We start from the raw sequence: 131,422 nt of genomic DNA, 5'->3' as shown, positions 1-131,422 counted from the left end.
AAAACAAAAGCCAAAAAATAAAACAAACATGTAAACAACAGGCTGAGAATGTGGTAAAATCTGAAAATGTGGTAAAAATGTATCCATTTTTCTGTATTGCTTTAAAAAAACTATTGGTTGGGTTTAGGGAAGGGGGTGGGGTTATCGGTTAGTCGGTCAGTCAGTCAGTCGACAGCGGCCTCTGGTGGATTTACATGGCAAGAGCAGGCTTGAATGCCACTCGCGAGATAAATTGATCATGTGACTATTGGTCATCCACAAAAACAAATCATATTTTTTTTACGTCCTGGAACATATTTGGCACACTCCAGAAATGTATATAGGGCTCTGTAATCAGAATGAGCCTGGGATGGTTCGTACAGTGTCAGCTGGTATGAATTTCTCAGAATGTCTCAATATAATGTTTCATCTAATGCAGCACAGACTAATAAAATGCACAATAAACACTTAAATATGTAAATATTTACTGAATAATATAAAATATTTAGGAAATTTAAACTAAACGGAGCAAAGGAGCAGATTTTCGGCTATCAAATCCCCTTCAGCTTTGGAGATCATGCTCAGTTTATGGCAGGTAGTGTTGGGGGTAATGCATAACAATTATATGTCATGTAATTAATGTTACAATTAATATGTCATGTAATCAGATCACTTTTTTAACACATTATTTTTTTAATTTACAAGAAAATATCATTCATTCATTTATTGTCTTTTCGGCTTAGTCTCTTTATTAATCCTGGGTCGCCACAGCGGAATGAACCACCAATTTATCCAGCACATGTTTTACGCAGCGGATGCCCTTCCAGCCGCAACCCATCTCTGGGAAACATCTATACATTCACTCACACTCATACACTACAGACAATTTATCCTTCCCAATTCACCTATTCCACATGTCTTTGGACTGTGGGGGAAACCGGAGCACCCGAAGGAAACCCACGCGAACGCAGGGAGAACATACAAACTACACACAGAAACGCCAACTAACCCAGCCAAGGCTCGAACCAGCGACCTTCTTGCTGTGAGGCAACATCACTACCTACTGCGCCACTGCGTCGCCCAAGAAAATATCTGTTTTTCAAAAAGTAATGCAGTTACTTTTTTTTTTCCTATTTATTGATTGCCATTTCTTCTGTCCTCTTGTTAGAGAGAAATCAGGAGCAAGTGAAAATGTACAATGTACAGTGTGTAAAATTGATACTATACACTCAAGTACGGTGGCCGGGAAGTGCAAAACAATATTACAAAGTCTGAAACACTTTTACAAAGCTCAAGACAAAAATACATTTTGACAAACATTTTTACCAATCATAAGACACAATTACATAGGAAAAACAAATTTACCAAGGACGAAACAAATTTACATTTTAGAAAAAAATTTACAAAACGCAAAACACTTTTACAAGTCCCGAAACAAATTTACAAGTCCCGAAACAAATTTACAAGTCCCGAAACAAATTTACAATTACAGATTCCTTACGGAAAGGGAATGTCCCACATACCGGAAGTGACTTATTATGTACCACACACCGAAAAATATCAGCTCGTGTGTGACTGTAGACACAGGTTAACACGTCTACAACAATAAAAATCATGGTTTTATCAACTGCGATAAAACATGGTTTTGTCATTTAGAAAATATTAGCTGAGAGTATGTAGAAACATGTAAACGCAAGTACATGGAAACAATCACAGCATGACATATGTTGACTGATAAAGATATCGAACCCAACCTCTCGATGTAGACCTGGATAGTTCAGTTAGATAGGTCGGTTGATATTTACGTTGAACCTTTTGACAAGGGTTCGAATCCCGTTGATGACATGTTAATTATAATTATTTATTTACATTAATTTTGGTTATATACTGTTCTGCTACAGAAATATTAAAATCAATAATGTTTACACTGACACCCAGTAATAAGAATCTTTATTTGGTTTGGGCATGTTTTGTTGCTGTGAAAAAGTGACGAATCTGCAAACGTGAATAGTTTACATCACCAGTTAACACGGACACCAGTTAAACCGTAACACCGGCTTCATTCAGTTTACTGTTAAGAGTTCTCAAGCAGATGTTTACACCGTGTACACTTGACATAATGTCCACAATTACAGCGTACAAGTGGCCCTAAAATATTGAACACATTGATGGAGTGATGCAGTATGTCTGGTGTTTCCGTCTGGTCTGCGTCCTTTATAAACTCCAAGGACCGACCACACATAAAGCAAAACCGCGTTAAGCTGCTCATGTGTTTGCCGCAAAACATCCCTCGACCGCAGTCCATGTTCGGTCACCATAGACTTTATATACACGTATTCCACAGTACGAATTTACCGCGCTCACCACCAACACTTTTCCCCGCCTCACTCCCGGTGTACGTTCCACGTCACTTCCGGTGTGTGGGACATTCCCTTTCCGTAAGGAATCTGTAATTGTAAATTTGTTTCGGGACTTGTAAATTTGTTTCGGGACTTGTAAAAGTGTTTTGCGTTTTGTTAATTTTTTTCTAAAATGTAAATTTGTTTCGTCCTTGGTAAATTTGTTTTTCCTATGTAATTGTGTCTTATGATTGGTAAAAATGTTTTTCAAAATGTATTTTTGTCTCGAGCTTTGTAAAAGTGTTTCAGACTTTGTAATATTGTTTTGCACTTCCCGGCCACCGTACTCAAGTGTATACTGTACACTCAAGTGTATACAAATATCTGTTCATTAACAGGTTCCATATCTGTGATTTACAAGTATTTACTGTTTATTTGTGGTTGTGAATTCTATTATGGGATGTTGATCTCTGTTCTGTCTCTGTTAAAGCGGCTCATTTGTCTGCTTTCAAACAAACTTTGGGACAGTTTGACTAACATATGAACACAACACAAACCAAGAAAATCTAAACAAACTGACAGCATGCTCAAGCAAAAAAATAAATAAAAAATCTCTGTCGCAGTGGTATCGATTATAGTTCAGCACAAGACTCCTTGCAGCAGTTCTTCATGTTTGGTAAGTTATAAAAACTAGTATTTGTTTTGTTTTTATTTTTAGGTTGAGACCTAAAAATGAGAGCTTGAATACTTTTTGTCATCCGGGACCACATGTGTTATTTTATTTTTTGCACAGGACCAAAAGAACTGAAGTGTGGTCACACTGACTGTTAGATTATTGTGGCTATACCTTGTCTGGACTGTGGATAAGATATGGTTTGTGATTTTTCAGCTCATTCTTTGTGTGAAAATCAACACACATTTAGAATACAAAATTAGTATGACTTCTCATGAACAGTTATTTACTTTTTTATGGTCACAATTTCTTTACCTTTTTAAGCTAATGAACTAAAATGTAATCATTGTGACCTTGTTTGTTTTTAACACAAAAACTTTATTAGGCCACTTTAACATTTTTAGAATTACTTAGATTTAAATTATTTTTAATAATTAAAACAATTCATATCAACCACATTTTATATTGAAGGTGGTGTGTCATGTGCTGTCTGGGTTGAGAAATAAGTTGGTTAATGACGATTTAACAGAGAGGAGGAGGGCAAGAACCTGGATATATAAATAATAGTCGAAATCATCAGTCCAAAGCTGTGACTTCTACAACAGACAAGACTGATCCTGCATTTACTAGTGGTGCGGTAATGTATTGAGCTGAATAAAATCAACATTATATTGACTTAAAACTGAATAATGATGTTATTGCCTCTCTGTCAACCATTTTTTCTGTTTTCATGGTATAATACAGTTTATCGCTACAGTTTCTTGCTGTATAAGCCACAGACAGTATGCTGATGTACATGTTATTATACATCATTATAATGATATACTCAACAGTTCTGTGTGTATTTTACAATGTTACAGTTGATCATCATTAGATACTGTTTTACTTATTACAGTAATGCAAACTGACTGCAAAATTGTTTGTAAATTTTTTACAGTATTGTGTGAAAAGAATAGTGTTATACTGTGCTTTTTACCACATTAATCACTCCTGTGGTTAGTTTTACAGTAATTTTACTGTGGTTTGAAATACATCAACTACTCAATAATCCTGGCCAGAAAGTTACTGTCAGTTTGAAGCTGTGTCACTGTTGTATTGTTGTTCTGTGCTGTAAATGTACTGTAACTTGACTTGATAAGTAAAGACTTGAAACGTTTAATAAAACAAATATTAAACATTTAGGGTTTTCTTTAGAAATCCATTAAAGCAGCTATATGCAAATATATATAATATGCCATGGAAGAAGGATAGTTCACCCAAAAATAAAAAGGATCTCATTACTCTCCCTTGTGTGGTTAACGAGTTTCTTTCTTCTGTCGAACACAAAAGAAGATGTTTTGAAGAATGCAGGCTGCTAGGACCAGTTGACTTTCATTTTCAAATTGAATGGAAATCAATGGGTTCGGGCAGGCAGCATTTTACAAAATATCTTCTTTTGTGTTGAACAGAAGAAAGAAAGTCAAACAGGTTTTGATTAAATGACGGCCAGAATTGTCATTTTTCAGTGAACTATGCCTTGTAGATCATAACTAAACAATTTATTTAATAACTAATTAACAATTTCCTGTAGAATCTACAGTATTTTACTGGCTAATTACAGCAAAAATACTGTACTTACATTTACAGCACCATTTATCTTGCTGTATATGTATTTAGAGAACTGTATGCATATCTTTACTGTAAAATATACAGTAATTTGCACAATGCAACTTTAAAATACATTAACATAACTGTCCTACAGTAAAATACAGTTCATAATACAGTAAAATACTGTGAAATTTACAAAAAAAAAATGGTTAACCATGCAGAAATGGATGTTTGATTATTATAAATGAGAATATGAATATAGTACTGGAAGAAAAGACATTCACTTCCCTTTTTTGGTTTTTGCAGAAAGTCACCCAGCTTCCTCCAATCTAAACTAACCAAAATGGCAACTGAAGGTCCAATAACAAAGCTCAATATCTCCACCACTAAAGATGAGGAGGAAATACTTGGAGCTAACAAATATCACCGCCTCAATGCTGACCTTAATGCAGGCACTAACAAAGATCGCGTCTTCCTCTGGTACAAGAAAGAGTGTGGGTTAAAGCCTGTGACCAGGATCCAGTTTTCATTTATAAAAGGTATGGAAAAAGGTCTGGAAACAGCTGGGTACGAGCAGGTCAAGAAGAATCTGAATGCAGGAACCACTGGAGATGAAATTAATCTGTGGTACTTCTACGGCAGCACCGAATCTGACATTCCCATTGTGGACCTGGAGGTAAGCAAAGATGCCACAGAAGAGCCGGATTTTCTGCGAGATGGCTGGGAAAGGCTGGGATGTAATCTGAACCGCAATGCTGGAGGAAATGTCATCCATCTGTGGGTGAAAAGAGAAAAGCCGAGCTACATCTGTGAGATCACAGCATCTACTGACTTCAAATCCGACAAGCAGAAGTTTGATCTTGGCTTCACTCGTGTGGACGAAGACACCAATCGCGGTGCCGGTGGAAACAGCATCTTCCTCTGGTATCGACGCACAGTTAATAAAAGCAAAGCTCTCACCGGTCTTAATGTGTCCACCAAATTTGAGGAGGATGTGAGACTTGAGAATGATGACTTCCAAAAGCTCAGCGTTAATCTCAATACTGGAGCTGGTGGAAATGAGATCTACGTATGGTTCATGAACAAAGGATGCGAATCGCAGGTCAAGAACATCGTTTTACTGGTCAACAGAGACGCCTGGGTTGTGTATCAGAAAGCCGGGATCAACTTCATCGACAAAAATCTGAATGAGGGCAACAAAGGGAGAGAAATGTACTTGGCATACCAGTAGATTAAATGAGTTAGTGCAAATATATGCCAACTATTTAGGGTTGAAGTCAAAGTTATTCAAAAACTCTTTCTTTTTTATTTTTCCCAAATGATGTTTAACAGAGCAAGGGCTTTTTCACAGTATTTTTTATAAAATTTTTCTTCAGGGGAAAGTCTTATTTGTTTGATTTCGGCTAGAATAAAAGAGTTTTTAAAAATTTGTTATGAATCATTATATAGTCAATTTTATTAGCCTTATAAGCAATATTTTTTTCCGATTGTTAACAGAACAAACCATAGTTATACAATAACTTGCCTAATCACCTTAACTTGTTAAGTTAACCTAGTCAAGCCTTTAAATGTGACTTTAAGTTGAATACTAGCATCTTGAAAAATATCTAGTAAAATATTATGTGCTGTCATCATGGCAAAAATTTAAAAAAAATTACAATTTAGCTATTATAAATTAGTTAGATATGTGTTGAAAAAAAATCTTCTCCCCATTAAACAGAATATTCAGGGGGGCTAATAATTCTGACTTGAACTGTATATGCGCTGAAAATGACTGAAAATCATTAATGAATCATAATGGATGATTTAAAATGATATTGTGATTGCTTGAGGTTGTTGTAAAACACGTAACTGCGCTTGTTGTCATGCATGATGATATAAAGCCTTTGAATGCAAAAAAAAATTCATTTGTGTGAACTTTTTGGAATACAATATCTATATGCACTCACAATCTACTATTCTTACTTCAGTTCATAAGCTCTCACACTAACAAATAGTTCAAAAGAGATTTTATAAACGCAAATCAGTTTAAAACCTTTCCTTTCTGAACTGTTCCAGAATATTTTGTATAATACACTCAAACTAATTTTTTTTTTGTTTGATCAAATTAATACATTTAAAATAAACTAAATCAACATAATTCTTGAGGTTTTTTGTAACAACTTAATTGTTTGAGGTTCAATCCACTTAAAAAATTTAACTTAATCGATTTGTCTTCGGACAACATGAAATAATTGTGTGGAACCCTACATTTTTTACAGTGTACAGTGTACAAAATTACATTTGCTGCTGCTTGTTCAAACTACTTATTTAAAATGAGCTGATAGAACACAATACTTTAGGTTTTTAAGGGGGAACAACTTAACTGTTTTATGTTTAATTCACTTGTAAAGTATTTAATTCACTTGTATAAACTAATATGTTAACTTATTTAATTCATGTTGTCCCAACACAAATCGATTAAGTTAATGTAACAAATGTAAGTGGATTGAACAAAAAACAATTAAGTTGTCTCAAAACAAAATTACAAGCATTCTGTACTTTGAACAAGAAGTTATTGTTTTTTTGAGTGCACACAAAATGTTTCTTTTAGGAGGTGTTTGTTTTTAGGAGGAGAACATTGAAAAAAAATGGTTCAACTGCTAATTGTTGTAAACCAATTATATGGTTCTGCATTTAAACAAATAAAGGTTGACTGAACATTACAAATTGAATTTTTTGGTTTAAATTCAGCCCATATAATTTGCAACCAATAACTCCAATAAAATTCTTAGTTAAATACAATTAATCATTTTATTCAGTATAGAAAATGAAATTTGCTCTATAGCATCAATACTACTTTTTCTGAAATTTATTTTTAAGAATGCAATTTTGCAACCTAAGCCCAGATCAGAACTGCTATTTAAAGAGATACAGTGTTATATACGGTGCGTAATCTCAGGGTTTCTGTAGCCTCACCAAAACCCACAAAGGGCTCATATGCAATATAAGGTAAAGTACAAACATGTGTGTCCCGTTTTGAAAGGCACATTCTTCAATCTCAGGAGCCATATTTTAATAATAACAAGCTTTCAAACTGGACTGAAAGATATAACTTTTAATTGATCCTGTTTTACAAAGAAACTGTTGTGATGAATAAATGTATCACATTCTAAGGTGCATGTCTCTGTACATAATGACAATCACTTTTTATTTGCAATTGAAAAACGACCTCGATTTCAATCTTCCAAATATGATGTTATTTCTTTAATGATTTTTAAAAATGTTTCTGAAAGCCTCTTATGGTCACTAAGACTGTATTTAGATCATTCAAAATACAGTAAACAGTAATACTGTAAAATGCTACTAATTTAAAATAAGTGCTGTCTTTTTAAATATATTTTAAAACATATTCTATTCCTGTGATAGGACAGAAGGGTTTTCAGCTTCATTACTCCAGTGTTGTGGCACATAATCTTTCAGAAATCATACCAATGCAATCGTTTGATTTTCAAGAAAATGTCTGATCATCTCAATGTTAAAAAACATCTGCGCTGCTAAAGTTTCTGATGAAAAAGTTGATTTCTTTTATGATTTTTTAAACAATTGTGCACAGATTAAAACAGAGCAAGTCCACGTTGTTATAAAATTGTGATTATATATATTTTTTTTTCAGCATTGCAATTACAGTATTGCAATGTTTTGTTAACCTGTAATGTTAACCTGCTTTTAAAAAAATATTTAGTTTTTTTCTTTAATTAAAAAAGAAAAAAAATTATATTTTAAAATCAAATATTTTATTTTGTTTTACAGAAGAAAAAAATGTATATTAAAAAAAGCTGAAAAAAAATATTTAGTTCCGTGAGTACTCCTATTGGCCACACTTTAAAATAAAGGTTTAATTTGTTCATGTTAATCTATTTACTATCATGAACTAACTGTATGTGTACAAAAATATGTGTACAGCATTTATTAATAATCAAACTATACTATACTAAACCTATAATATACTATTTACTTTTACGTTTTAAGCTTCATTTTTGGGAAAAATAACAAAAATAACAACATTAACATTAGTTAATGCACTGTGAGTTACCAATAAACACTGCTATTTATTTATTAACTGACATTTAAAAAATATATATAAATACAGTGATAAATGCATTATTCATTATTTGTGTTCATAAATGCATTCCCTAATGGAACTTTATTAGAAAGTGTTATAAAGCGTTATTATTAGGGATGTTCCAAGTGGCAACCTCCCGCTCTCCCACGTAAGGCAAATACAGAAGTAACTGAAACTGCAATTCACCGAAATTCCGCTAGTCCTAGCTTGACCCCACTGTTAAATGGGCCAACATTACAGCAGAAAGAAAAGGTGTTTACAGCCTGGTACAAACAACGATTTTGGTTCAAAAAGCTAATATTACCCTTCATGACAACTGTGAGGATGCGTGAATTTTTATAACTCATCTGTTTTGTTTATATTGAGTTTTATTAAGTCTGCATAATTAAGGGCATGCCCACTTGAGTGACAGCAAGGTCTCGCTGGTGCACAACCAAGCACATGTGGTCAGACTCAGAACACAAACGAGTCGCAGGTAATGAAGTATTAAGCGTTTCTCATAAAGAAAAGCATGTCTAAGCAAAATGCCAGCAGGCGTCTGTAGCTCTGCTCACACTCCGCCTCTTTGCCCTTGTTTGGTATCCCCTGGTCTGTGCGATGACACACAAACAAAATGGCGACGGTTGGCCACACCTACTTGTAGCTTCTTTTGCGTTCTTCAGAAACCTATGGGTGACATGACGGATACTACGTCCACATCTTTTACAGTCTTTGGGATGTTCCTATCGATCGGCATCGGCCGACAATCACATTTAATGACTCACATGATTGGTACTTGCTGATCTGGCCGATCTTATGAACCAGTCGTAAGTGTTTGTGCTAGTTGGTTGAATGACCTTGCATGTATTTAGGCCTGTTAACAAATAAAAGCTGAAAGTTCTGTGTTTTTGACAATTTTGCAAGTTCACTAAAACATGGCTGAAAATATTACATAAATAAAACATTTAAAATATTTATAATGTATATTTAATAATATAACTTCTTGTAGTATACTTATTGCAATAAACATTAGTTTATAGACCTGTTTCCTTTTAATGAAGTAATAGATTTATACGTGTGCATTTTAACTTCTTATACAGGTATATGCACTTAAATATGCGCTCTTAAATTTTTCTTCATTGAGACATGTTGAATTCTTTATGCATCATTTGCAATGTTTCCAAATTGCATTGCTTGTCAAATTTTTTGCAATTTTTTACAAATGTTTTATCATTTATTTTCTGTAAAGTGGCTTCTGATCATGACATGTTCACACCTAAATGCCTATAAGAGACACGTTTAAGGGATTTTATGCAACACCCTTCATTTATTCTCTCAGGTAAGGAGAGATCCCCACTAAAGTATCATACTTAGAGGGGAATGTGCTTTATGCATTATAAAGCTTGAAGCATCAGAATCGGTTCTCCGTAACGGTCGATCACCATACCAAAGAATCGGTAATTGATATTGGCTGCAAAACTCCTGATCGGAGCATGCCTAGTTATTATAAATTTTATTTTAGTAACAAGTTCTAGTAATTCCTAGCAATGGCCACTCATAACTCCACTAAAGCCACGTGTTCAGAGTCAAAGCCTCCTCATATCTGCCTTGCCTGTTGGGCAGAGACTTCAAATACTCCAAGTGGCGGATTGCATCTTCTTGGTTGTGCCTTATATAATAAACTAAATAGGAAATAACCATCGTGAACCACCCAAACATGGTTATCAGCATCGCCACGTCAGTAGTCCTCCTGATGGCTGCGCAAAAATCCAAATCAGTTGCCACCAGGATGAAGGGCAAACCCTGAGCCCCCAGCTCATGGGGTTCAGAAGAATTGCACATAACCTCAGCGAGAGACGACGGATCCAGCAGCAGCTGTGGCATTGCCAGCTGAAGACGACAGTCACACAGCCAGGGGTTATGAGAGAGGTTAGTCTGGGCTCTGAGGTCGCCGAACGCCCCGGGGTCCAGTGTCTCCAGCAGATTAGAGGAAAGATCCAGACTGCGCAGGGAGTCTGCAAGGTCTCGAAAGGCTCCATGCTCCAAACCGACCAACAGGTTGTGGGAAAGATCCAGTTTGAACAGCAGCGGGAGCCCTTTGAATGCATCGGATGGTATGGTGAGCAGCAAATTGTTGTCTAGGTAAAGATGTTGTGTGGTGTTGGGGAGGTCACGTGGCACTGCAGTTAAGTGCAGGGAGCTGCAATGAACCACCAGGCCACTGTTGATACCCTCGGTGCAGAAACAGCTCTCAGGGCATTCTTCGTGGTGGGAGTCAGACACACACACATCCAGTTGATACACAAAAAGGGTGAGAGTGAGAGAAAGGCAGCTGGCCACAGGATTGCAGCCCATCATGCCCTCCCAGAGGAAGCAGATCGGGCCCGAACATCAAGCTCGAAATAAAGAGAGAAGAGAAGCAGTCATTACAACTGACAGCCTGCTATCGTTGCGCTTTGCTGATTGCGGAGTTATTTAGAGGGTAAATGGGCACTTGTTAGGTTAATCGCCATCAGGAAACTGCTTGTTACGACATAAATTTGGCTACAATCTTCAGATGTGCAGCGACGAATAAGAAATAATAAGGGAAACAGTGTATATGTGTGCAATTTTTTGCTGTGTTGGGTTTTATTGTATCGTTTTTCAGTGTTCACAAATTTTTGCATTCAGTAATGTCTACTGTAATAAGATCTCTATACAAATATTTAGTGTATCTGTCTGTGTTAAATATCAGGACACAAATCTGTGTAATGACAGGGGGTTAACACATGGAGAAATTGACTGAGGACACAGCTAACGTCTCAGTTTTTCCTTTTTTTTAGATTTATTAAAGGTTCTTAATGTAAAAAAAGTAAAGGGTTAAAGTCGGGTGATAGAAAATACAGTTTACAGTATTAAAAAACTACTGAAACCCCATAAATGTCCCCATAATTCACAAAAACAAGCCTCTGTGTGTTCATGCTTCTGTTAATTTTTAGATTTTTTGCTTTTTGGGGTTTTCAAAACGGGTAAAACACAATCTAAAAAAAAGCAAACTGCCTAAACATAGTTTTAAATGTTATATTTGTTGCACTTTACCAAATAGTGTTTAAAGATTTTGTTTAAATATGTATTTTTAAAGGCTGTTTTCTCAAAATGAGTATTTTTCTCCTTTATTAAGCCACAAATCTCCACTTCAGGTAGCATTTCCATAAACTAAGTTTCACAGATTTATTAATATCTGTATATTGAGAATTTTTTTTTAAAGTGGGATTTTTTTCAGACATAATTTGCCTGATTAAATATATTTTATTGTACAGTTTTTGTTTACCTCTTTTTTTATCATTTATATTCTCAATCATGATTGATAATCCTTTCTGTAAAAACGGTTGACTGTAATATGTCAAAAATTAAGGATATTTTACCAGAATTCATCCAATGTTCAGATTTTTGTGCTAGAAATGTACGCAAATTAATGCAAATTTAATCAAATTATGCCACATTTGCATATTCAAATAACATTTTACACAACTTGTAACAAAACGTGGTCTTTCATAACATTATCAGGGAAGTCCGGTGAAAACTACTACTTTTAGTTTTACCCTTTTTAACTGCAGTGTCTTGCCATTAAACTAAAACATTCAAACGATTTTTACCAAAATAATACAGCAGTGGAGAAAGGGATGTAGTAAGAGTGGTTGCACATAAAGCTTGAAAACTTTATTAAAAAGGTAATATTTACCTGACAGAACAGATGAGAAATCCCGTTAGGACTGTTGTTGTGGTTTTTACCGCATAAACACGTTGTATTTGCCGTGTTGCGCTTATCTCCTTCTAACTTTTCAATGATGATTATTTGTCGTTTATTCAGTATGTTCAAACCGCCGCGATGTGACGTCTCTACATCGCCGAAACAACGCCTGTGACGAATCCAAGATCACCTTTAAACAAATTAAACGGGTACAAGTTAATCCCTATAGACGTGGAAACCAACTTTACCGCAGAGGAGCATTTGATTTCTGGTCTGGTTTTTTAGAGCAACGAACCTTCCCCGAGACACAACACAAGATGGCGCTGCGCAAACGGGTAACATTTCAAATATGACAGTTGACGTTCCAGCTTTGCGTATTTATTTGCATAGTAAATCGCTGCAGCCAACCCTACTTGGTTGACCTACAAGTTATTTATTAACATATTATCACATTAACAATATTAACATACATTGGTCATCTACTAATAACTTAAATGTTGAACTACCTTTTTTCCCCCACAAACTAGAAAAAATGTTTATGTTTGTCTATAGACTTGATCGGTGTGGTCATAGCTGCACTAATAAAAGTATGTTTGCTGTTTGTTTAAACTACTTATTTAAAATGAGCTGAATCAACACAATTCTTAATTATTATTGCAACCGCTTAATTGTTTTGTGTTCGATCCACTTAAATTTATAAAAACTATTAAGTTAACTTTCCCTCATGTTGTCCCAACAGAAATCGATTGTATGGAGCCCAGCATTTTCACAGTGCACTGTATTCAACTTTTAGTAGCCTTATACTGTAGGTCTACTGATAATGATGTATTAAGTTAGGCCGATTACATTTTTGTTGTAATTGTTTATTCATTCATTCTTTTTTTTTCTTCGGCGTCCCTTTATTAATCAGGGGTCGCCACAGAGGAATGAACCGCAGTTGTTGTTAATTGTTCCTTTTAGGTTATGTAAAATTTAATCATAAAATTGCATGCCCATTTATATAAGCTGAGCAGAAATTTGGGGAAATCTTGATGCTTTCTATTTTTGTAATTTTTTTCTCAATTTTTGTTATCTCTGTTTGCTACAAAATCACATAAATAAATAAATAAATACATTTCTAACAATGTATTTTTGTCTTGTTTTTCACAAAATTACATCAGATATTAGCTTAAGAGTTTATTTCTGAAAATGAATCAAAGTTAAGTCACAGTTTGTTTAAAAGGAGATTAAAAATAAATAGCCTACATCTGCCAGTGGCATAACAAAAATAAACTCAATCCAAAGGAAAACAGATTATTATTCTAACCCATCAGATTTATTTCTTTTTTAAAAAGAATATTTCATCTATCAAAACAGGCTCTTCACTTGCCCTGAAGTGGTTTCAAATCTTTACCAGTTTCTTTTTCTGTTGAACGCAGAGGTTATTTTCAAGAATGTACTGTAGTCAGTGGCTCCTAGTTTACAGCATTCTTCAAAATATCTTTTTTTGTGTTCATCAGAAAAAGAATCTCAAAAATGGTTTGGAACCAGTGAGTAAATTGTGATGGAATTTTAACTTATTTGTGAAATATTCCTTGTGGGGTGATCCGGTGGCGCAGTGGGTAGCGATGTCGCCTCACAGCAAGAAGGTCGCTGGTTTGAGCCTCGGCTGGGTCAGCTAGCATTTCTGTGTGAAGTTTGCATGTTCTCCCTGTGTTTGTGTAGGTTTCCTCCGGGTGCTCTGGTTTCCCCCACAAGTCCAAAGATATGTGGTACAGGTGAACTGGGTAAACTAAAATTGTCCGTCGTGTATGAGTGTGAATGGGTTATTCCCAGTGATGGGTTGCAGCTGGAAAGGCATCCGCTGCGTAAAACATATACTGGATAAGTTGGCGATTCATTCCGCTGTGGCCACCCCAGAATAATAAAGGGACTAAGCCGAAAAGAAAATGAATGAATGAATGAAAATACTCCTTGCTTAATTTTTCATGAAGCAAGAGCTAAAGTTATAAAGCAAAGCAACAATTCATGCATAAACATTTCATTAAGTCAGTAGAACTACTGCCCAACTAGACTATCACAAATCAGTCAATAAGTTTTTAAAACATTGTGACTCCACCTCCTTTATTTCAGTTCAAGTATATGACTCAAATTTGCTCTAGAAATATTGTTTCATCATGGAGCAAATGAACATAAATATCAGACAGAACAAACAAACTAATGATTTTAAGGCAAGTCACTGCAGGTCAAAAGAGTAAAACATTAACCTATAGTTATCACTGTACTTCCCTGTTTGATTGATTATATTACAAACTGTAAGCACTTTTTGTTTTACAAGATTCCTAAAATACTGTTTAAATATGCAAATGAGGCATTACTCAAATAAATATGCACTCATTTGCATTTCTAGCACAAAAATCAGGTTGAGAATGTTGGTTTAATTTTTTTATATATAGAGTCAGTTACATACACACACACACACTGTAAAACCCAACAGTCCACCTTATCAACTGAAATGAGTGTAGTTAACTAAAAATTTACTCAAAGTAATTCTACTCATTTGAAAAGAGTTTTGAACTCAGTTTTGAAGGCAATGAGTTCATTAAATACCTCATTACTTACAGAACTCATAAAGATTAGTTTTTTAACTTAAATGGTTTGTAGCAATCGGTTTCCTCAAATGGTTTGAGTTGCCTTAACTTATTAGGTTTTACAGTACTCAGTTGGTTTAGCAGGTTTTACTGTGCTCAAATTGCTTCTTTTACTCAAATGGATTAAGTTCACAGTACTCATTAGGATTAGTTTTTGAACTTAAATTGGGTTAACTTATTGGGTTTTACAGTGTGTGTATATATATATATATATATATATATATATATATATATATATATATATATTTATATATATCTATATTTATTTATTTATTTTTTTTGTAGAATATAATGTTGTACTTAATCAAGGAAACTATGAAAATATAAGTCAAATTATGAATACAAATAAGTTTTTGTCTGCAGTGTCTCACCTTAGCCATAATTCACCCAGAAATAAAAAATACTCACTATTTACTCACCATAGTGGTTGCAAACCTTTATAAGTTTCTTTTTTCTGCTGAACACAAAAGAAGATATTTTGAAGAATGTGGAAATCACCATAAACAAATACCATAGAAGTCTTCTCTGTTGGACACAAAAAAGAAACTCAAACGGGTTTGTAACAAGTAAAGGGGGAGTAAATTATTAAATAAATTAATTATCGGGTGGACTATTCCTTTAATTTAATCAGACAAGTTCATTTCAGCACACAGTCTACTGCGAGTTATTATAGTTTATCAAGTTCCCTTGGATTTTGTAATATTTCTGATATTGCAATGCAACGCAACCCATATGAAGTAATACTACAGTAATTTATAGTAAATACTTGTGTTTCTGAACCACAGAAACACAATTGAGAAATTAAGTTATGTGAAGTTATTGTGAAATACTTGAATTAATCTGTTGTGCCAATGCTATAGTTGCTATGGGAACACACAACTATAGCAATATAAACAAATGATCCAGTTTTCTACTATAAGCATATTACAAAACACCTGTAGTAAAACTAAAGCATTTAAAAGTATTTATTACAGTTATCAGTGATCACTATAGTTAATACAGTAGGCCGAAGCATAAAAAGTAGTTGTACTATACTGAATAATACTTCACAGTTAATAAAGTATGGTTCATAAACGCTGCAGGCCTAGTAATTTACTATAAATGGCTATAGCATTTCTTCACATGGGAAAGTCATCCCAGTTTCACATCTGCAAAACAGACTTTGAAAAGGTTTTACACCCTTCTTAGTGAAGCCCATTCACTGTATTGTTTATTAAACCAACGTCTTGAGTCCACATCAGTATTAAGATCTCTTCCACTTGTGGATATCATCCGCGTTTTCCTCCAGCACCGCCTTCACGTCTCCCAGCGCAATCATCAGCTGCGCCAGGTAATACGTGACCATAATAATGTGCCTTTTGTATTCAGTATCGACCACATTGAATTTTGTGAGCGCGATGGTGAGGTCTGAGGCCATGAAGACCAAGCTGCCCAGTAGGATGAGCGGCCGGCGGGTGCGAGCCGCCATTGTGGCCATGATGACGATGAGGAGTACATAACCTCCGATGGCGGGAACCAGGACGTCAGCTTCTGGATCCAGCTGCAGGAAGGGCATCAGGTAAACATAGATGCCGCTGCCGAACAACCACAGCGCCAGGTAGAGGAAGAGGAAGGAGAAAGATGAAGACGTCGATGAGTATCGAGAGGACAGGAAGGTCACTGAGTAAAGCAAGTGGGCCAGAGCAAAACAGCCCATTCCTGAGGGAGAGAGCAGACAGAAAACTGAAATAAAACTCCCAGCGGGAAACTTGTTGTCAAAAGGTCAAACATGACGTCAAAACTGATAATTGGGTAACACTTTACAATAACAGTACATGAATAATGATGTGTTAATATGTAAACTGACTGTATTATGAACTAATGATGAGTTAATGCACGCGCTAATAATGAACTAACTTTAACTACAATATGAGTCACATGAATTCATGTGTGAATAACAGCTACCTTAATTACTTGTTAGTACATGATTGTTTGCTAATTAATGTATTAATTACCACAATAGTTTATGCTTAATGTAACCATCATGATCTCATGAGCTGTTAATGTATAATTATGTCATGACTTTACTAAGGGGCACATTAACCCATTCTTTAACTATGAACTCCTTATGCATGTCCAACTAGTGTGTTTACACATAACAATAGAAAAGTGTCAACTTCAACATGAACAGTTTAAGCAGGAGTTCATAAGGAGTTAAGGATGAGTTTATGATGATGTGCCCCTCCAAGTAAAGTCATGATATAATCATACATTAACAGCTCATGCGTTCATGTTGGTTACATTTAGTTGACACTTAAATGTTAATTAATATATTAATTTATAATTAAATAAACTTGGTGTGATTGGTTTTAACATAACTTTATTCGTTCATGAGCCCCCTCACATATGTGACACAAACAGGACGTTAATATCACCAAACATTCTCATTTTATTACGGTGTATCCATATAAATAGCCCACCCTGTAGAGCTTGTGCTTGCAAAATTCTGTCATACGGCAATGCGAAAAGAAACAGGGTTAATCAATATGACATTAATAAAAGCGAGCGATTCCTCCTTATTTTAAGTTTCTAATTTTAAATTGTCTTCTAATGGTCTCACGCAATCACCTGATGTGATTTCGCAGGTAAGAATTCACCAAGCTTGAACTTTCGAATGCAGTGAAATGCGAAACACGTGCTTGTGTTTCTGGTCTGCCGTATTCGCATGCCTGTGAATGGAAGTCTATGGAGCGAAAAGTGCAGTGTGATCACACCTTTACAATAGAAAGTAGTTTTACCCACTATTACTCGTTTAACAAACTATTAAGATCTTCTAAAATTAGTTATAAAATATCTGTATATTGTTATAGAGGTTAGTTGTTTTTACTTTTCTTTTCTGGCTAAAAACATGCTCTCACATTATTAGTGCTGTGTAAGCATCATCTATTTTACATAGATATAAAAATAAATTGGAACTATTGCATTTTATGATATGCTGTAATAAATTTCAATGTTTCTTATGATTTACCATGTATATGTAGACATTACATGAAACATTAGGTTATGAAAATTGACTTGAAAGTCTTGGAAAAGTCATGGTATTTTTGTAGTAAAAATTTGTATGAACCCTGTAGATGTGAATTGGATGTTTTTTTATATGCAGGTAGTCAACTGATATTATTATTATTATGAATTTTATTTTATTTAAAATAATAATTTAATTTATTTCAGTTATTTTATTTAAATTGACACCCAGTGATTTTTTTTAAATCTAATATAGAAATCCAAAAGACTTAAAGCAATATAAGCAAAAATTACTAAATAAGAAATGGATTGAACTATAACAGACTTTTAACTAATATTTTACTCCAATTCAAATGAAAATGCAAAATATAAATGAATAAAACTATTATTAAAAGGCGATAATGATAATAAATTGCAATAAAATGATGCATAAAATTAACAAAAATAAAATTTAAACAAATTGAAATATTGATGATTATTAAATAATTGCATAAAATGTTAAATAAGTAAAACTAAAACCACAACTGAAATTAGTTTTTAGTGAACATAAAATAAAGATTTATTAAAAATGTAATATCAGCTTATTTTATTTCATTCCAGTTGCCAGGAAAATATTTCTTAATTTAACTTAACCTGTAAGAAAATAGCTAAAAAATTAAGGGTACTTAAAAAAAGACTATAAAGTATATAAAACAGCCATAAAAATGACTATAAACTTACTAAATTTAATGATCAAAACTACTAAAATTATTTTTTAACAACTTAAAAAACACTGTTCAAACTGTGATTCTCATAATCATTACCATGAACTTAACAATACAGAAAAAAGTCTATAAGACAACTAATTAAGGAATAAGTATTCTAATTACAACTAAACAATAAGCATAACTATATTAACGACAACAACTAACATATTATTATTAATTAATAATTATTTTGTTTATTTATGCATTCATGTGAGAGTAAATTTCCATGTAGTTGATAAAATCCAATCAATCAATCAGTCAATAAATGGTCTAAACATATAGGCTTCCTAAACAGAAGTCTATTATTTTCCTCTTGACTTGAGGTTGACTTATGACCTGTACATGTTCTTGATAGGCTCTGTGTCAATAACCCTGATTATCTCATGCTAAGATATGGTACAGGGGAAAAAACAACCTTTACCATGAATAAAAAGTTCAGGCCAAATTAGGCAACAGTCTCCGCCTGCTGACAGCAGCAGCCCTCCGGCCACGCCCACCAGACTCCGCCCCCCATTATAACTGAGCACCAGAAGGACCAGTGAGAGGATGGGGGCTGCTTTAATGCCTGCGGCCAGAAGAGATGGGGCCGAATCTGGGATCCACAGGTAGAAGTAAAGCGTGCAGGATGCAATGAAGGGGAGGAGATACAGCAGCACAACACACCACTGGAAAAGAAGAGTAATAGATAAATATTAGTCTGTGCACAGTATCACAATGCTTTTACTAAACATTAAATGTAATTATCTTTGTTATGAAGATATTTACACATGATTTGAGTGCTTGAAAAATGAATGTGACTACATTTGGATCTTAATGAGTTACTGGATGTGATAAAAGTGCACCAATAGGCCTACATGCACTCAAAAAATGACTTCGGCAGCGGGACCATGCCTTACTTTGCCTCTTTAACCAATCACCTACTCGCTAAAACTTAGTGCCCTGTTCAAAAGCACTGTTCTTTTCAACCCAGGGTCATACGGACAACGTACCTCTATATACATTTCTGGAGAGTGTAAAATACATGTCAGGACGTAATTTTTTTTTGCAGTTTTGTTTTTGCGAATCCATGAGAGGCTTCTGTGTACGCTTTTTGAGATGTCAAATTTCTCTCGCAAGTGTCATCCGCGCCTGCTGTTCTCACGTAAATCCACTAGAGGCCGCTGTTGACTTACTGTTTGAATGACTGACCGATCGACTGACTTACCCTCCTCCTTCCCTAAACCCAACCAACAATTTTCAAAAGCAATCCAGAAAAAGAAAAGCCCTCATCTGATTTTTACCAAGTTTTCAGATTTTACCACACTTTACCCTGTTAGTTACTTGTTTATTTTATTTTTTGGCTTCTGTCTTTGTCTTACCTGCTTTCTGGAACTGTTCTTCACCGGATTTGAACTCAACTCCTCTCTACGTCTCTAGTCCGCCGACATACATGGCGAGCTAACTGGACAAACTGGTTACAGTGGGAAAGCCGTTCATACGGAGTTCAGCAGTCAGCTGGAAAGCGCGAAAAGAAATGGCGTCATACGGCCTCGTACCATTTGTTTTAAAAAATGAAATGCAGCTATACGTACTTCTGGCTACATAAATCACGATCTCCAGAAACGTATATAGGGCTATGTTTTCAGAATGAGCATGTTGATTCTTCTCGTTCTCTCGAACTCACCCTCCTGTGAGGAGACAGCACTACCTACTGCGCCACTGCATCGCCTTGTTGCATGCGATTTTTTTGAGCCAACTTAATTATTTTATCTTCAATTCACATAAATTTGTTACATTAACTTGATCGATTTGTGTTGATTTTGTGGTCGATTTGTGACAACCTGAATTCATTGTGTGGATCCCTGGATTACAGTGTAAAATAAATTATGCATGTAATCTGATATAATATTTGTTACACTTTGGACAAACATTCACAAATATGTAAATATATTTTCAAATATGTAATTCATGGACTGTTAAAAAAAGGAGACATATCAGAACTTGCATGACAATTATTAGGTGAATCCACAAACACTGTTTTTAATAAATCCTCCAACATCTTATAACATCTTTGTTGATAAATAAATGAAGCTTAAACTTTTCCCATGCTCTTAATAAACACTTAATGGGTGCGTTCTAAGTGTAATATAACACCCTGCAAAGGGCACTGCAAATTGAAAACAATCATGGACGCCATCTTGAAGTGTCATTCCAAATTGAAGTGCACAAATCTGGCCATTTTGAAGTGCCCTTCGGGGGAAAGTTTTTTTAAGGGTACAACTGATACATACTTCAGGCCACCATGATCCAAGTGCAGGGAGGCCATACCTACTAATCTGTCACTCGGAAGGGTAAGCCCCTTCAAAGGCATTAGGGCATGATGGTGAGCACTTCTGAATGCCAGTGAATGACTAGGGGTGGATTCCAATCTGAAGGACTCATCCCTGTACCCTGATTACTTCTGAAGGTCACTTTGAAGGGATTAGAGCATAGGAATGAGGCTTCGGAATTGTGTGCAGTGTGTATCACAAAAAAGCCTCCCTGCTCAAAGGATAACTTCCTGAAGTGTTGTGCTTTTAATAATTCCTTACATTTATATAGCGCTTTTCTGGATACTCAAAGCACTTTACACATTTTTTGGAGGAATCTCCTCATGCACCACCAATGTGCAGCATCCCCCCGGATGACACGACTGCAGCCATATTGCGCCAGACGGCACACCACACACCAGCTAATTCGTGGAGAGGAGACACAGTGATGAAGCTTTTAGGAGGCCATGATTGACAGAGGCCAGTGGGCAAATTTGACCGGGATGCCAGGTTGAACCCTTACTTTTTTTTGAAGGACATCCTGGGATCTTTTAACGAGAGTCGGGACCTCGGTTTAACGTCTTATCCGAAAGACAGAGCAGTATAGAGTCCCCATCAATATTCTGGGGTATTAGGACCCACACAGACCACAGGTTGAGCGCCCCCTGCTGATCTCACTAACACCACTTCCGGCAGCAACCTAGCTTTCCCATGTGGTCTCGCATCCACATACTGACTAGGCGCAGCATTGCCTATATTCAGTGGGCAACTGTGTGAGAGTTGCAGAAGGCTAGCTGCCTTTTCAAAATCTTTCATTCCAAAGGGCCCTTCGAAGTGGCCAGATTTGTGCACTACAATTTGAAATGACATTTCAAGATGGTGGCCATGATTGTTTTCACTCTGAAGTGTCCTTCGGAGAACAATATGTCATGTTTGGATTGCAGCTAATATTTTTTAGACATCCACTAACCAGTTAGCTATCAACAAAGATGATTAATACCAACACAAAATAATGAAGTTAGCTTGATTTTCTCACCAATTGAAGTGTAACGAACATGATTAAAAAAACAAATTGTTTTTTTAAATTAAGATTTGAATGGGATTACCAATCTAGACCCATTCTGAAAACGTACCTCTGTATGCATGTCTGGAAAGCGGCAAATACGTCCCAGGAGGTACGTTTTTTGCAGTTTTTGCGCATCCACTGGAGGGCGCTGTGTAAGTTTCATTAGATCTCAAATTTCTTTTGCGAATGCCATTTGCGCATGCTGTTCTCACGTAAATCCGCTGTTGACGTAAAGGCCGCTGTTGACTGACTGACCCACACTCCTTCCCTAAACCCAACCAATAGTGTATTCAAAAGCACTGATTGACCCGTCCACCCACTTCCCTAGACCCAACCGACAGTGTTTTCAAAAACAAGAAAAAGAACAGCCCTTGCGGCAGCCTGATTTTTACCATGTTTTCAGATTTTACCACATTTCACCCTGTTATTTAATTGGTTATTTTATTTTTTGGCTTTTGTTTTTGTCTTACCTGCTTTCTGGAATCATTCTTCGTTGGACTCAAACCACGTCATCGCGGTCATCTCAAGTCCGCCAACATACGCAGCGAGCCACTGGACAAACTGGTAACAGCAGGAAAGCCGTCCACACAGATGTAAGCGGTCATTCCGCCCTATAGCGTTCATTTTAAAGACGAAATGCAGCCAAACGTTCTTCTGGCTACATAATTCGTGTTCTCCAGAAATGTATATAGGGCTACACTTTCAGAATGAGCCTATGTTGGGATTACATTCAATCTGTGCATTCCAAATATAACTGTAAACAATCATGGCTGCCATATTGAAAGGGCCGTTTGGGATGATGGGTACAACTGATCAGGCTTATCCCTATGCCCTAATCCCTTTGTATCTGTCACTCTGGAGGGTAAACCCCTTTGAAGGCATTAGGACATGAGGATGTGCCCTTCCAAATGTGCCCTCTCCTAACTATTTATCCACTACCCAGTTAGCTTAAACCAGCAAAAATGATTTATTGTAGTCCCAACACAAAACAGTGAAGTTAACTTAACGCAGAAATGTAAGTAGATTGAAGATCATCCAATGTCAAAAATATTCAAGAATTGTTTTGTTTAAGCTCATTTTAACCCAGTCATTTTACAAGCAGCAAAAATCAATATTTGTAAATATATAGAGTATATAGAGTGTATTTGTGCTCAGGTGTGTGTTCGCTGTGATTACCGTGTTTCTGCGTTGTCTTCGGTCGAAGGCACTTGTTTCCAGGATGTCCATCTCTCTTGCCTGCGCTCTCTCACAGGCTCATAAAGGCAGCGTTTCAGATGTTTCCTCCAGCTGATAGACCTGCAATGCCTTTGTCCACTGTATGTGTGCCAGTGTGCTTCATTGGCTGGGGCAGGACTGGACTTTGGACCATTATGAGTGATGCGTTATCTGTCAAATTGTTCTGCCATAAACAAAGTACACCCCTCACTCTCTCTCTCTCTCTCTCTCTCTCTCTCTTTCTGCCTATGTTTCTCTCTGCATTATGGCCTATTACCCTGGACTGACATCATCGGTCAGAGCAAAGGTTTGATGACTGAGACACAAGTTCAGGCAGATAAACGTTCTGTTTTTGAAATTAATGACAGGAAATGAGCTCTCTCGCTTTGTTTTCTGGCATTTTAGCTTCTTTTATTCACTTTCTGATGTCTACGTGGGTGTCAGAGTAAAGACAGAGTTCCAAGTTTTGAATTGTAGCAATGTAGTTACCTACAGTTTTGTCTTTGCTATTATAATAGTTTATTATTATATTAAAATAATGGCGAATTTTCTTAACATGTATTGATCATTTGTGGATTTAACTATATAGAAAACAGATCTGTAGACATTTTTCATTATGTTCACGCAAATGAGGGTACCACAGAAAATATATAAAAGGAAATATAATATAATATAATATAATATAATATAATATAATATAATATAATATAATATAATATAATATAATATAATATAATATAATAAAATATAATATAACAAAATATAATATAATATAACATAATATAATATAATATAACAAAATATAATATAATATAACATAATATAATATAATATAACAAAATATAATATAATATAATATATGACATTAATTCTATACATTTTAACTGAAAAATGTAAGAATTTTTCTGTATAACTTAGACACAATAAATTACAATTGTCATATATATATGGATGTATGTATATATATATATATATATATATATATATATATATATATATATATATATATATATATATATATATATAAACGATAATAATAGTAATAATGATAATAATAATAATACAATAAAGAACTAAACCTAAACTTGCTTAATTTCATCTTTCTGCTGGTTGCCCAGGATTTCTTACTGTACTAAATTAATTAAAACAAATAAAAGGGAAAAAACTACATATGTATGGAGCCAGATCAGCTTAAAAAAATAATACATTTACTAAATGAAAATTCATACATGTACTATTCACACTTGCAAAATCCAATTTGTAAATTTGTAAACACACAAGTAAATGTGAATCGTGTTTTGAATTTACAGAATAATTTTTTGTATTTTTTACTGAATTTACGAATTGGATTTGTGTATTTACAGTATGAATCGTGTTTTGAATTTATGAATTGGATTTGTGTATTTATGAATTGTGTTTTGAATTTGCTAATTGGATTTGTGTATTTTTGAATCGTGGTCTGAATTTGCTAATTGGATTTGTGTATTTATGAATCGAGTTTTGAATTTGCGAACTGGATTTGTGTATTTACAGTATGAATCGTGTTCTGAATTTACGAATTGGATTTGTGTATTTTTGAATCGTGTTTTGAATTTGCGAATTGGATTTGTGTATTTTTAAATAGGGTTCTGTATTTACTAATTCAATTTGTGTATTTTTTAATCGTGTTTTGAATTTGCGAAATGGATTTGTGTATTTTTGAATCATGTTTTGAATTTGTGAATTGGATTTGTGTATTTTTAAATAGGGTTCTGTATTTACTAATTCAATTTGTGTATTTTTTAATCGTGTTTTGAATTTGCGAAATGGATTTGTGTATTTTTGAATCATGTTTTGAATTTGTGAATTGGATTTGTGTATTTTTTAAGTGTTTTGAATTTACGAATTCAATTTGTGTTTTTGAATTGTGTTTTGAAATCATGAATTGGATTTGTGTATTTTTGAATCGTGTTTTGAACTTATGAATTGGATTTTGTAAATGTGTTGTGGATGTATGAGTATTATTTTGTAAATGCATTATTATTGACACTGATCTGGCTCCATACACATGGAGCCATTTAAAAAATAATAAAACACCAAAAACTGACTACAAATTTATTAAAACGTTTATTATTGAATTAATAAAAACGGCAACAATAAAACAAAACTTATAATTTAAAATGACTGTTTCAGAGTATGTATATTTCTCTCATGAGAATAATAGCTCTCATATTATTACAATGCCCCTTTAAAAAAAACCAAACGATAATGGATTCACACACACAAAAAGTCTAATCATTAACACTCAGCTTGACGTGCACTTTAACCTGCTCCATCCCACAATCTCCAAGTTCAAACAGCGAAAGCAGAGAGCGACAGGCATCAAGGAGAAAGAGACAGAGAAAATAGAGAAAAGGTGAGGAATTAAGCGCTGAGTGAAGGCTATGAGGAGACACTGTATCGGTGAGATCAGCGCGATAAAAGATAAAGGAGAAATATGTACTTGGACATCGAGACAGAGGTGGAGAAAATGAAAAGGGGGAGGGGCCAAATACTGAATCAAGTGCTTGAGAGAGAATAAAAGAAGGATCTATTCTAGCGTGTTGTTGTTGTTTCAAAGCATGTACTAGTTGTTATAAAGTTCGTATTAATAAGCTCTCCTGAACTAACTTTGCAGACCAGTATAGATATTCAAGAAAAGAAAAATGTCATGGTTCATCTGCTGAATCCCTGTGTTTTGCTTTGTAGATATGGCTGAAAAAGCTTTAAAGGTTGGAATTGTTGGATACGGACATTTAGGTGAGTTCTCCTACAGAATCCTGTGTTTCAGACTTGTGTACAGTACTCCACGTCTTTCAGATCAAAGGCTAGCTAACAGCACATTAGAAATATAAGAGCTTTCGGTTTTTGTAACTATTTTTTAAAATTTGCGTGAAACTGATGTTGCTGAGACCTTTATTTTATTATGTTGATGTACTTCTAATTGAAAGTGAATATTGAGTAGGGGGCATCTCTTTTTGTCCATCCTAAAAACTAACTGTAAGGGAGGCGTGGTTAAGAATTGTGTCATCAATCTGACATCATCATAAAAAAAACAACAACTCCAAATGCAGAAGCAAATGATTGAAGATTACCAAACTTTTTTTTTTTTTTTTTACAGTGGACTAACTTGCACAGATGAATTGTCTAAAGAATAACAATGTGTAAGAACAATAAACATTGTACATTTTGATTTCACACAGACTTTAAACATGAATTATGTGTATCCCATTCATTCAATCTGTTTTTCAGACCGTTTGGACAATCCTTTGTGAAAAAGTTTTGAAACATTCCACTTTATCTTTTTTTTTTTTTTTTTGGTCACTACATGTTCAGAAAACATTCAAGAGGAAGCCTAACATTTCATAATGTATGCAAATTAGAATAAAAGGCACCTTTGGTGAAAAATCTATTTTTTAAGCTGTTTGGACAGACATATGTGTATGTATGGTGTATAGACCGTCATATTGGGGTGATATAAACACACCCAGTCCTTTTTTTTTCATTTTAACAACATAAAAACGGTGGACCAATTGGAGCGGTTTTCAGACCAACCGCAACTTGACGTAGGAGTGCGGTCCCCCCACCCACCAATATTGATTGACAGCTGCGTATTAACATGTCTCCGTAGTAACGCGTATAATCATTTCGACAAGAGAGGAAGAGCGTAAAGCAACCGGGAGTAAAAGGTCTGTTCAGTTTGCTAGGATCATCAATCATCATCAAATGTGATCAAGAGCGAGTTTCACAAGTTTAAAATGTTTTAAAACAGTGCACGTGTGTAATGAATTACAGCGACTTACTTTAGATTTACTTCATCAGCACAGCCGCGTGTCAGAACAATTATAAAAGAAGACGCTTCAATCCGAGTTTGTGGACGTTAAATCAGGTTTATTTTGTACATTAACATATCAGATATCCATACAGCAGTGGAGATTAACCTGTATCCTGCCACATTTGTGTGCAAAAAGAGTGCAAAGCTAAACGTGTGCGCTGTCTGTGTGTGTGTGTGTGAACTTTGTAACGACATTGTTTGACTTATCGTTGCAACTGCACAACAAATGCATCAAATACTCATTGGTAAAGTTCTTTCTGTAGTATTTCTCACAAACGTTACGTGAGATCTGCTTCCATCATGTCTGTCTGTTGTCTGACGCAGCCGAGAGAGGTTAAGACACGTGGGAAACAGTGGGTGTGAAGGACTAGCCTTAAAGGCGCAGTACACAAAAAAAAAAACGCTACCTGCTGCTCAGAGCTATGAAAAAGAAACTTTTGAAAGGTATAATGAATAATCTGATGGGTGTTTTAAGCTGAAACTTTACAGACACATTGGCGCAGTGAGTAGCACAAGCGCCTCACAGCAAGAAGGTCGCTGGTTCGAGCCCCGGCTGGGTCAGTTGGCATTTTTTTGTGGAGTTTGCATGTTCTCCCATATGGGTTTCCTTCAGGTGCTCCGGTTTCCCCAAGTCCAAAGACATGCGGTACAGGTGAATTGAATAAGCTAAACTGGCCGTAGTCTATGCGTGTAAATGAGAGTGTATGGGTGTTTCCCAGTGATTGGTTGCAGCTGGAAGGGTATCCGCTGCGTAAAACATATGCTGGATAAGTTGGCGGTTCATTCCACTGTGGCTAACCCCTGATTAATAAAGGGACTATGCCGAAAAGAAAATGAAGGAATGAATTACTTCATAAACAAAGTTGTATTTACACACCTCACTTGCAAAAGCAAGTTTAGTACATCTTAAAATAAATTAAAACGGTGAAATGCAAACTCTGAATATTCAATACTGAAGAATGTTGGAATTTCTTTACATAATCCAGAATTTTTTTTGTTTGCGCTCAATTGTACAGAGGTGAATTTATATTTCGCTCAGTCTGGGCTTTATTCCTTTCACATTTGATTGATCTTACTGACAAGATCAATAATATCAGAAAGGCAATCAGCTCATCCAATCAGCCAAGATGTGTTGAAATCAGACTAGCTCAACCACAACTTAAGAAATCAGACATTATGTCCGATTTCATGGAAATTAATGGTAAAATCTTAGAAGAGATTGTGCAAATTATGAAAACATCAACCTGCAGTCTTGACACGCTCCCCACATCATTCTTTAAAACGGTGTTTACCTGTTTAGAAATGGATCTTCTAAAAGTGGTAAATGCTTCACTTCTCTCAGGGATTTTTCCTAACTCACTTAAAACTGCAGTTGTTAAACCCCTCTTGAAGAAGAGCAACCTGGATAACACCATATTGAGCAATTACAGGTCCATCTCAAATCTCCCTTTCATTAAAAGGTAGTTTTTAACCAGGTTAACAAGTTCTTAAACTTCAAGGGGTGTTTAGCCTATTATCAATCTGGTGTCAGACCACATCACAGTACAGAGAGCGCCCTTATAAAGATAATCAATGACATCCGCCTAAATACAGATTCAGGTAAACTAACAGTGCTGGTACTGCTCGATCTCAGTGCCGCATTTGACACTGTCGATCACAGCATATTTCTGGATAGGCTTGAAAACTGGGTTGGGCTGTCTGGGACAGTCCTCAAATGCTTCAGATCTTACCTTGAAAGGAGAGGTTACCATGTCAGCATAGGTGATCATAGGTCGAGGTAAACACACATGACATGTGGAGTCCCACAAGGCTCGATTCTGGCACCTCTCCTGTTCAACCTTTATATGCTCCCTCTGAGCCAAATAATGAGAAAAAAACAAATCTCCTACCACAGCTGTGCTGATGACACTCAGATCTACCTAGCCTTACTGCCTAATGACTACAGCCCCATTGACACCCTCTGCCAATGCATGGATGAAATTAACAATTGGATGTGCCAAAACTTTCTTCAGTTAAACAAAGAGAAAACTGAAGTGATTGCGATTGGGAACAGAGATGAGGTTCTCAAGGTAAATGCGTACCTTGGCTCTAAGGGTCAAACAACAAAAAATAAGGTCAAGAATCTTGGTGTGACTCTGGAGTCAGATCTGAGTTTCAATAGTCATGCCAAAGCAGTTAGTAAATCAGCATACTATCATCTCAAAAACATTGCAAGAATTAGATGCTTTGTTTCCAGTGAAGACTTAGAGAAACTTGTTCATGCTTTTATCAGCAGCAGGGTGGATTTCTGTAACGGCCTACTCACTGGCCTTCCCAAAAAGACAGTCAGACAGTTGCAGCTCATCCAGAACGCTGCGGCCAGAATTCTGACCAGAACCAGGAAATCAGAGCACATCACACCTGTCCTCAGGTCTTTACACTGGCTCCCAGTTACATTCAGAATAGATTTTAAAGTATTATTACTGGTCTAAAAATCACTAAATGGCCTAGGACCTCAATACATTATAGATATGCTGACTGACTACAAACCTAACAGATCACTCAGATCTTTAGGATCATATAAACTAGAAATTCCAAGAAATCAGTCAAAGCAGGGTGAATCGGCTTTCAGCTACAACGCCCCTCACTGCTGGAATCAGCTTCCAGAAATGATCAGATGTGCTCCAACATTAGACACATTCAAATCAAGACTGAAAACACATCTGTTTAGCTGTGCCTTTACTGAATGAGCACTGTGCTACGTCCGACAGATCGCACTATTATGTTTTTCTCTTCTTTTTCATTCTTTTATAACACATTTTATCTGTTTTTATGCTTAATTTTTTTTTAACCATTTTTATTATTTGTTTTTATTTCCCTTTACTTGTTTCTTTTATTCCTGTTTATGTAAAGCACTTTGAATTGCCACAGTGTATGAAATGTGCTATACGAATAAACTTGCCTTGCCTTGCTTATTTCTAATAACTGATTTATTTTATCTTTGCCATGATGACAGTAAATAATATTTGACTAGATATTTTTCAAGACATTTCTATACAGCTTAAAGTGACATTTAAAGGCTTAACTAGGTTAATTAGGTTAACTAGGCAGGTTAGGGTAATTAGGCTTATTGTATAACGATGGCTTGTTCTGTAGACTATTGAGAAAAAAAAAACAGCTTAAATGGGCTAATAATTTTGTCCCTAAAATGTTTTTTTTTTTTTTTTTTAATGCTTTTACTTTAGCCAAAATAAAACAAATAGAACAAATATTATCAGACATACTGTGAAAATGTCCTTGCTCTGTTAAACATTATTTGGGAAATATTTAAAAAAAGAAAAAAAAATTAAAAGGGGGGCCAATAATTCTGACTTCAAATGTGTGTATATATACACATGTTTACAAACAAGCCAGCTCAGCCCAGATGAATTTTTTTTAAATAACAACAAAAAATTAACAAGGCATTACTTTTCTTAAGTAAATAGATTTAGTAACTCTTTTAAATAAATAATGCTTATTTAAACAATTCAAAAACAACACAAACAACTAGTGGAAAAATCATTGAAATTAAATAATTGTTCAGAAAGTGAACTGTAATCACTCTTTTGTTCCCGATGCATGTTTTGTCAAACCAAGCTAGTTTTAATCTTTGTCTCCCCATTCAGGACAATTTCTTGTTGAGAAGATCCAGAGTGAAGGCGCTGAAGTGGGGCTCCAGTTAGTATTCGTGTGGAACCGAAATCCAGACAAACTGAAAGATTCATTGCACAAAGATCTCATTCTTCATGACCTATCAGATTTCACAAAGAGGTAAAAATTGCAAATTATAATCAGCGTATTTGTTTAAAAGTGATGAGAGAAAACAGAGTGAGTTAAAGTGGGATAGTTCACCAAAGAAAATGAACAAATTCTGTTATCAATTAGTGAGAAAACCTGTCACAAACCTGTTTGGGTTTTTGTTGAACACAAAAGAAGATATTTTGAAAAATGGTAACATTTGACCTCCATAGTTTTTGTTTTTTCTACAACAGAAGTTACCGGTTTCCAACATACTTCAAAATATCTCCGTTTGTGTTCAAAAGAAAAAAAAGAAATGCAAACAATAGGTTATTTTCACATGACATCATTGATGACGTGTGAAATTCAGATGGAGGGCAGGACGTGATTCTTCTGCATAGGAATCGCTATCGGAACATCAAAATGTTTCTGTTTTATGTTGTTCATAATTGTTTAAATCGACAAAAATAAGAAATGCAGAACAGCTTTTATAGTCTTCCAAAAGATTTTGCTCATAAAGTGGGGAAAGTTAAAGAAACTGGCTGAAAAACAGAAGAAACTTCTGTGGTTGAGAAATTAGTGCTGTCAAACAAATTATCGCGTTCAAAAAAGTTTGTACCCATGGATGTATTGAATAAATGTTTATTACATGTCGCCTATGTAATAAACATTTATTTAATACATCCATGGGTACAAACTTTTTTGAACGCAATAATTTGTTTGACAGCACCAATTTCTCAACCACATTCCTTATACAAAATCCTGGAGAATATAAATATCGCACCCTGCCATGTAATCACTGCAATGAAATCTCTGTCTTGTTTTGCAATAATACAAGTCTTTACTGGCATTTCGGCAGAATAAACAAACATAACGTGAACATCGAGATGCAGTAGTGAATGTTTGGTGATGTTAAGTTCATCGATCCAACAAAAAAGAAATGCAACACTTGCAACAAAACAAGATGGTTATTATTGTGGAGCACGTTTTCCCCCTTACAAAAATAAATACCTAAATAACAATGTAGACCATGCCTCCATGCTTTTGTTTGCTTTCATCTGTTACTTCCTGATATCTGGAAGATATCCGCATGGGGAAAAACTATAGTAATTTATAATAAACATGTGTTTGAACCACATAGTAAAGTGTATAACGTGTACAACTCTTTGTTAATGACTGCTACAGAATACTGTACCATAGTAAACTATTAAACTCTAATAAATACTGTAACAGTGTAAACTGTGGTGTGATTATAGCGTAGAAAAGAAGCCTATTGAATAATTTGTTTAGAACTACAGTTGTGTCGTACCACAGCAACGATATAATTACTACTACAGATTAATTCAAGTAATTATCTATAGCAGTGTTTCTCAACCACGTTCCTGAAGGACCACCAACACTGCATGTTTTGGATGTCTCCTTTGTCTGTCACACCCATTTCAGGTCTTTCAGTCTCTGCTAATGAGCTGATCATCTGTATCAGGTGTGTTTGGTTAAGGAGACATGCAAAATGTGCAGGGCTGGTGGTCCTCCAGGAACGTGGTTGAGAAACACTGATCTATAGTATGCTTTCAAACACTATAGTATTTTTTTATGTAATGTAATTATACAGTATGTACCACATAGATGACAGGCAAAAATATTTTAGTTTAGTAGAAAACTCGGCCCTCTTCATGATATAAGTCAAGTTGAGTCAATCTTTATTTATAAAGCGCTTTTTAAAAACAACAAGTGCTTACCAAAGTGCTGTACACACATACACACATGCATCATCTAAAACAGGGATGTCGAACTCAGTTCCTGGAGGGCCGCAGCCCTGCACAGTTTAGTTCCAACGCTGCTCCAACACACTTCCCTGTAGATTTCAAACAAGCCTGAAGGACTCAATTGGTTTGATCAGGTGTGTTTCATTTGGGTTGGAACTAAACTGTGCAGAGCTGCGGCCCTCCAGGAATTGAGTTTGACACCCCTGATCTAAAACAAAGGACAAATACAACAGACATAAGACTCTGGTATTAAAAGCCAAAGCGTAAAATGGGTTTTAAGACTAGATTTAAAAACATAAAGGGTTGTGGCCCGCCTAACATGGAGAGGCAAATTATTAGAGATTGGGGGCCACCACTGCAAAGGCACGGTCCCCCCTGGTTTTTAACCTTGTGCGTGGAACAGTAGCTGAAAAGTAGCTGATCAGCATATTTAGGTGCCCTTGATAGAGTGTACAACTGAATTAATGAAGACAAGTATCTTGGTGCTAGTCTATTTAAGCATTTAAACACCAAAACTTAAAATGTATAGGTAGCCACTGAAGAGAAGCTAGTATGGGTGTAATGTGCTCCCGTTTGCAAACGAGCAGCATTCTGCACCCCCTGCAGACGAGTAAGGGAGGCATTGCTAATACCCACATAGAAGGCATTCCAATAATTCAAGCAGAGTTGAGATAAAAATATGTATAACCCTTTTAAAGTCGTTAAAAGACAGACTTTTTTTAATTTGGATAATTGCCTCAACTGTAAAAAAATAGCTTTAATTATTGAATTTATCTGTATATCCAGTTTGAAGTCACTATCCATGATAACACCCAGGTTTTTTACATTAGGTTTTACAAAAGGATTCAACACACCAAGATCCAGACAATCCTTAAGTTCCCCCAGATCCAAATACCATCACTTCTGTCTTTTTCTCATTGTATATTAAAAAAATGTAGTGCTAACCAATATTTAATGTCTTTAAGACAGTCCAACAATGGTGTTATGGACTCAGCATCCTTCCGTCTTAAGGGCAAATAAAGCTGTGCATCATCTGCATAAAAATGGAATGAAATCCCATACTTTATACAGATAGACCCTAACGGAAGCAAGGAAAACAGATTAGGTGCAAGAATGGAACCTTGAGGTACTCCGCATGAGAGAGGTGCTGACGAGGACATAAACTCCCCTAGGCGAACAGAGAAGCTTCTGTTAGATAAATATGACCAAAAACCATTCCAAGGCAATACCCTTGGATACATGAGGATCATGCCCAACATATGTGCATGTTTTCTATTTATATCTGCTGTGAAATATGGTATAAATAGCAAAAATACGGACTCAAATTTATTTTTTTACTTCCTGTCCTCCACTGAAATCCACTGAAGAAAACCACATGACTGAAAACAACCTATTCATACATGTTGTCTAGGCACAAATTAAGCTAACTTAATAAATTGAAGTGGATTGAACATAAAACTATTAAGCTGCCTTCAAAGTCTTTACATTTATTCGGTCGTCTTGTTGACTGTTGCGTAATTGTATGGTTGTATTTATGCACTCAGTGTTAGAGACAAATTTTCTTTCTGTACCAAGTAAAATTGACAATAAAAAAAAAGTTTAAGCAAACAAACAAACAAATAAAATATCTCCAGAACTGTGTTGTTTCAGCTCATTTTAAATTAGTTTGAACAAGCAGCAAAATAAATTTTTAGTGAGTGTTAGGAATCACTTGAAGAAGAGTAAACAGTGAGTAACTTTTCATTTTTGGGTGAACTATCCCTTTAATATGGTATGTATGTGTGGGTTTGGTGTGTTTCAGGGACACTGATGTAATCGTGGAGGTTTGTCATCCACTGATAGTTAAAGAATTCGGGGTCAGATTTCTCTCTCACGCTCACTTCCTGGTAACTACTGTTTATCTCTGTTTTATCGGCTAATATCCTGTTTTCGTATTAAACTGTATACAGTTGAAGTCCTGCGGTTTTCTTTTTTCTTCTCAAATATTTCCCAAATTATGTTTAACAGAGCAATATTTCACAGTATTTCCTATAATATTTTTCCTTTTGGAGAAAGTCTTATTTGTTTTATTTTGGCTAGAATAAAAGCAGTTTTTAATCAATTTAAGGTCAATATTATCAGCCCCCTTAAGCATTTATTTTGTCTACAGAACAAACCACCATTATGCAATGATTAACCTAGTTAAGCCTTTAAATGTCACTTTAAGCTAAATACTTCTGTCTTGAATAATATCTAGTAAAACATTATGTGCTGTCATCATGTCAAAGATCAAATAAATCAGTTAGAAATGAGTTATTACAACTATTATGTTCAGAAATGTGTTGAAAAAATCTTCTCTCCGTTAAACAGAAATATACAGGGGATAATAATTCAGAATTCAAGTACATTTGTTTGAGTATCTGCTGTATTGGTTATAGCATGTTTTCCCACTTTCTCAGGTGGGCAGCCCTTCTGCGCTGTCTGATGGTCAACTCGAGCAAGATCTCCGCACTGCTGCAAAACAACAAGGAAAAACACTCTATGTGCCCAGCGGTGCATTATGGGGCGGCCAAGATATTCAAAAAATGAATGACAGTGGAACATTACGGGTGAGTCCAACTTGACATGAGAATTTAAAGCACTGTACAGTTTCATTCTGCCTCTCGATAAAAAAAGGAAGGATTAACAATTGAGGGTTCAATTAACCCAAAGTGAAATAGTTCAACATTTACTCACCCTCTGTGTTGTGGTTCCTATAAGACATTTGCTAATCTGCAGAACATAAATTAAGATTTTAGTCATATCTAAGAGATTTCTCTTTAATGAAAGTCTGTGCACCCAAAATTGCCTCAAACATTCATAAAGTAATAAAAAATTTATTCAGATGCATCAAGCGGTTTAATCCAAATCCATTATTGCTTTATCCTCTACACAGACACTGCAAATCTTGAATTCACACTTGAGAATTCTAGTTAAAATATGCATATTAGAAATAGTTTGTCAAGATAAGTTCATTTCGCAGTACTAGGTTGTGGCTAGAAGGGCATCCGATGTGTAAAACATATGCTGGAATAGTTGGCGGTTCATTCCGTAGTGAAAAATAAGGGACTAGGCTGAAGGAAAATGAATGAATGAAGAGAAGTTCAGGATTAAATCCTTTTTTCTTAATATGAACTTACAAAAGGTGTATTGGGGGCAGTGAAGATATTAAGACAATATCAGTTTATATGAAAAAATATATTTGGTAAGATTTTATTTTGATGGTCCCTATTGCACATTTTGTTGACTTAAAGTTGCATTACAACTACAGTACATGCCGATTACTTCTCATTTGAGTAGACTGTCTGCTTAATATCTGTTGATACTGCTCCTTCAACAGACATTTAACTGACTATAAGAAACTTTGCAAGTACATGTCAACTTACACTAACCCTAACCCCAACCTAAGTCTACTTATAATCTAATAAGAATTAGTTGGCCTGTAGATGCATTATAACTTAAATTCAACAAAATGCAGTAAAGGGACCGTCAAAATAAAGTGATACCATATATTTTTAATTCACATTTCTTAGAAAACAAATAGCTTAATTAAACTTGATAAGAGTTAATAAGCATATTTCCATCAGAGGTGAACTAACCCTTGAAATTAACGTACCCAGTATAGATTCAGCTTAAAGGGATAGTTCACCTAAACCTGCTGAACACAAAATAAGATATGAACTGTAACTATTCATTTCCAGTGTTCGTTTTTCCTTGTATGGATGTCAGTGTCTACCATTTTCTAACATTTTTCAAAATATCTTCTTTTGCGTTCAACATAAAAAAGAAACTCATAGAGGTTAGGAAGCACTTGAGGTAGAGTCAATACGGAGTACATTTTAAGTGTAGGTGAACTCCTCAACAAAAATGATTTCTGCTGCTTGTTCAGACTACTTTGTTAAATGAGATGAAACAACCCAGTTCTTGAGTCTCTGTGTGAGATAACGTAATTGTTTTATGTTCACTCTTCTTAGATTTAAAGTAGATCTAAAACCAAAACTTAATCTATTTGTGTTTGGACAATATGAAGGAAATTTGTGGAGCCGTTTACAGTGTATCGTTCATTCATTTTCCTTCGGCTTAGTCCCTTTATTCATCAGGGAAAGCCACAGTGGAATGAACAGCCAACTTATCCAGCATATGTTTTACACAGCGGATGCCCTTCCAGCTGCAACCCAGTACTGGGAAACACCCATACACACTAATTCACACACATACACTACGGCCAATTTAGTTTATTCAATTCACCTATAGCGGATGTCTTTGGACTGGGGGAAAACCAGAGCACCCTGAGGAAAGCAAAGCCAACGTGGGGAGAACATGCAAACTCCACACAGAAATGCCAACTGACCCAGCCGGGACTCAATCCAGTGACCTTCTTGCTTTGAGGCGATATTGCTAATCACTGAGCCACCATGTCGCCCTACAGTCTTTTTAAACGTCATTTTTTTTCACACAAGTAATTGTGACATATCTCTTCCTCAGGCTCTCTCCATCCGAATGTCTAAACACCCCTCTTGTTTCCGGCTGACTGGCGGTCTGCTCTCCGATTGGACGGAGGGAGAGGGAAGGCGGATCTTGTATTGTGGCTCAGTTGCAGAGCTCTGCCCAATCGCCCCAAACAATGTGAACACAATGGCAGCAGCAGCCATAGCAGCATCAAAACTGGGATTCCACGGGGTTACCGGAGAAATTGTTTCAGACACTGCGTAAGTGCTTTAAAGCTAGTCCTCCAGATCAGTGGTTTTCAGCCCATGACCCTAAAATAACAATGCCAGTGACTCGCGACCCCCACTGACCTCAGAGGTGGTTATAAATCTATAAATGTTGCACACAATAGACCTATATAAACCGATCATATTGGCAACACAAAAAGTGCAACAGTCTAACAACCATAGGCTATAGTCATTTATATAGTCATTTATTAATCTGTTTAATGTAATATTAACCTCACCTAAGGAGACTGGTGGGCACAATGTTTTCAGAACAAGTCTATTCTTGGTTTAATCTTAGAGATCATTCTCAATGTTTAGTTGTGGCCTGTAGTTATTTATTTGAATGCCATAAAGATGTCAGAAAGTTTAGTTTAACCTGGTGCTATAAAATCAATCTGCTGCAGATGACGCTATTGCTGTGTTGTTAATCTAACATAAACACACCAATCATATGAAAAAATAATTAAAAGGCTGATGGCTTTTTATTTGCATGTTGTTGCTTTATGTAAATATATTGTTCCATGACCCCCACTTTGGGAACCACTGCTCCAGATAACACCACAAATGTCCTGTGGTCTGAGTGGGTTCTAGTATCCCATTATAGTGATGGGGACATACCTTATACCTAGGGCAAGACAGAGTCTGCGGACATTTTTTGCTATTTCTGCAGAGAATTTTGTGAAAAATTTGCGGATTTATGTAGAATTATTTTGTGAGTATTAGAACTAAAAACCTAATATATGAAATAAATGATACATTTTTAACTTTTATTTAAATGTTTACAATGCAAATCCTATTAGAACCACTTATTTGGTAAACAAAGTCTCATATAATATATCTACTACAAGACAGAAAATATTACTTTACAAACTGTGTTGTAAATAAATAATATTATTAGTCAATAATATTACTGAAATTAATTAAAAAAATAAATTAATATAAATTTACACACATTTACACAAGTAAATAAATAGACTCAATGATGGGCTAAAAATCTGCGGAAATCTGTGTGCGCAGATTCCATGTGGGCCTACTTAAAAATAGATTAAATAAAATTAAAAACTGCTTTTATTTCAACCAAGCTATATATATAAAAAAAGACTTTCTGCTGCAGAAATTCTGTAAAAATATCCTTAGTCTGTTAAACATCACATGGAGGATATTTGAAAAAGATTCAAAATTCCACAGGAGGGCTAATACTTTTGACTTCAACTATGAACACACACTGGCGATCAAAACTAGAAAACAATTTATAAACAATTCTTAAATAATGTCATCTTCACTGCTCAACAGTTGGAGTTTTTGTCCCATCTATACCATGCTATCAGAACACCTTTCCCCAAAATAACTGAGGTATTTCAACAAAAAACATTATTTTGAAGAAAACACACTGATCAAAATTAGAGAACACTTTCAGATACCTCCCAGTTATTGGTGTTAATCTGGCACCTGATGCTATTTTCCTTGACTATCCGTCAACCCCTATTTAACTGGCAGCCTAACTTCTAGTTTCACTGACTCTGCAAGATGGTGGGCTGTTCTAGACTGAAAGCCTCTGGAAGCAAGTTGTCCAGATGAAGGCCAAAGGGATGACCCTATTAGCCATAGCAAGACAAGTTGGTCGTTCCAAACCTGTGATTTCAAGAATATTGAATCTTTATAACATCACAAACTCATTCAAGTCCCCCTAGAAGGCTAGTCGTCCACGGAAGACAAATACAAGAGAGGACAGGATACTGTGGAGGATCTCAAAGGGCAATTGTTTGCACACTGCAGCTGGAATTGCTCACCAGTTCAGCGCTGAACAAGGTAAAGATCTGTCTCATCATACAGTGTCTTGACTGTTAAGAGCATTTGGACTGAAAGCCCACTCTGCAGTGACCAAACCTCTCATAAGCAGAAAGAATCAAAAGGCTACACTAAGCTATGCAGAGGAGCATTTAGTGTGGACAGAGGAAAACTGGTCCAAAGTTCACTTCAGTGATGAAAGCAAGTTTAATTTATTTGGGTCCGATGGGAAATATTATGTTCGGCGACAAAGAAGAAGTCAGTGAAAACTGGAGGAAGTGTCATGGTTTGGGGCATGTTTTCTGCAGCAGGAGTTGGGCCTCTTATACAGCTACATGGCAGAGTGAATGCAAAAGTTTATCAGAACCTTTTTCAACAACATATAGTTCCTTCCCTGTATTCATCATCTAATCAGCCCACAGTGTTCATGCCGGACAGCTCTCCATGTCACACAGCAAAACGGGTAAAGCAGTTCCTTGAAACTGAAAACATTGAAATAATGACATGGCCTGCCCAGAGTCCTGACCTCAACCCAAAAGAGAACCTCTGCAAAATCTTTGGCGACAAAGTTATGGCCAAGAAACCCACTACAGTCACCGAACTGTGGGGGAGACTGGAAGAAGAGTGGACCAAAATCACACCAGAGCAGTGTGAGAGACTAGTGCTGTCCTGTGACCGCAGATGTGCTGAAGTCATTCAGAGCAGAGGCCTGTACACTTCCTACTAATTGCTGACTGTTGTAACCTTCATAAAATTTAGTTGTAATCTTCTTCCATGCTACAGTCATTGATGTTCTCTAATTTTGATCAGTGTGTTTTCTGCAAAATAATGGTTTTTGTTGAAATACCTCAGTTATTTTGGGGGAAAGGTGTTCCGATAGCATGGTATAGACGGGACAAAAACTCCAACTGTTGAGCAGTGAAGATGACATTATTTAAGAATTGTTCAATTGTTTATAAATTGTTCTCTAGTTTTGATCGCCTGTGTGTGTATATATATATATATATATATATATATATATATATATATATATATATACACACACACACACACACACACACACATATATATATATACACACTCACATACACACACAGACAATTATTTCAAATAAATCTGAGCGTGCATATTTATAATTATAATGGTTGATAAATATGTTTTTAAAAGTTCACATTATTGCTTGATGTTAATAGTGCATTTGGCATGCTGTCCCGGGAGAGAACCCTGAGCTCTAAGATTTTTGTGCCCAGGGCTCCTACCTGGTCAATGAGCAAGTAAGGGGGTAAGAGATCAGGTAGTTCTCAAGAGCTCCCCCTGGTAAGGGAGGAAAGGTGGAGATGGGGTGGATGGGGGGAATAAAAAAAAAAAGATAAAGGGAGTAATGCTAGTCGGGCTATTTATAATGAGTTTGAAATAATCGGATTGTTTACAAATGATTACAGATGAGAGACCAGCTGCGATCAATCATATCACGTGCTCCTCTTGAAATTAGTTTATGAAACTTCATTTAAACAACCAAGAACATATAGTGGATAAAACACATCAATTACTAGTAGCGCTGTCGGTGAAACTAAAAGATTAGTTTACTAAGATTAAACTTAGCCTGGTTGTTAGCCTGTCTAGCTTCCAATAATAAATCTCCCGAGTAACTTAATTTAGCTTGCAACTGAGTAAAAGCTAAATTCAGCCAGGATAGCTTGAAAATAGTCCTCAGGATGGCTCTGGTATCCTGCAAGATCACTATCGCTTCATTGCAAATGTGACTTGAGTGACTTTAGCATGTTGTCATGCGGTAAAACAGAAAAATGTAATACTTCAGGTTTGGGTTCAAATTCCTAAGTATGTAATGAAAGCATGAATGAGAACACGAAGCATTTGTTGTTTTTCTCTCCAGTTTGGCAGACTATCACATTGTGGAAGTAGACGTTACCGGTCCAGATGGATTCTCAGTGAAAACCACGCGACAAAACCCAGCCAAACTAGGAGCTGTAACAGGAAATGCCACATACAATTCATTCTGGAGCAGCTTACTGGGTATGCGTGTGTGTAAGACAGACAGATGAAGTGCTTTTCCCAAAAAAAAAAAACACAGTTTGCTGAACAGAATCGCCTGGCTTTACAATTATTTTATAGCCACTATATATATTATAATATATGGCGGCACAGTGGATCAGTGGTTAGCACTGTCGTCTCAAAGCAAGAAGGTCGCTGGTTCGAGTTCCAGCTGGGCTAGTTTGCATGTTCTTCACGTATTCGTGTGGGTTTCCTCAGGGTGTTCCGGGTTTCCCCCGCAGTCCAAACACATGCTATAGGTGAATTGAAAAAACTAAATTGGCCATAGTGTATGAGTGCATGTGTGAATGAATGTATATGGGTTATTCCCAGTTGTGGGTTGATGGAATAGTTGGCGGTTCATTCCACTGTGGCGACCCCTAATAAATAGATGGACGATAAGCCAAAGGAAAATGCATGAACGAATATAGCCATTTCTTTTGCATTCTTTTAACCCTAACATCTTTTCTATATGTCTTGCTAAATCTGAATATCTGTTTGTCTTTTTTTTGCAGTCTGCAAGGGTCACGGAGGGAGAGTGTATCTGTGCTGATAACATTGGATAAAGTGCACAAGTTAATGGAGGAAAACATTAGTGTACAAATGAATTAATAAAACAAGTGTCAAGTGTATAATGTTGTACACTTTAATCTCAGATGTACAGCTGTGATAGACATGACAAACTCAAACAGTGCTGGTGTGGATTTGTATTACAGTACTGATGATGTTCCAGTGTATTGGTTTGGCTGGCTAGCATTAGCTACATCGATTGCTTGTCCGTTCTCTTATAATAACCCTCTAAGGATTGCTGGATAGTCACTTTCTTTAGGGCAGACAACATATAATACTGAAAAATAAAGCGGTGAGTAAATGGGAGAATGTTTTTGGACATCACGTCTCTATTCTTGTAAAACATTGCTTGCTTTTTCATGCGACACAAAAGAAGAGGTTTGGCTTTCAAACATGAGCACAGTGAAAGTGAATGGTGACCCTGAGTGTCAAAAACATGATTTTCAGGACATTTGGGTTAATTATTCATTTAAAGATATTGAAGACTTGAAATATATGGACTATTATATGTATATAAATATATGGAGAGAGAGATATTTGTGTGTGTTTCTTCACCTGATCACTATTTATTTATTTATTTATTTATTTTTATATATAAAAGAGCAGAAAGCTTAACTAAATGATGCAATGCATGTTTTTACCAAAGGGTATTTGTTTTTTTCTAAGGAATTAAATGTCTCTCTACTATATATCTGCATGATTTCTATCTCAATTAGTCTGTAATGAGACCTATATCAGTAGCCAAAACACCTTTATTTGTATTATCTTAGCTTTTCAAAGTGGCCATTTGAATATGCATACACACCATATGAAATCCATATGAATTGTCACATATATATATATATAACCCAAGTCACTATTCAATCCTTTGCTCTCTATTAGTTTTTTTATTAGGCCTCATGTGAAAGACACTGGAGAAATCTTCCCACAAAAAGCCTCAGTTTAACATACGAGTGCTCACCGCTTACTTAAATATTTCTTTCTCTTCAATAAACCAACATGCAGACATACTGTTTGCAGGCGTTACGTTCACTTTAAAGGGAGTGTGTGTGTGTGTTGTGTATAAGTGCCTCACAGTATAAGCTGCTGTGTGTGTGTGTGTGTGTGTGTGTAAGTGCCTCACAGTATAAGCTGCAGAGTGTGTGTGTGTGTGTGTGTGTGTGTAAGTGCCTCACAGTATAAGCTGCAGAGTGCGTGTGTGCGTTTTAATTTTTCTCAGGAAGACCAACTGTTTGATTCTTGTTCCTGTTGGGTAAGTTGTACGGCTGGCGGATGTTGACTCGATCTTTCTCAGCCTCCAGATCTTCATCGTATGGTTCCTCCTCATCCTCGGCCTCGCTGTGATGAGGAGACGAGTGAAGCGAGTGAGCAGGGGATGGGGGCACTGAGGCAGGACGCGGATAACGGAAGCCTGCGGCCTGCATCACATACATGAAAGAACACAAGTCAGCTTATCATATATATAGATTATTACATTTACTCATTCAGCATACACTTTTATCCAAAGTGACGTACATTTAGACTATACTATAGTAGTCAACATTTGAAGTGTGGATCAAAAGCTTTTAGAGATGTATATATAACTGCGCATGCAAAAATTAACGTCAGCAAACATTTTTGTTGATTGTGCAGCTTCTGTCATCTCCAGTGGAGTTGACGGGTTTAAAGAAAACACTAGTATTTACTATAAAGTACTATTCAATTTGAATTACTAGTATATTTCCAGTGGGTGTCTAATATTCTTCAGAATAAAATGGCATATGTTCTTTGAAAGAGAGCACTTGCACTATGATGCTATTCTGTTATCATTCTGGCATAAAATAGTCTTGAAATTACAATAGTATTGTTTAATCACAATAAATTTGGTGCAATATATTTTACAACAACAACAACAGATAATATAACGGGCCTATTTAAAAGTAACAGATAGACAGACAGTTAGACAGACAGACAGATAGGCGGACAGACAGACTGATGGATAGACAGATAGATAGACAGCTAGACAGACAGTTAGATAGACAGACAGTTAGATATATAGTCAGACAGACAGACAGACAGACAGACAGACAGACAGACAGACAGACAGACAGACAGACAGACAGACAGACAGACAGACAGACAGACAGACAGACAGACAGATAGATAGATAGATAGATAGATAGATAGATAGATAGATAGATAGATACAGATGTCACCACTTCAAAATGTTCCCTCTGCCGCCATTGTTACAGCCGCCGCAGAGGTACAGACGTGTGCCAGCTGCTTTTGACCACTGGGTGGCGCTTTAAGCATAGATTTTCAGCTTTGCCTTTTCACAATACTAGATAGGACAGTACTGTATGTGTACCTTATGTGATGTGTTCAATTAAAACATAATTTTGCTTGTTTGTTTTAGTTTTCTTAGTAATAAACATGCTTTTACACTATACAGTATGTTTTAAAAAAGATACAATACATGCTGAGAAGTATAGCCCTATAGGCTGCAAAAATTAAGCAAATGTAAGAATTAAGTTGCTTAGCCTTTATAGTGGCCTATTAAATTGTGTTGGGATGAAAAGAATGTTTTGATTTCTTTGACCATCATGGCGATGTTATTACCTCAATTAAACTCAAATTATGTGAGCACACTTCGAGATATGAAAACCGCAGCACAGTGCACACTACAAAATAATATTAAGATTATCGTGCCGGTGGAGCACATCTCCTGATTGCAGTATAACTTGCTTTATCAATAATTATTATTTATTATAGTCTAGGTCACAAATATTTGACCATCTGCCACTACATGCAAAACACTCGCATGCACTCAAAATAGGTTCCCTTTTACATATCTATAAGTGGCAGATATGAATTAAATAAATGGGCATATCCACTAGCAAAAAGCCACATATTATTTATCGTCTGTAAATTTTTTCTCTGTTCATTTCTCTTTCACACGCATGCAGAGGCAGTTAGACAGTTAGATAGACAGACAGACATAGTTAGACAGACAGACAGACAGACAGACAGACAGACAGACAGACAGACAGACAGACTGACAGACAGACTGATAGACTGATAGACTGATAGACAGACTGACAGACAGACAGACAGACAGACGAATTGACAGACGGACGGACAGATGGATAGACAGACAGATGGATGGATGGATGGATGGATAGACAGACAGACAGACGGAAGGACGGATGGATAGACAGACAGACAGACAGACAGACAGACAGACAGACAGACAGACAGACAGATGGATGGATAGACGGATGGATAGACAGACAGACGGATGGATGGATAAGATAGACAGACAGACAGACGGATGGGTAGACAGACAGACAGACAGACAGACAGACAGACAGACAGACAGACAGACAGACAGATGGATGGATAGACGGATGGATAGACAGACAGACGGATGGATGGATAAGATAGACAGACAGACAGACGGATGGGTAGACAGACAGACAGACGGACAGATGGACGGACTGACGGACAGATAGACAGACAGATGGATGGATAGACAGACAGACAAACGGATGGATAGACAGACGGACAGACAGACAGAGTAGGTAATCATTAACAAAGAAGTGATTTTTATCATTATAATAATAAATAATTAACCACACATTCTCATGGAAATGAAAGGAATTTTCTAAATCTAGAAACACTACTTTTGTTTTAATCTGTTTTTAAAGAAAGGTTATTGATTAAGTCAATTTAAAGAAGAAATAATGTCATGTCCATTATTATATTTCCAGAAGAAAGGAGTTGCCTAATGTCATTTAATTATTGTTTTATTTTTAAATATTAATGTATTTATTAACATGAACTAACAGAAGCTATGTTTTCACCCAAGCTGCAATTTTTTCTTTATTTCAACATTAAAAAACTGCAAGTTTTCATTTCCATCCCATCTAATAAAAGAATAAATCACAATTTTCTCAGAAATAAGTGCGATATATAAACAATAATTAAATTAACTCAATATTTCAAGTTAAAATAACTGTTAAACACACATACATACATAAACACATAATCAGAAAATATACATAAATATATACACATCTGAATACATATACATATAAACATGCATATAAAGTGATATAGATTAATGATAAGATTAATAATAGTTCCAGATTATGTTACAGCTACTTTTGGTTTTAATTTGAAGGCCTTCATGGTCTAGAGAACTTTAAAGACTTTTTTTTTTATTATTATAATTATTTAATTTTTTTTACTTACCGAAGAGGGTTCTTGAGGTTCATAGATGTATGTGTCCGGGTAAGCCTTTGCTAAAGCCATATGACGGGCAGAGACATAATACTAAAACACAAAAGCGTGCTAGATTAGTTCATGAACAAGAACCTGTTTTATTGCATAAACAGAAAAGCTAATGGCTCATAGCTGAAAATCATATAGCTGACAGTCATGATTAATCATTGATTGTGTGTTTTGTGCTTGAAGTCTGACCCGGCCCAGATATCTCCAGTCCAGCAGGTCACTGAGGCGCTCGGTTCGGTTCCTTTGAATGATCCTCTGCCTGCGGCTCTGCTGACAAAACTGAAACAGGAAGGACGTCAGCTGATTACAGGACTCGTCCACTGAGCGATACCGCCGGTCCAGAATATAGATACCTGCCAGAGAGGGAATTAGCAATAGAAATGTGGATTTAAATTAAATGAAGACTAATAAACCTGACACAAACAAAAAAATGAATGCTGTATGAAATGCCTCTCACCATAGGCTGACGGGTCTGCAATGTGCTCCTCCATAAAACAGCCAAACCCAGACAGGTTAGTGGAGATCGACGGGATGCCCATCACTGTACACTCGGCTGAAAGAGACGTGTGTGTGCATTGTGTTGATACATGCTGAGGCATTTACTAATGCATGCTTCATAAGTTCATAAAAGCTCAACAGAGGCTATACTTTCTTCGTCAGCTGAGGAAGTTTAACCTCTCAAAGGAGCTGCTGAAACAGTTCTACACCTCCATAATTGAATCAGTCATCTGCACATCAATATCTGTCTGGTTTAGCTCAGCTACTAAATACGACCTCCAAAGACTACGTCGAATAGTTCGGACTGCTGAGCGAATCACTGGTACAACCCTTCCTACTCCCCAAGAACTGTACTTATCCAGAGCGAGCAGAAGAGCTGCCAAAATCACTCTGGACCCCTCACACCCAGGACACTGCCTTTTTGAACTGTTACCTTCTGGTCGACGCTACAGAGCACTGCGCACCAGAACAGCCCGACACAGAAACAGTTTCTTCCCTCAGGCAATCCATCTCATGAACACTTGATGATAATAATTGTGGAACCAACATCACTACTTGCCATACACTTTTATACACACATACACTTATTTAACAACACACTTTACATGCCAATTTGCACATAACAGCTGCACATATAACTCTGTATATAGTAATAAACATGTACATACACTTGTCAATCTGTATATTTGCACTCACTACTTCTATTTTTTAAAATATATTTATTATCTGTTTTTTTTTCCTTTCTCTGTAATTCTGTTGCACTGTAGAAGCTCTGTCACGAAAACAAATTCCTCGTATGTGTGAACATACCTGGCAATAAAGCTCTTTCTGATTCTGATTTCTGATATACCACAGTTTTATATACTGTTCAAGTCAAAATTATTCGCCCTCCTGTGATTTTCTTTTTCCTTTTCAAATATTTCCCAAATTATGTTTAACAGAGCAAAGAATTTTTCACAGTATTTCCTATAATATTTTTTCTTCTTGAGAAAGTTTTATTTGTTTTATTTCAGAATTAAAGCAGTTTTTATTTTTATTTTTAAATGTTTTAGGGTCGATATTATTAGCCACCTTAAGCAATCAATTTTTTCAAATGTCTTCAGACCAAATCATCCTTATACAATAATTTGCCTAATTACCCTAACTTGCCTAATTAAGCTTTTTAATACTAGTATCTTAAAAAATTAAGATCATAAATCAAATGAGTTATTAAAACTATTAAGTTTAGAAATGCATTGAAAAAAATCGTTTTTCTGTTAAACAGAAATTTAGGGGAAAAAATATCCAGGGGGGGCTAATAATTCAGGAGGGCTACTAATTCTGACTTCAACGGCATGTGACCCTGGACATCATTTTTTAATTGAGATTCATAATCCACTAATTTATACATCAAACAAGATTTCCACTGATTTCCAATGGTTTGTATCCATTGGGTAATATTTGACCTAGATGCAACTATTTGAAAATTTGGAATATGAGGGTTCAAAACTAAATAAATAAAATAAAAAATACTGAGAAAACTACCTTTAAAGTTGTCTGAAATAAGTTCTTAGCAATGAACATTACTAAATCAAAAAATGGGTTTTGATATACAGTAGGAAATTGAAAAATTATCATCATAGAACATGATCTCGATTAATATTCAGATTTTCGTCAAAAAAGAAAAGAATCTATCATTTTGACCGATCCATTTGAAGTTAATTACTAGTTCATCCAAATATGTAATCAGCCAGTCAAATAGCAGCAACTCACATTTGGGAATGGTCAAAACGATCTGCTAAAGTTCAAACCGACATCAGAATGGCGAAGAAAATGTGATTTAAGTGACTCTGCACAAGGCATGGTTGTTGGTCTGAACTTTTGGACAAAATTGCTTTGCTGATGTGAGAGGTCAGGGGAATCACCAGACTGGTTCAGGCTGACAGGAAAATAACAGTACCTCAAATAAACACAACCATTATTACAACTGAGATATGCAGAAGAGAACCTCTTAACATTCTTAAACTTGAAACAGATGAGCTACAGCAGCAGAAGATGACGACAGAAAACCGAGGCTACATGAGTGAACTCACTACATGAATTCACATGAGCTCACCAAAACTGGACAACAGAAGCTTTGGAGTAAGTTTGCCAGGTCTTTGTCAGAATTTGTCACAACGTGGAGCATTCCTGCATTGTAGAAACAGTTAAGGCTAATAATGATTGTATTATGGTGTGGAAGATATTTTCTTAGCACACTTTGGTCCCCTTAGTACCAATTGGTGCATCATGTAAACACCATAGCCAGTCTTTCTGCTGACCAATTAGGCAACGTTCACACTGCGAGGCTTAGTGCTCAGATCTGATTTTTTTGCATGGCTGTTCACACTGCTCTTATAAATGTGGCCAATATCAGATTTGCAGTGTGAACAGATCCTGTTCCTAAACATACCCGCATGCGCAAAAGTACAGATACGGACAGCACAAAATGTCTAATTATGCACATAATGTGTATACTGTATGAAGTAAGCACGTTGTCAGATCATGCTTGTGATTATTACTCTTTTCACAGACAACCGTGGTGTATTTCATGAACTGTAAAGGGTTGTTCTGCTACTACTAATGTGTATTTCGGCATTTCGACCTAAAATAAGTCTCTTGTGATTGAAAACACTGATCATTTGTGATTTATGACAACCGTAGTGTGTGGCGCTCTGACCTGCGGTGTAGTGAACTCATCAAGGGTTAATGAGCAGCCGCAGACTGAACTGTGAAGGCGGAGTTGGTTTATCTCTGTTTGCGGAGTTATTTAATTGTACTTCGTTATTAACCGCAGACACGTGCAGAAGGGGGGTTTGGGTGCTCGAGCACCTGCCTTTTTTTCCTCTCGGAGAGAAAGTTCCCCCTCCTTTGCACATGGATCCCCTATCCGCAACACCCACGACACTCTTCAGCTTCGCTATCAACCCGTGCCTCAATCGTGAACCAGATTAGTTTACAAGCACCAGTTTTGCCTTTAAAATCTTTTTCAACATGAACAACCAACTTTCTGTGGTAAAGTAATCGCCCTGTGTGCCATTCTACTATGCTGCTGAGGAACAGATGTTTGCAGCACAGAATGATGACGCATGTCGCTCAAAGATTACGTAAAAGTCACATGAAATCAGACATAACCGTTCACACTGCGGTCGCATTGCAAAACATCAGATCTGTGTCTGATTTAATACTACATATGAAAGTGGCACAGATCTGACCTGAATAGATCAGATTCCATGCGGTTTGGGCTGTTCACACTGTCATCACCTGAGTCACATGAGGAAAAAAAAAAAAAACAGATTCGGGCCACATTTCCCTGCAGTGTGAACGTAGACTTAGTCGCTGTTTGGATTATAATGTAAGGTTTGGGTCAGTACTAATTTAGGGAAATGTACAAACCTTGTAAGGAATGCAAATGTAACAATAAAAGATTAAATAATTTAAAGTGATAATGGAATTGGAGGGCAAATGAGTGGAAAAATCAATTATATCCTTGTTCTTATTAAGATCAAATAAATATAAAAATAAAAAAATAACATGAAAATTTTGAAAAAAAAGTATAAATAAAATGACATTTGGTACAAATACATATACGAGTGTGTGTAGTTTTACCTGGTGTGTATCCCCAGGGCTCATAGTAAGAGGGAAATACTCCAAGGTGGCAGCCTCGGACAAACTCCTCATAGTCCATCGGCAAGAGAGGAGAAGTTGAGGACAAAAATTCTGGATGGAAGATCACCTAGCAGGAGAATAGATGATGTGCTAATTATTATATAATTTTCCCTGAATCAGTCCTGCTTTAAATAGAAACAATTCATTATACACTGTCAAAAAATAGCCATACTCTATTTATTTAGTGATTCATGGGCTTTTAAAATTGAATTATACTTTTGAATTTCAGTATGTGACCATGATATTTTTTTAGACGATGAGAAAGTTTTAAAAAGGGAATTTAAAGCAATCTGAAGCAATATATTGCCTGGGATGTTGTAAATTAAAGTTCAAAACCTGTTAATAAACTGCCAGTACGCTTTGTTGTTTTACAGACTTAATCATTTATATATTATTTCTTATTTAATATATTGTTTCAAACTACGAAAATGTCAATAAAAGTCATTTTTGAACTTTTACCATCCAAAGTTTTGGCAGAGCAGAGATCAGGGTCCCATAATGCAATTCATAATAGTAAACAAACAGATAAAATATGTGAAATCACAAAACACTGAACCTTTTAACGAGCAGATATATTTTACAGTGTAGTAAAGTGTATGTGTATACTTTGACTCTGTCCTGAGCGGAGTTAAAGAGGCCGATGCGGCGGATGCAGTTGAGGATGGGGTCGCTGCTATCCTCCAGCATGTTGTGTGTGCAGACGGGGGGCTGGCACTGCCGCTGGGTGGCGAAGATAGCTCGCTTCATCATGGTGAAGTCCTCTTTATCCAACATCTTGGACACATCAGGCAGCTGCCCTCTAAGAACAAGAATAAAAACAATCACTCCTTAAAAAGATCCACAGGTTTGCTAAACGTAGTCGAAAATGAAGGCAACTCACACTAAAAGCGATTCATAGAGTTTCTTCCCAAAGCGCTCTTTCACAGTCTGTGCAGTGTCCCTAAAAAACAAAGATGCAATTTCACAACAAAATTCCCTCACCGTTTTAAGAGAGCCTAAGAGCAAGTTGTATTTTCTTAACAAGAAGATGCACAAATAATATTAGCATTTCTCGACTATTTCAACTATTAGTGAGGTGATATAATTACTATGGTTTAATTGAAATAAAAGCATATGTATTTATTTCTTTAACCCTTCATTATACATTTATTCACGGCAATATAGCAACAGAAAACAGGCAGTTGTGTTAGGATGCTTCAGATCAGTGTTGTTACGGAAGTAAAACGAACATTTTAAACTAAAGACGTTCCTAAAGTACTAAACTGAATAAAACAAATAGAAAAACTAACAAAAAAAGGGATAAAATAAACTAATATTAAATTATTCAAATTAAATTAGATTAAAAATATTAATAATATAATATACAATGTATTATAATGTAATAGTACTATCGTTTATTTATTTATTATTCTTATTTTATTAAATTTTTTATCTCCATTTTATTTATTTTTATACTACAGATAACTCCCAATTCACGCTGTTGGTAAACTTGAAAGTTTATATCAGGTAAGCAGGCCACACAGTCATTCAGGTTAGCAGTCCTCACAGTGCAGTTGTCATGGTTACCAGAGCTGTTTCCGTACGGCTTGGCCCTTCAGGGTCTCCACATTGAAGTTGTTGGTGCGAGCCGGCATAATGAAAAATGCTATGACGGTCACCTCACTGTGATTCACCTGGACACACAGAAAAGAGTGTTTGAAAACAACAATATAATATAATATAATATAATATAATATAATATAATATAATATAATATAATATAATATAATATAATATAATATAATATAATATAATATAATATAATACAATATAATATAATACAATATAATACAATATAATATATCTCATATTATATATCAGATCATACCATATAACATATCACATCACATATACACACTTGTTTTGTAACTTTTCAAATGCACATTCAGCCTAAAACACAAATACTAACCCTCAGTAGGTAATTAAGTCTGGCCAAAGCTTCAAGAAAGATATCTGCTCCTTTATTTGAGAATTCATAGCGTCCAGCAATGAAAAGAAACACCGTCTTGTCAAGGTTAAAATCTAAATGCCTATAGAAAACACACACACAGAAAACATGTAACTCGTGAGTTTTTTCCATAGTTGACACTTTGGATCAAGATTTATTAAACATTAAATACAAGTGTAAACGGGGTGTAAGTTGTCCACTTTATATGCAGAGGTAGCTGAAAATGCATTTGATTGAAATGCTTTCATAGTGCTTTTATAGTGAACTGCCAAAAACCTACACCTAGTCTCTATTAAAATAAGAGGAAAGGGTCTAAAAGTCCCAAAACAAGCTTTTTTTGTTGTTAAAAAAAAAAGTGCAATGGGGTATAAGCACAGGTACTTTTAATTTCAACTCGCCAGCATCAGTGCTTCTGGAGAACTGTCTGTCTCCATTATAAAATTGCCACGTTTATGATCTGATTTCTTTAAAAATCAGTGATCTTCACTGCCTGATAGGTATACGATATAAAGTGGGTCTCAGAATGTACAAGAAGCCCTGCATTAAATTCCATTTCCACCCGCCATATCTTTAAAATATGAGTTTATTTTACCCCAGTATTTTCAATGGAGTTGCAGCACTTGCCTGCTGATTCTGGCGGCACTAGCGGCTACACGGTCTTTCATCTCATTTTACGCTTGAGCAACTATATGAATGCTGAAATCTGTTTAACTGAACTACATCATAACATCTATGCTGTAACAGGAACATATCCAGCTATCAGCATTCTTCAAAATATCTTCTTTTGTGTTCAACAGAAAGAAACTCAAACAGACTAGAACAAGGGAATGGTCAGTTATCCCACTGAAGGGAAGGTTGGATTTGGAGGGACATATGGATTTGTGAAAATGATTATGCGTGTTATGAGCTCTGACCCATAGAAATGTCCTCTGACGAATTCCTGGATCCGTGCTTTACTCTGAGCGTGGAGGTTCTGGAACTCGTGCATGGCTGAGAACTTCTTCACATTTAGGCCGTTTGGTGTCACAATATCTGACAGAGAGAAAATTACAATATATTTAGCAATTAATTAAAATTTGGGCAGCTTTCTGGATAAAGTCCAGTTCTAAATTAGGGAGGCTTTCTAATACTAAGGATCCCACATCAATCTAGTCATGATGACATTTTAAATAACATCTCCTGACTGACAAGACTGCTCTGTCGCCTATAAACAGCCAAAATGATTAGCCCTCATTTGACTTTTTTATTTTCTTTATCAAATATTTCCCAAACGATGTTGATCTTTATACAATAACTTGCCTAATTATCCTATCTTACCCCAATTAACCCAGTTAAGCCTTTAAATGTTACTTTAAGCTGAATACTATCATCTAGAAAAATATCTAGTAAAATATTATGTGCTGTCATTAATTAGTTATTAAAACTATTATGCTCAGAAATGTGTTGGGAACACTATACGTCTTTGGATACAGAACTGAACAAGACACTTGATCCTACTTGGATTCAACATTTAAACTGTTCATACAACTCTTGAATGAAACAATGCTCTTGGAACAATATACACACTAGAGAAACAAAGTCTTTCAAAAAATATGGATGCCTCTAACGAAACTCTAACTCACAAGATGTATTTTCATAACAAGAGTGACTTTACTCAAATACAGCAGAACTTTGTTTATCACGATTTATGTATTTATTTATTTTTATTTACTATTATTGATTATTTTTTAAATTATTTATTTCTGTAATATTTATTTAATATTATTAAATTGATTAATTATTATTTTTATTTAATTAATTAAATTATTTATTTTAATTTATTTATTTTATATTTATTCACTATTACTAATTTAATTAATTAATTATATTAATTAATTTGTTTATTTATTATTCACTTATTTGTTTATTTATTTATTTTTATGACTTTTGCTGCAATACTTATGTCTACTTGTGCCTTGTCTTTGTCCTTTTTCGTTTTGTTTGCATGTTCACTAAAACCAATAAACAAAAGGTTAAAAAAAAAAAAAAAACGTGTTGGAAAGTACAAGCTCAGCCATGCGGAGAGAATTCTGCTGGAAAAATGTTCTAAGGTTTTCCATCGCACCATCACAGAATATTCTTCCCATATTGGAAAGAGATTAAAATACAGTTAGACACCATTTTTTAAGTAGACATTGCTTTCACTTGTGAATCTTTATATTTGGGTGATATAAATGTAGATGGATGGATTAATAAAGACGAGAAACTGTTATTTATTCTTCTGGCAGCCAGTAAAAAAAGTACAAAAAAAAGGTTGAAATTAGGAGTCACCTACAGTTGAAGAATGGATTAATACAGTGCACACTCTATATGTCATGGAAAATCTTTTTCATTAAGAACTCAGACTGAACACTTTTTTTCTAATTTGGAGTAAATGGATTGAGTATATTTCACCAATATGCCTGGATTTTTCTTGAATTGTAACTTTTAAATGTAATATTATGCGTCTAAATATATATATTTTCTTCTTTAAAGACAATCTTCTAAAAGGATTTGTAGCTCCCCATGCTTTACTGTTTATAGTTGATGTTAAAGGGAAGAAAATATAAAACACATGCAAAATCTGCAAGTCTCTTTCTGTATGAGAGATTAAGTTATACAGTTGAAGTCAGAATTATTGGCCCCCCTATGTATTTTTCCCCCAATTTCTGTTTAACGGAGAGATATTTTTTTTTCAACACATTTCTAAACATAATAGTTTTAATAACTCATTTCTAATAACTGATTTATTTTAACTTTGCCATGATGACAGTAAATAATATTTGACTAGATACTGTTCAAGACACTTCTACACAGAGCTTAAAATTATATTTAAAGGTTAAATTAGGTTAATTAGGTTAACTAAGCAGGTTAGAGTTATTTAGGCAAGTTATATTATAACGATGGTTTGTTCTGTAGACAGTCGAAAAAAAATTGGCTTAAAGGGGCTAATAATATTGACCTTAAAATGGTTCGTAAAAAAAAAAATGCTTTTATTCTAACCAAAATAAAACAAATTAGACTTTCTTCAGAAGAAAAAATATTATCAGAAAAGCTGTGAAAATTTCCTATTAAACATCATTTGGGAAATATTTAAAAAAAGAAAAAAAATTCAAAGGGGGGCTAATAATTCTATCTTTACTGTAAATTCATTTTCTTTTGGAAACTCAAAATTAGAAATAAAAATAATAAAGAAATGTGTTGAAAAAATCTTCTTTCCGTTAAACAGAAATTGTGGAAATAAATATACAGAAGGGCTAATAATTTAGGCTTCAACTATACACACTGTATATATAAATAAATCAGTCACAAAGACTTTATAACACGACCCACTCATAACAGCATTAACTGTGATTACAGCATTGACCAAAATAATCATGAAGTTTTTGCCACAATCCATCAGCCCTATGTCGCATGTAAACAGGATACGGTGTTAGGATGTAGTACACCACAACATTAGGAATCAGTAAGTCACCTGGTTTTCGCTTTAGCAGGTGCTCGGCCTCAATGGCTGTGATCTGAGAGACGGTGGTGAAGACGTGTGCACATCGGCATGCTGCTCGCTCCAGACAGTAGCGGTGATAGATCTGCCGGTCCCCTGCCTCTTTATCCACATTGAACTACACATGGGAAATAAGAAGAGATGGGACACTTTTTTAACTGAGGACACCAGCTAAATTGCAGTTTCTGTTTTTGATCCCCTAAGAACTATAAACTTGTCTCTCGATCTATTTAAAGGGATAGATCACCCAAAAATAATACTCTACTCCCCCTCAAGTGGTTATAAACATTTGAGTTTCTTTCTTCTGCTGAACATAAGATATTCTGAAGAAAACTGAAAACCTGTAACAACTGACTTCCATTGTAGGAAAAACAAATGCATTTGAACTCAATGGTTGCATCTTTTTCCAAAATATCCTTTTTTTCACTATCCTCTAGATCCAGGGGTCAAGATCTAGATCAAACTTATTCCTGGAGGGCCGGTGTCCTGCAGATTTTAGCTCCAACCCTAATCAAAACACACCTGAACAAGCTAAACAAGGTCTTACTAGGTATACTTGAAACACCCAGGTAGGTGTGTTGAGGCAAGTTGGAGATAAACCTTGCAGGGACACCGGCCCTCCAGGACAGAGATTGGTGACCCCTGCTCTAGATTGTTTGTACTAGGTGGATGACTAGGTGGATGAACAGATAATGAAATAGAAGATAAAAACATAAAATCCTGGGTACAATCCAGCTTACTGATTGGCAGACAAATAATTCTTAGGAGCTGGAAATCAGAAAATGCCACTTTCTTTCAAGAATGGGTTGTCGAACTGGTGAGAGTATCTGCTTTCGAAAAAATGTCTTGCATGCAAATGAATAAGCTAAACCTATATTATAAGAAATGGTCCAAGTACTTAATTTGTTTAAGAATAGAACAGTAATAAATGTATGAGAAATACACTGATTGGGACAATATAAAAGTGATATGTTATTGATAAGTTTATTTTTCCCCCTTTTGTTGTTGTTGTTGTATCTCATTTTAATTTTCTTATTTTTATATAAAGATGGAGACTTTTATTGTATCTATGTTAGCCAAGTCAGGATTTGAATGACCTTAATGGCGTACTAGGGAGCAGCCTGGTGTGGGTTTGTTAACAGGGTAAAATGTTGGTTCTTTTCAGTTGTATCCTGTATTTTACCATGTAATCTGTCTAAGAATGCATTAAGATTGCTAATCACTAGCAAAATAGCTTTTTTGATGTAAAACCAAAGAAAGCAAGTCAAACATGTTTGGAAAAAGTGAAAGGAGAATAAATGATGACAGAATTTTCAGTTTTGGGTCACCTATGCCTTTAAGATGGTCCCACACCAGACGAGAAGTGCAGAAGTGCCTCAGCTAGCAAAACTCACAGGCATCACAGTAGATGGACTGGGCCGAGTTCAATACTGCGATCCAAAGTCATTTTTATAATGTAAAAGTTCACTTGAAAAATGATTAAGTTTATCTTTTATTTCAAACAATAAACTTGAAAAAAGAAAGCACAATCCATATTATGACTCTCGATATAAAGCATAAAGGCTTTACTAAAGCCACAGAAATACACAATATGCTATCCTTCAACCTTGCGTAGATAAAAAGTTATTATAAACTTGAGGGACAAATATTATGTAAATGAATGAAAACCCATATAGTGGTTGGTGGTCCAGCAGTCTGTTTATGTACATATTAAACAGTGTATTCAAAGTTTAAAGATGTGAATTATTGCGTTGCATCCAGGGTTGGTTTCAAGTATTATTTGGTTGGAAATATCAAATAACAGAAATAATTCCTTTAAAAAATTATTCTGTCTAGCTAGGAAATGTAGGTTAGGTTAGGTTAATAATCTATTACTGCAAACTGATATTATGAATAACTTAAAAGTAAATAGAAACATTAAAAAACAAACCTAAATACCAAAAATCAGTAATGGGGTGGTATACCATATCCAAACAACAACAACAACAGAAAAACACACAAACCTCTGCCAGGTTGTTGTAGAAGTCGACGTTTCCAGCACACAAGTATCGGCCGAGCAGAGTGGCGTGTGTGGTGAAAATAGTTGATACAGGTAGTTGTCGCTGCCTGCATAAGACGAGACCCAAACCGGCCAGCCACTCATGAAAATGTGCCACAATATGAGGAGGTTCGTCACACTGAGCTGCATACTGAAACACACACACAAATTATAGTGAATTAAATGAAAGATAGACAGACAGACAGAACGACAGATAGATAGATAGATAGATAGATAGATAGATAGATAGATAGATAGATAGATAGATAGATAGATAGATAGATAGATAGATAGATAGATAGATAGATAGATAGATAGATAGATAGATAGATAGATAGACAGACAGACAGACAGACAGACAGACAGACAGACAGACAGACAGACAGACAGACAGACAGACAGACAGACAGACAGACAGACAGACAGACAGACAGACAGACAGACAGACAGACAGATAGACAGATAGACAGATAGATAGATAGATAGATAGATAGATAGATAGATAGATAGATAGATAGATAGATAGATAGATAGATAGATGACTTATATAACTTTTACATTTCATTACATTAAATGGACTCATGTGCCGTTCAGTGTTAGCTGAAACCACAACTACATTAAAAAAAAAAAAAAAAAAAAAAAAAAACATTGCAAAGTTAAGAGCCAGGCAATCAAGCCAAATGTTAAAGCAACAGCGTCCTGCACATAATTGCGTCCTGCACATAATAATTTGAGATGCACCAATATATAAGCAAATTGCATATTTAAAATATTAATTTTATTCAAATATTATGAATAATTATTTAAATAAATATTATAAATATTTTTAATTACAAAAATGGGCATTTATAAACTAATATGATAGGTTGGCTGACAGTGCCATGAACAGTGTAAGGCCAAAAGGTTATGTGCACCGCTGTCAAAAAAATAATACTGAAAAACCACTACGCACCTCTCCCAGTAGCCAAGCTGTGAGGAAGCCAAAGAGAATAGCATCGTTTGCCTCTCTATCGAACCAAGGCACACCAATATTGCATTTCTCCCACAATTCACTTTTCCAGCGGTCCAGAGACCAGGCCGTGAAGCCCACGTCCAGCAGAACCACATATGGAGAGCCTTCAATCAGCCATCGACCAAAATAAACCTACGAACAAAGAGACAGAGAAAGCAACGAATTCAGAAAGACTGTGACTTCATTACTGATCTGAAAAGCTAACATTCATGGAAACGTTCTTGTCATTAGGATCACATGCTAACACTGTCTTCACCCTATTTATTCAATGATGATTAGTCTTAAAGGGACAGTTCACCCAAAATGAAAATTCACTTATTTACTCAAGTGGTTCTAGAATTTTATGAATTTCTTTCTTCTGCTGAACACAAGAATGTTGCAGCCATTGAAAACCTTAGTAGCAACAAAAAAAAAAACATTTTGGACACCAAGAGTTTTTCAGTACATCTTATTTTGTGATCAACAAACTCAAACATTATTGGAACAAGTAGAGAATGAGTAAATAAAGACAGACTTTTTTTAAATTATTTTTGTGTGAACTATCCCTTTACCACCCTGCAGCGTGCCAATTTGGATGAGCTATAAAAATTTAGTTAATAATTGTCATAAGAATTATTAGACGTATCAAAAATTCATTTCTGTTCATTGCAAAGTGACTCTGCAATAATGCTGGCAATAAATAGCACACCGCCTCTGAGAGGGAAACTTCCTCAAAGACCTGAAATAGACCTCAGTCTGTCTGTAGGACACTGATATAGCCTTTAACCTTTAAAACACACACATGCACCATAGAGATGCCCCACAAACACTCTCCAGAATGAAGGTTTAGGGTTTCACTGAGGATAAGAGTGGATTCAATTTAGCTGTGTGGAGTGTGTGCGCATATTAGTGTGAATAAATAGAAGATGAACAATTTTTTTTTCTAATTCAATACTTATACAGTTGATCTCACAGTTATTAGCCCTCCTGAATTATTAGCCCCCCTGTATATTTTCCCCAATTTCGATTTTTTTTCGATACATTTCTAAATGATGACAGCTCAATACTAGATATTTTTTCAGGATACTAGTATTCAGCTTAAGTTAGGATAATTAGCCAAGTCAGCATATAACAGTGGTTTGTTCTGTAGCTGAACAAAAAATATAGCTTAAGGGAGCTAATAATTTTGACCTTAAAATGTTTTTTAAAAAATTAAAAACTGCTTTTATTCTAGCCGAAATAAAACAAATAAGACTTTCTCCAGAACAAAAAAACACATTATAAGAAACACTGTGAAAAATTCCTCTCTCTGGTGAACATCATTTGGGAAATATTTTATTTTGTTGTTTTTAAAATTCACAGGACTGCTAATAATTTTATAATTAGTATAAATAGTATAAATTTAATAACTTTATATGCATCAAGCCTGTGCATTTGCATACCTTGCAGCCACTGCTGTTCATTTTATCAATGGTTCTCCTGAGTGCCGCATTGCAGGGTTCGATCAGCTCCACTTGCGTCCTGACATTGGACTCCATGTACGGGCCCACCAGAAAGTAGTTCTCGCCCCATTCCTCGCAGGTCAGACGCGCCTTGGTCTGGATCACCGTGTAGATGCCACCAACTGCCACAAAACAAAGTGCTAAGTCAACCTTTAAGTCCAGCAAAAAAAAAAGGCCCCTCTTCGCTTTGAACTCAATTTTACCAATGGGTATCACAATATCCCCTCCTTGACCTTTATCTAATCTTGCCGTCAATAATATGTAATATTCACTGAGTGCAGCAAATGCCAACACTAGAGGTCACATGATTCCGGCGCCCCCAAGTATGTTGATGGATACAGTATCTGTGAGCTTGTGCCGCAGCAGGGGTCATGTGCTGTGTAGGTTTTTGTGGTGTGACAACAACAGCAGTGTCTGGTTTCTGCTTTCTAGAATTATAGATGATGGTATACTACTGGCTAATTTACTCTGCAAAGGTGACAAGTGTTGGAGTAAATGAAGTTAAACATTTCCAGTTCTGAACCAGTTTGGCAGGACGGTGGCTCAGTGGTTAGCACTGTCGCCTCACAGCAGGAAGGTTTCTGGTTCAAGACCCAGCCGGGCCTGTTGGCATTTCTGTGTGGAGTTTGCATGTTCTCCCCGTGTTCGTGTGGGTTTCCTCCGGGTGCTCCAGTTTCCCGCACAGTGCAAAGACATGCGCTATAAGTGAACTGAATAAACTAAATTGGCCATCTTTTTACCTCTTCATACCTCAGTTGATGCCATTTCTGGCTTTCTGTAAGAGTATAATTGTTGTATTGTAAGGCAGCGAGATCGGCCAGCAAACTCTATGCAAGTGTGAAGATCTCCTGCCATGGAACTGCAAAGCATCTTCAGTAATTTTTCTTCATTTTATTGACCATCCGACTCTGAGTCTTCTCTTGATCTGACACACCAGTTGTTTTTGATTCAACTGTTAATTTTCCTTTCCTAACAGAAGCATTTCTGAAGTGGAGGTGACTTGACATAGACTGTTTCAGGCTGGATACCTCAAGATAATAAAAGCAGCCATGGCGAGCATAAATTCAAAAAAGTCAAATATGCAATAATTTATTATTATTATTTATAATTTTTGTTCATTTATTTGATGTGCTTTTATTTATTTATTTATTTATTTTTAGGCTGATTTTGAGCTGATTTCTTCTGACAATCCAGTGTTATCTTGGTGGTTCTAAAGATTGTCTTTACAGATTTTCCTGAGATGTTAGGTGTGTTAATAGTGATTTTTTTTCAGTAGTAATACCATTAATAGCATTTATTCATTCATTTATTTATTTATTTATTCATTCTTCTTCAGCTTAGTCTCCATTTCAGAGGTCGCTACAGAGGAATGAAGTGCCAACTATTACCCTGTGTAAAACATATGTTGGATGCATCCATACACACTCATACATCATTCAATTCACCTATAGCATGTGTTTGGGATAACCGGAGCACCCAGAAGAAACCCACGCCAATACAGGGAGAACATGCAAACTCCACACAGAAATGCCAACTGGCCCAGCCAGGACTTGAACCATCAGCCTTCTTGCTGTGAGTTGACAGTGTTAACCACTAAGCCACCATGCTGCCTTAATAGCAGCCATTGCCGTTGTTGTCACAATTACTGGGTTCAAGATAAACCACTGTAAATTATTTGATGGTTATTTTAGAGTTTAAAATTTTCATTATCATTAAAACTATGACAATTTTGATAACTGACGGTAAATCCTGTAACCTTACGATTTGCTAATCACGAAAGGATGACATTCATTCATTCATTCATTTTCCTACGACTTAGTCCCTGAATTATCAGGGGTCGCCACAGCAGAATGAACTGGCAATTACTCAGGCATATGTTTTACGCAGCGGATGCCCAGTACTGGAAAAAAAACAACAATGAATAATAAACTTATAAAGCACATACACAAATGTACACAAAATAAGACAAACAAATGCAAACGCGTATGCTGTTTCTCAAAAAAAAAAAAAAAACGCATAAAGTTACGTGCTTATTTTCAGATGCAAAACATGTTGTAATAAGTATGTGAAACCTATTTTTGATCCTGTTCAGATTATTTTATCAAAACGGTGCTAATATTGGTAGCCATGATACTTTTGGCCACTATTCCTTCATTCATTTTCTTTTTCGGCTTAGTCCCTTTATTAATCTGGGGTCGCCACACCAGAATGACCCGCCAACTTATCCAGCATATGTTTTACGCAGCGGATGCTCTTCCAGCTGCAACCCATTACTGGGAAACATCCATAAGCACTCATTCATACTCATACAATATGGACAATTTAGCTTACCCAATTCACTTATACCAAGTTTTTGGACTTGTGGGGGAAACCGGAGCAGCAAGTGAAATTAAACAATGTTCAATCAGAAAGCAATCTCACAGGAGCTGAGGGTATTCAAACACAGTTATATTGCAGCAAAGTGAAATAGATTTGGACAGCAAAGATGGATTATCAGATTTTCGATTGGTGGCAACAGCACCAATGTCTATGTTTGTTTATTCATCCACCGCTGTTTATTCTCAAGTCTTGAGAGATTGTGTGAGATTTCCAGTGTTCAAGAAAATCTGTTGGTGTGCCACACACTAAACAAGCAAAATGGCGAAATATAGAATATTTTGTCCCCATCTTTGTGGTCTCTAACATTTTGAAAGTTATATAAGACTTAAAGCATCTTTTACTGTGTACTCAGCAAAATACTGTGCAGAGGTGGTTGAAATGTGTTTACACAATATAAAACTGTATATTTTGATGCTAGGGGCTATAAGTAGGAATAATTTTATCTGGCAATCATGTGGCATTGTGTCTTTAAACTAAATTTTAAACAGTTATGAAGCGGCACCAACTCAGCTGTGTAAATAGAGCTGCACAATTTTGGAAAAATCCGACATTGTGATATTTTGTTTTGCTGCTATATATATATATATATATATATATATATATATATATATATATATATATATATATATATATATATATATATATATATATATATATATATATATATATATATATATATATATATAAAACAATATGAACTTCAGATGATTTAAATAGCTCTATTTGCAAAGATTTCTTTATTTTAGATCAACTGAAATGATCAAGTCTTTTACTATGCAGTGCCTCTCTATAAAAAAAATAATTGCAAGCATAAATAAATAGCATAGCAAAAATAAAAGTCAAATAAACTGTGCTTTATGGTTTTCTGGGGAGTGTAACAGTACAGAAACTGAACAATTAAATGTAAAATAACATGCTCATCATTGTATAAGTAATAATATCTTTATCTTTTAATCTTTAATAAATAATCTTATCCTGTGATGTGACTATTGCGGAGAAACACATTGCGATATCGATGCTCAGACGAGTTTAGCCCTGGTTTATACCTTCCAAATATATATAGTTTAATAATATTTCTTGTTACAATGTTTGTTCATTATATTTTGTTGTATCAAAAAACTCTTGCATGAATCACCAGTCTGATAAAATGCAGAACTGAAATGTTGAGGAACTTTGTAATATATAGGAAAACAAATGTGAAGGGGGAAAAAATATTTAACAAATATATTGACATTTTCTATGGAAAATTCAATAGGCTGTATGGATTGTTTACCAGCCCTGTTCTGGTTACTGGAGATTAAAACTTCGACCTTTTTTTTGCAAAATGAAGATTAATCAAATATTGTAACCCTAAACTTCTTTATCAACAGTGTGGTCATGCACAAATCACTCACATCTGAATAAAGATAAAAGAAAAATAAAATATTATATGATCGTTTTTAACACTTTTATGAAGTACACATATCTTAAAAGCCAAATTTACACTATTGATCAATGGTTTGAGGTCAGTCCGACTGTTTAAAAGAAATTAATACTTTTATTTGTCAAAGATTGATTCAATCTATTAAGCATGGCAGTAAATGTATAATTTATAATAATAATAATAATAATAATAATGAGGCAGTACATTTATGAATAGATTTTTTTGGACAAAAAATGACATTGAGGTTTTTATTTATCAAAAATAAATAAATAAATAAATATCAAACAAATCTCTGCACTTTTGATTTAATAAAAGCATCTATGGGGAAGTAATTTTAAACTAATCTAAAAAAAATCTTTAAATAAAATCTGACGAACTCTAAACTTTTGAATACATTTTTCAGGGTATGAGTGGAAATAATGATGATAAATTAGCAATGAAGCAACCTGTCCGGTGTAAAAATAATAATAAAAAAAGAGAAAGATGCACACCTTTATTAGCCACCTCCCAGGCAATCTCGAACAGGACTGCATCCTCCCGGTCAAACTCTTCATCCCAGTCATCCAGGCCGGACAAGGAGGTGACCGACAAACTGCGCGCCAGGGGCATGCTGTCAATCAAAGGACAAAGACAATATCAATCAATACATCCATGTGTTTAGAACAGTCTCACTCTCACATATACTAAACTCCTCACACTTAAAGAGATTTTGAATCTACTTACTCAAACCAGTTTGAATTGAATTAATCTGTTTAACACAAAAGGAGATATTTTGAAGAATGATGAAAATCTAATGACTTCCAATTGTTTGTCCTACTATGGATGTCAATGGTTACAGGTTTATAACATTCTTAAAAATATCTTCTTGTGTTCAACAGAATAAATAAAAACTCAAACTGGTTTGGAACAAGTCAAGGGTGAGCAAACGATGACAGGATTTTCATTTTTGGGTGCATGTGACAACATATCAACATCAGTATATGACCTTCAAGCATGCAAGATTCACCCTGCCCAAAATACATCCATTTATATCGAGGGAGCAATTCATTAAAACGACTAATCTTCCAAATGGCTCAATGCTTTGCTTTGAAAATGCTCTGTAATACTATGAGCACTGAACAAGTGCATATTTAGCATCAAGTCAGAGGTCTACAAACACACTGTGACACTGAGCTTTCATATCAAGTCTAGGCATGACCTCTCGTCAACACCAAACCATGTAATACCGGAGAAAGTCATTCACACACACCATCATTCGCACTCTTACAACACACTGCACCTTGAGCAACATGAGGCCTGTTTCAAGAAGAAGGCACAGTGAGTGACAGAGACTACAGGCTCAGTATAAAGCCAGCCCCGTTTCATGAATAACATAACGGTCTGCCACACAACATCAACGCACATTTACGCGTTTATTATATGAATCGTGAAAGCGTATGTTGTATACTGGAGTGTTAATGGAGTGTCATTCATGTTCATGACTGAAGCGTCTGCTTTTCTTAATAAGCGTGCGCGCGCGCGCTGACATGGTACGTGCGCTTTGACCACACAGGAACAGTCAAGCCAGGACGTCATAGTCACCATAACAACACAGCAAGTTAAGTATTTCGTGGATATAATGCTGAAATATTGCACACCGTTTTTAAAAAGTCGTTTTATCATCCTGCACGCTTTAGGAAACACTGACTGGCCAGTCGAGCGCAAGCTGTGAAAGTGGGTTTGACCCGGGTAAACGAAAAGCCCTGCGCGTGACATGATTCACTGGCTGTGCAGATGGACGACGGTGTCCCTTTGCAGGGTTTAAAACATACAGACAACTCATTTCAAACTGACAATACGCGAAAGGAGTTCGTTAGCACTCACCCTGCGGTAGCGTCTTTTCCTCGCTCAGCGGCGCAAGCCTCACATCTGCTGGAATCAATCACCAGGAGGATGATCTGACAGTGGGCGGGAACTCACGTGCAGATTCTCATCGTCTATTGGACAATTTGGCTGTCCGTCATCGTGACAGTTCCAAGCGCGTCATTTTATTGGGCGTGTCCTATTGGACCCGTCTCCTCCTCCCTGATCTGTAAATGAAGGAGCAGACTCGTCTATCATCGCAGCAAGCACTTCCCCAGAGAACTAGGCGTTTACCTGTACGAAACCCGTGATTGGCTGAAACAAACATTTATGGAAAAGCTGCATCCCGCGAAGGAAGTGAGGTTGCGTTTTTGTGCACATTTTCAGCTGCAGACCCTCAGAATCCAGCAGCTGCTTCGATAAACTTGATCATTATATATATATATATATATATATATATATATATATATATATATATATATATATATATATATATATATATACATATATACATACATACAGAGAGAGAGAGAGAGTCATTATCAAGACGTTATGGATGAATAAAGTAGATGAAGAAAGATGTCAAGAAAGGGTGTTGCTGAATAGTTTTAGGACTTTGACAACTTTGATAAACGGATTTAATCCACTTCAAATATTTACATATATAGAGTCCGGGGATGGGCAGTATTTATTATACATGTATTTCAAATACATATTATAAAATATACTATTTTGTAATTTGTATTTGATAGGGTTAAGAAAATGGCTTAATATTTTGTGTCAAAATACTTTAGTGTCTTGTATTTTTGTATTTTTAAAATGCTGTCGTTTTTTTTTTCAAATACTGTAAAATACTTTGCAAGAAGTCTACATGAAGACATCATAAAAACGTAGCCTTTGATCTGTGCTTTCTCAGTTATTTGCTAAGGCTTGAGATCACACTAGAAAATTGATTAATATTGAAGAAGGTGGTCAATGCTCGCAGTATGGATGGAAAATATGCATCACATATAAAGAAAGTAACAGACAAATAGCAGTGGTAGATTCAAGAGCAAGTCAAAATAAGACAGGAAAATAAGATAAACAACATAGTACAATAGTGATATCTACAAAACTTAATAGGCTGTTTCAAATGCCAGTTGCTGATCTGCATAGTGCTCTTTAAAGTTATTACAAACTTTGACATAGTTAATCAGTATGAGACAATAATATGTAATACTCCCCCCAAAACATTCACAACTCAGGTTTTATGGCAGCAAAACCAGATTTTTTTAGATATCGTGTTTTATATTGTGTATTGGAGAACACAATTGCAAATAAATAAATAAATAAAAAATATGATTTATGGAAATGACTAAAACTGGAGATTTTAGTAGTTTTCAGAAATCATGATTTTACATTGAGTATTGAAGATTTCAATTGCAAAAATTTTGAAGAGACTTTTAAGAGATAGTGGCAATTTTCACAATCAAGAGATACAGTACTATTTTCCAGCTCATTATCTGCATTAAATGGATTTAACAGTGATTAAAGAGATAATCAGAGACAGTACTTTCTGTATGACATTTGTTCAAAATCTACACTAAAATCAAAGAGAAACAAGTTACATTTTTATGAATACCTCCTCATGTACAGCAGAGGTGAATGAGGTGCAGAGAAGCTGACTTAAGCGTGCTCAGAGAAAAGCTGTTATCAATCATTGTTTACTTCACTAAATCAGTTTAATAGTGAAGGGATTGGTCCTATTGACAGAAGGTTTGCAAAGAAATGTCAAGTTCCCTTGGAAAGTATTTTGTAGTATTTTTGAAATACAAAAATAGAGTATTTTATCTTGCTACATTTGTGGCTGCTGTATTTTGTAGTTTATTTTGATACACTTAAAATTGCCCAACCCTGTGTATATACAGTTGAAGTCTGAATTTTTTGCCCCCCTTTTAGTTTTTCTTCTTTTATAAATATTTCCCAAATGATGTTTAACAGAGCAAGGGAATTTTCACAGTATGTCTGATAATATTTTTCTTCTAATTTTATTATATATATATATTATATATTATATTATATATATATTATATATATATTATATATTTTGTATTTTTTTATATATATTATATATTTTTTATATATATTATATATATATTATATATTTTGTATCAATTCATTAATTCATTTCCCAGTATTTGGTTGCAGCTGGAAGGGCATCCGCTGTGTAAAACATGCCGGAATGGTTGTTGGTTCATTCCGCTGTAGCAACCCGTGAGGAATAAAGGGACTAAGCCGAAGGAAAATAAATGAATGAAAATATTCATTCATAATGTCTCCATAGATAATGACAATAGGGATGGCTTAATTATTGTAAAAGCAAAACGTATGTCATTCTCATGTTTTATTTGTACCATTATTTATTCAAATAATTGACACCTACTGATGTTGTTATTGCAAGAGTATATATTTACTTTTCTTCTGTTTACATGTGTACTTTGCTTTGTCAATATTTTATGTAAACACAATCTTGCCAATGAGTACTTTCAAACTGAAAGGGCAGTGCAGTTATTAACAGCATTGCAGACAATACAATATTCACAAAATAGGTCATAAAACAGACAGAGAGCCTTGAGAACCTAGACACAAAAGAGAACAGCTCATGTAAGATTTATTTGTGTTATTATTGTTTTGTTGTTGTTGTCTTGTAATTTTTATGAACATGGCTTATATCTAAGTCATTTTGGTCTGTAATTTTAAAATTTGAATATACGTTATGTAAAACTATTATGTCAGCTTGAGCACTTGGCTTTAAATAATATAGTACACACTGAATGATAATATGTACTTGCATAATATGTCACAAGGATAATATTTTATTATTTTTTGCACATGGAATATTCTTTATCCATTTTGCTTTGATGGAATGCATCTTCAAATATTTGCAATATTTGTAATCACCGAGATAACAAGCATTGTAGTATAAATAACTGTTTGTGAAATAAATATTTGTGTTGCTATATTGTTTTTGTCGTTATTGTTATTTATTTTGAACATATCTCAGTCCTTTTGTCTAGTGAATTTTAATGTATATATTGACTATTTGAGTATATTGTATGCAAAATATTGTAAGTATGATGCCAGATAAAGTACTTAACTTTAACTAATATAGTATGCACTGAAACATATTATGTAATATGTAAATATTTAAATATAGTAAATATAGTAAATATTTTATTAATTGTTGTAAATGAATTTTTTTACCTTTAATTCTTTAATTGAATCAAGTATTTGCTATTGCAATTATGTTCAGCGTATAATATATGACTAAACATCTAGATATAAAAATATGTAATAAATGCTGCATTTAAACCGTTAAGGTTTATTTTGTGACACAAATGTGAATTTTACTTTGTTTATCAATTATTTTTTAAACTGCGCTCATCAGACACGACCTTCTCAACATTTTTTTATTTATTAATTAAACAGAGGAGGACAGAAATATACATAAAACAGTATACAATGGAATTAACAACAAAAAAATAATCATGTACATTAAGTATTTTTTCAGCAGTTGGGATGTCTTAATAGCTTTGTTATTACTCTACGTAGAAGTCAGGGAATCATAAAAAATTTTTAGATCAATGAAAAATAGTTTACAATTTGGGACGGTCCGCATACATTTTGTTTTGTGGATGTGGTACTTTCAAAATAAAATAAGGATTTTTGTTATTTTTTGTTCATTTCCAATCATCCAGAGTTGCAGTACATAAATAAAACCATTTTATCAGTTATATTGACCAATTTATAATATACTTCAAAAAGTAATCAGGAAACTGGGACCAAAAGACCTTCTCAAAATGGCGGACAGAATCGTCAACCCTGCAGAAAAATCTCTTCCGACATACCGACCAATTGCAGGCGTTTTTAACGCTCTACGTAGTTTTACCGGGAAAACGGATGTTGCTCGTGTGCGGTGGAAACTGACGTTCAACCAGCTCAGTGAAGTGGCGGGAGATTTATGAAACACGTATATGGAGTATTAGAGCTCGAGCTGGATTAAAAGGTGAAAGATTATGCATTTGTTTAATGGCTTTGTTCACCTCAGTTTCTGTTGCATCTATTTTTTCAGACGCTGCATGAATTTGCTGCCTCACTTTCTTATTTGCATCGTGCTAACATGTTGTGCTAAGTTTTTTGTTTGTCCAGTTTGCCTTGTATCATGTGTAATGCGCATTCTCAAAGTAAACGTCGTGTACCTGATTTCTGTTTATACTGTCCTAACGTTAACATTGCTGCATAGCTAATAATCGCTTTTATTTTGCTAAATTAACAGTCTCATGTAATTGCTGTGCGAGTCTGCTAAAGTTGATTATTACTTTCTCTAACCTTACACTGTATTGCTGCTTATTGATTTTCAATAATGATTGATTCAACCCAAAAACCCGATATAACTTTAATCAAAAGTCAAAATCTGAAGCTTTTAACTGCATATATAATTCCTATAAATAATAAAAGATTATGATTTCCAAATTGTTATTGTTTTCTAACAAGTGTCATACTTGTCAGCCGCATGAACAAACGGTTAACGGCTAATTCTGACTGACTTCATTACCACTGTTTTAACTCCGCCTTTTTATACACGTGTATGTAGAGCTGCCACGCCCTCCAACTTAATGTTATATTTTGGTTATGAGATATTGAGCTGAGATGTTTAACCGTCTGACTTGGCTTATATATTCACTTTTAAATTTTTTCCTTCATGTCCTGTAAATCATAAACTTTGTGGAGTAATAAATAAATAAATAAATAAATAAAATAATCGTTCATTAATTGTAATCGAGTTAAAATGTACAATTAATCGAGATTTAGGTTTTAGGCCAAATCGCGCAGCCCTAGCTAGTGACTCGTGACCCACAATATCCTCTGAGGTGGTTATAAATAAATAAACCTTTACACATCATTTATGTGTGTACTATTAATCTAATATATTCATCGTTTAGTATTGAAGAATGCCAGTCAGAGACCATCCTTCATGTTCACTTGTGGCCTGTATTTATTTTTAATGTACGTGAGTGCCGTAAAGGTGTCAGAAGGTTTGACCTGGTGCCATAAAATCAATCTGCTGTGTCTTTAATATAACTTAATCACCCCAGGGGTCGCAAAAAATGGAAAGGCTGAAGGATTTTTATTTGCACATTGTTTTTTTAGTGTAACTAGTAACTATTTTGTTCTTCAGTAGGTACTATTTTTTTTGTCTGTAGGTTATGGATCAAATATGGGCATTTTAGTAGTTTAATAAAATGAATTTTGGAAATCACCAAGCGACCCCCAGCATTGCCATTGCCCCCCCCCCCCCCCTCCCCCTTAATTTGTAAATTGCGAGGTCGCGAAACTGGTCAGGGTATCGGATTCAGCATGTTACCAGAAGAGGGAGGGATGTCGCGGAAGAAAGTGAAGGGCGGTGAGGAGGAGGATCGGTAAAATAGTGTGCCGGATCAGATTTTGAGGTTCCGGCTTGTTCTGGCACAAATAAAGCCCTGGGAACAAACAAAATTAGTTGACTGAAGTAATTAATTGAAAGCTTGATGAATTTGCATATAAAGTGATTATTATTGTTATTGCAGAAAATGGATATTAAAAGGCGCAATGGTGGCCCTGCAATGGGTTCGCAGGCCAAAAAAGGCAAGCCTAGCACAGAGTGGGAGGATGGCCCCTCCCAGTTTGAAGAGGAACTTGCATTGTTTGATGAAATGGACATGGAGGTGGAGTCAGGGGAGGGGCAAGCTGGTCATGACGTCATCCCAGTAGGTGAGTATGTCTTCTGTCGTTGCTTTAAAGATGGTTAATTTCATTTATAAAGCTCGGGAACGTGTCGTAAGGTTGTTGCTAGATTAGATTCGGTTGCGACCGAAAGTTAACAAGAATTATTTATATATTTTTATTAAATTTCTCATTTATTTTATTTTATCAATGTCTACCCTAACCCAAAACCTGACCATCACAGTAATGTAAAAACAGAAGTTGTACCGAGTATTGATCATGTTATTTATTAAATTACCCAATAAATTTTATTTTATTAATGCCTACCCCCACCCCAACCCTCACAGAACTGTAAAAATATTAATTATTGTTATAAAGTGTTACAAAAATGATGCTATATTGATTAATATCGTATCCGCAGCTTTATTCTATCTAGACTTTACAGTGTCGTAAGCAACGCAATACATTCTGGGTGTTTAGGTCAAGAAAGCCTAATTCCCATTGATCTCTATTGATTTTTTTTGTATCATATATACACTCATCAGCAATAAACAGTAAGTGCTCACACTATAAATAAGTGAAGAAAATCCTATATGGAGATGTTTTCTAGCAGCAGCTCTTGATGCGCTGTTAGTTACGAATAAACTTGTTTATTTATTTGATCTGCTCTGAATCCGCCCCTCCACATCCGCACCACCAGTGTTCGGCTTCTCCTGTTAAACTTCATTTTCAAACTTCAATTGTTTTCATTCATTCCACTTACAAATCAAGTCTACTGTACAAGTGGACTAATGTAATAGAGTTCAGGGGTGATTTTTGAACATAGCCTAATTTGTTGTGTGACCCTTGACCTCAATCTGACCTACCGACTTTTGCTCAGGTGATTTATTCTCTGCTGATCTGAATCCACGCTGGAAAAGACCTCATGCACCACCTCTTCATCCAAAATCAGACACGCTCATCTTTCAGCAGATAGACCTGGATTACTACTTGGGTAATGTGCATTTTCAATACACATACAGTATATACATGTGTATGTCCATTCAGATCTGGCTCTAAATGTGCCTTTTTTTCCTCTGTTTAGGAGCGGCGGTAGCAGGAATGCCTGGACAGGTTCAGGGCAAAGTGCCCATAGTGCGCATGTTTGGTGTGACGGACAATGGGAATAGTGTGTGTTGCCATATTCATGGATTTGCCCCATATTTCTATGTTCCTGCCCCTAACGGTGAGATACCAGGGTACTATTTGGTGTCATTAAGATGTATTGAGCACATTGTTCATTATTACTCAATGTCTCTTTCTCTCAAGATCTCTTTTTTTTTTACTTGTTTACTTTTGGGTATAAATAAACTACCTGACAAAGTCTTGTCGTTGATCCTAGTTTTAAGAGCAACAAATAAAAACTTGAGTTCTTGTTGATCAATTGGAAAAGTGGCAGAAGGTCGATTTTTCTGATAAATCATCTGTTGAACTGCATCCCGATCATCACAAATACTGCAAAAAAGCTATTGGAACCTGCATGGACCCAGGATTCTCACTGAAATCAGTCAAGTTTGGTGAAGGAAAAATTATGGTTTGGGCTTACATTCAGTATGTGGGTGTGCAAGAGATCTGCAGAGTGGATGACAACATTAACAGCCTGAGGTATCAAGACATTTGTGCTGCCCATTACATTATAAACCACAGGAGAGGGCAAATTCTTCAGCAGGATAGCGCTCCTTCTCATACTTCAGCCTCCACATCAAAGTTCCTGAAAGCAAAGAAGGTCAAGGTGCTCCAGGATTGACCAGCCCAGTCACCAGACAAAAACATTATTGAGCATGTCTGGGGTAAGATGAAGGCATTGAAGATGAATCCAAAGAATCTTGATGAACTCTTGAAGTCCTGCAAGAGCGCTTTCTTTGCCATTCCAGATGACTTTATTAATAAGTTATTTGAGTCGTTGCAGAGATGTATGGATGCAGTCCTCCAAGCTCATGGGAGTCATACATATTTAGTTTGATCATATGATCATATTTTATTTTGGTTAAATAAGTGTAATCTAAAGGCCTTTACCTTTCATGTAAGCCACCTCGAATACCTAATGATCAACTAGAAGTCAAGTTATTATTTGTTGTTCCTAAAACTTGGATAGGCAACAAAACTTTTTTCAGATAGTGTATTAAGTTTGAAAGAAAAATGTAAATTTTCTCTCGGCTACCAATTTGGAAGACAAGTCAAAAGCTATTGTTATGTAATAAGTGTTGTATCTATGTTTTTTGAGGCTTGTAGCTTTTCGTTTGAGATCAGAGTTGGCATACTATAAGTTGGTAGATTCATTACCAAAAAACTACTGAAATATGGGGAATTAAAGGAATATGATTATGAGTTTGTTTTGAAAGTAAAATGTTTTTAATAGTTATTTAATTGTAAAAAAAAAAAAAGGTGAACTTAATGGAACTTAATTATCTCTCAAATTAAAATTCAAACTTGCTTTGTTGGCATGACAAATGTAATATATGTATTGCCAAAGCATTTGCAATGTTTACATTGAATAGAACATATGAAACCAAATGACAATTGTAATGATAATAAATAAATAATTCACAGTATATTTAACAATCATAACATTTTAGGATAAACAGTAATAATAATAAGCAGTTTATCTAACAGATAACATTTTAGGATTCATTTATAGCCATGTTGAATTCTGTGTGTGTGTGTGTGTGTGTGTTTGTTTGTTTGTTTGTTTGTTTGTTTGTTTGTTTGTGTGTAAGGGCGTACTCATACTAGGTACAGTTGCCTTAAACCGTGCCGAAGTGCGCTTGTCCCCTCTCCCCTGAGGGCCTGCACTCACATTGCATCCGGAGTACGCTTATGTCGTCGATGATGCGACTGTTTAATTTAACAGGAAGAGAATAGCTCTCGCTCAGCACAGTGGAGATTGCTTTAGTTATATCGCTTTGTATTATTTTTTGTTGATTGGGATGCAGTGACACACAGTCAAATATTTTGCTGAACAAATCCACAGCTTTTGGCGCTCATAAATCATCATAAAAGTCCTTGTGCAGCACATATTTGGAGCTTTGCTGAAGGTGCAGCTGTTGTGCAGCGAGGGGTTTGCGTCTTTAATAAACTATGACAGTTTGTGTTCTTTGAAAAGTAAGAATGATTAATAAATATACATGAAACAGTCCTTTAAAAGTGACGTCGCACCTTCAGTTTCACACTTGGATGCGCTTTGCACATCCAACCACGCTCAGGCACAACTCTTCCAATCGGGCCAGGGCCGGCCAACTGAACCATGCCTGGGCACGATTCGGAGCACTCACACTTGTCAAATGAACTGGGAAATGCGCCAGGCATGGTTCGGATAGCCTAGTGTGAGTGCACCCTAAGTGCATCACTGAAGTTTTTATTGGTCTCCTCTCTTTGTGACCGGCATCAATGTTTTGTGCTGCTAGTAGGATACTTAACTCTCTCTCTCTCTCTCTCTCTCTCTCTCTCTCTTTCTCTCAGGGTTTACGAATGCACACTTGGCTGAGTTTCAGAGAGAGCTGAACTCTGTAGTGTTGAAGGACATGCGCTCCAATAAAGACAACATTGCAGTCACTGTGCTCGCCGTGGACATCACCAAGAAAGAAAGTAAGCAGTCGTGGTGTAACTTTCTGGTTGCTTATTGGAGTGGGAAAGACGTTTCATGATCCAAGTTGATACATTTATTTGTTCAAAAATGTGAAGTTTCATCAAATATTACAATAAAAAAAACTTTCTATTGTATATTTTAATTTTAATGTCATTTATTCATGTGATTTAAGGCTGAATATTCAGCATCATGACTTCAAACTAGTAAAATGTAAACTGATTTGTTGCTTGAGGTATGCATATAATTTTATAATTCTCAACTTTAAAAAAAGTAAAATTTATTCAGAAGTAAAATTACACAAGATTTTCCCAAATGTATCCTTATTGTGCAATAAATGTAAAAACATTAAAGGTACATTGACTCTCTCATTCTGGTCATGCCATAAAATGAGTTCATTTTGGCAGAACGTATCTGAAATATATAGGATTGATCTGTCACCAGAGCCAAAATTTTTGAAGACACTTCAGAAATAGGAGATAAATCTATATCACCGGCAGTATCTTTGTGTATGTTAGCAAAGAAAATAATTTGACAAAATTGGAAGTCAGATCACGTGCCGTGTCTTTGAAACCTGGGTTAGGAGCTTTAGTTATGTGTTATGTGCAAACAAACTAAACATATTCTTTAAAATCTAGAATCCAAGTATGTTTTATATCAGTAATGCTGACTTGTAACTCATTATAGGTGGGATTGGTTTGGCATATTTCGAGTTGTGGAGCCTACACTTTTCTCTGTAAATTATTTATTCATTCATTAATTTTCGGCTTAGTCCCTATTTTAATCCGGGGTCGCCACAGCAGAATGAACCGCCAACTTATCCAGCATATGTTTTACGCAGCGGATGCCCGTCCAGCCGCAACCCAACACCGGGAAACGTCCATACACACTCATTCACACACATACACTACCCACAATTTAGCTTATTCAATTCACCTATACCGCATGTCTTGAGCACATGGAGTAAAACCACACAAACACGGGGAGGACATGCACACTCCACATAGAAATGCCAACTGACCCAGCCGAGGCTCGAACCAGTGATCTTCTTGCTGTAAGGCGACGGCGCTATCCACTGCGCCACCGCGTCGGCCCTAAATTGTTTATTTTTTATAGTTAATTCAATTTTTTTCTATCTTATGCTTTCTTGATGATAAAGTATTATGTTGTGTCTGACTGTCTGTATTGTAAAATGGCCTTTGTACCTTTTTTGGTTTGTTTGTTTGTTTGTTTGTTCTGTTTATGTTGTTTATTTTCTTATGCTGAAAACAATAAAAAAGATATAAAAAAAGTGAAAGTGCTGCTTATAAATACTTTGAATGGGATGAATGGGAAGTGAAAATAAACATTGTTTTGTAAGTTTATGTAAGTTTTAACTCGTAATCAATTTTACTGCTTTAAAAAACTGTTTGTTTTGTCTTTCCTGTATTTTTGTTCAGGTATGTATAATTACCATGGAAACAAACCTCATGATTTCCTGCGCATCACGATGGCGATGCCGCGTCTGGTCGCCCCAGCGAAGCGTCTCCTGGAGCAGGGTTTTAAATTTGCCAACTTCGCCACTCAGAGCTACCAGGCCTTCGAAGCAAACATTGACTTTGAGATCAGGTTTGTGTTTACTTCATATGTCTGCTGCTGACGTGTGATCGGGTTTGTGTGTTTTATTCTTATCTATTGTACTTGCATGTGATGGCAGGTTCATGGTAGACAGCAATGTGGTTGGTTGCTGCTGGATTGAGCTTCCTAAAGGGAAATACCAGCTGAGGGAGGAGAGGAGGGAAGGACAGACAGACTCGAAATATCCGGGAAAGGTAAAAAAAAATCACATTGGGTGTTTGAGTGATCTATTGAGGTGTTTCACCTAGGTTTACACCTATGAGGGGGAGTTTCTTGCTACTTAAAGTTATCTTATGCCGTCTTTCCACTAAATTTCCAGCAATATTTGCGACACCTATCTCTAAAGGCAGATTATTGGGAGATCTAGAGCAGTACATTATTTTTATGTCTTCAAGTCTGTACTGATCTTAATTATTATTTGCATTTGTTCAACAAATTTCTATGTAATAAACAATTATGCGGAGTTCAGACTGCACGATTTTCAAAGTAGTGGCGTCACAGATGTTTTTAACACTGACTATTTAGGCTAGCGTTCTGTCGCTGCTTTGTTCACACTGCAGGATGGATCGGTGACAGGGGGTTCACACTGCATGACTTTACAATAGGAAGAATAGCACACAACTTTGTCTCAGTTCGTAGACTACATCTCACAACCAAACACACGCAAAATGACATGGAAACAACACAAGGTCATATAGTATATCTTTTGTTATTAACTACATAATGAGAAAGAAGCCTTTCATGGGGTAGAAATTGTACATATTTGCTCACCTGGCTTTGAATGGAATTAACAATTTCTCCTCAACTTTTTTCTGTTTCGACTTGGTTGTGGTATTGCTCAGATGACACGTCGACCAGACACGGCGCTCCTGCTAAATTTCCACTCGTTTTTCCTCCATTTCTTGTGTCCAAATAAACTGAAAATGAGCGCTTTTAACTTCTCCCCCAACCTCCCGCTGGCCTGCAGGTACATACTAGTGGAAGCTGCTCTCTCATTGGCTGTAGGTGATCGCCGATGTTATTTTCAATCAGAACACATTTCACACGGCATGATTTATATCGCTGACAGCTACAGATGTTTAGCATGCCAAAAATCTGACGGATGTCAACGGCTCTCTGCAGTTCTCTCCGATCGCATCTTTGATAGTTCATACTGTGTGATTGTTACTGGCGTGAACGAGCGTGATTCTGTTTTCTCCCTATAAATCTGATGTAAAGTCTGAAGTATGTATCAATAGCCTAAAATAATAAAACAAAAAAGAGCACACATTTCTGTCATGTTTAGTCAAGTTTGAAAAGAAATGTTAATTTTTTTATTTTTGTTGTTTGATAGCTATTTGAACACGTTGATGGAAAGTATGCCACTCAGTGTGTGTGAGAGAGTACGCTTATAACTAGGCTTGGGCGGTATCCAAAGTTTGATACCGTCAAACCTCCCTATTTTACTGCGGTATACGGTATTACCGTGCATAATAAAAAAATAGGCTCAGGCAGTGTCATCAAACTGTTGGCTGGTGCCTAAACCATTCAGGAACTTAATACCGTATATGAGACCTTAGGTTCGAGGTATTTTCATCTCTCGCGGGCACCTTTTTGCTGCACAATTTTTCAAACTGCCTCGTCTGTATTTACTGCCTCTCCCTTCTCCTTCGATCAAAACCCAAGAAACTGCCAAACTGCAGTATCAACTGTCGTCTTTTTTCGAGACCAAGTCACTTAGTGCACAACCAGTCACCATCTATCCCCACCTCTTCCCTTCTCCTCCACGCTGTCCCATGTTGACAGCCACCCATACATTTTTAGGCCTCAAATAAATTATATTTAATTAATATTTAATCCTTGTCTTCTATGTTGGTGCATTGTTTTTTATGACGGTATAATGGTATTGAAATTGATACCATTGGTAATTTTAGATCTCGTTGAAAACCATACTATCGTATTACCGCCCAAACCGATTTATAACAGACATAAACTATAATATAAATGAGCAATATCACACTCGTAGCAGTGCGATGTGGCTGCATATCGGCACCGGTGGGAGGCGTGCGTTGTCCTTAGTGTCCCCCCAGTGATGATATACAGCCACATCGCACTGCTATGAGTGTGATATTTCGTTTATACAACAGTTCGACGGCATAATCGTGTGTATAAAACAGAAAATCAAACACGGAGAGTCTTAAAACCCTATTGTAGGAGGAACTACTTTCTTCTGTCATTCCTTCACACCTGCAGCTGACCTCAGAACAGCAGAAGCTGTTATTAATTTACCAACATCCCTTTAGAGCTAGTGATTGATTGATTCTCTAGCGTAATGTCTAAAGTGATGACAAAACAGGTGATTTTGCTGACACTTTAAGATTGATGGCATTTCATGCAGTTCAGCCTTATAATCTACAGAGATATATCCCAGTATTTCTCTGTTGCAATCGGGAGATCACAATATTACTATGGTATAAATAAATACACCACTACAACATACAAAAGAGAGAGATCAACTTAGAAAGTCATTTACCTGTTTAATAGTAATTTGATGAGCTGTAGTTGAAAATTACGCTGGTTTTCTCTTAGGGCTTATGCGGTCTGTCACCATCTTGTGGCTGAACATCATCAACTGTCTTTGTTTAAAGACAGGCTAATGGCCGCCGACGCGGTCTCTCAGAAATTATAAATATTTAAAATAGACACTATCCTTATAAATGAATTGCATAGTTGCAATCTAAACAACTACATTCTCGACTAAAACAGCCTCAAACGTACATTATGTAGAGTGTCCTCGGCTTGATGCTGCATGTGAGCAGAGTAATACACATGGGTGAAGGGTGAACAGGCGGGTCGAGTGCTGTTACTGGCAGAATATCGCACGGCTATCAACCAATCAGATTCAAGAACCAGAAAGAACTGTAGTATAAAAGATAAATAACTCTACTGAATTCGATAGATTAATACTAACAGGCTTGGGCTTTATGTGTGTTGCATGTAATGTCACTTGCCCCGGGTCACACAACAGACGCGAAGCGCAGCACCGAGCCTAAAAGCGGAATTATTTACTCTAGCCTGGCTCTGCAGTTTTTTCTTCTGATTTTCATCCGGTTGACACAACTTATTTTATGAGGTGCCTCCTAATACAGTGGTAGTGTACTACATTGACCTGTTAATCACCTGTTGTGTGTTTGATGTGTCTGTCTCTCAGGTTTCCTTGTGTCAGTATGAGGTGGACGTGGCGTGGGACAGTCTGGTCAGTCATCCTGCTGAAGGAGAATGGCAGAGAATCGCTCCACTCAGAGTCCTCAGCTTTGACATTGAGTGTGCTGGCAGAAAAGGTCTGTTAGTGTAGTATTAAGTCAGTATTTCTGCTAGAATTCTTGGGATCACTTAAATGTACCAGACAAGTAAAGTTGATCCTCTTGTTAAGTCTGACGTCACGTACAGCAGCTTCCAGATCCAAACGCTGTATAAAGCTGTATGGGGAGTCTCAATGAATGCTAATAAAAAATGTTTACTAAGCGCTAAAATACTTTCGATATCATGATCACAATATATATATATATATATATATATATATATATATATATATATATATATATATATATATATATATATATATATATATATATATATATATATATATATACTGATGAGGTCAGAATTATTAGCCCCCCTGAATTATTAGCCCCCTGTTTATCTTTTTTTCCCCCAATTTCTGTTTAACGGAGAGATTTTTTTTTCCAACACATTTCTAAACATAATAGTTTTAATAACTCATTTCTAATAACTGATTTATTTTATCTTTGCCATGATGACAGTAGGTTAGGGTAATTAGGCAAGTTATTGTATAACCATGGTTTGTTCTGCAGACTATCGAAAAAAAATAGCTTAAAGGGGCTAATAATGTTGAGTTAAAAATGGTTCATAAAAAATCAAAATCTGCTTTTATTCTAGCTGAAATAAAACAAATAAGACTTTCTTGAGAAGAAAAAACATTATCAGATATACTGTGAAAATTTCCTTGCAACGTTAAACATAATTTGGGAAATATTTAAAAAAGAAAAAAAACCATGTACACCATGATTTTATAAAAAAAAAAAATCACTTTATTGTGTGATGTGACTAAAAATGTGGTCATAAACAAATATTTTCTCAAAAGTAGCATCTTGGACCTGGAAACAGTATTCTATACGTCATGACTTAACAAGCAGATACATTAAAAAATCTATCGATATTTACAATTGTTTTGAAAACGAGCTAAATGTATAAATACATTATATGCAAGCTGTGCATCATCTAAAGTTTCCACCATATTGGGTTTTGTCTCTTTTTACAGCTTCAGAGATTTTTGTTTTACCAAGCGTATATGTCATTTAGAGCTTCACAATATTGGAAAAATCTGACATTGCGATATCTTGCTTTTCTGCAATATTTATTGTGACATAAACACAGTTTCACCAGATGACTTGAACTGCTCTATTTGGAAAGACTTTATAATTGATTTGAGTGATTTTGAAGGGGTGTTAATCTGCATGTAATATAATAAACAAATGACACGCATAGATAAATACAATAGACCAAAAATAAAAATGAAATAAACAGTGCTTTGTAGAATGTAACAGTATTCAGGTACAGAAATTGAATAATCAAATGTGAAATAACACTGTATAGTTTTTATTATATTAATGTTTTATTCATTTATTCATTTTCTTTTTCGGCTTAGTCCTTTTATTAATCAGTGGTCGCCACCGTGGAATGAACCGCCAACTTATCCAGCAGATGTTATTACGCAGCGGATACCCTTCTAGCTGCAACTCAGCACTGGGAAACACCCATACTCTTTTGCATTCACACACACAATCACTACGGCCAATTTAGCTCATTCAATTTGCCTATAGCGCATTTCTTTGGACTGTGGGGAAAACCAGAGCACCCGGAGGAAACCCATGCTAACACTGGGAGAACATGCAAACTCCACACAGAAATGCCAACTGACTCTGCTGGGACTCGAACCAGTGACCTTGATGTGAGGCGGCAGTGCTAGACATTACGCCAGCACATTAATATATCAATTAAAAAAATCTTTATTAAAGTTACAAATGCTACAATTCTAGTAACCAAAGTCTTTAGGTTCACCAGTTAAAGCCTTCGGGTATATCGGAATTGTATCATGTAACATTTAATAAAGAACAATTTTTATTGAAGTATTAATACAACATAAACTATACAGTGTTATTTCACATTTGATAGTTCACTCTCTTGAAAATTGAACTGCCTCTGGCCTTAAAAAGACATGCCGATGATACATTTTCACTCTATTATGGTTAAAATCTGCAGACTCCACAAAGCATGTGTTGAGAACAATAATCCCAACTCGACGTTGAACATCCTGTGATGTGACTATTGTGGGTGTACACATGAAGAAATTGAAACGATATATTGTGTAGTCCTATCGTAGCGATTACTATTACCTGCTGATAATTTAGTATTATATCTTATAAGTATGGAATTATGATTATGTGTTCCAGGTGTGTTTCCGGAGCCGGAGGTCGACCCAGTGATTCAGATCGCCTCTATGGTGCAGCGTCAGGGAGAGAAGGAGCCGTTTATTCGGACGGTCTTCACCTTACAGAGCTGCGCCAGTATAGTGGGCTCTCAGATTCTCTGCTTCACCCAGGAGAAACTACTGCTGCAGGTGCACAATCACAGATTCTCATTGCTACTCCTAAAGGGACAGTTTACCCAAAAATGAAAAGTGTCACCATTTACTCACCCTTGTTCCAAACCAGTTTGAGTTTCTTTTTTCGGTTGGACACAAAAGAAGATATTTTGAAAAATGCTGATAGCTGGCACCCATTGACTCCCATAGTACTTTTTTCTTTGAAAAAAGGGCAACCAACATTCTTCAGATTATCATCTTTTGCATTTAACTGAAAAAAAATCTCATAAAGATTTAAAAGCACAAGAGGGTAGTGTTGTCACGATTAGAATTCGGTACCAATCGATACTGAAGTGAAAACGTTCATTTCCTGCTAACATTTGAGCGCTGCTGAACATTTGAATGCTGATTTGCCATCGTGTTCACGTGCTCAATAGAAATGACTGTGATTGGTTGTGAAGGTCATCAGTTCACCGAACTCATCGCTGTTTACTGAGTGTAATCACAGATACAGGGACACTGGAGCATTTTAAAGTCACGTCAATCAGCTGGTTTGTCTATAAGCTGACACAAGCAATCCACTGATAAATCGTGGCTTTAAAAAGCTCCAGTGTCCCTGTGTCTGTGGTTACACAGTAGCAGTGGTGAGTTCAGTGAACTGATGACCTTCACAACCAATCACAGTCGTTTCTGTTGAGCATGTGAACACAATGGCAAATCAGCGCTATTTAGGAATGTGCTCAGTAGCTCAAATGTTAGTTGGAAACGAACGCTTTTAAAATTTCAGTGTCGATTGGTTGAATTCCAGTCTTGTTACAACCCTACATGAGGGAGAGTAAATGATGAGGTCATTTTAATTTTGGGGTGAATCATGGCTTTTACACCATGATGTAATCATAGCATTCTTTCATTCTTTGTTTAGGTATAAAAATAAGTTTTAAATGTCTTTTCTGAAGTAAATCTTTAACAAGCTGAGAGCGATGTTTAGATTCACATGTACATATGTGATAAAAGTTTTCTTCTCGATAATAAAAACAAGACCAGTAAAATACAGTGAGAAAACAGCAGTTAAGAAAGCATCTGAGAAAAGTATAAATCACTTCACGTTTGGGTAATAATGATATTAATATTGGTATTTATTATGTGGAAAAATTGTGTGTGTGTTACATTTAAAATGACGTTCACTTTCTACTATAAAGCTGCTGTTCATTGTATATTTATACTCATGGATGACTGAATTGACTGATTGAAGATTTCTAAAGATGAATGAGAATTTAAAGGTGTTTAAACTTTTACAGAAAATAAGCTTAGGAGAATGTTTTGAAATTAACTTTTTGTCCTGATTTAATTTGGAATTGTCACAGTAGTTTTTCCAACTTTTTCCAAAGTATGTGTATTGCCTTTATACTAAGATGTGTCTTTATTGATGATACTAATGGAGATTAAAAAAATTTTGTAAAATAAAAATTAGCCTTTAGCACAAACACTCCTATTTCTGTGAACTATCAGGACACAAGCTTATACATTTTAATGGTTATTAACATGGTTATGCCACTGGTATTACAAAGTGAAGGTGACTTATGAGGACACACTTCCCTATTTTTCCAAATGACGTATAAATAAAATAAATACAGATTAAGTTTATTATTATTTTAATTTCAATATTTCTATTTGTTTCTCTTTTGGGTTTAAAGATGGGGTGATCGAAAAGGCGGTTTGTAGAGTATAAAAACAATGGAAACCTATGGGATGTCCACACAGTTAACAAAATCCAACCTGTGTGTGTGTTTATAATTCATAATATGTATTTGTGTGATTAATAGAGTTGGGCTGAGTTCATGAGGACCGTGGATCCTGACATCATCACTGGCTACAATATCCAAAATTTTGACCTTCCATATCTCCTCAACAGAGCTGCAACCTTAAAGGTAATACCTTGTTTTACACAAAGAAAAAATGTGTACATATTTGACACCAATGTTTAAGGTCTGAAAGTTTGAATATTATATATTGACCTATTTCTGAAAATAATGTACATAAATATATTTTTAAAGACATCTTATTAGAAGTTTTATTTATTACATTTTATTTAAAGGGGACATATTATGCAAAAATCACTTTTATAAGAGGTTAAACACATTTGTAGCTCCGCCCTCATTTGAAAAGAGCACAATCTCATTTAAATTTAAAGCGACAGTCACAAAAATGACACAATTAGGGTCAAAGGCTAAAAGGGGCAGTGTCAAAGAGTTCTAAAACATTATTTGAGGGGTATTTTGAGATGAAACTTTTCACACACGCTCTAGGGCCGTCAGAGACTTATTTTGCATCTCAAGACCCATTGGACAAAATGGCAAAATCCTGGAGGAACTGATTAATAGCTAATCCAGCAATTTTAATAAAGACTTGGAAGCGGTCTCATAAAGATTTTTAGTTTTAGAGAAGGCTGATCAGTAATGATGTACTTGAGCCTCTCATGTCTGTTTTCATAGGTGAATATGTTCCCATATCTGGGTCGTGTGTGGGGCTGTAAGTCTGTTCTGAAGGATTCCAGCTTCCAGAGCAAGCAGATGGGCCGTAGAGAGAACAAAACAGTCAATATGGAGGGACGTGTGCAGTTTGACCTGCTGCAGGTGCGCATCTAAACTCACTTCCTTCAGATCAGCTCATGCTGAGACTTACACAGTTTTTTTGTTTTCTGCAGGTGTTGCTGAGGGATTACAAACTGCGTTCTTACACGCTAAATGCCGTCAGTTTCCATTTCCTGCAGGAGCAGAAGGAGGATGTGCAGCATTCGATCATCACAGACCTACAGGTGCAGACTTACCTGTCTTATTTGTTTAACACCTAGAGCTTCATGAATCTAATTAAACTGAGAAACGCAGGTCATGATTCTTCCACAATTCTATATAGACAACATAGAGTAATAGAAACAAACAGATAAATAATTTACTTAATAAATAAATTAATAAAAATCAGCATATACGAGTACACCAGGCTGTCACAGATCTCTTAAAAAATTTTCTTTATAGCAGGGGTGTCAAACTCATTGTTGCTCAGGGGCCACATGGAGGAAAATCTATTACCATGTAGGCCAGACCGGTAAAATCATGGTATATATAACTTAAAAACAATAACTTCAGATTGTTTTCTTTGTTTTAATACAATCAACATAAAACATAAAGATGCAGCCTGAGGACAACACGAACTCACGGCAATTTGATTTAGTTGCTAATTCATTTGAATTTGTACGATCTCATTTGTACAAGTTAGTACAATTTGCTTATCCACCATCACGGTTGGGTTTAGGAGTGTGGTTGGGTGCCACTCCTCCTTTTTTGTATCATATTTTCGTATGACTAAACTTGCCAAACTGCCAAAATGAGAAGTACGTTTCCTTGTGAAAACACCTCAGTGTGGTATGGCAGGGTGTAGATGAGGTCTTTCTCTCCAAGAAGGCTGTCAAACTGACGTTGATGCAGGCTTCTGGATCGGATGAAATTAACAGTTTGCAATTGCGCCATCCAGTGGACACAATTGGAACAGCAGTTAGTTTCTTTTATTGAAAAATTGCAGCTCATTTTTATACTTTACAGAATCATCTCGCAGGCCAGATTAAACCCATTTAAACACAGTGGGCCGTACATTTGACACCCCTGCTCTATAGGATGCTCTACATTAATATTTGCATGCATTTACATTAGAATTAGTACTGGAGCTAACAGAAAACTCACAATAACAGTCCAAAAATTTGTACAGCCAAATTGATATGTTAGGGAAAAATATTAAATAAAAATGTAAAAATATATATACAAAATCTAGCTGAAATTTTGTAGTTTATAATTTATTTTCCAATATTTCACTTAAATGTATTATCTTTCTATTACTAAACATGTTAGGTGACTAAAATATTATTTCAATAAATATGTTTGTTTAATATATTGGCTTTGTTTAAATGCACCAAAATATGACCTATATTCACTAAGAAATGGATGAAAAAATTCATTTTCAAAATGGGGTGTGCTCATTAATGCTGAACACTGTATGTATACAGTATTTAAACGCATTAGTATGTCTTATAAAATATTTTCATATTGATAATTATTCATTCATTTTCTTTTTGGCTTAGTCCCTTTATTAATCCGGGGTCGCCACAGCGGAATGAACCGCCAACTTATCCAGCATATGTTTTACGCAGCAGATGCCCTTCCAGCCGCAACCCATCTCTTGGGAAACACACCCAGACACACTCACCCACACTCATACACTACGTACAATTTGGCCTACCCAATTCACCTGTACTGCATGTCTTCGGACTGTGGGGAAAACCGGAGCACCCGAAGGAAAACCCACACAAATGCAGGGAGAACATGCAAATACCAAACAGAAACGCCAACCAACCCAGCCGAGGCTCGAATCAGCGATTCGACTCACAATTGCTGTGAGGCGACCGCACCACCTACTGCGCCACTGCGTTGCCTTATTGATCATTATTTTATTAAAATATATTTTATATCTTAGTTTGAATGAATGATTCAATAACTCATTCATAAAGACTTTGCATCATGCATTACTGGATGCATCAGCATTTTTGTAGAATCACTTGAACCAAATATTTTTTCATAAATACATTTTTAATTGCTTGCAGGTCACCAATCATTTAGCATAATTTACAACTTTCATTTGAAGTGTCAAGTTGCTTTTAAGATGTGATTTTGATAATCTGAGTTTTTTTTATATTCAAACTGTTATGCCAGTACTTATAGTGACGATCTGCATGTTGAATCATTTAGAATTAAAAGTTCCGTGAAATCAAATTTTTTGGATGTGAGTTTTTAAGGATATCTATATGCTAGTGGGCTCCAAAACAATGACAAAATTTGCGTTTAGAAAATATAAAACCCGATATATACATACAAAGCTTGCAGTTTGTCACTTCCGCCTAAATGGATCAAGGATATTTTTTCACATCACCTAATACTTCAGTTTCTCATCAAATCTTGACCAATCAAATACTCTTTAGTATCTGACATGCCCCGCCCCCTTCAAGATGCTTCTCATTTGCTTTTCATTTGATGCGTTTCAGCTCAACCACTCTCACTGGCAGAGTGGCGATGAAACAAAACACTTTTGGCTGTTTTTTTAAGCAGAGGAGTTACTTAATGTCCCACCCTCTCTTCATTTTTCAGTTGAGATTACATCAAATTTAAAAAATGCAAATTTCCAACCACATCATGTGACCTTTAAGATTGCATGGATGTTTGAATTTACATTGTGATCTACCATGATCTAATGCAGCTCTACTTGAAGTCCAATCTCAAAGCTGCCAAAGAGTCAATTTTCCAATCTCAAAGCTGCTTTTAATTTCTTTTAAACCTAAATTTGATAGTGTTTTTTGCGGGAGAATGTGTAGGTCATAGAAGAGTGACAGATTTTTATTATCTGTTAATTTGGAAAACCTTGTTTAATTTTAACTGCTTTGTTTTTCCTCCTTTGCTTGATTTTATTGTGTTTATGTAACTTTTGAATTATTGTAATTAGCTTATGCCATGAAGATAGTTTTGGATGCTGACATGCAGTTAACTAACTTGCCTGCCTCTCTTTATTGTTGTTTAGAATGGGAATGAGCAGACGCGCAGGCGTTTGGCCGTATACTGTCTAAAGGATGCGTATCTGCCCCTGCGTTTGCTGCAGAAGTTGATGTGCGTCATTAACTACATGGAAATGGCCAGAGTCACTGGAGTTCCCCTGACGTACCTGCTCTCTCGTGGACAGCAGATTAAAGTGGTTTCACAGCTCCTCAGACAGGTCTGCTCTAGTAACTCTGTAGCATGGTAATGTGACAAATGTAGCCGACGGTATGCTTTAATGTGTTTTCCGGCCTGATTGTTGTTTTGATGTGAAGGCTATGAAGCAGGATCTGGTGATGCCGGTGGTGAAGACGGAGGGAGGGGAGGACTACACTGGAGCCACTGTCATTGAACCAGAGAAAGGGTTTGTATGCACTACTTTGTTGATCAGAATAAATACATAATTGTCAAGCAGTTTTTGAAAGTAGCATTCATACAAAACCATGTCATATGCTACTAGAGCTGTGGCAAAAATCGTTTGAGAAATGATACCTGCATTAATTTAACTCTAGGGTAGTTGATGCTCTAGACCAGTTTTTAACAGCAGATGGCGCTCTAGGCTAGTTTTTAACAGCAGACTGTCCTCTAGGCTAGTTCTTATCAGCAAATGGTGCTCTAGGCTTGTTTTTAGACTGCAGATGGCGCTCTAGGCTAGTTATTAACAGCAGATGACACTCTAGGCTAGTTTATAGCAGCAAATGATGCTCTAGGCTAGTTTATAGCAGCAAATGATGCTCTAGGCTAGTTTTTAACAGCAGGTGGTGCCCTAGGCCAGTTTTTAACAGCAGATGGCGCCGCAGGCCAGTTTTAAACAACAGTTGGCACCGCAGGCCAGTTTTTAACAGCAGATGGCGCCCTAGCCTAGTTTTTGACAGAAAATGTCCCTCTAGGCTAGTTTTTAACAGCAGATGTTCCTCTAGGCTAGTTCTTCACAGCAAATGGCGCTCTAGGCTTGTTTTTAACATCAGATGCTGCTCTAGGCTAGTTTTTAAACAGCACATGGCACTTCAGGTTAGTTTATAGCAGCAAATGATGCTCTAGGCTAGTTTTTAACAGCAGATGGTGCTCTAGGCTAGTTTTTAACAGCAGACAATGCTCTAGGCCAGATTTTAAAAGCAAATGGCACTCAAGGATCCTTTTTAAAAGCAGATAGCGCCCTAGGCTAGTTTTTAACAGCAGATGGTGCCCTAGGCTAGTTTTTAACAGCAGATGGCACCCTAAGTTATTTTTTAACAGCAGATGGTCCTCTAGGCTAGTTCTTAGCAGCAAATGGCGCTCCAGGCTTGGTTTTAACACCAGATGCTGCGCTAGGCTAGTTATTAACAGCAGATGGCACTCTAGGTTTGTTTATAGCAGCAAATGATGCTCTAGGCTAGATTTTAACAGCAAATGATGCTCTAGGCTAGTTTTTAACAGCAGACAATGCTCTAGGCTAGATTTTAAAAGCAAATGACACTCTAGGTTTCTTTTTAACAGCAGATGGTGCCCTAGGCCAGTTTTTAACAGCAGATGGTCCTCTAGGCTAGTTTTTAGGCTAGTTTTAACCAGCAGATGGCACTCTAGGTTAGTTCATAACAGCAAATGATGCTCTAGGCTAGATTTTAACAGCAAATGATGCTCTAGGCTAGTTTTTAACAGCAGACAATGCCCTAGGCTAGTTTTTAATAGCAGATGGTCCTCTAGGCTAGTTTTTAACAGCAAATATTGCTCTAGGCTAGTTTTTAGAATAGTTTGTAATAGCATATGGTGCTCTAGGCTAGTTTTGAATAGCAAATGACAGGATCCTGTACAATCAGGCCAGGAACACATTGACAAAGGAGATTGGTGTTGCTAAGAAAAGCTATGCCAAAAAGCTGCAAAACCAGTTTTCAGCTAACGACCCTGCATCAGTGTGGAGAGGCTTAAAAGATTTCACTAATTACAAGACACCGTCCCCCAGTATCGACAGCAATAAACGTATTGCAAACGAGCTGAATATGTTCTACTGTAGGTTTGACACCTATGAACAGACACCTCACACCCGCCCGGATCATCTCCCTACACAGCCATCAACACCACATCAACACAGCCCGGGCCATCTCCCTACACAGCCATCAACACCACATCAACACAGCCCGGACCATCGCCCTACACAGCCATCAACACCTCCAGCCATCTTCCTCTCCCCCCCTGCTCTTCAGATCAGTGAGGATCATGTACGTCAGATCTTCAGTAAACAGAAGAGAAGGAAAGCACCAGGGCCAGATGGTGTCTCACCAGCCTGTCTGAGAACCTGCGCTGACCAGCTGGCTCCCATTTTCTCACATATCTTCAATAGATCACTGGAACAGCGCAAAGTTCCATCCTGCTTTAAGCGCTCCACCATCATCCCAATCCCGAAGAAGCCAAAGATCACAGGACTCAATGACTACAGACCTGTGGCCTTAACATCTGTGGCCATGAAGTCATTCGAAAGACTGGTGCTAGCATATCTGAAGGACATCACTGGACCCCTGCTGGACCCCCTGCAGTTCGCCTATAGAGCAAACCGGTCTGTGGATGATGCAGTCAACATGGGACTGCATTATACCCTACAACATCTGGACAAACCAGGGAACTACGCAAGGATTCTGTTTGTGGACTTCAGTTCTGCCTTTAACACCATCGTCCCATCACTGCTTGAGTACAAACTGGCCCAGCTCTCTGTTCCTAGCTCTGTCTGTCAATGGATCACCAGCTTTCTGACAGATAGACAACAGCTAGTCAGAATAGGCAAAATCACATCCGACAGCCGCACCATCAGCACTGGTGCCCCCCAGGGATGTGTTCTTTCTCCACTGCTCTTCTCCCTGTACACCAACGACTGCACTGCAAAAGACCCCTCCATCAAACTCATTAAGTTTGCAGACGACACTACTGTTATCGGCCTCATCCAGAACGGTGACGAGTCTGCATACAGACAGGAGGTGGAGCGGCTGGCGTTATGGTGCAGATACAACAACCTGGAGCTGAACACGCTCAAAACAGTGGAGATGATAGTGGACTTCAGGAGAAACCCCCCTGCACTCCCCCCACTCACCATCATGAACAGCACTGTGGCTGCAGTAGAGTCATTCAGGTTCCTGGGCACCACCATCTCTCAGGATCTGAAGTGGGACATTCATATAGACTCTATTGTGAAGAAAGCCCAGCGGAGACTGTACTTCCTTTGTCAGCTGAGGAAGTTCAACCTGCCACAGGAGCTACTCGTACAGTTCTACTCAGCTGTCATCCAATCCATCCTCTGCACTTCAATCACCGTCTGGTTCGGCTCAGCTGCCAAAACCGACCTCCGTAGACTACAGCGAATAGTCCGGACTGCTGAACGAATCACTGGCACAACCCTTCCTACACTTCAAGAACTGTACTCTTCCAGAGTGAGTAAAAGGGCTCGCAAAATCACTCTGGACGCCTCACACCCAGCACACTACCTGTTCGAACTGTTACCGTCTGGTCGGAGCTTCAGAGCACCAAGCACAAAAACAGCCAGACACAGGAAAAGTTTCTTTCCTCAGGCTGTCTACCTTATGAACAGTTAAATATTCCCCTACTGTGCAATAAATATGTGCAATACTTTCTCATACGCACTTGTACACAGCACCTTATATCAATATACAATGCAATACTCTCTACATTCGCACTTGTACACAGCACCTTATAACCTGTATATTTATAACAATCTGTACATACAACTCAACATCCAGGTTACTTCACTAACCGCATCTGTTTAATGTTCATCATTTTTTATTATTATTTTATTTTATTTTTTTGTTTTTGTTATTATTTTGTGTTGTCACTTGTCACTTTATGTACACTGGAAGCTTCTGTAGCCAAAACAAATTCCTTGTGTGTGTGAAGCACACTTGGCAATAAAACTGATTCTGATTCTGATTCTCAAATGATGCTCTAGGCTAGTTTTTAACAGCAGACAATGCTCTAGGCCAGATTTTAAAAGCAAATGGCACTCAAGGTTCCTTTTTAACAGCAGATGACGCCCTAGGCTAGTTTTTATTAGCAGATTGTCCTCTAGGTTAGTTCTTAACAGCAAATAATGCTCTAGGCTAGCTTTTAGGCCAATTGTTTTTACAGCAGATAGCGCTCTAGGCTAGTTTATAACTGCAAATGATGCTCTAGGCCAGGGGTCACCAATCTCGCTCCAATGGTTTAGCTCCAACTTGCCTCAACACACCTGTCTGGATGTTTCAAGTATACCTAGTAAGACCTTGATTAGCTGGTTTAGGTGTGTTTGATTAGGGTTGGAGTTAAAATCTGCAGGACACCGGCCCTCCAGGAACAAGTTTGGTGATGCCTGTTCTAGGCTAGTTTTTAACAGCAGACAATGCTCTAGGCTAGATTTTAAAAGCAAATGGCACTCTAGGTTTCTTTTAACAACAGATGGTGCTCTAGGCCAGTTTTTAACAGCAGACAATGCTCTAGGCTAGATTTTAAAAGCAAATGGCACTCTAGGTTTCTTTTAACAACAGATGGTGCTCTAGGCCAGTTTTTAACAGCAGATGGTCCTCTAGGCTAGTTTTTAGGCTAGTTTTAACCAGCAGATGGCACTCTAGGCTAGTTCATAACAGCAAATGATGCTCTAGGCTAGTTTTTTAACAGAAGACAATGCTCTAGGTTAGTTTTTAATAGCAATTGACCCTCTAAGTTCCTTTTTTAGCAGCAGATGGCACCCTAGGCTAGTTTTTAATAGCAGATGGTCCTCTAGGCTAGTTTTTAACAGCAAATATTTCTCTAGGCTAGTTTTTAAATTCTGTTCTCCTGAACCGTCTATTCATCAAAGAATTCTGATTTTAAGTAACAGTTTTCAATATTATGTTTTGTTGTGCATTCTCGCCACAAGTTCAATAATCACCATGTGCTGCATCATTTAATATAGTAGGTGATTCACAAGGTCTGAAATGGTTTGTATGTGTTTACAGGTATTACAGTGTTCCTATAGCAACTCTGGATTTCTCCTCTCTGTATCCCTCCATCATGATGGCTCATAACTTATGTTACACTACACTACTGCAGAAGAACCAGATTGAAAAACTGGGGTAAGTGTGTGTGTGTGTGTGTGTGTGTGTGAGAGAGAGAGTTTTCTAAAGTGTTCAGATATTTTGTTTAAAGTGATAGTTCACCCCCCAAAATTATAATTTATTTTAATATTCATAATTTATCTTTTATATTCACTTGTTCCAATTTTCTTCTTCTTCTGTTGAACACAAATGCAGATATTTTGAGGAATGTTGGAAACCAGTAGCCTTTAATTTTCATAGTAGGAAAAATAGAAGTCAATGGTTACTCGTTTCAAAATATTGTGTTCAACAGAGGAAAGAAACTTAACTTTGCAAAAACAAGTGGAGGATGAGGAAATGATGACACTGTGTTCATGTTTGAGTCAACTATCATTTTCAGTGTAAATTTTTATCCATTTTACTTGTCATGAACTCTGCATTTTTGTGTTTAGTTTGGGTCCAGAAGATTTCATCAAAACCCCCACTGGTGATTTGTTTGTGAAGAGCTCAGTGAGAAAAGGTCTTCTCCCTGAAATCCTGGAAAACCTGCTGAGCGCCCGGAAAAGGTGATCTTTGATATTTTGTATCTAAAGGGTTTGTTTGACAAAAACTAGGAAAATTAGCCCATACATATACAGTTGAAATGAGAATTATTAGACCTCCTGAATTATTAGCCCCTCTTGTATATTTTCCCCCAATTTCAGTTTAATGAAAATATTGTTTTCAACATATTTCTAAACATAATAGTTTTAATAACTCATTTCTAATAACTGATTTCTTTTATCTTTGTCATGATGACAGTACATGCCATTTTACTAGTTATTTTTGAAGATACTAGTATTCAGCTTAAAGTGACATTTAAAGGCTTCAATAGGTTAATTAGGCAAGTAGGGATAATTAGGCAAGTTATTGTATAACGATGGTTTGTTTTTAGACAATTGAAAGAATATGAAGCTTAAGGGGGCTAATAATATGATTGGTTTGGGCCGGGGTGCGTTTAGCCAAGCTCCTCTGACTGGGTGATGTCACATAATTTGCGACAAACGCAGGAAAGTGATGTGACGCTCTCCACACGTAGCGAAACCGTAGAGGGAAACAGACGGCAAAACGGGAAAATGAAAGTTTGCATACTCCTGGTTGGAAAAAGACGAGTTTAAACAGAGGCTAAAGCCTGTCGCAGAAAACAACCACGTAATTTATTCTATCAAGCTTTGTTTTTTCCGAGCTTATCTGAGTTCTGTTGCAGGGTTGTGCTCCATTTATTTATTTAACGACAACTGTTTATTATCAACTGCTTTCGGGCTACCAGCTACCAGCTAGTTCTATCAAACCTCTTCAGCTGCTTCAGAACGCAGCAGCACGAGTGGTCTTTGATGAACCCAAAAGAGCACATGTCACTCCGCTACTCACCCGTTTGCACTGGCTTCCAGTTGCTGCCCGCATCAAATTCAAAGCTCTGATGTTTGCTTACAAAGTGACCTCTAGCTGTGCTCCTTCGTATCTGCTCTCACTTCTGCAGATATATGTGCCCTCCAGAAACTTGCGTTCTGTGAATGAACGTCGCCTCGTTGTTCCATCCCAAAGAGGGAAGAAATCACTTTCCCGAACTCTCACATTCAATCTGCCCAGTTGGTGGAATGAACTCCCTAACTACATCAGAACAGCCGAGTCACTTGCTGTCTTCAAGAAACGACTAAAAACACAACTGTTTAGTCTCCACTTTTCCTCCTAATCTGCAATTGCCTCTCTGGCTATACCACTAACTGAGCCCTCTTTCTCTCTCTCTCTCTCTCTCTCTCTCTCTCTCTCTCTCTCTCTCTCTCTCTCTCTCTCTCTCTCTCTCTCTCTCTCTCTCTCTCTCTCTCTATTAAAAAAAAAAAAAAAAAAAAAAATTCTACTAATGTTTTGCTTCTTAGACTTTTACACGCCTGAAACTTGTCTATAGCGCTTGTTCACTGCTGCTCTTATAGTTGTGTAAATTGCTTCCTTGTCCTCATTTGTAAGTCGCTTTGGATAAAAGCGTCTGCTAAATGACTAAATGTAAATGTAAATGCTTATCAAGTTAAAGATTTGATACTGATTAGAAAGTGAAGTGGCGATGAGGTCCTAAAATGTTCTGAGAATGTCTTTAAAAAGTCTTAAAAAGGGATTGAAATTACTTTTAGGATTCTTGCATATACCCTGTTAAATAGGTATGGATATCGTTAAGGTTTTAACGCTATTACTACTTTTATCGATACCACATATCAGTTCGGTACTTTAAGAGTTCTCTTATCGGTACTTTTTGTTGTTGTTTTTGTTGTGTTTTTTTTTTTTTTTACAAAAAAAACAAAAAACCAATTGAACAGATTTAACAACACAATTTTATTATTACATTTTTTTATTTAAAATAAAACGAAATCAAAATTTTTTTTTATTTTTCCTGTAAAAGAATGTACTGGTTTGAAGGAAAATTACTCACATGTTTGACTTTTCTGGCTAAAGTTGGGATCTTAGTTTAATGTGCTCCCTGCAGTTGAAAATACCCTCTTTGAGTTGCAAAATGCAGTTAAACGAGATGATGTTTAGGATTTTTGATTAACGCATTCACATAAATGAGATAACAGTGTTTTGAGAGTTAACTGTGTTTTTATTACAGTTTTGGAGCATCTTGTAATGTAAAATAACCTGTTTTTTAATAATTTTTTAAATAAAGTTTATTAACTTTATTACGTTGCAAAATGCAGTTAAATGAGATAATGTTTATGATTTTTCATTAACGCATACACATAAATAAGTTTTAATACAGTTTTGGAGCATCTTGCAATGTGAAAACAAGCTGTTTTTTTATAATTTCTTAATAAGCATAGTTTATTATTAGGCTGTTAGAACTGTGAAGGCTTTTTTTAAATTTTATTTCTAGAAGTATTTATAAAAACATAACACCCAATAGTCATCATGTATATATGTTAACAAAATTATCTCTGTGTTATTACCTGACACTAACTAGAACATGCACCAAAACAATAGCAAACAATATAGCAATTATACAGCACCAACAAAACAAATCTCAGCCAGACAAATGGAATGAGAAACAAAATAGAATGACATGTAAAAAGGAAGGAGAGAAAAAAACATTTCAGAGACATTATTAACCTATCTAAGGAAGGGGCCCCCATATTTCCTCATACAACTTCTGTTTGCCAAATTTAGAGAAACGTAATCTTTCCAGCTTGAGGGAAGAAACCATTTCAGCTAACCATTTAAAACAATTTGGAGGTGTCGTGGGTTTCCACTCCATCAGAATCACTCTCTTGACCAGCACCCTGCCATACACAAGGGAGAGTTGTTGATGTTTAGGCCAAGTTAGAGCCTGGTTTTTAATTTACAATTTTAATGTCCATTTCAAAAACCTGGGAATAAAGTCCAAAGATACTTTTCCAAAATTCAGATTCTTCTGGGCAGGACCCGAAATATGACCATAGGTCCTGACTGCACCATCTCTCACACAAAGAAGAGATAGAAGGATACAGCTTGTAAAGTTTGGCTTTAGTATAGTGTAATCTATGCATCCCTTTAAATTGTATGAGCTGTAGTCTTACATTTATAGAGCAAGAGTCAATACGACTCGATCCCTCTTCTGTGAAGGCTTTTATACTTGACGCGCTCGCTGGAGATTGCCAATTGTGCAGACGAATATCAAATATTGCAAATTAGGAAAGGTTGGTCAGTTAAATTATACTACTGTAAGTAAAGTTTATTCAGCAATAGTTCTCCAGTACCGATAGCAGAGCTGTTGACGTCAGAGCTTATCGATACTTCGGTCTTTTATAATGTATCACCGATACTGATGAAGCACTGAGTTTTGGTACCCATCCCTCGTATAAAAATTAACCAAACATTTTGTATGCTTCATTTCTGCATACTACGACAAAGACACATTTATAGCTTTCGTCTTCAAACCAGCAATCATGAACCAACAAACCTCCATGTCTTTTCCCATTTTCCACACATAAAATGGCCAGTGATTGTGCTACCCATGCCGATCACGCTATAGGCAAACAATCTGAGTTTTTAAAAAATAATTAACTTTTTAGAAAGATAAATGATTTTGAAAACGACACAATCTCAACACAAACACAAATCTAAGCACTTTTTAAACCTTAAAAACACTTAAGCATTTCCATGGATTTACGAACTGTGTGTTTTTACACATTATTTGTTGTCTTTAGAGCAAAGGCAGAGCTAAAGAAAGAAACAGACCCCTTTAAAAAGCAGGTGCTGGACGGAAGGCAGTTGGCCTTGAAGATCAGCGCAAACTCTGTGTACGGCTTCACCGGAGCTCAGGTCGGCAAGCTGCCCTGTCTGGAGATCTCACAGGTCAGCCTCAGCACTCACAGCAGTGATAAATACCATCAGATGGCTTTTTGCAGACGTTCATGAGGTTTCATTTCTTTACCTTCTTCTGTAGAGTGTCACAGGCTTTGGCCGGCAGATGATTGAACAGACCAAACAGCTTGTGGAATCAAGATACACACTAGATAATGGCTACCAGGCTGATGCAAAGGTATTTATAGTGACAATATATATGTTTTAGCCTTCATTTGATTATACATACAGATACATGGTTGCCTGATAAGTGATCATTTGTGTTTCAGGTCATCTATGGAGACACGGACTCTGTGATGGTGAAACTGGGTGTTGCAACTGTGCAGGAAGCAATGAATCGGGGAAAGGAGGCTGCTGATTGGGTCTCCTCCCACTTCGTTCCACCAATCAAATTAGAGTTTGAGAAGGTAATCAAATCAGAATTATGCAACAAGACCTCTAATATGATAGGAATGTTCTGTTAGTAACCTACATAAGATTATATAAACCTGCAAATGAACATTTACTGTATCTGTTTGTATTACTTTAATGGACTTTAGCTAGCATGCACTAACAATTAAAGTTTGTGTGAAATTAAAATGTATAACGTTTATTTTGCTAGCTTACATTGCTATTCTTAAGGTAAATAATTAATTTGTGCATGTTAATCCACTGAAACATAAGTTCGAAGTCTGAGCGTTTGCTTCTGCGTTTGGCGGTTCTTCTCTGATGTCAGTTTCAGCCACAATATTCTTAGCCACGCCCCTTTTACTGTTAGTTTGCTATGAGAAATGATGGGAATGATGCATAATAAGAAAGCCCCGCCCCCTACTCAATATTCTGTTTCAGTTGGAAGTACATCAACATAGTGAAATAAAAGTCTCAGCAACGTCTTGTTCACTCAGACTTTAACAGCTGTATTTATGACTTTACATGAAAAAAAAAAAACGAATAATGGACCAAATGGGAAAAGTCCTGTCATTAATGGCCTGTTTCCACTGAGTGGTACAGTACAATACGGTACGGTATGGGTCGGTACTGGTCACCTTTATCAGGCTTGCGTTTCCACTGCCAAAAGCGTACCACTGGTATTCTTTTGGTGGGTGTGGTGTCTGACAGAAAGTTTCAGTCCACGTCATTCTTGCTCGGGGAAATGTCAAAGTAAAGTGCGAAATAGCCTACTGTAACGTCTAATTACATAAAAATAAATAACTACAACATACATGAACACATTTAGACCCTTACACTCTCCGATATGTTATCAATTACAGAAAAACTACACACAGCATACATTTAGTTCTTATTTGGCTTCAAAAACAACATGCAACATATAGCCCAGTCAGAGCAAACTTGTCATCTGTATCTTTAATCTTCACCAGCACATGTAAATTTGTCATTCCAAGCTCATAATAGTCCAAAAGGAGATGATAATAGTTAAACGTTGCAGTTAGTTTATGTTTTAGGTTCTGGCTTCTCTTTTGTTTTTTTACGCTTAACTCGTGTTTTTCTGTTTCTGAAAGGATCAGATTTCAGCAGCTCTTCAGTAATCATGCCCACGTTATTCTCATCAGCTCAAGAAGTTTGTTATTTCAAATATAGACACTTGCCGAACGCACGCGAGTGAAAACGCTCGGCTCGGGTCGACCATTGCTTGTTATCAGTGATGGGCACTAGCCTGAACTACATTTCTCAGTCGGTCGCTACTTTTTAAATCCAACAGCTTTTCAGTAGCGAAGCTATTTTTTTTTGTCAAGTAGCGCAGTAGCATCCACACAAGCTACATTTACCAGTCGCAGATCAATAAGTAACAGCACCAACATTCACTGAGCTGTGAGGACGGTGTCTAGCCGATGAAAGTAAATCCATATGATGGCGAGAATGACGATTTCTTCTTCCTGTTTTACGATGGTTGACAACAAACTTTTTGGTGCGTTACTGCCACCTCTCGCTCTGGTCGGTGACGTTGCAAATCAATCATTGGGCTGACATGACAAACTTGCTTGATGAAAAGATGACTGAGGGAGAGGAGTTATAAATATATATAGTTTACTGTAGTAAAGGCTAAAGTATACTACGGTTATTACTATTATTTCATGATAGTTATTAATGATACTACAATATGTAAGTTAGTGTAATTTAATGCTTATTCCTAAATATTTCCCTTTACTATACATTGCTATAGTATTTTAAATGCGTAACACCTGGTTTTATTGGATGCTTTGTTTTTGCTGTTATATACTATAATTTGTTTATGTTTGGTACAATATTATTTACAGTAAATAAATGAACTGCCTCATATGATTCATTAACAGTTTTAGTGATCACTAAGATGTGAATGATAATTTAAGTTGCTTTGATTTAAAAAAGAAAATTGCAAAAATAGCTGAAATGAAGCTAAGCCTCTTTTGCAAAGTAGCTTTTAGCTTAGCTTGCTACATTTCCCAGGGTGTAGCTTTTAGTGTAATTAAGCTACATTTTAAGTAGTGTAGCTAATAGCTTAGCTCACTACATTTTTCAAGTAGCTTGCCCAACACTGCTTGTTTTTATATGTATTTATTATTATGGTGTAATGTACGGCTGTGTTTTTAAAAAATGGTGGTTCCTTTGTTTTCATTCTCCTGGCTTTTTGCATGAGCGAGTGACGCATCTCTGTAAACCAATAGCGTTCAGTTGCGCGTCTTAGTCCGCCTTTTGGTACCCTTTTGTTGTGCTAGGTACCCTTTTGACAGTGGGAACGGCCATAAACCCACTTTCATAACATTCTTTTCTTTCTTGAGTAATCAGATTTGCCCATGGTAAATCAATCACGCTTGCTTTATGCGTGAAAACAAATCAGATTCATTCCTACATGCAATGTTTTCAGATCAATTTATGTTTGTGAATAAGAGCTTAAATTGAATCTGCTCATCATATCTTCTCGTCAGAAGACTTTAATTAATCTGTTTAATCTGCAGAACAGAAAATCTCTCAGAAATTCTTTAAAATATTTGGTATCTATTAGGTATCTATTCATTTAACTACTGAGAAAAATTAATTAACTACTACTTCTTGCTATATGGTTAGGATTAGGCACATGTTATTATGTATAATTAATGGTAATTACTAAAGTACGTACATGAAACATGTAACAAGGATGCCTTAAAGTAAAGAATGTTTTTTTTGTGTTACACTTCTTAATCAAGCTCAAATTTAAACACAGTTTTTTTAAAGAGTTTTAAGTCATTAAATTACTTATTTAGTAATTAATTCACTTTTCAGACACAGTCATTTAAAAAAAGTAACTTAAATACAACTTGAATGATGTAATTGATAGTTAATCACTTTTTTTAACTTGCGCAACTCTACTTGCTGTAAAGTGTAGTATTTATTTTAAACCCCACTCTGTCTTCTTTCCAGGTGTATTACCCGTATCTGTTAATCAATAAAAAGCGGTACGCCGGGCTGTATTTCTCCTCCAGTGCTGAACATCATGATAAGATGGACTGCAAAGGAATAGAGACCGTGAGGCGAGACAACTGCCCTCTAGTGGCCAACCTCATCAACACATGCCTCCAAAACATCCTCATTGACAGGTACAGACATTGGCACACTCCGAAAAAAAACCCACACGCTCAGATGCGCAACAGTAGTGACGCACAAACTTACATGCGTAACCGTGAAAACATGACTCTACAAGACCAATAAAAAGGCTTTTCTAGTGACATCTTTTACATATTGTTCCAGCATGCTGAATGGTGTGTTTTGTGCTTCCAGAGACCCTGACGGAGCAGTAACTCATGCTAAAGAGGTAATCTCAGACCTTCTGTGTAACCGCATTGACATCAGTCAGCTGGTCATTACTAAAGAGCTCACGCGCACAGCACAAGAGTATGCAGGAAAACAGGCCCACGTCGAACTAGCAGAGAGGTGTGTGTGTGTGTGTGTGTGTCTTTTTCTTGTGAGCTAAAAATGAGTGATTTTGTTTGTATGTTTATTGTATAATGAATGTTTTTTTAAGAAACCGATATGATTGCATGTTGTACACTCACTGGTCACTTTATTAGGTACTTGTACCCGGTTAGACCCCCTTTTACCTTCAGAACTGCCTTAATCCTTCATGACATAGATTCAACAAGATACTGGAAATATTCCTCAGAGATTTTGGTCCATGTTGACATGATAGCATTACACAGTTGCATGCGAATCTCCCATTCCACCACATCCCAAAGTGCTCAATTGGATTGAGATCTGATGACTGTGGAGGCCATTTGAGTACAGTGAACTCGTTATCATGTTCAAGAAACCAGTCTGAGATGATTTGCGCTTTATGACATGGAGCGTTATCCTGCTAGAAGTAGCAAATAGGCCCAAAGTGTGCCAAGAAAATATCCCCCACACCATCACCAGCAGCCTGAACCTGTGATACAATGCAGGACGGATCCATGCTTTCATGTTGTTGATGCCAAATTCTGACCCTACCATGCGAATGTCGGAGCAGAAATCGAGACTCATCAGACCAGGCAATGTTTTTCCAATCTTCTTTAGTCCAATTTTGGCGAGCCTGTGCGAATTGTAGCCTCAGTTTCCTGTTCTTAGCTGACAGATGTGGCACCTGGTGTGGTTTTCTGCTTGTTGTAACGAGTGGTCATTTGAGTTACTGTTGCCTTTCTATCAGCTAGAACCAGTCTGGTCATTCTCCTCTGACCTTTGGCATTTGCGCCCACAGAACTGCCGCTCACTGGATATTTTCTCTTTTTCTGACCGTTCTCTGTAAACCCAAGAGATGTTTGTGCGTGAAAATCCCAGTAGATCAGCAGTTTCTGAAATGCTCAGACCAGCCCGTCTTGCACCAACAACCATGCCACGTTCAAAATCACCTTTCTTCCCCATTCTGATGCTTGGTTTGAACTGCAGCAGATCGTCTTGACCATGTTTACATGCCTAAATGCATTGAGTTGCTGCCATGTGATTGACTGATTGGGATTTTGTGTTAACGAGCAATTTGACAGGTGTACCTAATAAAGTGGCCGGTGAGTGTATATTGTATATTTAGTATAGGTTTTGCTATGAATATAGTCAGTGCTGCTGATATGGCATTAAAACATAACTTACCTCCTAGGGCTTGAGTGTCCACATATGTGTACAGCACATTTTAGCTCTTAAGTGGCTATTTAAAATACTTTTAATGTTTTATATTTTGTTACAAACATAGTGTCATCCTGCAACTGTTTTGCAGCATATGAAATGTCCCAAACACTGTTTAACTGTCCAAAATGGGCAAAAAATTTTTTTTTACTCTCTGATAGTCAAAGCAAGTTCAAATAAAAATATCTATGTTAAATATGCTTCAAAAAACTTTCAGGAAAAAGTATTTTATGTAAATTCAGACCATGAGTTCACGTATATGGACATCATTTTTCTCTTAAAGTACATCGTATCAAAAGATGATACCTAGGTTTTCATTCTAATTAGGTTCTAATAAGCCCAAATAGTGAAGAGAAATAAAAAATGCATGTAAAAAAACACCTTGGGCCTTAAGAGGATAAATAAATAATTCTTGCGCATATAATAATGTGTGTTTAGGATGCGTAAGCGGGACGCCGGTAGCGCTCCAAACCTCGGAGATCGAGTGCCTTATGTCATCATTAAAGCAGCAAAGGGAGTCGCGGCATATATGAAATCAGAGGTCAGTTTTGATTGTTGCCTATTTAATTGATGCAGATTTTTCTGAGTTGTAGTTAATTTTGTGTTATGCGTTTCAGGACCCCATCTATGTGCTGGAGAACAACATCCCTATAGACACGCAGTACTACCTGGAGCAGCAGCTCTCCAAACCATTACTGCGCATCTTTGAGCCCATTCTGGGGGAGAGCAAAGCTGAGAGTGTGTTACTAAGTGAGTATCGTCTGTTAAAGGGAATGTTCACTCAAAAAACAACAACAACAATAATTTGTTCCTAGTTTAATTACTATATTTAAAAGTTAAGCTGGCTTTATTCTCTTTAGGCAAAAATAAAAGAAGGTTTTTAGCTGAAATCATGGTCCTTGGTGATTTTATAAAAAGGCTACTAGTCAAAAAGCATACACAGGCAAAACAAAATTCTCTCTTCTGTGTGGAGTGATTGCTAAGTGTAACCATAATAGACCGAAAGTTTATTGTTTGCATGTGTTTTTAAGGTTGTGACTAAGTATTTCAAGCGAATTTAAACCATTCAGAAATTTTAGCTTTGTTGGGTAACGCGTTATAAGTAACGCGCATTAGTTATAATATTACTTATCCAAAGTAACAAGCTATATAACGCATTGTTTTTAAAAATAAGTAATATTATTTGAGTTAGTTTTTTCAAAATGTAACGCGATTTACTTTTTACCTTGCTCAATTGGCTTTTATAAAATATATTGCAGAATAAAAATGACCTTAGTCTGGTTGAAAGACACACTTACTGTAAGAGCGTGCTGCGAGGGATCAGACAGTCATCAGGTCTCTTTTTTTTAAAGCAGATGAGTCTGTGTACTGTTCTAGTAACTGAATAACTCAGCACATTGGTTTATTTCGAGTCAGAGGGGGTATCCAGTATGTTAGTACTTACTGAAGACGCAAACCATTTCACGACAACTCAATTCAATCTAATGAACTGGTTCGACCGGTTCACTTAGAAGATCCAGTTGAAACAAACGATTCATTCGCGAATCTCCCGTCATCACTACAGACAGCCAGAACCAGAAACAATGGCAGGTCGGAGAACTTTTGCTAGGGATTCTTGTTATTTTGAATTCATCAAAGAAAAGAATTGGATTGTCGTTAAGTGCAGATTATGTGTAAGTAAAACTCTTGACAACTGCAAGAAACACGACATCGAAAACAAACTAAACAAAACTGGATGCAAAGCACTTCTCCTGCACCCCATCTTCAGCTATGATTGACTTCAGTTCACATTCTCCAGGTAAAACCACTAATTCGACTAAACTTAAAAAATGGTTATTTCTTTTATTGTTGAGGAGATGCAGCCACTGTCTACTGTAGAAGCGACTACGTTTTGTAATATTATACCATTTTTTTCTGTTTAAGGAAATGATTTACACATTTGTTAAGGCCACGTGAAGCTATTTATTCAATGTATAAAGCTCAAAGATTTATTGTGATTTTGGGGATGTTTTATCATCTTACTGATCATTTTGTTGTTAAACATTTTAAAGGTTTAAAATCTGTTTTTGCTTTAATATAACTTAATTCATGTTAGTACTCTTATACTTTATTGCAGTCTTTATCTCAATGGACAGTGAATTTACATTTTTACATTTAGTCATTTAGCAGACGCTTTTATCCAAAGCGACTTACAAATGAGGACAAGGAAGCAATTTACACAACTATAAGAGCAGCAGTGAACAAGCGCTATAGACAAGTTTCAGGCGTGTAAAAGTCTAAGAAGCAAAACATTAGTAGAATTTTTTTTTTTTTTTTTTTTTTTTTTTTTTTTTTTTTTTTTTTTAGAGAGAGAGAGAAAGAGGGCTCAGTTAGTGGTATAGCCAGAGAGGCAATTGCAGATTAGGAGGAAAAGTGGAGACTAAACAGTTGCGTTTTTAGTCGTTTCTTGAAGACAGCAAGTGACTCTGCTATTCTGATGTAGTTAGGGAGTTCATTCCACCAACTGGGCAGATTGAATGTGAGAGTTCGGGAAAGTGATTTCTTCCCTCTTTGGGATGGAACAACGAGGCGACGTTCATTCACAGAACGCAAGTTTCTGGAGGGCACATATATCTGCAGAAGCGAGAGCAGATACGAAGGAGCACAGCTAGAGGTCACTTTGTAAGCAAACATCAGAGCTTTGAATTTGATGCGGGCAGCAACTGGAAGCCAGTGCAAACGGGTGAGTAGCGGAGTGACATGTGCTCTTTTGGGTTCATCAAAGACCACTCGTGCTGCTGCGTTCTGAAGCAGCTGAAGAGGTTTGATAGAACTAGCTGGTAGCCCGGCTAGCAGAGAGTTGCAATAGTTCAGTTTGGAGAGGACAAGAGCTTGAACAATGAGTTGAGCTGTATGTTCAGATAGGAAGGGTCGGACCTTTCTAATGTTGTAGAGTGCGAATCTGCAAGATCGGGCAGTTCTAGAAATGTGGTCAGAGAAGTTCAGTTGGTCATCAATCGTAACTCCAAGGCTTTTTACCATTTTGGATGCAGTGATGGTTGCTCCATCCATCTGGATTGAAAAGTTATGGTGAAGAGTCGGGTTGGCAGAAACTTCAAGCATTTCCGTTTTCATGAGGTTAAGCTGGAGATGATGATCTTTCATCCAGAGTGAAATGTCTGACAGGCAGGCTGAAATGCGAGCTGGAACCGAGGGATCATCAGGGTGGAAAGAGAGGTATAGCTGGGTGTCATCAGCATAGCAGTGGTAGGAAAAACCATGTTTCTGGATGACTGTTCCTAAAGATGCCGTGTAGATAGAGAAGAGAAGTGGTCCAAGCACAGAGCCCTGAGGTACCCCAGTGTATAGATGCTGTAGGTTGGACACCTCTCCCCTCCCTTAGTTAAGTTAATTTACTTAACTAATAACACAAAACATTCAAAAGTAGCAGACACATTACTTTACATGCTTTCATTAATCTGTATATACAGCATGTATTGCTCAAGGCACAGGAAAATCTCAACATATCAAAGAAAAATTCAATACCGTAATTGCATTCACCCCCCCCCATTATCATGGATCCCTATTGCAAACTCTAACCTGTTTTTGCCTTTTTGATTTTTCAGAGGGAGATCACACCCGCTGTAAGACAGTCTTGACCTCCCGAGTCGGTGGTCTCATGGCTTTCGCTCAGAAACGAAGCACTTGCATCGGCTGCAGAGCTGTGCTCAAAACTGATGGTGTGTATCTAGTGCTTGTTTGTTGAGGAGATCTGGAGTACTCTATAGCGATGTATTTTTAAAATAGATTTTGGATGTCTCCCTTATCTGACCCATTCATTTCAGGTTTTGTAAAATGTGTACTGTTGGTGTGCCTTCAGGAACAGGGTTGGGAAATCACTGCTCTGTAGTACCACGTGATTGTCATTTATTTGATTTGTTTTGTTCTCCACAGTGGCTGTATGCGACTTCTGCAAAAAGAGAGAATCCGAGCTCTATCAGAAGGAGGTTTGTTTTGTTGATTTTTATTTTTATATTTTTATTTATTTATTTTTCACAATTTTCTTTCATTTTATTATCTTGGCTTTAATTTTTATGCATGTATCCTTGTATGTATCTTTTCCCCTCATATTACATGTATATGTAAGCAAAGCACTTTGAGATGCTACTTTTAAGGGCGCTATAAATCCATTTTTTATTATTATTCTTAAATGCACAAATGTTGTGTAATTGTTTTTTTGCTGATAGTTGTTGATGTGTTTCTTTTAGATTGCTCATCTGTCAACACTAGAGGAGAAATTCTCTCGCCTGTGGACTCAGTGTCAGCGCTGTCAGGGTTCACTTCATGAAGATGTGCTTTGCACCAGGTATTTATACACATTCATGCATATATTGAATATTTAATGTAGGGCTGGACAATATATAATTTCTGCATTGATGCTATTGCAGTGTGCAAATCTGCTACAGTCGACTCGTGATTATAGTTGACCAGGAGCCACAATTCATTGCATATTCTGTAGTCTTGTCAAAAGTTATACCAGAAAAAAGTGTAAGTTTATCATTTGTATGCCTTTTTTTAAGGCATATGACTGTTTTAAGTAAGTTTAAAAGCATTAAAAAAGCATTCAGGTACACGTAATTGTAACGTTTTTAGTTTAAGATTAATTGTTTATTTGTACAATGAGTATTATATGGTATTTTAAATTTGATTATTCAATTTCTATATCTGAATACTGTTAGACTGTCCTAAAAAAACATGAAACAATGTTTATTTATATTTGGATCTTTGCTCTGTTGTATTCATCCATATAGTTTATTTCTAATGTTTAATGCAAGCAAACTCCCCTACAGTTCAAAAGTGTTAAGCAGACATGCAAATAGAAAAATGCTAATACATTTAGAAAACTTAATTATTTTGTTAACACAAAATCACAAATTCTTACATTAAAATGACAAAAAAATAAATAACCTCAGATCTTTGACAAAACCGTTCACCCTAAACAGGAAGCAGTGAGGTTCGTCACTTTTTAAGCACCCCCAACATGTTGCGGTTGCCACTATTTGCAACATGTTTCTGTATTTGCATGTTGTGAGAATTTGGTGTGTTTGTTGTCAAACTGATGATGTTTTCTCATTTTATTAGTACTTTTTTTTTAATTACATGTGTTTTCTTAACTCGCAATGCGTTTGAGCTCTCTCAGCCACCATACACTCCCCCTAATAAATCCTTTCAATCAGACTACAGCTATTATTTCCAAATAGAGCTGTATAAGTCACCTGGTAAAATTGCATTCATATCGCAATGCAGTGCAATATTACAGAAAATCAAAATATTGCAATGTTATTGTCTTCCGAATTTGCTTAATTTACTGTATATTTAGAAGGATATAAAATGTTTTGATTAAAATCTCTGCTTTTCAGTCGAGATTGCCCCATCTTCTACATGAGGAAGAAGGTGCAGAAAGATTTAGACGATCAGGAGAAGCTCGTCTCTCGTTTCGGCTGGTGATCGATGACAATTATTTTCCTTCTCAACATTCATTTCTCAACGTCTTCTTACCTCAAAGATGGAGTCTGTCAAACTCCAGATTGTAAAGAATCTTCATTTTGTAGTGGCTGAATAAATAAGTGCATTTTTGTAAAATGGCTGTCATTTTTTGCTTGTGATTTCTGTTTACTCCTTTAGAATATGATTTAATCCAAAAGCAATTTACAAATGAGGAAAACATGTATGTTATGCATCATGAAGACACAAATAAACACAAGTAGTCCTGGTAATACAACATTTTCCCAATGCAGTGGTGTGGGATTATTCCACCAGTGAGGAACAGTGAAAGAAAAAGTTCTGGAAAATGATTTTTGGGATGGTACCATGAGGTGTGATGTTCATTTACTGACCATAGGCTTCTGGATAGGATGTATGTGTTACAGTATTCTGGATATAGACGTGTAAAAGCAAATAGAAGTAGGTTAGTGTGGAGCCTCAAGGTTTTTTTTTTTGATTGTTTAATGAAATCTATCTTTAACTGATTTAAATGCTGTGTCCCAATTTGCATTCTATCCATCCTAAACAGTATTTGAAAATAGAATTCGTATGTCCCAAATCATATATGTTGAAAAGAGTATGCCAAAGGTTCCCGGATGGTTTACTATTTCCAGTAAAAAAAAATGTAAACGTAAAACCGTACATAATAGCTGTGTCACGATTTAGATGCTGGATCTTCCGAAGGATGCATTCGAAGTGAGCTGTGTCATTGCGGCGCGACTAAGGCGGTCTCATTTAAATAAAAAAAAATACAAAGGCTCTCGTGTCAAGGTTCTCCTTCAAACGCAGCCTTAAAATGCATCCTCCTCGCAGATAATAAAGGACACAACAGTGGATCCTTCGAGGCCTCGCACTGATAACGGCAGGACGATTTTAAAGGAAAACTGGTTTAAATGTATGAATTAAGTTTATTTTACTTGGATATCTAAAAACATGTCAAAAAACAAAGAGTATGACATGTCTTACTAAAAACTGATTTTATAGACAGTGTACACGTTTATGTGTACATGTATGAATCAGAAGAAATATATTTCCAGCTTCTGTATACCTTGTTTTGCCTTCAGAGTGCTTAAAATAAGTTTTAAAATCACTTTGAAAAAACGTCATTAGAAATTTTATCAGCGCTTATTAACAGCAGCTGTTACGGTTGCCTGGTGATGATCTGTCCTCGGTAGGCTAGGTCGGCTCAATTCAAAACGCTGGGTGGACTTCGAAAGATTCCCGTTTGCCTCTGAAATGAGACACAGCTACTCTAATCACTGATTTTGCTCATAGTACATTGCGCGTTGGACGTGAATTGGATTAGAACCAAAGAGCTTAGATTATATACTCTTTGTTAGAACCACAAACGCGGGTGAAAAGTGTAACTACAAACATGGCGGACACGCGAGACCAACCGTCAACTAGAGAGGCTTCGGTAAAGATGCTTCTATGACTGCTCATTAATATCTAGCCCACTGGAAAATATTTCAGTCGTGTTGTCTGTGTAATATTTAATCTGCAACAACAATACTGAACTTATATAAAGACGTGTTTGGATATTAACGTCTGAATGCAGAATTACCCAAAGACCTGAGGAGATTTCTCTGCATGAAAGACTCGTGAATGGGAGATTATCCTGCTGCTGCTGCTTCAATAAGGTAGGTAATTAAATATGAAAGAAATGTGGATGATATGTGAATGGCTGACAGGCCTCACCATAACTAAGCAACATAACGGTCTGTTAATGAGGAAGTAGTTACATTATTTCCCAAAGCTTGCATACTCTTGTTACACAATAGTATATATTTTTCCTTCGCAAAAAAGTACATAGTTTTAGGGTGTAGTAGTATGTGTCCGGTTGAAAATAAGCCCATGATTTATTTGCTCTCAAGACAGTTTAGGATCAAGCTCTACAATGGTGACAGGCAGAAGTACCTTTTCAACGGTCCAAAATAAGTTTAATAAAGTGCGTCCATGCATATTAAAAGTGCCTCACGCAGCTCTAGGAGGTAAATAAATGTCTCCTGTAGCGATTTTCTTTCTGAAGAAGAAAGGAATTCATGTTTAAAGCTTTATAAGCGTCGTTGTGAGACTTCTGATGCCCCCACATACTGCGTTCACACACAATTTGGTTTCAACCATTACATTGATATGCCCAACATATATTTTTACAAGCAGTGTTTACCAGTTTCCAACAAACTGAGGGGGCTCTCGAGAAATACCTGATCTCGTATTCCTCCTAATGCTCATTAACCAGGTGGGAACCTTGGGCTCATCGATCTCCGTGCTCGGGGTACTCTCCCGGGACAGCTTGCCAAACCTGCTATTATAGTCGAGCATTATGTAAGTGTAACTCTTAAATTAGAGTAAGTTCACAGTACTCGTAGATTAGTTTTTTTTTTTTTTTTTTTTTTTTTTTAACTCAAATGGTTTGTTGCAATTGGTTTCCTCAAATGGATTGAGTTGTCTTAACTTATTGGGTTTTACAGTACTCAGTTGGTTTGAGTTCTCTTCATTTATTGGGTTTTACTGTGCTCAAATTGCTTTTACTCAAATGGATTAAGTTCACAGTACTCATTAGGATTAGTTTTTGAACTTAAATGATTTGAGTTACCTTAACTTTTTGGGTTTTACAGTGTGTACTTTGGTTAACATGGTGGTTCTATAAGAATCGATATAGTATGTATGCGATAAGTGCTTGTAACTGTTATTACAATGCTCTTATGTACATGTTTTTAAACTGTCGGAGGAAACTGGAGTACCCGAGGAAAACCCTCGCGAACATGCAAACTCCGTGCAGAGAGTGCCGACTGGCTCAATTAAAATTTGAACCATTAAGCCAGCCACTAAGCCGTGTCACCCGATCATAATGAAGTTTAGGCAGGATATTTATAGTAATTTTGGAATGATCCGTAAGGCTAGCTAATGATTAGTGATAAGGACCAGCTGTAGGCGATCATATCACAAGCTCCTCTCGAAAATAGTTTGTGAAAATTCACTGAAGTTGAAGTAATGAGGTATTCAACTCATTACCTTCAACACTGAGTTCAAAACTCTTTTCAAATGAGTAACTTTCAGTCAATTTTGTGTTAACTACACTCTTCATTTGATAAAGTTGACTGTTGTGGTTTACAGTGTATAAATAATGCTATTTTTGATTAAAAACATATTTCTGAGAGCACATGTTTTCGTGTATGGAAATACTGCGATTAGAATATTGAAGTAGAAAAAAAAAATGACAATCATTTAGCCAAAAGTCTATTTATTCACAAAACATATAACTACATTTATCAATGTGGCAAAGGGAATGCATCGATCACAAGTTTTGGTCACATTGTTTATCCAAAACTATTACAGTCTCTCCTGTCAATCTACAACATTTGGAGCATAGGTCTCAAACTCAGCTCGCAGGCCGCAGCTCTGCACAGTTTAGCTCCAACCCTGATCGAACACAGCTAATGGTGCTCATGACTCTTTTGAACACCTCGATTAGTTGGATCAGCTATATTTGATCAGGGTTGGAGCAAAACAGTGCAGAGCTGCGGCCCTCCATGAATTGAGTTTGAGACCTATGATTTAGAGAAACCCCCTCACCAAACCGAGCCTCATCACAGGTGGGAACCAATGGCATTTTACGGTTAATTATAATACACGAAACGTTCCGGTCCAATACAATACCCAAACAGTCCAGTATTAGCAATTACAAAAATAGAGGACTTCACCAAGGAATACTGTCAGTACAAATAAAAAGTGAGCCTTGATTTATGTGAATTTCAGTTAAGTAGAGTACAATGACAATTAATAAAAACTTGAAAAGTAAATCATGTATTCATGACAACTGTATGAAATGTAAAATTAGCACAACAGTCTCAAAGGGAAGAGGGCGAAACCTACAGTAGCCCCCTTTTTATAGTGACATTAAGTTGTGCAAGTATTGAAAATCTTCGCTGGATAACTCCCACAATTCATGAGTTGGAAACATTGTTAGTGGTTCTGAATGTGCTTTCCCACAGGTCACCTGCTAGCTACCTCATTCCAAACCATTGCTAACAAATCCACAGAAATGTTTAGATTGGCTCACAGGGTCAAGGAGATGAAACAACACTTACTTAAAAAACAGTTACCCATTACCGATTTGAAGAACATCCCTTCACCGCCATGTTAATTTGTTATAAAGGTCAGTCTCTTGTGGTTCTAAAGTACGACGGTAAACCTGACCAACGGCAGCACAAAACTGAAAAGCAGTGGCAAGTTCACTTGACTTATTCATCAAGCCAACTTTTGATAATATGTCATCAAAATGTCTTCTACAGAACAATTCCACAGTTCTCGTCGAGGTCTCATGTGCACAGACATACAAACACATACATCAGGTTCCTATTCCTCAAAGGCTGGGGGTGTAAAATCTGAGGGAGCGGTAAGAAAATGAAATGTGTGTGTGATGCTACAGTAGTGTGTGTGTATGTATGTGTGTGTGAGAGGCCTTGAGTGCATTGCTAATCACAGGGGGTGCAGTGTGAGGCTGTATGCGTGTATCGCTATAAAAGAGTGCAACGTCTCTGTGTGTGCTTTTTGCTCTTCTTATTGCTGCGGTTGGTCTCCTTGTATCTTCGGATCTCCCTCACGAGAGAATAAAACGCCTCCTCCACTCCCTGTGGACAGGAAGTGACAAGATGGATTGAGTAAGCATTTATATAATGATTTATTAGAAATGGAAAAAAATTAGTCCCCATTCATGCAAATTACTAAAAGATCCCTTTTATGCATACAACAATGTGTACAACAAACCAGATGTGGTACAAACAACATTAAAAATATATATATAAAACAAATAAAGTCATTTCCAGAGAAATTGAATGATAATTATGTTCAAAGATTATTAATTTGGAGCACTCAAAATGCCACTGTTGCAAAAACAAACCACCAAAAAATGTTTCATCATCAAACTTGTATGTATTATATTAGATTGTATGCGTCATTTTGGTTTGTAACGCACTTTGGTCAGTGTTTGTTATTATTAAATGTTCCAATACATCCAAAAAAACACTAGAACAGTGTTCTATATATTGCTGATGTACAGTATAGATCCCAAATGTTCCAACAAAAGTTCAAATTCAGAGGAATAGCCAATTTTAAATTGTGGTACAGGCCGTGACATCACAGGCCTACTATTTCTGATTTGGTTTTATAGTAAAGAAGGAAACAACCAAAACACTTTTAAATATGTTGTGTTTTATTAGACTGCATTATAACAAAAGTTTAAATTGTATTTTGTCTGATAAAACAGACAGACAATGACATAATAAAAGCTCTGCTGCATTTTTGCAACATCACACTTTGCTCACATCATCAATTGCTTGTACACTCTCGTTTTATTGACAGCTTTCAGCCTTACTGCGGGCTCAAACCAAATGTGGACTTTAAATTACATACAAAGTTAATGTTAACGCATAAATAGTAGGCGAATGATGGCAGCAAAAAAAAACTGCTGCGAAAGCGCATAATAATTCGCATCTACCTACTAAAAAACGAAAAATGCACATGAGAGAAAAAAACATCCTGTGAGTGACAGGAAGCTGTGTTTGTAGTATAAAGCAGAGTAATGCTAGGTTCACTTCAAAGATATCTTTTAAGTACTTTAGTGAATTAAAGAAGACCACAAAACCCTAGATTCCACACTCAGCCAAACCATTAAACTCTGCCTTTGTTTGTTGTGAATATGCATCCTCTAGTGGTGAAAATTATGTAACTCTTTATCATCACACTAATTCTCTTTATGCCGAGTTCAGACTGCATGATTTTAGCCCAGATTTTGACTCGCTGACAAATGCCTGAAAGCACAGGTGCTCGTTCATGCGAGTAACGATCACACAGTATGACAGTATGAAATATCAAAGATGCTACCTGAAAGAATCGCCGATGAGTAGTTGAGGTCCATGAGATATTTGGCATGCTAAACATCTGGAGCAGTCAGCAATTCATATCATGCCGTGTGAAATGTGTTCTGATTGAAAATAACATCAACGATCACCTACAGCCAATGAGAGAGCAGCATCCACTAGCATGTACCTGAAGGCCAGCGGGAGGGAGTTTGGGGGAGAAGTTAAAAACGCTTATTTTCAGTCTATTTGGACCCAAGAAATGGAGGAAAAACTAGTGTAAATTTGGAAGGAGCGCGATGTCTGTTTAATGTGTCATCTGAGCAATACCACATCCGGGCCGAAAAAGTCAAAGTTGAGGAGAAATTGTTAATTCCCTTCAAAGCCAGGTGAGCAAATATGTACATTTTCTACCCCATGAAAGGCTTCTTTCTCATTATGTAGTTAATAACAAATGATATGCTATGTTACCACACATTGTTTCTGTGTCACTTTTCGCGCGTGTTTGGTTGTGAGACGTAGTTTTCAGACCGAGACATAAGTTGTCGGCAATATTTCCTATTTTAAAGTCATGCAGTGTGAACCCCCCTGTCGCCGATCCATCTTGCAATGCAAACAAAGCAGCGACAAAACGCTACCCCAGATAGTCATGCAGTGTGAAAACATCTGTGACGCGACTACTTTATATATTATTAAAAAAAATAATAATAAAAAAATAATCGCAAAGTCTGAACTCGGCATTAGTCAGTCTGAGAAGAAATCACAAGAAGTTTTGGGTTAAAAGGTTTATTGTATATGCTATATAATTACTAACTTGGACTTTCACACTTTTTCACCCTTCCAGGAAAAACAACAAACACTTGTCCTCCTGTCATCACAATCATTGTGTGCTTTCAGGTTTGCTGAGATGTTTCTGGAGGGCTGGGTTTTGTTGATGGTATAACATTTAAGATCTTAAAGTGAAATACTTGGATTAGTGTTATTTTTTTTGACCATGTATTCTTTTCTTAAATGTCAATCAAAGGAACATCCATAGATTCACACAGATTGAGTTATTACATTCCATGGCTCTGCTTTTCAATTTGTTTCTAATGTAACCAGACTTTTTCACTGTCAGATTTTGTATTGACTCACAACTACACATTGCTTCCTGATCAATAATTGCTTAACGTCATTAATAAGGTGTGTGTGATGTCACGGACCAGGTTGAACTAGCAACTGACTTCCAGAAAAAACCCCCCCGTAACAAAACATCCTGAAGTATTGCTGCCACAGCTGTGCAAATCTTTCCTCCATTACATAATTCTACTGAACAGCATCATCTCGATTATTTCCCTATGTTTGCAAGCTGTGTACAGAAGAGTGTGTGTGTGTTTCTATTGTGTCACAGATCTAACGTAACCTTCTATTAAAGAACAAAGGAAGTATTGAACATGCTAGTTTGACTTGAAGCATCCCAGGTGAGGCATCTGCTGTCTTCTACTATAACAAACTATATAAGACAAGATTTAAGTCCTGATGCCTATTGTTGTCTATGAATGATCACGACCTAACAGATTGCATTAAGATCAGGGTGCTTAATGCAGAGTTCAGACTGCATGATCTTCAAAGTAATCGTGTCACAGATGTTTTCATACTGCATGACTATCTGGGCTACCATTTTGTTGCTGCTTTGTTTACACTGCAAGATGGATTGGCGACAGGGAGTTTCACACTGCATGACTTTACAATAGGAAGAATCGCCGACAGCTTTATCCAAACTACGTCTCACAACCAAAAATGCGTAGTAAATGTTTTGTTATTAACTACATGATGCGAAAGAAGCCTTTAATGGGATAGAAAATGTACATATTTGCTCACCTGGCTTTGAAGGGAATTAGCAATTTCACCTCAACCTTTTTCTTTTTTGACTTGGTTGTGGTATTGCTCACATGACATGTCAACCAGACACAGGTACTCCTGACAAATTTCCACCAGTTTTTCCTCCATTTCTTGTGTCCAAATAAACTGTAATGGAGCGCTTTTAACTTCTGGAAGCTGCTCTCTCATTGGCTGTAGGTGATCGCCGATGTTATTTTCAGTCAAAACTCATTTCACACAGCATGATTTGAATCGCAGACAGCTCCAGATATTTAGCATGCCAAATATCTGATTCTCTCAGATGGCGTCTTTGATAGTTCATACCGTGTGATTTGTTACTCGCTTGAACGAGCACCCATTTACCTGTGATTTCAGGCATTTGTCTGCGATTTCTCAACCTGTCGGCGAGTCAAAAATCGAGGCTAAAAGCATGCAGTCTAAACTCGGCATAAGCGATACACTAGGGTTGTCACGATACCATAAATTTAGGCCACGACACTATACCAGCTGAAGTATCACGATACAATGTAGTATCTCGATACTGTATTAATTCATAACGCTACGAAATCTACGAAATAAAGCAAATCGTCACAAATACTATTTAATTAAATTTAAATTTATAATTCCCTTATTATCGAAACCCTATTATTTGTACCGATATTATTTCTACAAGAAGAGATTTTTATCAAACAAATACAAAGTAAAAAAAAATTCTTAGTGTTTACTGTTAGTGTTTTTCTTTTTTCTCATCTATTGTATTTTGTTCAGTCTTATCAAGTAAAAATCCAAAGTACCGAAGCACCGGTAAATTGTACAACCCTAGTTTACACAACAATGACTATTTACTCACACTTAAGCTTTTCCTTAATCTGTTGAATGCAAAACATTTTAAAGAATGGTAGAAATTGGTAACCATTGACTTCCCTAGTAGAAAAAAACGGATATTATGCAGGTCAATGGTTACCAGTATCCAACATTGTTCAAATTTTCCTCATTTGTGCTCAATAGAAAGGAAAAATAAACTCATAAATGTTTGGAACTGCTTGAGGGAGTGAAAATAAAATTAAAAAAATTAAATAAATAAAAAATATATATATATCAAAAGCAGGTGCATTTTCATTTTTTTTTTTTTGGTTGATCCCTTTAATACTGAGGAGGAATTAAATTCATATTTACTTCTATAGCATTTTTTGATAATGTACAGTGTCAAAGCAGCTTAACAAGAATAGAGAACAAAAAGCCACAATTATTAAAATAGTGGAACATTCAAGCAAGTCAGACTGGTGGGAGGGTAGGGTAGAATGCTGGTGTAGTTCTAGTTCAATTAAAACGGATTCAGTTCAGTATAAATGCTGTTTATTCTGAGTTTCTGTTTTATTCTGAATTTATTAAAAGTTGTTTATTCAGATAATATAATGCAAATGGCACAACTGAAGGCCGAGCTAGTGAAGAGCAACTTCACAGATGCACAGCTCCACCCGCCACAATAAAAATATAACGCTGAGCCAAATGAAATGTATGCCATTTACATACAATGCGAGTTTGAGTTTCAAAACATCATACGCTGAACAGCGGAATAAAACATAAATAAAAATAAATTTAATGTAATCATTTTATGTGCACACTAATGCATACTTTTGGTAAGATTTTGTTCCTGACAACCATTGTTGGGTGCAATTATTTAGAAAGAATCTAGTTACTGTAACTAAATTACTTCTTTGGTGAAAAAGGGATTACTTTTCGTTTTTAAGTCATTTGCACACATTTATTTTAGAAATGCACTTTCCTTAAATACTGCATATTAATTCAACTGTCCTATATAAATCAATTCAGAGAAGCAGAGTAATTGTAGTTTTTGTTATACAAATATATTTATGTCAGCATTCTGCACCCACCTGACGCGTCTTGGCTGATGTCTCAACAAACGGGACCCCGTAACTTCTGGCCAGTTCTTGGGCTTGACGTGTGTCTACAGTACGAGAAGTCAGGTCACTTTTGTTCCCCACCAACACCATCGGGACATTGTCGCTGTCTTTGACACGGTTTATTTGCTCCCTGCACAGAAGCAAAAGCACACCGTGGTTCATTTTTTACCCAGACTGCTTTGTGAAATTCTGCTACGCTAACGCAACCTTGGTTTCCTGATTCGTCAACTTCAAGTGAGATAAAAAGGAAGCTAGCATGTTAAGTGATGTCATCATGCTGAATAGACATCTCTGACCTGTCATTTGTAGCACAAGATTAGTGTAGCAAGTAGCAACTTGCCATTTGATCACAATTTATGTTTTCAGGAAGACGACAACACAGACCCAAAAACTGTGCTTTAAATGAAATTTCAAAAACTGTTTTAGTTTCTTTCTTTCTTTGTTAAACAAAGGAAGATATACAGAAGAATGTTGTGAAAATGCCGTTAATTATGTTTTGTTCCTATTTTGGATATCAATAGCTGCTTTTTCCAACATTCTTCAAAAGATGAAAGAAATTATTAAAAGTTTAGAACCAGTTGAGTGAAAGAAAATCAGCTTTTTTGGGGTGATCTATCGCTTTAAGAAAACAACCTAAAATTTAAGGAAACTTAATATACTATTGAAATCAGAATTATTAGCCCTCCTTTGAATTTTTTTTCTTTTTAAAATATTTCCCAAATGATGTTTAACAGAGCAAGAACATTTTCACAGTTTGTCTGATAATATTTTTTTCTTCTGGAGAAAGTCTTATTTGTTTTATTTTGGCTAGAATAAAAGAAGTTTGAATTTTTTTAAAAACCATTTTAAGGTCAAAATTATTAGCCTCTTTAAGCTATATTTTTTTCGATAGTCTACAGAACAAACCATCATTATACAATAACTTGCCTAATTACCCTAACCTGCCTAGTTAACCTAATTAACCTAGTTAAGCCTTTAAATGTCACTTTAAGCTGTATAGAAGTGTCTTGAAAAATATCTAGTCAAATATTATTTACTGTCATCATGGCGAAGATAAAATAAATCAGTTATTAGAAATGAGTTATTAAAACCATTATGTTTAGAAATGTGCTGAAAAATCTTCTCTCCGCGACAAAGAAACTGCAGAAAAAAAAACAAACGGGGGCTAATTATTCAGGGGGGCTAATTATTCTGACATCAACTGTAAGAATATTTAAAGTATAGTCTGCTCAATATGAAAAACTCATTTTTTTAAGGAGTATAAAAATATTTAATTAATTTGATTATGAAAACATTAGTAACCAATTAGCTTTAGTTTCCATCAATTACCATTGTATGGACCAAAAATATTTAAATAATCATTAATTTTTGGTTTATACAATGGTAATTGATGGAAACTAAAGCTAATTCATGACTTAGGGCTTTCACACCTGTAGATTGATTGTTTTGTTCAGAAACAGGGATTGTTAGAATGTTGCACTTTGTTCTTGGTGCGGTTGGCTTTCACATGGCAAAGTTTCTAACAAGTAAAACAAGTAAACTATCCTCACATTGGTCAGAGTTCCACGCTTTATTTTTCAAAGTCCGGCTCAGCAGTCATGCGTCCTTATTTTAAGTCATGGCAGTGATCAATAAGACATTATAAGCGAAAAGCTTTAGTTTTGAATAGTGACACCCAGACATCACCAAATATAAATCAGAGGTAAGACTTCCTCATACATAGCAGTTGGCTTATGCATTATTGGCTTTACGTTATAGAGAGAAATAACAGAAACCAAGACTGCAGTTTGGTCAAATTATATGTATAAACAGCTCTCATTAATAGTTAACATGCTTTCATTTTCGTATATGACATGAAACACACATTTACCGGTGGGAATGATGACATCCCGCCCTACTCCTAATTCTCTCCTTATATAGCCGCATATATGCCTATTACATACCCATAATCACTGTGATATAGCCTGGTTTGGATCGTATCGCTTTCTCACTACAATCGATCTGCTCCAGAGTTGGTTTCAATCGAGCCGAGACCACCTCATTCAGGCGATCTCGGACCAATTGTTTTGGCGCAGATCCGAGTGCAATTGCTGGATTCACATATGCCAAACGAACCACGCTAACTGGGGAAATGTGCCAGATTCCGAAACAAAAGTCTAGGTGTGAAAGCACCTTATCGTTCCTCAAAATATTGTTCCAAAAAAAGAAATGCTGAGAAATGTTTTTGATGCTAACTGATGATGAATTAGCTTTACAGATAGATGTTTGTCTGTATTTTTCATTGGGTACCTGTAAAGATGTACGTCCTCAAAGGACTTGGCATTGTTGATGGCAAATACACAGAGGAATCCCTCTCCTGTCCTCATATACTGGTCTCTCATGGCACTGTACTCTTCCTGACCTGCAGTGTCCAGGATATCCAGCAAACATGTCTCTCCATCAATCACAACCTGCTTTCTGTATGAATCCTGCATGTGGAAAAAAAATATAATAACAAAAAACAAGCTTAATGATCACACAGAGTTTATGCAATAATAGTTTTCAGTAGGGCCAGACAGAATCTGCGGACATATTTTGCCATTTCTGCTCAGAATTTTGAAAACAAAACAAAAAAAAAAAAAACATTTGAAGATTTATCCAGAATGATTTTGGGAGTATCACAACTAAAAACGTATTATATGAAATAAAAAAATAACACCTTTTTATTCAATGTTTACAATGCAAATCCAATTAGATCCACTTATTTGGTAAACAAAGCAAGTCTCTCATATTATATATCTACTAAAAGACAGAAAAAATTACTTTACAAACTGTATTGTAAATAAATCAAATTAATATTTTCAAATTAGTCAATAATATTACTGAAATTAATAAAAAAAAATAAAAAACTGAATACAAATGTACACACATTTACACAAGTAAATAAATAGACTTAATGATGGGCCAAAAATCTGCGGACTTCAGCATGCGCAGATTCCGTGTGGGCCTAGTTTTCAGTTACATGATCTGTGCGAAGGCTGATGGACAAAAAACAAAAAAAAAACAATTGCAGCTACAGTAGGATCTCCAAAGGAATGCAGCATAAAACAGTCAATTGTGTGCAATTACGATCCATATTTTGCACCCGCAGCTGTTTTTCAGTTATTTAAAACCCTCATGTCCCTGTTTCTTTTATTTTTGCTAGATTCATATCTGCTGGTAGGGGAAATCTAATCATTTCTGCTATTTATAAGTTGACTTTGCATTTCAATTTAAGCTTTGGTCACCCTGGACTTTTCTCCCCATAGACTTCCAGTCATATGCACACGAATGCGTCAGACCAGAAACACAAGTTTGTGCGAAAAGTTTCGCAGTTCACTGTGCTGCAAAGTTCAAGCTTGGTGAACTCTGACCTGCGAAATCGCGTCACTTTACTGTGTGAGACCAAACGCAGATCAAAACATGACCTCTCTGGACAGAAATTTTAAATATGGAACAACTGCTTGCTTATTTTAAATGTCTAATTATTTCGTTTAATCCCGCCCCTTTTCGCAGTGCCATACAACTAAATTTCGTATGCTCAAACTCGTGTGACTGCAGCATTATACTTTAATTGCACTTAACCTGCAAATTAGAAGAGATCCAATAAAAAGCATACAAACTTGTATGCTTGAAAGCCTTAATTAGCTAGGCCAGGTGTGTCCGATCGGGTTGGAACTTTGCAGGACACTGGCCCTCTAGGACCAAGTTTGGGCACCCCTGCTCTATAGGAATTCTGCAGAAGCAAGGCCCAAGAGTGTCTTACATCAGTTAGTAACGCTATATTTTTTGGCTAAAAAAAGTGAAATCACTAAGACCCATGACTTGGCGGTCAGCGGGAGATAGTAATGTTTTTCCTGCCGGGGGGACATTCCCTTAATGGTGTGACACATTTGAAAACTATCAATAAAATGCTCAAACAAAAATTCATGTAAAAAAGAAAGAGAGTGAGAGAGTTTATTGCCATATCAGCTTGTCTGGTTATGTCATGGCAAAAACAAATACAGAGTACAAGCATTTTAGAAATATAACTTTTTTATTATACAAAAAGGTTTATAACAATAAAAAGACAACAGCAGCAATAAATAATTAATTAAATAAGAAAATATATATAACATACATATAATATACACATATAATACATAAAATAAAACCATTTAAGACATTTCATGTAAAAGTTAAAAAAAATCTTAAAAAGCTTTATATTACCTCAATAGTAGGATCATACTCGTCTACGAAGTGATTCTGAATGAGCTGGATGGTCAGAGCACTTTTCCCAACACCACCCGCACCGACAACTACCAGCTTGTATTCTGTCATTCTGAGGGAAAAAGAAAGAAGTTGAATAATGAGAAGAATAAAAACAGAAAACAGCAGTCTGACTAGAATCAAGATCAAAAACGGGGGTAAACGAATACAAAAACCCTTAGAATTACTAGCTAACTACCTTTAACTAATAGCTCTGATATATGACAATATCTTATGGACAAAATTAAAGGTCTATCGTTTCATATTATGCTCTATCATTTATTTTGTGGTGCCACAAAATACATTGTTTACATTAATAATTTTTCACAACTTATATTACATGCCATTACAGGAATGCAGATGGAAAGATGTAAGAAAGTAGCAAACTTTAAAGTACAAAGTTTACATTTTATTTAGCGACAGTTTTTTTTATTTTTATGTTGAACTTGCCGGCTAAGTAATCTCTTAATTGTGTAAACTTTATGGGCTCTATTTTAACAATCTAGGCACAAAATCTAAAGCGTATGGCGCAAAAGCATTGAGGGCATGTCCGAATCCACTTTTGCTATTTTAAGGACGGAAAAATACTCTCTGCGCCCACGGTTTATGGTCTAACCGGGTTGTGCTTATTCTTTTAATGACTTATGGACGTGTTTTGAGCATAAGCCAATCAGAGTCTCATCTCCTATTCCCTTTAAGAGTCAGTTGTGTCGCACCAAGGCGCATTTCCTATTGACGGACTTTGGAAGTGAAAAAACTGAACGCTTTACTAGCGAGAAAACAGTTAAACAGACCATCTGCAGCGCGAGGATAAAGAACGAGCTTCCTCCATTCTGCCTATACTTTTACTTTCTCTCTTTTGTGGATAAGGAAACAGTGTTGTACGCACTCCACTGAAGACATCCATTAGCCTACATTTTTTATTTCGTTTGTTAAGCACAAAGATTTGTTTCAGAACTATTTCTAAATTAAGTTCTAATTTCCAGCAAACAAATAAATGAACAATAATAATGAAGTGTGGTCCAATGAAGTTATATCCAAACACACATGCTCTGCCCCATGTGGTCCAAAACCTGACAGGTGAACAAATCTAAGCTCATTTTTAATAAAACAAATATGAATATGCATATAATTAATAATACTCATAATAATAACATTATACAAAAGCAAGTTGTCGTAAATAAACTGAAGCCCTCCGAGATGAAGGCAGTGGTTTTTATATTTATATAGAAAGTAAAAATTTTTTCATATGTAAAGATGTTTCCGTATTGCTGTACATCCTGTGTATTAAGCAATGTATAAGCGAGGCACAAATAACGCGCTCTGCGCTGGGCTTTAGACCCGTCTTCAGCTGGTCTATTGCACAGTCTATTTTAGTTCCTCAAAATAGCAACACGCCAACAACGCGCCTCAACACATCTCTTTTCTAGACCATGAGTCCACAAAGTGGTTCAAATGGATATGCTATTTAAACAACGTGGCGCAAATAGAGAAAATTCCTGTTGCGCCAGGTGTATGATAGGGCCCTATGTTCGGTTGCAGTATCAAATATATATAGACAAAGATTTGTTGACAACGCGCCTGGTAATAAAAGTAAGTTAATTGCTATATTATGTAACATGTAGGTTCTTTTCAGGTTTTTACTGGTTTTAAAATGTCAGTTCGCACGAAAGAAAGATGTGAGAACGTAGCAAACTTTAAAGTACAATCTTTACATTTTGCATTTTTAGCTATTAGCTTTTTTTTATTTTTATGTTATATGAAGTAATAAATTAAGAGGAATATGATCACATATGAATGAGTACATTTCTGATTAAATATTTTACAAGAAAAAGAAAGCTCTTTACATGTGGTCAATGTACATAAACTATTAATTGATCGAATGTACATAAATAGCACCATACCGTGATAAATATCGCGATATCATGGTATTTGATTTTTGTCATATCGCCCATCCCTCTTCACTTTTATTGTATGAAAAACAAATGCAGTAAAACATGAGCGAAGCTGTCATGCTGACAAAAACCACCATCTTACATGTTAAACGAATAAATAGAAAAAAAGAAAGTCAATTGGGTTTGGATAAACATGAGGGTGGGTAAATTATGACATACATGTTTCGTGTGAACTGACACTTTAAAACCAGTAAAAACCGGAAAAGAGCCTACATGTTACATAATATAGCGGTTAACTTACTTTTATTACCAGGAGCCTAATGTCAACAAATCTTAGTATATATATTTAATACTGCAACTTAACAAAGTTTACACATTTAAGAGTTTACTTAGCCGGCAAGTAGCACAAGCGAACCAACCGCAGCTTTTTAGCGTTACTCTAACAGTTATCAACAGGTAAGAAGTTGCTTATTGTCTTTTTTCACTGTGTTTTACCTCGCGTGTAGCTGTTAAATCAGTTGGGATCGTCCAAACGAAGCGCTTCGGGATGAATTAGTATTGAATGAAGTCCAAAGGATTAGCCAATGAGCCACATTACGATCGACAGACAAACTAAACTCTCCCGAGAGTCGAAGACAGGCCGCAATTATTCCGTCTGGTTCAACTTCACCGGTGAAAATACATTAAAAAGCTTCGTGTGCTCACTGTGTTTCCCTCACTCCGCCTAAAAATCGCACGATAACCTTAATAAATCCGCCCGTAGAGGCATTAGCTCCTCTCGGCTAAGACTCTCCCAGATTCACTGAGGGCGAGGAAGGAGGTGGGGTCAGCGGAGGAGATGACCAATGAGGTGTAGCCGGCGCGTCGGGCTTTTAATTCTATTGGGCGACAAATAAACGGAAGTAAGTATTGACCAATCGTTGCCCAATGCCTTTTCCAATTTCTCCATCATGTCCCGCCTTGGAAAATCTGGGCCAATTAGATCGTTTTAACACGTTAAAGGCCAAAGACGCACATTCGAGTGATCAAAGGTCTCGGATTTTGGATACGTTTGCACTGGTAATGTTATTGCTGAACGTTTTACTTTACGTCTCATTAAATATAGTACTATTACTTTTCACACATCATGCCTCGTTGCATTCTACAAATAATGTATCATTTAGTCAACTGTAAAAAGGTTAACGTAGTCAGTTAAATGTCGTAGTTTGATATAAAACAAAGTCGAAATAAAAGCTAAACATTATGTAGAGAAGAATGTATTTAAAGTTTTTTTAACTTAACGTTTTGTCACTACGACGTGACTAGTGTGTGTGTGTGTTTTTTTTTTTTTTTGGTTTATGTGGTATTACTGTATAACAGATACTTCTTCAAAGTCCAAAAACAAGAGCAAGAACCACAAAGTTTGACATGTATATCAATTTTAATATAATGTATGCTATTTAAAACTGTGTATATAAGTTGTGTTGGGAGCAGTCATAAAAGAGTGAATTTGGCTCTTTGTTGGATGTTTATGGTCGAAACTATTTATTTTTAAATCTGTAACTCATGGCAGTCCTCAACCTTTACTCGCATTTAGTTTTTTTTTAGTATCAATCCTGATTAAACTCACCTGCCTGTAGTCATTAGCTGATTCAGCCAGGTGTGGTTGGAGGTATGATCAGCAGGACATTGTTATAACCATTTTACAGTCTGTGTTATAACCAGCAGATGGCAGAACTCTGCATCTAAATCAATATTCAGAAACTAGCATAACAAAATCATCAGTAATTATTTAATTTAAAACATCACATATGTAAATTCAAACCTAATGTGAATTGTGTATTTTTCTGGAAAACTAATGCCGCATATCTTCAAAAATACAGCCTAAACCTTTATTCAAGAAAAAAACTTGTGTTATTAAAGTTTTTGTACAGTTACTCTGTAAACTTTGACAGTAAACTATAAACTGAAAGTCTGAATATTAATTAACTGAATATTAATTAATATTAACTAAGTATTAATAGTCATATACTAAACATTAGTTTTTAAAATGAGTAGTAGTAAAATAGTCAAAATTCTTTAATTTAGTTTGTTTACATTTATTTATTCAGTTTTTATTTTATTTTATTGGGTGAAAAATAAATGGAAGTAAGTATCTTCCAACTTCTCCATCATGTCCCGCACTGGAAAACTAGGCCAATTAGATCGTTTTAACACGTTAATGGCCAAAGACGAACATTCGAGCCTTCATAGATCTCAGATTTTGGATACGTTGTCACAGGTAGTATAATTTTTCTTTTATTTTGCCTTTAAATAATTTAGAATATATCTCCCTAAATATAGTGCCATTATTTCTGACACATTATTCCTCAGTGTATTCTGCAAATATTAGTTTACTATTTAGTTGACTATGAAAGGGTTAAAGGCAGTATTATATTAAACAAAAATTGAAATAAAGTAAATTAAAAATTCTTGACAGTTGTCAAAAAAAGAGTGGATTTGGTTCTTTGCTGGATGTTTATGGTCGAAACTATTTATTTTTTTAATTTTTAAATCATGGCAGTCCTCAATCTTGGTCCTCGAGATTCACTTTTAACTTCAAATTTAATCCCGATCAAACTCAGCTGGCTGGAAGAGTCCTTAGTTGATTCAGCCAGGTGTGGTTGGAGGTGAACTGGAGCAGGACAGTGTTCTAACCAGCAGATGGCAGAACTCTGCATCTAAATCAATATTCAGAAACTAGCATAACAAAATCATCAAAGTAATTATTTCATTTAAAACATTTTATGTAAGTTCAAACTTATGGTGAATCATGTATTTTTTCTGGAAAACGGGCAAATCATGACGCACATCTGCAAAAATACAGCATAAACTTTATCAAAAAAGAAAAAAAATTATTATTAAAGTTTTTTTTTTGTGATGTACAGTTACTCTGTAATTTTTTTAAAGAGCCCATATTATATATTAAAAAAGGTCATATTTTGGTTTTATTGGTCTCCAACAACATCCTGATATGCATGCAAGGTCAAAAAACACTTTCATGGTCTTATAATATGAATTTATTTTTACCTAATTATCCCAGCGACTCCCATATGAATCGTTCAGCGATTCATTTGTTCCCAAACCCCTCCTTAGCGCGAAGCTAATCTGCGATTGGACCGATGACAGCCTGTTGTGATTGGTCGACAGCACTCAGCACGAGACAGTAAAATGCCCAGCGCGGTATGTCAAGCCCCCCGGTTCGCCAACATTAGTATAGGAGCCGATTGCTGCAGATGCCCGAAACATGCTTCATAGTAAAACTTACTCAACACTGTTATTCAGACACCTTACCACCAAAAGCAGTGTAGTTAAACACCAATATATTGCTCCATTCTTAACTATGATACACATTCAGGATTAGTCCACACAGGAGCAAAAGCTAAACTATTCCGAACCTTGACCACTGCACGTGTGTATGATCAGCTGACAGTGGCCATAGCAATGACAAACGGCAGTGGAACACGAGCTTACAAACGCATTTAGATCCGTAAACAAAGCAGAATGCGGCGCGTTTCAGCGTGGCATTAGACGCGATATGAAAATATAAAGAGTTAACCTTATACAGTACAAGGGATTACAAGTAACAAAACACAATTAAAAAAATCATTTGCAAGCTAAAACAAGGAGACAGTCATTTACTTAAACTTGTGAAATGTGTTACTGGCCAGGTCTGATTTCAGTAATTATCTTTCACTTTGGAGCTTTTCTCCCTTCTCAGCTGTAACTCAGATCATTTCTATTTGCAATCATTGCTGTGGCAGCTCTTGCGTGAAGTGTTATATGTTCTCAGGGCTTACCTGTACTCTGCTTGCCCAGAGATCACATCTCCAGCCAGGGGGTTGTAGCGTTTTGAAGACGAATCATTCTAACCACTATGAGTCGACTTGAATCAATAGTTTTAAAAAATGTCCACTTTTAGATTTAAGCCTTAGCTGGATATTTCAATTCACTTAGAGCTGTGTTACACACTACATGGGATGTCATTTTCAAAAACCCACAATAGGGGCTCTTTAACAGTAAACTATAAACTGGAAGTCTGAATATTAATTAACTGAATATTATTAGCTGAATATTAATGTTCAAAGATACTAAACATTAGTACCTGAGAGTTTTAAGTTGTAAAATAGCCAAAATTCTTTACACAAACAATTTTGTTCATTTACTTATTTATTTTATCATTTTTTTTATTTTATTGGGTGAGAAATTAACAGAAGTAAGAATTAGTCAATGGTAGTGCAACTCATTCATTCATTCTTTTTCGGCTTAGTCCCTTTATTAATCTGGGGTCGCCACAGGGCAATGAACTGCCAACTTTTCCAGCATATGTTCTACGCAGCAGATGCCCTTCCAGCTGCAACCCATCACTGGGAAACATCTATACACACTCATTCACACACATACATTCCGGACAATTTAGCTTATTCAATTCACCTTTAGAGCATGTCAGGACTGTGGGGGAAACAAGAGCACCTGGAGGAAACCAACACGGGGAGAACATGCAAACTCCTCACAGAAATGCCAACTGACCTAGCAGGGGCTCAAGCCAGCAACCTTCTTGCTGTGAGGCAATTGTGCTATCCACTGCGCCACCGTGCTGCCTGTGGTAGTGCAATCTTTTTCAATTTCTCAATCATGTCCTGCTCTGAAAGTCTAGGCTAATCAGATCATTTTAACATAAAGGCCAAAGATTCACATCAAGGACAGGTCTTAGATTCTGGATAGGTAATATTACTTCTGAATTTTTCACTTTAAAATGGTTTACAATATATCTCATTAAATAAAGTGAAGACTCACACGTATATTTATTGAAAGGGGAAGAAAAACCGATTTGTGACTTGTGTAAGAATATTTTGACGATAAAGAATATTTTAATAGAATGTGTATTTTTAAATGATATTAGAAAACATTTTTATTCTGGAAATATTTTAAATGAAATGTTTGAAAAGGTGTCTTCAAGGTGTCTTTTTAAAAAGAATTCACATATTTCGAGAGCATTGGACTGATTCCTGTTGTAAAAAGATAATTTATGACTGCTTTCAGTGTTGTTGCTACTTGTATGTTTTTTGTTTGTTTTTTTACAATGTATGTTTGTTAAGAAACTGATATGATTATATATTGTATATTAAGTATATGTTTTTGCCATCAATATAGCCAAAACTGCTGATATGGCATTAAAACCTAAATAAATAAACATTAAATACAGTGCTGTTTTCTTTCGGATAGGCATTTAGGATAAAATACTCAACATTCTATACACAAAACATTCTTGTTCATTTTTTCCCCTAATAACCTAAATCCAATTTAAATCCTCATTAAATTGACAATATATACCACACTAATCCACAGAATAAGAAGTTTGTTAGTTCTCTTTAATCAAAATCTAGAAATTTGCTCTTGAATAAGATGACATTTCTTGGTGACTCCATTTTGAATTGGCTGCAGATGAAAAATTAAATGTTCAATACATGGCTGTGGATTAAATATAATATCATTGTATATAATGTTCTGTTTAATGACTTGTTGTTTTGCTTTATAAGACCTAATGCATTGCCAGGAGCCATGGGTATTAATTTTGTTTCTCCTATATATGTTTTTTTTTTTTTACTTTCAGATTGTTGGTGGCCATTTTGATTTTTTTGATTCAACAAAGACTCCATTTTCAGCTTAAACTAATCTTTATTGTTACTACAGACAAATGTACATTTTGAATGACCTGTGGGTGAATAAAAACAACATTGATTTTAAGGAGCGGTTGAATCTGAATCAGGTAGAATAGTACTTTAGCCACTAGATGTCGTTATCAACACTAACAAAATGTTATGTGGTGTAAAAACGCAGTTTCCCTCTGAATGACAGATGGATAGAGGGATTATCTTGGTGATTTTAGGCAAAGATTAGAGGACAGCAGATGCCCTCTGTGGGTGGAGAGGAGCATAAGGGAGGGGTCATGAGAGACACGAATAAAGGTATAAGCAGAAAAACTGATGAGCAAACACGTGGGCATTCAGAGTGATGCTGAGAAAATGGAGTTTGGCTTTTATTGTAACACAGATTCATACAAATACATCACTAAAATGGGGTTAAGTGAAAACTCTGAGTATGTTAAAGGGATAGTCCACAAAAAAAAAAAATGAAATTTACTTGCTATTTATTAACCTTCTAATCAATGGTTCAAAATCTTTGAATTTTTTATGTTTGTTTGTTAAACACAAAAGAAGATATTTTGAAGAAAGCTGAAAACTAGTAACCATTGATTCATTCATTCATTTTCTTTTCAGCTTAGTCCTTTTATTAATCTGGGGTCGCCACAGCGGAATGAACCGCCAACTTATCCAGCACGTTTTTACGCAGCGGATGTCCTTCCAACCGCAACCCATCTCTGGGAAACATCCACACACACACACACTCATTCACACTTATACACTACGGACAATTTAGCCTACCTACCTGTACCATAAGTCTTTGGACTGTGGGGGAAACCAGAGCACATGGAAGAAACCCACGCGAATGCAGGGAGAACATAGGCCATTGACTATCATATTAGGAAAAAAGCTTTCAAATGGTTTTCAGCATTCTTCAAAATATCTTCTTTTGTGTTTAACACATGAGTGAAACTCATAAAGGTTTGAAATAAGTGAAGGGTAAATGAATGATTCAAATGTTTGGGTGAACTATCCCTTTAATGGTGCGTTCACACCAGACGAGGATGCAGTGTGAAGCATGAGGGATTTACATGTTAAGTCAATGCAAAGATGCGAATAGACATCCTGCGGCGCGAATAAGGTGGAGTGAATTGAGCATTTTGCATGCGTATCACTTGATTTTGGAAAATCTACACTTCAGCCGAATTTAGGAATTTCACGTGTGAATGAAACCAATATGATGGGCAAATGAAGCGAGTTAACTTCAAATGTTTACGCGTCTATTCACGCACGCTTATAGCATGATTTACTTGCACAAGCCGCGTCTGGTGTGAAAACACAGTAACACTGAAATGTAAGAAACTCTGGGTTTTCGGTTCCAGAATGGGAGACATCAAACCTGTTTTTAAAGGGGACCTATTATGCCCCTTTTACAAGATGTAAAATAAGTCTCTGATGTCCCTAGTGTGCACTGTATGTGAAGTTTCAGCTCAAAATACCCCACAAATAATGTTTTATAACTCTTTGAAACAGACCCTTGTAGGCTTTGGTCGTAATTGTCGTTTTGGTTACTGTCACTTTAAATTCAAATGTGATTGTGCTCTTTTTCAAAAGAGGGCGGAGCTACAACTGCCTGTGTGTCAACATAGCAGCAAATTCAAAAACAAGACTAAAGC

General features: G+C 36.2%; 7 protein-coding genes across 9 annotated transcripts; 3 read left to right on the top strand and 4 right to left on the bottom strand.

Moving 5' to 3' along the window:
- Positions 1-3,582: 3,582 nt before the first annotated feature.
- Positions 3,583-6,457, top strand: si:dkey-30j10.5 (uncharacterized). Its single transcript, XM_056450416.1, has 2 exons — positions 3,583-3,623; positions 4,885-6,457. The coding sequence occupies exon 2, from the start codon at positions 4,922-4,924 to the stop codon at positions 5,807-5,809; it is 888 nt and encodes a 295-aa protein (XP_056306391.1). The 5' UTR covers positions 3,583-3,623; positions 4,885-4,921; the 3' UTR covers positions 5,810-6,457.
- A 3,742-nt stretch (positions 6,458-10,199) lies between these two features.
- Positions 10,200-11,020, bottom strand: lrrc3cb (leucine rich repeat containing 3Cb). The gene has a single exon (XM_056450408.1). It carries the CDS (start codon positions 11,018-11,020, stop codon positions 10,229-10,231), a length of 792 nt encoding a protein of 263 aa, XP_056306383.1. The 3' UTR covers positions 10,200-10,228.
- Positions 11,021-15,969: 4,949 nt separating this feature from the next.
- Positions 15,970-23,478, bottom strand: tmem86b (transmembrane protein 86B). Its single transcript, XM_056453240.1, has 3 exons — positions 23,302-23,478; positions 19,193-19,436; positions 15,970-16,720 (listed from the first exon to the last, which is right to left on the bottom strand). Exons 1-3 carry the CDS (start codon positions 23,350-23,352, stop codon positions 16,266-16,268), a joined length of 750 nt encoding a protein of 249 aa, XP_056309215.1. The 5' UTR covers positions 23,353-23,478; the 3' UTR covers positions 15,970-16,265.
- A 2,167-nt stretch (positions 23,479-25,645) lies between these two features.
- Positions 25,646-42,167, top strand: aspdh (aspartate dehydrogenase domain containing). Of its 3 annotated transcripts, none has more exons than XM_056453237.1 (8): positions 25,646-25,735; positions 26,068-26,118; positions 30,838-30,982; positions 34,517-34,601; positions 35,154-35,303; positions 37,219-37,442; positions 41,131-41,270; positions 41,804-42,167. In XM_056453237.1, exons 2-8 carry the CDS (start codon positions 26,070-26,072, stop codon positions 41,839-41,841), a joined length of 831 nt encoding a protein of 276 aa, XP_056309212.1. In that variant the 5' UTR covers positions 25,646-25,735; positions 26,068-26,069; the 3' UTR covers positions 41,842-42,167. The 3 variants fall into 3 exon arrangements, with proteins under 3 accessions (XP_056309212.1, XP_056309214.1, XP_056309213.1); XM_056453239.1 differs by lacking the exon at positions 25,646-25,735 and adding an exon at positions 25,812-25,840; XM_056453238.1 differs by lacking the exon at positions 25,646-25,735 and adding an exon at positions 25,893-25,959.
- gys1 (glycogen synthase 1 (muscle)) lies at positions 41,912-66,091 on the bottom strand. Its single transcript, XM_056453236.1, has 16 exons — positions 66,019-66,091; positions 64,647-64,765; positions 60,294-60,475; positions 58,813-59,004; positions 57,826-58,011; positions 55,796-55,940; positions 53,217-53,334; positions 52,264-52,384; positions 51,882-51,988; positions 51,196-51,255; positions 50,922-51,114; positions 50,256-50,382; positions 46,588-46,683; positions 46,320-46,483; positions 46,092-46,172; positions 41,912-43,276 (listed from the first exon to the last, which is right to left on the bottom strand). Exons 2-16 carry the CDS (start codon positions 64,762-64,764, stop codon positions 43,064-43,066), a joined length of 2,103 nt encoding a protein of 700 aa, XP_056309211.1. The 5' UTR covers position 64,765; positions 66,019-66,091; the 3' UTR covers positions 41,912-43,063.
- Positions 66,092-69,946: 3,855 nt separating this feature from the next.
- On the top strand, positions 69,947-108,375 carry pold1 (polymerase (DNA directed), delta 1, catalytic subunit). The gene is made up of 27 exons (XM_056453235.1): positions 69,947-70,042; positions 71,604-71,787; positions 72,620-72,733; positions 72,824-72,964; positions 75,238-75,363; positions 76,801-76,969; positions 77,058-77,172; positions 80,169-80,298; positions 82,492-82,658; positions 84,446-84,550; positions 85,115-85,255; positions 85,327-85,437; positions 88,239-88,430; positions 88,528-88,616; positions 93,205-93,321; positions 93,735-93,848; positions 97,494-97,641; positions 97,733-97,828; positions 97,920-98,057; positions 101,026-101,201; positions 101,383-101,535; positions 103,192-103,294; positions 103,371-103,503; positions 106,359-106,472; positions 106,687-106,739; positions 107,001-107,098; positions 108,153-108,375. The coding sequence occupies exons 2-27, from the start codon at positions 71,607-71,609 to the stop codon at positions 108,238-108,240; spliced, it is 3,312 nt and encodes a 1,103-aa protein (XP_056309210.1). The 5' UTR covers positions 69,947-70,042; positions 71,604-71,606; the 3' UTR covers positions 108,241-108,375.
- A 3,128-nt stretch (positions 108,376-111,503) lies between these two features.
- Positions 111,504-124,888, bottom strand: zgc:55558 (GTPase KRas). The gene is made up of 5 exons (XM_056453234.1): positions 124,579-124,888; positions 122,150-122,261; positions 120,212-120,390; positions 117,893-118,052; positions 111,504-112,910 (listed from the first exon to the last, which is right to left on the bottom strand). The coding sequence occupies exons 2-5, from the start codon at positions 122,258-122,260 to the stop codon at positions 112,797-112,799; spliced, it is 564 nt and encodes a 187-aa protein (XP_056309209.1). The 5' UTR covers position 122,261; positions 124,579-124,888; the 3' UTR covers positions 111,504-112,796.
- Positions 124,889-131,422: the final 6,534 nt, after the last annotated feature.

The sequence above is a fragment of the Danio aesculapii genome, chromosome 3, assembly GCF_903798145.1.
Source record: "Danio aesculapii chromosome 3, fDanAes4.1, whole genome shotgun sequence".
Lineage (NCBI taxonomy): Eukaryota > Metazoa > Chordata > Actinopteri > Cypriniformes > Danionidae > Danio > Danio aesculapii.
This window is presented reverse-complemented; position numbering and strand designations above follow the sequence as displayed.

Coding starts and splice junctions, on each gene's coding strand:
- gys1 (XM_056453236.1), bottom strand. CDS start 64,764: ATGCCCCTGGCGCGCAGTTTGTCGGTCACCTCCTTGTCCGGCCTGGAT. Junction 46,484..46,587: donor TGCAGACCCGTCAGCCTATG/GTGAGAGGCATT, acceptor CCTCTCTGGCAG/GTATCTATATTCTGGACCGG. Junction 46,173..46,319: donor ACTGGAGATATCTGGGCCGG/GTCAGACTTCAA, acceptor TTTGTGTTTTAG/TATTATGTCTCTGCCCGTCA.
- lrrc3cb (XM_056450408.1), bottom strand. CDS start 11,020: ATGATGGGCTGCAATCCTGTGGCCAGCTGCCTTTCTCTCACTCTCACC.
- zgc:55558 (XM_056453234.1), bottom strand. CDS start 122,260: ATGACAGAATACAAGCTGGTAGTTGTCGGTGCGGGTGGTGTTGGGAAA. Junction 120,391..122,149: donor AGTATGATCCTACTATTGAG/GTAATATAAAGC, acceptor TTCCACATGCAG/GATTCATACAGAAAGCAGGT. Junction 118,053..120,211: donor GAGGACGTACATCTTTACAG/GTACCCAATGAA, acceptor GCTTCTGTGCAG/GGAGCAAATAAACCGTGTCA.
- pold1 (XM_056453235.1), top strand. CDS start 71,607: ATGGATATTAAAAGGCGCAATGGTGGCCCTGCAATGGGTTCGCAGGCC. Junction 72,965..75,237: donor CTATGTTCCTGCCCCTAACG/GTGAGATACCAG, acceptor TCTTTCTCTCAG/GGTTTACGAATGCACACTTG. Junction 82,659..84,445: donor AGGAGAAACTACTGCTGCAG/GTGCACAATCAC, acceptor TGTGATTAATAG/AGTTGGGCTGAGTTCATGAG.
- aspdh (XM_056453237.1), top strand. CDS start 26,070: ATGGCTGAAAAAGCTTTAAAGGTTGGAATTGTTGGATACGGACATTTA. Junction 34,602..35,153: donor TCTCTCACGCTCACTTCCTG/GTAACTACTGTT, acceptor CCACTTTCTCAG/GTGGGCAGCCCTTCTGCGCT. Junction 37,443..41,130: donor GAAATTGTTTCAGACACTGC/GTAAGTGCTTTA, acceptor TTTTCTCTCCAG/TTTGGCAGACTATCACATTG.
- tmem86b (XM_056453240.1), bottom strand. CDS start 23,352: ATGGACATCCTGGAAACAAGTGCCTTCGACCGAAGACAACGCAGAAAC. Junction 19,437..23,301: donor GAAGACAACGCAGAAACACG/GTAATCACAGCG, acceptor CTTCTTTTCCAG/TGGTGTGTTGTGCTGCTGTA. Junction 16,721..19,192: donor GCCTGAACTTTTTATTCATG/GTAAAGGTTGTT, acceptor TCTCTCCCTCAG/GAATGGGCTGTTTTGCTCTG.
- si:dkey-30j10.5 (XM_056450416.1), top strand. CDS start 4,922: ATGGCAACTGAAGGTCCAATAACAAAGCTCAATATCTCCACCACTAAA.